Source organism: Ixodes scapularis, unplaced genomic scaffold (assembly GCF_016920785.2).
Source record: "Ixodes scapularis isolate PalLabHiFi unplaced genomic scaffold, ASM1692078v2 PGA_scaffold2__306_contigs__length_199485367, whole genome shotgun sequence".
Classification (NCBI taxonomy): Eukaryota; Metazoa; Arthropoda; class Arachnida; order Ixodida; family Ixodidae; genus Ixodes; species Ixodes scapularis.
In genome coordinates this window covers 11,020,958-11,164,640 of record NW_024609857.1, presented here as the reverse complement: position 1 = coordinate 11,164,640, position 143,683 = coordinate 11,020,958, and the positions used below count along the sequence as shown (strand labels likewise).

Genomic DNA, 143,683 nt, shown 5'->3' with positions numbered 1-143,683 from the left:
TGTCTGCAAAGATCGTCGCGCATTGTGCGAACCTGAAACAACCGCAAGTTTTGCCACCCTCAACGTTTCGCTCGTAAGTTTGGGCCAGTGCGGACATTATTTGTTTATTTATTTACGAAAGTCACGTTCGAGGCATTATAGCAGGTGCAACCTGGTATTACCTACTAGCAAAAAAAGCAACAACAAAAAAAAAAAAATGGTTTATGGAGCAGGTAACAAATCTGTAAAGGCTGTTAATTACAGCAAAATCAAGTTAGAAAACAGACAAGTTAAACATCAAAATCGCTTCCTGAGAGAAGCAATACTATGTTCATACTTCTAATGGTGGGCTTGGGCAAGTAGTTCCCCTGGATGATTGGTTGATTGGTGCATGCGTTTACCCCTGTGTGTGATTTTGTTTCTTGCTTATTGCTGATCACCATAAAATCTTTTGTTACTGAGCTGTGCATAAAGATGTCTCTCATGTTGCACAAAATGAAACTTTGGAACTTGAAATAACGAGGGTGTAGCTCTAAATTTCATATTTATGATTTTTTTTAAATATAACAAAGCGAATGTTTGTCTTTCCTTTATTCAACGGTGCCATAGTTATTAGAAGTAACTAAGTTTGGGGGCAGACAGATTAAACTGTTACCTTTTTTATATGAAATAAATACTAGGTGGTCTCATTTCAATTTGGACAAGCTTGTCAGGTGGGGTTCTTTAGATTTGCTTGAAAAAAAATATATATGGTAGCTCAATCCCCTGAGATGAACAGAACTGAATTGGAGGTAAGCTTCCTGAGAAAAGAAAAAACGACAAACTTGCAGCCCATTTAGGTCATACTTAACAAAACCCTTACGCGTAATGTGTTATAAGGTAGTTAATGTTGGTGCGATGACTGTGTTTACACGGGTTGTATCATGTGACATGACGCAGTCACGTGACCGTGGTGACTACACTTCCGTGTAGCCTTTCCGATAACATATTCTGTGATGAATTCACTAACAGCGCTAATATACTTTTACGTAGCAGGTACTATAATGCACCATTTCCCCGAGGAAACAGTGGGCTTATCTATAAAGCAGGAATTGAGAAATTCATTTTAGCTGCTTGTTTTTAATTTTACATACCGTATAAACTCGTGTAAGGGCCACACTATGTCTTCCCGATTTGAGGGCCAATTTTCGAGGTGCGGCCCATACACTGATTAAAAGAAAATATCTGTATCCACATTCCTAAATAAACGTACATGAGCGCGCTCGGCTGCACTGGTCGCAAAAGTCTTCATTCCGGAATCCGGACTTAATTGTCAGTTGGATTTAATTAGCTTACATACTGCGCAGTACGTTTTTTTTTTTTTTTTTTTTTTTTTTTTTTGCCGTATTTGATAGCATGCGCGGCAACTTTTGGCTTGAATCCGGTATGACTGTTGTAGTGGTACTTGCCCATAGCTCTCAAATTGCATGAAAAGGCAGACAAATCACAACGCTTTGACACGAATCGAAGAAGAAAAGGAAACCTCCCCAGAGCATACAGTGGCGTTCAGAAACCTGAGTGTATGCGCGAGTCGAGCCCGCTGAATCCCCATTCCTCGCGCTTGCCACAGAACCCGACATATCCTTTATCTTTCCTCAATGCCTTGCCTCGACATAAATGCATCCCGACAGTGCGGCCAACCATGATCGAGGTCGACAGCCATTATGCCATATGGTGATACGGATGAGTCGAAAGCAGAGCCGTATATGTAGAGAGTTTGGCCATTCCTTGGGAAGTATAGGAGAGAAATGAGGAGGCGCCCGCCATTGGCCGAAAGCGGGCTGGGCGTGTTCCAGGGCGTCTTCAGAAATTTGAATGTGACCAACCAGAAGCCGGAAATGATGCCTTGGGAGTGGTCGCGAGAAACAAACCTGATAAGTGCATCGGAGTAACACTCGGTGACTGAAAATATGGTACACGTGATGTTTCAATCACGCTCATCCAAAATGATGGTGGAAGAGTGCGACTAGTGGAACAATCTAAATAATTCTTGCGCCGAGGGCGTTGAATCTGCCGTCCGAGCGGTCACACACTGTCCGAGCAAAACAGAGTTGAGCGGCGCATTCGTTTCTTACATCTTTCCGAATGATCATGATCGAAACATCACGTGCACCCTATTCTCAACCATAAAGAGTAACTACACTTCACTCTTACGCGCTTATTAAAATTATATACGAACCTATACCTTTGATCAGAACTGTTTCTCGCTACCACCGCTAGGGGATTCTTTTCGGCTTCTGGTTGGTCAAGAGACCATGCCAAGCCCACTTTCAGAGTCTGGTGCCCACCCTGGCGCCAGACTCCCATTGACCAAACTCTCTGTATACACTGCTCTGGTGGAAAGCAAATATCAAGGATGCAAACACGTGCCGCTACGTGCTCGGGCGGTGGATAGCGCCATTTGGCAATGTATATTCATAGAAACATGGCATTACTGTCGGCGCGCCTCAAAAACAAGGGGGTGCGGCGCGTACGCGAATATTTTCTGCGATTTTTTTTGCACTACTTTGTCCTAAATACGGGGATGCGGCCCTTACACGGGTGCGGCCCTTACGAACGATTATACGGTACGTTTGTACTACCTATGCAGAGATTGAGGTACAGTAGGGTGCACAGTAACGTTGGCATGTCTTCTATTACAACTGTGCTTAAAGCGAGTGGGCAATATTTTGGGAAAGCATTCATTCTGGACCTTCTTTTGGTGATCTGTTAATGAGAAAGTTAATCAACTTGTTTGGCCTACCACCTAAAGGGGTTAGGAAATGCCAAAACTAAAATATGAGATAACTAGTTATACTGCTAGAACCCATTGTATGTGCCTATACTCCCGCTAAATTTTAGATTATGGCGCGATAGTTTTGTAGATAAGTTGATTTATATGTGGGACCCTTGGAACTGCCCTATTCGAAAATGCTGCATGCTTGTTTGGTCAGTGACGTCATTACTCACTTTGTCGGAGTCTTCGACATTAGTCGCAGCGGTGATGAGTGATGTTATAAAAAAAGATGTTGGAAACCGGTCATTTTGACTTCGACCGACTCGCGACCAGCTCCAGCGATGACGAGATCGTCACGGACAAACTCGTCGTCGCCCCCGACGCATGTGCATGCAGGGCGGAAGAAGAATGGGCAAGGGGATGAGAGCGAGAGTATAGATTAGAGCAGTGGTCGGCAACCTTTCGGCGCGGTGGGCCGAGTCGCCGTGAAGCTAAGGTGGAACGGGCCGGACGGCAAGCTGAGGGGGGGGGGGGGGGCGGTTAAAATTAAAAAAAAAAAAGAAAACTTGCACGAACTCACACTGACGTGCATAAATCGAAAATGAACAGTTTCTTTATTTCACGACACACGACATGCGATACATTTCCACGAAAACCTAGAGACTCTTTTCAGTGAGACTTCTGATGTAGAACTGCGCTCGACAAACTACGGACATCCACATTCAAGCTATTAACTGTGAGTCGCAAAACATTGTGGAGGTTCTCATCAGTCATTCGTGAAGGCAGGCGACAAGCAGCGAATTAAAAAAAATTTTATTTTTTTTTTATTTTTTAGCTGAGTGCGGGGAGGGGGGGGAGAGGGGGGGGGGGGGGGGGCGCTGCATGATACTGCCTCGCGGGCCGGATCCGGCCCGCGGGCCGCTGGTTGCCGACCACTGGATTAGAGTAACGAGAGTGTGTGCGATCGTACCGTGGCGAGGAGAGCTGGGCCAGCATGGGGGCGCCTAGAATGAGAGAGCGTTCAACTAGATTATCACATGGTTTATGGGCACCATGGTGTGACTAACTTGAGCAGTGTTGCCTGTTTGTCAGACAAAAATGATCCACATTCATAAATCGATTATTGCAATTACTAGAGCTGTAAAAATCGCGAAAATTTGATTTAAAAAACGGTCTACCTGTTTAATTTTCGTGGCCCTAACCCCTTTAAGTACAGTTTTCAGGCATTTATCCGGGCTTCTGTTGTTCGGAAAACCCAAATACAAGGCTGTTTCTGCTTTTCTTGTGTTTCAAGCTTTTGGTCTACGTTGGTTTAAAGTTTAGACCTGCTAAACTGATTGGTGGTGCAGGTTGAGAGACACACATTTATTTCCTTTATTTTTTGCTTACACTAGAAGTTTGTAATCTGCCTTCAGAGATGGTTTGACCAGTCTGCTCTCCCGTTCCACGCAGATCTTGGGCTTCTTCAATGTCCTCCTCTGGGTGGCCGGCTGCTGGTTCGTCTTCAAGGAGACCTCCTTCCACGCCCAGCGCCAGCCTCCTCCTGTCGGGGGCGGCGGGGTGCCCCCGTTCCCCCAGTCGAACGCACAGTACCCCCCCCAGTCACCTCCCCCCATCCAAAGCCCCACCTTCGGAACCCAGTACTGAGCCCCAGCCTGTCAAGTTTCCGACGACGACCAGTGGAGTAGCCCTTCTTTTGGGGTAGCCCCTCTCTGGCGTTTGCATCCGAGGTCACGAATTCCATCTTGTTTCATGCGAAGACGAGACCCTTGGTCTCCTTCCTCTCATGTGTCTCCCGCAGTAGACTCTATCCATTTTCGGTGCCGCTTGCCACTGATATACTATATGATAGAGGCGTGCGAACGGTAGCTCAGATTGAATGGTGCGGCGTCGTTCGTGGCCACCATGGCGGAAGAGTACAGCATGTCGTCTGGGCTCTCTTTGCTAGGAATGACGCAGCTGTTGTGTTTGATTCTATCGTTCGCACGCACCTAACCTTTGAGTCTCTATAAAGCTGGCTGTCTATCGTGGCTCTTGTGGCCCTGTGGTAGTGGCTACCACGTGCAAGAAACTGTTCAAGCTAGACCCATGGGCAACTAACTGTGGTGTTTAGAAGATGTGAAGGGTACTCGGGCATAGCTTTGATTGGCACTCAAGGTGCTCGAGCGCCTGTGTGCCCATAGCCTTGCCTGCATTGCCGCAATGTTGTCCACGAGCATAGTTGGACATGCATTTTGGCCACTGCAACGGGCACCACAAGTGCCCGCAGCAAGCCGTCATCTTGTTGCAATTTTTTTATGTTCGTTGACTCGGGTGATTTGAGGTTTTTTGGTACGTGCTAAGAAATTAATGAAGTCTATAAAAAGAATGAGTTAAAAATGTTGATTTCTTTTGTGGCCCAATTTGTTTTGTTAGAGTTTTGACTGTGTAGACAAGCTCCACAGTGCAATGTTTCCTACAAGCATTTGGGTAGTGGAGAATTCAGGAAAGCTATCACCCACCGTGAAGACAACCTAGGCTGATTGGTGAATAGGCGGCACGTGTTGCAAGGCAAAATGGGGAACAGTTGAGATGAAACTTGTCGAGATGGCTGGCACTGCAAAGATAGTTTGTTGCATATTTTCGCTGCAAAATATTTAAGAAAGGAAGAGCATTTTGTTTTTACCTAGTGGTATCGAATATTGAATAATTTGGTATCATTGTTTTGGGTTTCGAGCTTGGGACAGCTGATGTTTTGCTCAGCCAGCGAATTGGTGAAAGCCACCTGGCCCAAATCATCCGAGAGTTCTGTTCGTGATGTCGTCTGTTTTAGTGGTGACCTGAATTGCAGGGTGTTGCGCATCATGCATGTGCGCTCTGAAGAAAACGAGTGTTTGAAGCTTTGAAAGTCTAACCACGAGTTAATGCCTGTGGTTGGCTAATGTTTCGTGAAGGCCGTTTTGCTCTTCATTGCACTTACCCGTTACTCTAGAAATTTCATTACGATGGATTCTTCTGCAACATGATTTCATGTATTGATCATACATGTTCTGCCCATGCAGGAGGCAGCAAGTACTATCATTGTCTTCTATATTTCATAGAATGTAACAGTTCATTTTCTGAGATTGTTTTTTTGTTATGGAGTTGCTTAGGGGTCAGCAACCTTTCGTCAGCAAAGGTCAAAGGCAATGATCTGGGACTCCACAAAAGTTGTTAGAAGTTTGATTTGTGAATTGGAGCACAAGCAGAGTTGCCTACGTTCACCATTGCTTGTCTTCTCAAACAAATGTTTTGGTCAGGATTTGATTGCCAGAGCCTTGAGATCAGGGCTGCTTCCTATGTGAACACATAAAGGAAGGAAAATGTCACTAATCTCTGCCAAAAGGATCTTCAGTTAAAGATCACAAAGGAACCTGATCGATCTCTCAAACTGTGCGTTGCTGTCTTTTATGCTGAACCTTTTTTGTTTTCTAACAAAGCTTTATGAAAATAATGTGTCAGGAATTGCTTATTGGTTGGAATTTAAGCCTGGGTTGTGGTTTTTCTTCTAGTGCAGTTTATCTCCACAGCGAGTTCTTATTTTGAACAAACGCATAACATGACCTTTCGTAGGACAAGCTTATTTATTTTTGTTTTCTTATGGTTGTCCATTACTTGTAAAATGTTACTAGTTCCTCATGAATTACATACATATATAAATGGTTGTGCTATTTAAAGGTTTTTTTCAACTGGGCCCATGCGGGAAACATTGTGTCACTTTTATCGCAGTATGTTTTTAAGTACTTAAATGTTTTCACTAGAGGGCACATGCTCTTTGTTTGGAAAAGTTATTGTACAATGGACCTGTAACATTTTCAAGGTAATATTCTTTCAAAAGTGCAACAATTTACAAGTGCCCATTCTTCTTTTAGGGTCTTTTTGGCCTTACTTGGTGTTTTATTGTTGAATATACTAGGTATGTTATTACTTTTTTCTGGCTTTTAGAAAGAGCCACTTCGATAGACTTGATTTCATGTTGTTTCTCGACAGGCCCTTTTCAAAAGTAAGTCTGACCATCCAGATCAAGTGTGAACCCCTCTCTCTAGCAATGGCTTGAACTTTGCGCCACCCGAAATATTGAAGGTCTATGAAAGCTTAGAGCAACAACTTAAGCTTTTCTGTGAGTTTTTCTGGATATCTACACATTTTTGGGGAAAGCTAGATGTACTACAGAGCATCACTAAGAGTATTTTCAGAGATACTACAAGCAACAAATGCAGTTTCTACTGCCTAACCAAAGCAAAGAACAGCAGTGGCGCTCCTCCCTCGAGACCATGGGAACATTCACTCCGAGATTAGCAGAAGAGCTGAAATAATCTTCTTCATTGTTCAGCATCAACGTGGTAGAGGTGTGAAAAATGGATCCCCTCAAAGAGGTGCATGTGCACTGCCTTCGATTCACAAAATGAAAGTGCCCATTTTTTGCAAAACTGGGTATTCAGCCATTGTTACAGGGGCGTCTTGGTTCCTCACTGGACAGCACTCGCCCTTGAAAACGGCCTATTCACCTACTTAGTCGAGTGATATTAACCCAGGAAGTTTACTATATAGCATATTTAAGGTATGGTACCTCGGAAGTTTTCGTTTTTTGTCTACCTACAAGGCCCGCCAACCTAAAAAAAAGCAAGTTCCAATTTGTGCGTAATTCTACTAACCTGTTTTTTACACAATACATAGTTTGAGAATATTATAATTGGGCAGAACCTAGGCTCTGGTCGCATTTTTTATTGTAATATTTTGGGCGTGCTATCAGGCTTCGTTTCAATGACAACATTCCACTTCATGCAGGTTGCACGTGCAGCGAATGTTCGTTTGAGTGAAGTTTGGTCGTGAAACGTTTAATGCACTAGTCAAACGTAGTGTGGAGTAAACACTGTAAGGAATTTTGTGTGAAACCTTGAACGAAAGCGACCAACTGCTAGTTTTTGCAGGCATTCTTCAGCCCGCAACTTCCACGGGCTGCCCAAATGTGTATTTATCCGCTCAAACTTAAGCTTTTCTTCTTTTTTTTAACAACGCCAAGCTGTTGGGTTGAAAAGCAGCAGCTATGCATGGTAACCCAATAACGAAATGGCAGCTGGCACGGTGTGGGATGTTCTCTGCACCTCTGGACGGGAAAAGTTGGAAAAAAAAAAAACAAAAAAAACCAAGACAGCCATTGTTACTCCTAGCAAAGTATATTCCATGTCTTGTGCCTGTCTCCGAGGGGGAACACCAAATCCCGACGTCTGGACAGATACAAATGTCAGACAGACCCCCTTTTTTCTCGAAGTTTCAGAATGCGTTGCATTATGCAAACAAACGAAAAACGGTGATCTCGTCCTTAATATTTTCAATGCGTTTACTTCGTAGGTTTCCTATCGTTCGGCACAATTGTGACTGTCGCATTCCTGCATGAGGTTTGGCTCATTTACCTTGTTCTCTGGTTGTGTTCTGAAGTTTGGACTGTTTTTTTTTTCTTTTTATGTGCGACATTTTTGATTTACATGTGTTGGTTTATATTAATTGATTCTTTTATTTTTTTTTGTGAAGTGCTGGTAGCTATATTGCAGTGCAACATTTTAGCATTCTAGCTCCCTGTGTACCACGTTTGCTTTGCCTCAGTGCACATTAAATATAAAAGAGAGCATTTCCACGCTGTAGGGGTAGCTTCTTTTTTGCCATAGTGCTCCAACACTAAAGCAGCTGTGGTGCTTACTTTGTGTGTTCTTAGCACAGTGCGCATCTGGTGCCATTCTTTGAGCACTGCACTACACCTCTGTGGGCAGACTAGGCTGTTCGGTTAGTTGCACGTACTTGGGGGACGACGGCCAGCAATAAACAATGGCAACTATACGGCCTCTGTATTTAAAATAATGGAAGGCTCTTGGTGGTGTGCACCTCAGCTTTGTGTTGGTTTGACTGTTTGCATGACATGCAAAACTGCTTCTTGGTTCCTTTGTGGACAAATTATTTTTTTTTGTGGTATCGACCGATATTGGCCTGCAATACACGTGGGTGCGGTTCTCACTCGCCCATGATTTGTGGTACTAGTTGATTTCATCTGGCAGATGCTGTTAATATTTGGCTTTTTGTGTCTTTGTAGTTTACATATCTTGCTCTCCGATACTTGGAACTTGATGTACCAAGCACCAGTTCAGAAGGAGCAACAGCGCCTTCGGGAATCCTGTACAAAGCGAAGTTGCAACTGTGAATTTAGTTCATAAACTAAATAAAATGGAGCAGAAAAGTAAGACCAGTGATTTTGCAGTTTTTGCTAGTCACTTGCAATGCAGTCTTCTTAGTTTCACACTTGCCTAGTATTTCAACAGCCATTCAGTACAAAAGGCATCCTCCAAACAAACCTATTACCGACTGTGGATTCATCTTACCCAGCTGAAGTAATTTCCTTAAAGTGAGCCTTCCAATATTAAAAGCGTGCAACACTTTTCTGTGGTAATATTTTTGTGAGCCACCAAACTTAAACTTGAGGCCACACAGGTTGGGTCTGAGTGTTCCTTTAACTTGTGTGCACCATGGGTTTCTGTTGGTGCATTATTTTGGAGAATTTGAAGGACAGGTAAGAATACAATCCCCAAACATGAATGTAGTTGTATCTGCTCTGCAGTGTTACCCACATTGAGTGCTGTGTAATAGCTTGTTACAGTGGTAGTTCGAAAGATTACCATTTGGTGATTTAGGTGTAATATGTCCCTAGAGTGCATTCCACTTAAACAAAATAACGAAAACACCCTGTTAGACAAAGCACACAAAGGTTATTGCTGTGTAGGATGTGGTGTAATGTTGTTGTGCAAGTCCAAGGTGTCTGGAGTGAGTGAATCTAGTGACTGTTTTACTGCTCCGCTAAACTGGGTGTTTCTGGAAGGCAAGCTTTCAATTGCTGACAACTATTCTAAGTCTGAAAAATCTATAATTACTCTAGTGCCATAGCTGAGTACAGGTATTAGTGTACAGCCTAACAGCCATTCTAAAAATGTGTGTGTGCGTGCGTGCTCGGAGTCGTGTTTGTTGTTGACCATTCACATCTGTTTTTAATGCTAGGTTCAGGGCAGAGGAAAATAGCAGAAGCACACTAGAAGAATGGGTGTGCCGTGAAAAGCCCGCAGTACGCAGTTTTAAAGCGTAGTAGGCATGTTACTTGAAAGCATTAGTTAGAGGTACGTTACGTAATGCCAGTTTTCACACTGAGTGCAGCATCATTATGGAATTCCTTGTGATTATCATTCGCTAGGTTCAATTCATACGGTGACAGTGTTTGTCTCCGAGACACTCGAGTGAATGCTGGTTTGAGTGCTGCCTTGTGTTCACCCTAACATACTTCATTCTGTTATATAATGTTGGTATGTACCTTTCTGTCCTCCTTAGTTTGTCTACCGTATCCCCCACTCACAAGTGTGTGTGTGTGTGTGAACAAAACGGAGGACATTGTCACCAAGATGCACTGCCAGTTTTCCCACTTTAAATTGATTGTACAGTTGTCCTTTTGGCAGGATGCCAGCAGTCACTGCGTATCCATCTAGACAAAATGTGAACCAGCAGCGAACAGCTCTCATTCCGCAGGCAACCAATTACAGCTGACCAGTTTGACATCAAAGTCCTTGTGTGCTTCCATTAAGCCGTACCTAAACCCGTTTATTTTGGTAGCATTTGCTCATTTCTGCTCGCACCTGTTGCGAAGCAGGAACAGCCTGAAACTTTTGTAGCCCTACTTGTAAGGACCATTCCTCCTCGATCAAGCCCTGCTTTGGTGCTATACGTTGCTGGTTAATTGGATGCAGTAGTATGCGCGATTTGTTGCTGCTCATCGAGGAACTGAGGTTGCATATCTCGAGATAAAGATTGCATCATAGTTCTCTGGCCCTCCTCCAAAGTTTTGTTACTTACCTGCATTTTATGTGAATGGCAATCCAAACCAACTTCGAACTTCATGGCATTTTTTTTAAATGCATGCATTGGGGTGTGTCTTAGATGGGTGGGACTTGCGTATGCCACTTATGTTGTGAGACTTCAGTGTGTGACCTGTGTATGGGACTGTTTCATCAAAGGAACCTGTTACTGTTGATACTCTTAACAGAAAGTGTACATAGTATACCTACATAAATGTATAAGAGAATATATTACTGGAAATAAAGTTCAAAATGTGGACCAACTTCTGTTTGTTTCAGGAGTGCGGATAAGTGCTGGGTTTTTCAAAGACTACACTAAAACAAACAGTATTTTTTGCCCAAGACGGAACATAACCCAAGCTGAAATGGGCTTATTTGATGTTGAATCTGAGCTTAAACCAAAATGCAGAAGTATGAGCTCTATTTGAGCTTGCTACTCTTTTGCCCCAGCACGGGACACTCTGTAATACCTGCTTTCGTGTGCACGCAAAAACAAAGAATCTTGCTGTATAATATACAGAGCAGTTCTTAATCTAGTATGCTTATTAAAACAAATGCGCCACTAAGACATCGTCTTCACTGATATTTGACCAGGTACAACAGATCTTTAGTGGTAGCATAGATGTCGCAATCAGATCACTGTATTGCTAATTAACTTCTTTTATCCACTATTAGTTTGAGGGTTCATGTTGCACTTTAAAGTGTGCTATGCACTACTAGTTCAGGCCAGACCGACTTCAACAATTGCCAAAAGGTTTGGTGATCAAGGATATTAATTAATCACTTTTCTTTCAAGCCACCCAATGTTAAAACGACCTATGTAAACATTTAAAAAAATTGCGAGCTACAAGGGATGTCAGAGATGGCAATATTTTGAAGTTTCTTATTCACCAATTGCCTTTAGTGGCACATAAAACAAATTTATACAGGTGACTGTGTCAACACAAATCTAAAAATGCATACAAAAGAAGGGTTTCATGGACAGGGCAAAACACCCTGTAAAAGCTCCTCATTTGGATAAGAAACATTTATGACTGTATGATCCTACACCAGCCTGAAAATGCAAAAAGGTTTTTAATAAATATAATAAGGTCTGTTGAGCCTTTTAAATATAATAAGGTCAGCGGTTGAGAAATTACTGCGAAAGACACTCCCGCAACACACCTCTGAATGCTTAGCAGCTAGTTGTTGCTTGAAGCCGGTGTCCTTTGCTTCGATTTGGCGGGGTTCACCCACTGGAAGAACTCGCAGCTCGCATTCACGTCCCCAGACTTTCCCGTCGGACGTGCGCACACGAAAAACTGACGTCCCAGATTTGGTCCTGGCTTTTTGACGGTCCTCAGAACGCACTGCTCGCCGTGGCCCTTGCAAGGAGGAGGAACAGGCGGACCCTTAAGTAGAGACTTCCACGCGCACGCAACGTCCACGGCTCTTTTTGGAGCGGGCTCTGGAGCACCACTGACATTTGTTCCCGAATTGACCATTGGCAGGCCACAGTCACCCAGTTTGGCTTGTCCGTGGCTTGACCGGCTCGACTGTTTCGAGACGCCGACGTCTGTCTTGTTCGACGACACAAAGAAGCGGTTCAGAGTCGACTGCGCAGTCTTGTGGCTTTTGTCCGTGGTCCGAGCGGGCACGTTCTTCGATTTCTTCACCGGCGGACCTCCGTTTCGCAGTTCGACAGATACTGCGCAACTGTCCTCCCATTCTTCGCTCGATTGCGGACGGCAGTCTCTCTCGGCTTCTTCCTGGTCGCCGGGCTTCTTGCTCAGGAATGCGGAGAGTCTCTGCTGACGTCCCGCAAACTCGGGCCAGAACTTCGTGGCCATGGATGGGCACCGTGGCGAGGGGACGCCGTCGCAGCGAAAGACCGCCTCGACGGGGCAGTGATCCGAGCCCAAGACGTGAGGCAGGATGTCGGCGGTTTGCAGGAATGGGACGAGGGCTGAGCTGCAAAAGACGTAGTCGATGCGAGTCCCATAGTTCGTCTGCCGTGCACCCAATCGCGTGTTCCAGCACGTGAACGCTTTTTCCGTCGTGGGGTGCAGGTGTCGGTACGTGTCGTGGAAACACGAATTCTGTCCAGGTCTTCCTGCTGAAGAGAGAAGTACAGATGACATAGGATCGTGCATCGGTGTTTTATCACAACGTGTGTGAAAGGAATTCTACTGTACATGGGCAAACTAGCGTGCAGTATTAATAAGCCAGGAGCTTAATCTTTGCTTTGTGATTTAGAAGCAGACTTTCTTTCCGTTTCTCCTTTCGAAAGGACGGCAACATGTTAGGGTTGCAGCGATCCATAGTGAAGGCAGCTAAATGGGGCTCATGAATTAGACTCGGATAGAGTTAGCACATCGACAGACATTCGGGTCCGGGCTTCTGCATAATCATTACAGTGGAAAAAATAGCTAAAATGTAAAAATGCTGAGGGTACAGCAGGTGGCCCGTGCATTGTCGGTCCAAACACATGGCTAACAACATCCAGCTTCAACAAACACCAATTCATGTGGCCACTTTTTTTTTATAGCTGACTGCAAGTAAAACCTTTAGTTCTCAAACACATTATGAAAAATATTGCATCAATAATGCACCTATGTTCTCATCTTCAGTGACTGTCGTGCTGTTTTCCAGGAACTGACTCAGCCATATTCGACCAGGGTTAGAATCAAAGTCCTGCAGAAACAACAATGCAGTTTTCATTACAGAGGGAAGCACACTCCTGATAAAATTTCTAGGGCATAAATATCAAAAGAAAATTATTGATACCTCGTCATCCGAAGGATCGCAGTGGTCAATCTTGCGATGGGAAGTGTTCAAGTCGCCCAAAATGATCACTTCTCTGTTGCAAAGTTAAAAAATAACAAAAAAGGATTTGGTCATCCAGTTGAGAGGGTGCTGCTGATTACGAAAGGCATGACATAAAGAGAAAAAAGTAAGAGTGACACTCACATTCCATTTCTGAGCAAGGTCGTGGCTCGGCGCTTTAGCAGCTCGTAGAAATCCAATTTTATTTGACCTCGCTCGGGCTTTTCAGGGTCGGCACGAGGGCAGTACACATTTATGACTGCAATTCTTTTTACTTTGTCACCGCACCTATACATGTGAAAAAAAAAACAAAAAAAAAACAACAAAAGTTGAGAAACATGGACGACTTGTTTTCTGGATATTTAAACTGTTCCGCCATCACTGTCACACAAAGATATCCTTTACTTGAGCCTAGATGTAGTTTGTTCATACGACTCAGTGAAATAGAATGAAAAGGCAGGAGTTTGTAGTCATGACAACAATTCACATGTAGATAGCCACAGATCGAAACAAAACTGCAAGAAACAAATTGCATCAATGTGTTTTAGAGCAATTTTCAATACCTGACAGAATCCACCCTTTAGTCTGGGTAAGGGTGACAGCTACAAAATTATTGACCACTTTTACCGATATAAGATTCAACACATTATATCCTCTGCTTCTGAGCATCTACTTACGCAAAGTTCAACAGCATCACTTCCACACGATTGCAATTGTCTCGGTAGGCAATAACTCACTAGATAAATGTGACATGATAACCTGTCTGGTCGTCATAGATGCCTTAATGTGACAATTTAATTTAAAAAACTATGTTACGGCACATACTTTGTTGGTGATTACTGAGGAGGGATTCAACACTATGCTGCACAAAGCATACCATCTCCATACTGAATCCACAATGGCCACGGCAATAATGGTTATGGCAGCCGAGGGGCCCCTTGTTGGTGGGAAGCAGTGTGGCATCCCATTCGAGGCAATAATAGGGCTGCCAATATTGTGGCCTTCGAAACATTAACGAGCTATGCATATTGCCCAATACAAGCTGGTTGGCTCGAACGCTGCTTCAAGACGGAACACTATGAAGCACCATTGTAGACTACACCATCGCACTGAGATGTAGAAATAAGGCAAGAACCTAAATTCGCGAATCGCGACTACTCTAAGCACCACTGAGCTGTACAGGAAAGGGCGCCAGGATGGTGTTCCACACAGAGCGACGCTATACGCACGACCTCATACACCTCGGCCGGAAATGGCTATACGCACGACGCGGAAAGCTCGTGGCACCTAGTTCATTTAGTGGCGGATTTTGGCCCCCTATCGTCCTGCGACATTTTAGTCGACAACATCTTTGTTCTTTACAATTTTAGCTGTTAAAAGAAAGAAAAAAAGTTGTCAACACCGCCAAATTTTTGACAAAAAAAGTATGCCCGCCACCCTCTGGAATCGATCCTGGGTCTGCCACACGTGAACTGGCCAGATTACCACAGAGCTACACCACAGCTTTGGCAATCCGTTTTGACAATTTAATATACGGTATTTTTTTTACTAAATGCGCAATGAACTCTCGAGGCCGCCAAAAAGTAGGCGTGACTCACAACATGCCCTGCATGCGACGTCATGCTAGGGAAGAACGGACCCCACGTCATGCTGGTGATTTGACACCAAGGCATAGGATGCCGTTAACTGCCCGGACATGCGCTGTCATGCACCATATTTTCAACAGAGGTACCTAGTTTTTTCGTGTAAACTTAGAAAAATGTGCCAAGCTTAAGATGATGGCGTTAAGCCAGTATGTGCGGAATTTTTCAGCATTGGTGCGATTGCACTATGAGCAAAGAGTTTCGATAAGGTGCCGACTAACTTTTGACAAAAAAAACTGTTGTGTCAAAAAAAAAAAAAAAAAGCTTCATTGCACGCCCCAAAATGTGATGAGCGGCTCTAGGAGCACCGTGTACTAGTAAAATTGTTCTGATTTTGCAAAATACTGGTAAACAACACAAGGCTACCGTCAGAACCTAATCCCTGAGACAAGGAAAAATAAAATGACAGAAAAGACGACTCTCCTTGCCTCAGGGTTTAGATTATGATGTTTCCTAACCAGCTTGCCTGCATACTTTTGCTCCTTGCGAAGGTTACCATGTCACGGACGGCACAAGCCGATGCCCTGGCAGTGTTGTCTCAGTGAGCATGCACATGAAGGCTGTTGCCGACCAATCGCAGTCTGGCTGGGCTCGTGGAACGACACTCTCGCCTGTACTTGGCAGGGAGCCCGGAGGTGCGCTCAAAGCATGAATGAGGCGTAATGAAGCGAAAGGCAAAGAAAGGGCATCTACATCATGAACGGGAGAAGCCAATGCAAAGGCGTGCACGAACGTAAACGGTAGAAAAGTGCCGCCGCTCGCCGCTATGAAGTGCGTCCCGCTCACTCGGTAATGCGTGGCCACATCCCTTCCCTGCGACTCATACTTGCCCCAACTTGACGGCTACTCTGTCGCGGGGCATGCTGACAAAACTATCGTCAGAATACGTAGCAGTTGCTACAGCCAAGCGCGGTGCAATTTACCATGGCTCTTGCCGAGAATGGCCGTCGACTCAACCACCAGCATGGCGATTGGTAGTGATGAGGTGAAACCATACCTCGGCAAAACTTACCCTCACCGACCAGGCGTAAGGTGAGGGTGAGTGAGTCCATAAGCCTCGAAAACTCGGGAGTTTGAGGTTGAGTGAGAGGCATGAGTTTGGTGAGGGGCACGAGTTCAGTGCCTTCATTGAGTTCGGTGAGGGGTGTGAGCTTATGAGGTTGGCGAGTGCATGAGTTCGGTATGGGGCGTGAGTTCAGTGAGTTCGATGAGGGGCACGAGTTCATGAGGTCAGCGAGTTTATGAGTTTAGCGAGGCATAGGTCCCAGGGGGGCCATAGGTTTGATGAAGGTTTGCGGGGTGACGTCGAGGAAGGGCTGGTCATGTGACTTCTCCGTACATTTTGGGAGAAGTTGAGTCGACGCTCGCTTTGCACTTTGCAATGGTGCTGTTAGCTCGTAAGGCTGGTCATCTAAGAGTGATGGGCAAGGAGGAAAGGTGCCTATTGATTTATCTGCACTCTTTGGCTCCAGCTCGCTTCGCAGCAGCTTGGTCTTTTGCTGCTGGTCACTGCTTCATGGTAAGATGACAAGAGAGGGGGCGTGACTCTCCTACTCGCCTCAGCCGCTCTTGCGTAGACTGCAAGGCATTGATATATGCGTCCCGTTTTGTTGTTTCGTGAAGAAGGCAAATGGGGGCTACGCCGGTACACCTGAAGGCAGGCATTGCTATTTCGAGTGCGCTCGTGCATGGTTGCTAATCCTGAAGCCAATATTAATATAAAAGCCGGCTGGGAACTTTTGCAATTTGCTTGTATACTTGCTTGTCCAGGTTGTAACCTGGAGTTCTGTAAAAAAAAAAGTATGCATGCACGTCTTCATGCTCGAGTACGCCCGAAACGCCAGACTTGTTTCGCAACTGGGTGCTACATTTCTTTGGTAGCATATAAAAGTCAATTCGATAGTGTATTGTCATAGAACAATTGTAGATGATAAGTTTTTAGATTACGTTCAAAGAGACACAAAAAAATCTTTTTACTTTCACTTGATATTGGCGATGACAAATTGATGTTCCTAACCTGCTATGTGACACCCCGTTAGTCGCTCAAGAGGGGGCCATAGTCGAAATACTCACGGCACCCGAAAACATTTCGCGTGCCGGAGAAAAAAAGCTTTTCTTACTAGCTCTAATAATATTTAGATATAAGTTATGATTCCTATATATTATTGTCTGTCAACCGGTACAGCTTGGCCTGGTGCACGTTTCAGTCGTTTACGAGCAGCGCTATGTGTTGTTGGCAACATGATTTATATTTATACGGTCAAATAACAGGGGGGACGAGGTAGCATCGAAACCTAAGTAATTAAAAAAAATATTTGACATGCGTGCATGTGTGGAAACAACCTTCCCCGCCCGAAGAAATTAAGTGCACAATTTTTGTATCTAACAAATCTAATCTTGAAGAATTGTAGACCGTCTAATTAAGCTGCATGACCGCACCCTTCCCCCTCCTCAAATGTAGCATGGGGATCCAAATTAGGCTATCAGTAGTTACAAGTGAAGTGATTTATATATCAAAGGTAAAAAAAAATTGCGCTTACATAGGCTGTTTATTCATTCAAATTAGTGAAGACAAATGAGGAATTACCATCCATCAAAAATTAATAAATGATTTTAATAGAAAACACAACTTTGTATATGTAGTGTGTAAATATTTGTATTCAGTATACTAGTGACAAGTTTGAACACAAGTACACATTGTCTGAGCAAGGCATCTGACACCAATCCATGAGTTTGGCGAGTTCATGAGTTTGTGGGCTCATGAGTGAGGACTTGAAGGTGAGTGCGGCACTGAGGGTGAGTGAGTTTTTACCGTTTTACTTTGAGCTAGCTGCGAGTGAGTGAGTTCAACTAAAAATGACAACCTCTGGTCGAAACTCCGGAGGTTTGGTTTCAAACTGTTTAGAAAGATTCCAAAACTTTTTGGACGAAATTTTGGTAGTTTCAAGGGTTCGGCAGTTTCGTCACAGCACCCACAAAACCTCTTAGTTTTGTGGGTGTTGCGAGTGTTTAAAGACTCTAAACCTTCACACAGATCGAAATTCGATCAGTTTTTTATCAGATTGCCTGCGGTGTGTGGCGGATCTTCGCAGGCCCTACGATCTCATGCTGACGCTTGCGGGCGCATCCACCCATCGAGCGCGTTCTTGATCCATACTCAAAGTGACGACCAAACTGACGGTAGGAGCCCAAAAAGCAAAGCTCTATAGTAGGTTGTGCTTGTCCAAGTGTTGAGAGCTCTGGGTGCAGTGTCTAAGCTTCCCAAACATTTCAGTCATGAATCACGGTCGACTTATCAGTGAATTCATTTCCACTCTGGAAACACGCAGCCAGTGGACTTCAGCGGAGCACTTTGAGTGAAAGATGCCTAACTGTGATGCACGACCAATAAACTTCTTTGGGTAAACAATGGATTAGTATCTTTCTGAAGAACTTGGAATAAGTTGCATAGCCACTGCAGCAGATAGTGACGGGAAATGAAGCAAACCTCGTTGATCTGTAATGTGCAAACGGCTTTAGCTTCACGAAGGTCTCGCTGCCCTTCGTTTGCAGCCTGTGCTGCTGTGAAAAATAGTAGCTTTGTGCCTCCTCTTGGAGACAAACGTAAGTACCAGCGCTGATGATACACTTATCAAGTCATGATACATATATACAGTACAGGAGGTTTCGGGCAGCCCGTGCGCATATTTTCAATTGCACAACACAGGTGTCGGAGACCTTCTGGCACAGTCACTTCCATCTGCGTTGTGTCAACATAAACCGCAACGTTCCTGGCACTTAGAATGAACACTGCGCATGTCGTCGAGCTAGTGATGTGATTTGTGATAATCTATAACCTCCCCGCTTTGTTTCGGTCACGTGACGATGTGAATATGGAAGTTGTGAAATCGAAATCATTTCGTGCTGTGTTGTCTTATGTGAACAAGCCAATTTTGCTAAATTAAGAATTTATATATAAAATATGAATTATTTAATATGGTTTATAAGATTGCTTTGTTTAAAATGTTGCAACGAACAGTAACCTGGTCTGGCTACCCTGGCAACGCTCCAAAGGGGGGGGGAGGGTTGTGTTAGAACAAAATTTATACACATTTTAAAAAAGAAGGGATGACGAAATTTTAGGCTCGGTGGCGCAAGCTGCCGCCCGTTACAAAGGGTATGGCAATTACCATTCATTTATCCTACCCAAAACCCACCAAGGCTCGGCCGTTTTTCCGAAACCTGTTTCGGAAAAAGTTTCGCCCCATCCCTAGAGGTTGGTTACCAGTGTTGACGTCATCATGTGTCGAAGGTGCAAATCATGTATGCACCGAGAAGCCGAAGGAAAGGAGGAGACGAGAGCATGCGAGGCCATCAGAACGCCGAGCTCTGGTTGGAATGATTAATGGGTAGACCTGAAGCTAGCTACCTTTGTCACCATTGCACTCGTTGAATGCGTTACAACGCGGAACGCCGGCTTCCCATACATGGTTCTCACATTTGAATGCGTTGGGCGAGTGCAGTGGAGAAAAAGGCAGCTAGCTTTAGGTCTACCCACTAATCATTCCAATCAGAGCTCGGCGTCCTGACGTTTTCGCGCTCTCTCTTCTCCTCCTCTCTCACTTTGTTGGCGCAGAGCCATTTCTTCTGCATAAGATCACCGCCTTCTATGGTACTCGGGAGTCATGTGAGCTACGATCGTGGACGCGCAGCCAAGCACTACTTAGTAGGTCAGAGTGTTTAAATTATTACCCGGCGTCGTCACTCTTGCGAAGTGTTAGCAGTTAAAAGTAGAAAGGCATCGAAGCTTACGACAGGTGGGTTTGCATACCGAACGTGGTGGAGGGTCAACACTGTTCTCCCCTCGCCGTCGACAGAGGATATATGCTTGCTGTCAAAGTCCGAGGTGTCGCCGTAACATCCGAGGGAATCGGGGCACTCCGAGCTCGTCCAGAGTTCGGTGAGGCCCTCTTCGGCAGCGAAGGGACGGTAAGCATCCTTGCAGAATGTGGCCACTCCCGAATACCCGCTTTGGTAACGGGGAAAGGAGAAAAAGGCGCTGTAGCCTTCCACGATCGCCGACGTCTCTTCCAGAACGCTGCCTGGTCAGGAAAAACAGCGGAACAGATCATTTTCATGTGTGTAAAGGAAAGCGAGAACGCCGAAACTGAAAAAGGACGCAGCCCCAACTCACGGGTTGCTTTCGTCTCCTGAAAGCATATTATATCGGCATCGAGTTCTGCCAGTAGGCCCTTGACACCTGCTTTGAAAGAGCGCAGGCCGTTTATGTTCCAACTTACTAATTTCATATCGCTCTAGGAATACCGCAAAACAACCTGTGCCCGCTTTTAAAACCACATGCCATAACAAAGAGTTTAAAAAGCAAAATTAAAACAACAAACCATGCTCTTTGTGGCGATGTGACTGCACTCGCGCGTAAAAACCCTCTTTACTGCAGCAGGACGATTTTTAGCCATAAGATCATGAGACGTCCGTAAAACAATAAAATCGCTATGAATACCGGTACCATTAATTTATAAATTAATATAATTTTATATATGTAACTTAATTTCGGGTAAAAGCGTTTTAGTGGAGGCTACTGGCTAGTCAGACTGGTCAGACTGGCCTGGGCCTGGCCACAATTGAGAAAAATGGCGACGTCCTGTCATTGATGATTGAAGCACGCGCAAGGCAGCGGGAAACGGTGGTACAATTCCATCATTTCTGTTTGCCCAAATGTCCTCGCCGTTATGGATGCATTACGTTCGATGAAGAACGAGAAATGCCTCATTAAAAAGTTGAGTTTAGTTAAGAAAGTTCGTGCTTCCGTGAACGAGGTATCGGGCGACCTCCACGAGTTAGACAGAGCTGTCATCTCGGAGTTCGCGGCTTCGCTGGCGTTCAGCGGAATCCCCAAGGATTTGGTTGCGGACGAAGAGCGGGAATACACGCGGAGCGACTTCAGAGGCATCGCCGAACTGGCGACCGAAGGGCTGCTTTGCGCTCGGTCGCTTCTGGAACGTTCACCGGAATATCTGGAGGATCGCGAAGTCACAACTGCGCTGGCTCTCGTGTGCTTCGCGCACGTCGACGCCGAACAACCCTGGTGCCGCGAGTCATCATCCAAAGCGTCGAAAGGTTTCCTGGAATTTTTGGTGTCCAACGCCGCTTCCTCGGGTCGACTGGCGCTGGCCGTCCTCAAACACATTCAGCCAAAGCTCAAGAAAAACACGTGGAAGAAAAATCCGTGTTACAGGCACGTCTACAAGAATGCCTTATACCAACTTGGGGATTCCGAGTCTTCGGACGCCCTGTCGTTGCTGCTTCCACCGGGTCTGTTGCTCGTGGACGACTACATGACCCACAACCAACGACTCGGTATCCAGTGTGTCCAACACATTATCTCTAAGGCGACGCCAACCGAACTTCAGTGGCATGGTCACTTCGACGTCATCTTCGACGCGCTTAAACGTCTCCTGTACGTCAAAGAACCGGAAGTCATAACAGAGCTTCACAGCTGTCTTCGACGCCTGCTCTTCGGAGACAGCAATGAGGGCCTGCGCCTGTTGCACCTGAAGAGCGAAGACTGTCTGCGAAAGGGCGAGGAAGTCTACGGCGAATTGCTCACGGCAGCTTATGCAGAACAGAAGTTTGTGCTCCGGACTGCTTACTCGAGCCAGCTTGCAGCCTACATCGAATGCTTGGGTATAAACGTTGTCAAGCACATGAGGAAGACACTTGATGTGGTCCTCGAATATGTAGAAGCTTATGACACTGCCGAACAAGCGAGCCGTAGAAATGGTCTCTTAGCTCTGGCAGCGCTCATCAAGTGTGCCTGGCCTAGGATTTCGCATCACTTTCGACGGATTGCAGAGTGCCTCTTCCGCTTGGCATATGACCTTAAGGAGCATGACAAGGGTGATTTGCGGGACGAAATTGCAGCCTGCTTACTCTTACTTGAAGCTGCATGCCCAGAGCAGTTCATACAGTTTACCAAAGACTTGACCAGCTTACAAGATAGAGGCATTCCAGGTGTTGCACTGCTCTTGGAATGTATCAACGCGATACAGCGTGAATGACTGCTGCTGCTTACCGTAATGTTCCTAGAGATAGCCTGCCTAAAATAAGGCACGATTCGGGTGAAAACTGTGAGTGGGCTAACTTGCAATGTATAACCAAGGAAGGATGAAAAAAGAAAAACTTCTAGGAAAAGAAATATTTAAACGAGCTATCACTGTCAAACATAATGTTGATCACTCCGTCACATAGGTCTTGCGACCTTATAACATATCACAGCAAGGGTGCTATGAACCAGACTACTGTTCTTCCCATTCAGTGTTTATCGCCTGCCTAACTGTCCTCGTTTTCGCCGAGGTCACCATTGGCTTGGACAGTGCAATTACTTAAAGTGGGCTAGCTTTCGGTGTTTTGAAAAATATACCGAAATTTGCCGAAAGTATGGTTGGATTATGTTTCCGAGGTGGTACATCTCTTGGGATATTACCGTATAATTCTAGTTGCTTTCGGGAAAGAATGAGATACCAGAGTTGAAAAGTTTTGTTTATTTCATTGAAGGAGGCGACATTCGGCACCAACTGTAGTTGACACAAATGTGCATTATTTTCACGCTAATGTTGCACACACTAAGTGGAACAGCACTCTTCTGTCTGTGTCAATAGTGATGGAGTACAAGATTGTCAATGGTGCATTACCTTACATCACTTTGGTTGGATGCCCCATTAAATGCCTCACACATTTTTGTACTAACACATTACAGCACAACATTACTTTGTCTTTGGTTGCATTTTGGCATTTATGGTTGCTACATGCTTGATTTGTGCCCTTTATTTTTGTTTATCAGCCTCCATTCTTGCCTTTCTTTTCATATAATCAAGGTTTGTCACCTGGCAAGAAATACCTCACTACCACCACTTTTCACCAGATGTATTTAATGGAGAGTTGAAGTTGGTTTAGGCTTGTATTCCTCCCACTTGAGGAAAAGGGCTGTTAAAAGAGGCCTTTCAGAAGTTCCTAACAGTCGCCCCCTGGGTATAGTGCCTAGAAACATGTTTAACTAAGGTGTAGCTTCCCCTGATGAGTGTACTGGAAGATGACCTACCGCAGTGGTGTGAATGCTTTCACAAAAGAGGAACTTCCAATCATATTTTACTGCTCCACTGTCCGCCCCAAAATGTGTGTGCTGAAATTCTTCCACGACTTGCTAAACCATAGAGTAAAAAATATTGAAGCATCTCTAAATCACATACATACCTCCTTTAAAAAAAAAAGGAAGCTATTTACATTTTTTAAATGAGCTGCTTCACCAACATTTGATACATCTCTTTCTGGTACGAAAAAAGTCGCTTGCCAAATATTTCCTAGAAAAATGATGTATTAGTGATCGGACTCGCCAACTCCTCGCCGCTACAAAGATAATCCTGCCAAACAGCAGATGCTGCATGTTCCCTTCCAATATGCTAGCCTATCTAGTATTATATCTAAGAACAGGGGTTGGCAATTTTTTTATCAGCAAGACAAGGTGTCATGGGGCTGAGGACCCGCGATTTTTGCAAGGGTGTCTCAGATGGGATGCAGAAGTCTACCAAAAACGGAAGTTGAATTCCAATTTACAAAAGCCTTGAAACAATTCACAGATTTGATATGAAGTGTTCCTCGAATAATGCGACAAAAGCGTGCCAAAACGTGCTGGTTTTACCCGCCTTCGTTCCCACAGAGCGATCCCAAACAGAGGAGGGGACTACTTTCCTCTCTGGCAGTTATTGTGCAGGTGTCTTTGGAAGCTGCAATCAGTAATTTTGTGAGTAGCCAATTGTCTCAATTAGTCCAATTACCATTACCACACCATTCTATAGAGGGCTGTTTTTCTCCTGCAATACGATAAGGAGAGAGAACAGTCCTCGCAGAGAGTGGAATTCATAGGAGTCTTTCTGCATGCCGGGACACTCTTCATCACAGATTTACACTGCATGACACTGTTAGCGCGAGAAAGACTTCACCGTTTTTTGGCGGCTAGATCAGACATGTTATTCACAAACTACAAATTTTACCGCCCAAGTTGTCGTCGATGAGAAAATTTCCCCACATTAGCAATTTTGATGATGACTCTTCAGCTGCGACAGAAACGCAGATAAAAAAACAGAGATTGCTCGTTCACGCTATCTGTGATGATGACTCTTCAGCTGAGACAGAAACGCAGATAAAAAAACAGATTGCTCGTTCACGCTATCTGCATCGCTCGGTGTTCTATGAGTCGAGCTGAGACAATATGAGCTTTTGATTTCCTTAATTTTCCACATAATAGATGGGATGTGAAACAAAACGCTCAAGTGCATCTTGCATTCAATGTGCACGAAGCTCTGTTCCGAGCGTTACTTATACAGTCTGAAAATCACTTTGCAGTTCCCTTAAAGAAAGATCACGACGAATGAGGAAATATTAGCATGTGACAACTAGTCCCATGAAATTACTGAGGACAGGGGCTTCACATGATCCAAAACTTCAGAATCAATGTCGAAGTTTCACTGGATTTCAGTCAAACCAAAGGAGAACACTTCTGCCATGTCAATTACCGTAGGAAAAAAAAAGCAGTACTGGTGCTGTGCTATTATTGTTTGACAATTATGACACATTGTGAGGATTGGGCATGTGGCACGAAAGGCTGATACTACAAATGCTAGGTGTATCCCATTATGCTATCACATTTGTTACTTTTTCAGTAACTTGGATTACGAGTCACTCACTCTCGCATGCTGCCCCGAGCTGAGATGGTACCTTCGTAAATGGCTTTTTTTTTGCCATGTTAAGCTCCAGAAATGCCAGGGAAACAAAGTGCAGTTTCCAGGGTCTCAATCTCTCAATGTCTGCGGTTCTTGTCGCCCGCCATAAACAACTAGTGGTCGAAATTTCCTGCCCCACAGAACAGCATTGTGGAACTTCAAGAAAGTTAAAAAAATTCATGGAACCATTTCTTTTGCTTTGAACTTTCAATATAACTATCGGTGGTGGCAAGATGCTAAACGAGACAGTCTATTAAACTACACATTTACAAAACAAAAAAAAAAATTGAAGTAAACAATTGTCACAGATATACGCTAGCGCAACAGCTGGAACAATCGGCTGGTCAAACTTCTGAGCTGTCGTATTATTCCCGACGAGCCACTCTCGACGATTTCCCTTGAACTGTTGTAGTAGAACACAAATGGACAAGATTGCTTAACGGTGGGTCCTAGACGCCTCAAAATGTTCCCACGGGAATGGCCATGCTTGCTCCATCCTTAAGGGGAACTAAAGTGGATTTCGAGATTGTCTTTTTATGGTGCAAACTCGATCTGTGCGTCCTAAGCATTCTAGAAAGCCCATAATTACAACCGCGTGTGGCTTTCCTCTCTAATATAAGCACAATCAAACATCACGTTATGCCTCCTTTGAAATACTGACGATTTTCATTGCATGTTTTTTAACCTAATTTTACGGCTTCAACTTTAAACCGCCAGGCGCCGTGAAAATCTGAATCCTTTGAGAAAGCTGGTGAGCGAACCTGCCGCAACAGTGTTCTGCTCTAGCTGGTAGGTGCTTTCGATTTCGCATAGTCGCCAAAATCTCGGGAACAAAATGGCACGTGAAAAGACTTCGCAGCATTTTTAATTATAAAAAAAAAAAAAAAAAAGATCATGTACAATTGCAGTACTTGGTTTTCTAACATGCTTAGAATGGACAGGCAGAGCCTGCACCATAAACTACCTCAAAATCTACTTTATGCCCCTTTAATAAAAAATCAAAAGCCAGAATAATTCTTAAATAAACCTTAACTGGACGAAAGAATGGCCGGAGGTCAGGTGGCCCAATGAAACCTGGGCAGACCGCTTGTACTAAGGGTCAAAATCCCTTTTGGTGCCCCTTACTGCGGTGCAGGACGACTTTTTAAATAAACCGAAACGAAAGATGGTCGACGACGGCGGTGCCGGGGTTCGACGAGCCCAGTCAGACCTGGGCCGACCGCTTGTGCTGGGGTTCCAGGATGACCTCGGTTGGAGTCGCCCTGCGCCGCAAGACGAGGACCCTGGGCCGCGTGCGCACGAGCACGGGCGGGAAGGCAGCGTAGTTGAGCCGCACGTGGCTGTAGCCCTCCACGGCCGTCACGAGCTCGTGCGTCTCCCGGTAGGGCACCACTGAGCTGCTGTGCATCGACTTTCCCTCCACCAGCAGGTGCGTAAAGCTGTGCATGGTCAGGCCTCCCGCGACCAGGTTCTCCGTCTTGTTGTACCTGCCGGGCAGAGGTCTGTCAGGCTTGGGCAGTGGTGTAGGCAGAGAGGAGGTTTCAAGGTCAAAATTTCCCCCCTCTCCCCCTCTGTAAGTGTGACTCCAAGTAGGCAATCCCCTCCCTCTCCCTAAAAAAAAAAAAAAAAAAAGAAAAAAAGAAATCCTGGTTACACAATTGGACATGACATAACTAGACGACAAAAGGGAAAATAAAATGCCCAAAATAGCAGTACTATACAAATGGGGCGTTGTCGACAACCCGTTGGTTTCCTGAGCTCTCGGAAAAGGAACACATATACAAAGATTAGCAAACAAACAAGGTCCACACTCCGACATAGTACGCAAGCTAGCTCACAAAAGGTAAATTTCCTTTTGAAGTGGTACGTAGAGGTTGACGTAAAATGCCTAGCATGCATCCACTCAAAAGTTGGAGATAGCTTTAAAAAAACTGGAGGATGGGCACTTGTTTGATATGTGATGTTTGATCCGTGAGCAGAAATGCAGAGCTGGTGCACAAGGTAGGGTGGGCTTGACCGCTTAGCCGAAGAAATGAGCGTTGAGGACGTGTGGATGCTTTTTAAACAGAGAGTTATTAGCCTCACAGAGAAATACATTCCGAGTATTGATGTACGTAAGCTAAAGAAAAGAGAAAAACCATGGATCAATGGTGGTCTATTAAGAATTATTAAAAAACGCAAGCGTGCGTATGCAAGATATAAAAAGAAAAGTTCGGCCTCAAACCTCCAGATATTAAAGGAATTGACTACGACGTACAAAGAGACCGCAAAAAAATCTAAACAGGATTATCTTCAACGTCTTGAAGACACGATGAAAACTAACAATAAGCAGCTCTGGAAGTTTATGAAGCTCTGTGGTAATGATCAGATGGGAATACCTGATATAATGGTACATGGCGAACTACTCACTGACGCAGGGCAGAAAGCTTGCGTTTTTAACAATTATTTTAAATCAGTCTTTCTGCCTCCAGAAGATACAACACTAGAAATGTGTTCAAGCAATTACGATGTGATGCCACCCGTAGAAATAAGTATGGAAGGTGTATTTAATCTTTTGGAACATATCGATGAAACCAAAGCGATGGGCCCTGATAAAATTTCCCCTCGGGTTCTAAAGAGTTGTGCAGACGCAATAGCGCCTTACCTTTTCATAATATTTAACAAGTCATTACTTAATGGAGCTTTGCCAGGGGACTGGAAATTAGCTAATGTTGCTCCTATACATAAGAAAGGTCCCAAAAATGATGTCACGAATTACAGGCCGATCTCCTTAACGTCGGTTTGCTGCAAGTTGTTTGAGCACATTTTATATTCCCAGATAATGCAACATCTCACGTTTCAGAACTTTTTTATTGATTATCAACATGGATTTAGAAAGGGTTATTCTTGTACTACACAACTCACTGAATTTTATCATGATCTTGTTACTACCGTTGATAGGGGTGAGCAAATTGATTGTGTGTTTCTCGATTTTAGAAAAGCGTTTGATACAGTATCGCATTCCCTCTTAATCCAAAAATTGGCACTTTTGAATCTAGATACTTCGGTACATAATTGGATACAGGCATATTTGTGTTCGCGTCGGCAATGTACGGTTCTAGATGGTGAAACATCAGATTTTGTTGAAGTTACCTCTGGCGTGCCACAGGGGTCGGTACTTGGACCTTTGCTGGTCTTAATATTTATAAATGATATTCACGTTGGCGTGACCTCTCAGCTAAGATTGTTTGCTGACGATTGTGTTGTATATAGATGTATAAAAAACGATGAGGATTCCACACAACTGCAGGCTGATTTGGATCAAATTGAACTCTGGTGCAGTCTATCAAAATTGCAGTTAAACGTCAGCAAATGTGTACATGTTACCTTCACCCGCAAAAAAAATAAACTTCACACTCAGTATTATTTAAATAATGAACCACTAAAAAGTGACGGTAAAGTAAAGTACCTGGGGGTGACCTTATTAGCAGACTGCAAGTGGAATGCGCAAATTGACGATGTCGTCATGAGGGCGGGACGGGCACTCGGTTTTATACAGCGTAATCTAAAAAGGTCTACACAAAAAATAAAAGAACTTGCATACCTTACCTACGTTCGACCTCTTACAGATTATGCTTGCACTGTGTGGGATCCTGCTCAGCAAAATCACATAGACGCTTTAGAGAGGATCCAAAATCGTGCGACACGCTTCGTCCTGGGGCTGTACGACCGCTTTTCGAGCGTCACGGACATGAAGAGTACATTAGGCTGGGATTTGCTGACATCCAGGCGGAAAAATTTGCGCTTAAAATTTCTATATAGCATTTATAATAAACACACTGGTATTAACGGTTTTCACTACCTTCTACCCCCTTACTATATTTCCCAACGTAAAGATCATATCCACAAAATACGCGAATAATCCACCAGGACGGAACTGTGCAAAAATTCTTTCTTTGTTAGGACCATTAGGGATTGGAACAATTTAAGTGTTAAAACTGTTTGTGCCGCAAATGCAGAAATGTTTTTTCTATGTTGTTCGCCCCCTGCAATAATGCCTAACGGCGCTGCAGGAGCTACCTGAATAAATAAAGAATAAAGAGCAAGCGCATCAAGCTTCGCTGCATTGCATCGGTGTGCCCGGAGAACTGGCTGAAGCGTAGGAGCCTCTTGGTTTGCTAGGCGTGCTCAGAAGCCTAAGTCGAGCGCTACATATATCCTTCGCTTGTTTTTATAACGTTTCAAAAGTAGTGAGTGGGCACGTATTGTGACACGGGCACATGCTAGGTGTTTTACAGTAATTTGAATTAAAGAAAATCCCTAAGGTAGAGCGGATCTAAGAAAGGACAAATGTTTTAACTGTTTAACCGCTGTTTTAACCCATTCAATATGGATACTACTTCCGGCTTAAATAAAGCGCAACTCATTTAGGTGAACGGTGCACCGCTTAAAAGATATACCTCGTACAAGCAAACCTTGTGGTCTGTTTAGGCTCGAGATTGGAGGCAGCTGACAACAACCACTTGCCCTATTAATGCCTACACCCCGTGTTACTAGCTACGTGCAGTACAGGCTAAGGCAACGCCAGGCTCAGGGAGGAAGGCCTCCTTTCCTTTCCGAAATTCCTAGTGCTCTCCTTTTTTTCCCTGGCCCTCCTCTCTCGTCCCACCATCCTAGTGGTCGCCCTTTCTCTTTTTGCCTGGTGCTGCCTTCGCCTGCACAGCGCGCAACTAGTGACGCAGAGTATAATGCCCGGCTACCCAGCAGGGGTGCCAGGGATGAAGACCAGACCAAGTAGATTTTTTTCAGTAGCACACCAGCAGCCTGGAGGGCACAAGTAGTGCTCTGTCTTAGGTAAGAGTATCATTTATTCCTTCATGAAGGACCAGTACTACCGTGGGTGTTTTCAAGCTTTGAGCATTAGTGGATAATTCTGTTCTTGTTTCTTCCCGGGTTTGTTAGGGTACAAACTTGAATCATCAGCGATCATTTGGCCTATGTGATTCTTCTATCCCATCAGCTACACTGGATTTTTGTTTGAAAGATGCATTACCAGCTAATAGTAGCAGCAGTCCAAGTTGAATCATATTGCAGATTTTTAAGCTTTTCACTTTGGCGTCCAAACACAAACTCAACAAGGAAAAAAAGAAACTTAATGGAAGTTTTTAATTATGAACTAACAACTAAAACATTTCTAAAATCGAAGATGGAGGCTACAAAGAGGGGACAAGCAGTAAAAGCGGTTTTGTGAAGAACAAACAAGGTTGCTGCGACGTGACACCCATTGTGTAGAATGGTCTTCCCCGTTCTATATATTTTTGTTAAATCCATTCAAAACCTTACAGTATTGTCAATTTCATTAGAAACCAGTGTTGGGAAGAACTTAAGTACCTAAGTTTAGAAAACTTGCACTTTACTTGAAGTACATTCCCTGAGTATGTACAGTGCCCCTCAAACTTAACGCCGCCACTCGGGTTTGCAAATATTGATCTATTGCATGCTACCCAAAGATAAATTGATCGCTGCAGCTGCTGGAATACCTTCCCCTGAATGGGTTCTCATCGGCGACACAAATATTCACCAACTATATCGACCGCTAGGTTCAGGAATAGCTCAGAAAGTGAAGAAAACCGGACCATCTCGTGGCAGCGTTAAGTTTGGGGCGCACCATACTTTTACTTCACTTAAGTAAATTTCTTTCTTTTTTTTCTGGTGCTTTTTGAGGTAAGTACAACTCCTTATCTTCAAAGTACGTTCTCCAAAATCGGTCTTGTTAAATTTGTATCACAAAACAATGCTTTGTCAACAGAGAAGTGCCTTACAAGTTTGCAGTAAATTGTTTGTGAGCAAAAGTAAAACTACTCTGCGGCCACTTGACATTATCCAATATTCGACGCCATTTCCGAAAATAACTGATGCAGCCCTGATTACCTCTGAAGCAAAGCAAACCAGTAAAAAAAACACGGTATAGGGGAATGAAAGAGCACCATGAAGGATTGTGTTAAAAAGTACTCCTACTTTACTTTAAAAGTACATTGTATTTATAGTACTTTACTTGAAGTACATCACCTCTTATATACTTTGCGCTTTACTTCAAGTACTTGCTAGATGTACTTTACCCAACACTGTAAAAAACCTGCCAGTCTTTAATTTGTGAATAATTAAAAGACAAACATACAAACTCCTATAAAGGTGAAGTATCACTTACCTCCAGTGAGGATTCAATTCTCCAAATCGGGAGACTCCTGTCTGAGCGGAATACACATCGATGTGGATGTTGGCAACTGAAAGCCAGCAAACAGTATCATCATCAGAGATGAGGTGTAATGATAAATCCATCACAATACACATAATTTACTCACAACTTGTAAACTCTCTTCAACCCAACTCATTTTCCACAGCTCAACAAGGCTTTAGAAGGAATGAACTGCTTATGATCGGGGATTCCAGGTAGACTGCATATTCCTTGATTTTTCAAAAGCATTTGACAAGGTATCTCGCAGTCCTCTCCATAAACAAGGTAAACTAAACATCGATCTTAATGTGATTAACTGGCTGGCAGCATTTTTAACACATCATTCTCAGTTTATAACCTGCAATAGTATTAAAATTAACTCTCCCTTGGCACCCATTTTTTTGGAGTACCTCAGGGGTTTGTTTTAGGCAAGGGACTCTGACAGTAATCGTAACCAAAACCGAAAATCGTTCAGGAACAAAACTTTTTCAATTAACATAACCGGAACAAATCAGTTATTTGAAATAGAAAAAAAAAAGCATAACTGTAACCGTAAGTGTAAATTATTTACTGGTAATCACTATAAACCAATATTAACCGAAAAATAAAAAAAAAATTTTTTTTTTCAAGAATGACCTTGAGGAGGGTTCTTGAAATGTTGTGGCCATTTGACAGAGTTACCGTCAGCGAGTGGTACATCTGGTAATGCATTTCCGCTCAATCTAAATTTAGGATTAAAAATACTTACTCGTTTTCAACTCAAAAGCCGTAATAAAAAAAAAAGTTCGGCTCCTCGCGTAGCATTACTAATTTCCCCCTTAATGTAGATAATTGCGAGATCTGTAGGTGCATTTTAAATAAAATATATCTTATCTTATCAAGACGCACACAAACACCAAAAGCATAGCTTCTTCCTCCAACAACCAAATCTTGTAAGAACTACTTCACACAATGTATGAACAATGCGCAAAACTTCCTTTTTTCTTGAGATGAAAATGCCTATACTTGGAATCCGTGATAGAGCTTATCTCTAGTCGGCTTTAGATAGTCAAACATTGTACTTTTAGTAAGGGCAGCATTGCTTGGTTGTTTTGGTAATATAGCAAAAATAGAAAAAAATGTTATTAAATTTTAAGTTACTATTAGGTAGAATTATGTTCCGCTGATTGTTATGTTATGTTATGTTATGTTATGAATTATGTTCCGCTGACTGGAGGCTCCCCTCGAGCAGAACTTCGCCGCAGACAGCTTTGGTGGTTTCGACAGGTACGAAAACACTCGACCGCGGCGGTAAGTTTACGTGACTTGCGAGGACTCGGACCGCGGATGACGTCGCTTTGGGTTTTTCTGGTGGTGAAACAGGTTTTCGCAGAGTTAGCCGGTTTGCTCTGAGGTCAATGACGGCGCCATACTCGCAGAGGAAGTCCATTCCGAGGATAACGTCCCTCGAACAGTCCTGCAGAACGACGAACTTCACAGGGCACGTCTCACCGTGGATCTCGACGCGAGCAGTGCATCGCCCGACTGGTGTGATGACGTGCCCACCGGCGGTTCGTATTTGAGGGCCTTCCCACGGCGTTGTCACTTTTCGCAGGCGGCGAGAGAGCCTCCCACTCAAGACTGAGTAGTCTGCTCCGGTGTCCACGAGTGCCGATGGGTCGTGGCCGTCGATAATGATGTTTAGGTTGTTGGACACCGATGCAGGGATGTCGTTGTGATGCGTAGCGTCGAGAGAGTGGGAGCGCTCCGGCGTTCTTGGAGGCTCTTTACTTCGGTCGTCTTCGGCAACGCCACCTCCAGGCGTTGCCGCACTTATTTTTCCCGGCGACGCAAGGGGGACAGGCTCTCTCGGCGGGGTCGTGGCGCTGGAGACGCTGAACGCCTGGGCGACGGTGAGCGGGACTCACGGCGGAGCAGCGTTGAAGATGGCGAACGTCGGGGGTACTCCTCGATGTCACGAGGGCGTTCGTCGTCCCTTGGGCTATGTGCCTACTATCGGCACTCCGTTCAAGATTTCGCAAGGATTTCCGTACCGCTCGTAAACCTCACGAAGGACGCCGAGAAGTTTGAATGGGCCGAGGAGCAGCAGCAGGCATTTGACGAGCTGAAGCGACGACTGCAGGCGCCTCCTGTTCTTGGACATTTTGACCAGTATGCGGAAACCGAGATTCACACGGACGCAAGTAACGCAGGACTTGGCGCGGTACTGGTTCAAGTACAAGAAGGCACCAAGCGAGTCATCGCCTACGCAAGTCGGACATTGTTAAGGCGGAGCGAAATTACTCCACGACCGAAAAAGAATGCCTTGCGGTCGTCTGGGCGATCACGAAGTTTCGTCCGTACTTATACGGAAGCCCGTTCCGCGTAGTCACGGACCACCGTTCGCTCTGCTGGCTTGCGAACATCAAGAACCCGTCAGGACGCCTTGCGCGATGGAGTCTCCGACTACAAGAGTTCAACATGACCGTAGTCTACAAGTCAGGCCGCAAGCACAGTGACGCCGACTGCCTATCCAGAGCTCCCGTCGAAACACCTTCCGACAGCAGCGACGACGATGACGATGAGTGTTTCCTCGGCGCAGTGAACACCGACGACATGGTCAGACGTCAACGAGACGATCCTGAGCTGCGCGCACTAATAGAGCACCTGGAAGGGCGTGGGAGTGCCATACCACGTGTTTTTTCACGAGCCCTGCCGACCTTCGCCATTAGACAAGGTGTTCTCTACAAAGAGAACTTCGGTAACAACAACCCGACGTGGCTGCTGGTAATCTTGACCGACCTTCGAGAGGAGATCTTCCAAGCCTGCCACGACGATCCGACGTCCGGACACCTTGGTTACAGCCGGACACTGGCCCGTATTCGTGAAAAGTATTACTGGCCCAAGCTCCCCAAAACCGTCCACCTATACACATGATCATGCCATGAATACCAGCGACAAAAGAAACCTCCGACGAGGCCGGCCGGACTTTTGAAGTCAATTCCTCCGCCAACGGCCCCCTTCCAGCAGATCGGAATGGATCTACTTGACCCTTTAGTTTACCATTCTTTTTATTTGCTTTGTTTTGTTTTTGGGGTGCATCGGGACGATGCACTTTTTAAAGGGGGGAGTAATGCTGCGCGCAAGCTGGCCAAGTAGGCAGCGCGCGCGTGGCCTAACGGTTATCGCGCTTGCCTTCCACGCAGAAGGCCAGGGTTCGAATCCTGGCCGCGGCTACATATTTTTGTTGACACTGTAATGAGATGTTCTGGTGAATTCAAGAACCGTCTTGGCTGATTCGAGGTTAGAATGTTCTACGCGCCGAACCTTCTACGCCGAACGATCCAGAAACCCATGAGGGTGCATAAGGGATTCCGCAAGGTGAGCGGAGTCAGTTTTCGCCTCAGCGTTCGATCCTGCTGCTTCGACGCTTTCGACGCCCGCGACGCTCTGTCGTTATTTTCTTTTGCCTTTTATTCCTGGGCACAAGTTCGCCCCATTAAACGTTTCAGTTATTTCGTTGTTTTGTCACCTTGTCATTCGTGACAATATAAGATAGAACAGCCTATTCCGTAGAAACATTTTCTCCAAACCTAGACATGCTTGTATCAAAGTCTAGCTACACTGTCCACAAAGTCGAACCTTGTAGAACCTGGTCCAAAGTTTGAAAGTTCCGTCGAAGCAGTCGAACCTTGAGGCTCGAAGTAAAAATCTGGCTCGACGAAAGTTTGTGACATCCCTCGCGGCAACATATCCATAGAAGAAGCTCCGCCTCCAGACTCCGGAGAAAAATAGCACTACTTTGTAAGTGCACAATTTTCTAGTATCACAAATCGGACAGTGAGAAACGTGCGCTTCTATAACCACATGCATTTGCTTGGAAATAGCAAGCACGACATAGGTATAACAGCACACAACAATGAAAAATAGGGAAAGGAACAAACAACACAGGACATACTTTTACAACTTACTGTGTTGCTTGTTCCTTTCCTAAGTCTTCCTTGTTTTGCGCTATTGCATTTACATTATGTTTGAATTTCACTAACTAGCCCAGCTCTCAATTTTAGTACTTTATTCCACTTAGCAGTATTTTATTTGAGGAGGGCTATAGTTTTGCTCCTTCCTTCAGGGTGGGCGATGCCTGCATATCTTAGGTTGCAACAAACTATAGCGACGAGAAGGTGCGACTGGTTCCTGCAGCACCGAGGGGGAACTTTCTGAGGGTTGTTTACAAACTCTGCCAAACAACAAAGTAGCGATGTTCATCTTTATGATATAGAATGTGATGATCCCCGAGTAGCAGGGGTTACTTGTGCTTGGGTATCAAACCATATGATGCAAATAGATGCAGTGAACAAGTGCTGAAGCTAGAAACATCTGCAACTTTTGGCCAATTAGAATTATTAAGACGTTTTTGAGTTCTTGTTATTGTGAATGTCCCATTGTGGGATATCTGGGACTACTTTAAACTGCTTACTATGAAACGGCTGTCTAGCATTTTCATAAAACAAATTACTAGAAAAACGGGGAAAAAAAAAGTTTTAGGAAAGCGTAATTGGTAACCAAAACTGCAAAAGACCGAAAAGAAACCGACATCAACAAGAAACGGTAACTGTCCGGATGAGCCAATGACGAGGCTTTACTGACCCGGAAAGCCGGCCTCGAGTTCGTGCAACTTCTTGAGTGCGTGTCCCCCGGGGTAGTTGTAGCTGGAGATGTAGAGGAGGAGGCCTGTGGCACACAGGTTGGCCACCAGGTGCATGCACACGCCCAGCGTGAACACCACGTGCCAGCTGGACTTGAGCCTGCTGTTCCAGCTGGTCGCACCAGGGTCCCGCAAAGCCCGAGAAAAAGCGCCAGTTAGATTTGCACATGGAAGAGTACTACTAACACGCTACTTCTCAGGCCAGACGGTGTCCAAGCAAGCGGAGGCATTTCAATGTGTCGCATTTAGCATTTTATAAGATAAAAACACTGACAAAACAGCCCCGAGCATCTAATTGGCGCTCTGCAGCCAATAAGCGAGGTAAAACAAAAATCATCTTTTTTTCAAAAAAGTCTAATAAATCAGATTAGTAATTTGATTTAAATCACTGTAGCAATAAAATAGTGATTCTTAATCACTAGATGTCTATTCTAACGTGTCAATGGATTAATCGATTCGTCCGATTACCGAAAGCAATGTGGAAGAAAGAATTATTGTATAGTTCAATTAACAACTTTTTATTGAGTAAACCCCACCATAGTAAAAACAAAACTAGCTCGATTTGTTTTACTTAATGAAAAAACTGACTTCTCTTTGCACTTTGATTTTCTTGGAGTAGGATATTGCTCTCCTAGTTTTCTTTCCTTTGCCATTCTTATTTACTCGCAATAAAATGTTGCATAAGTGACGAACAACTAAGTGGAGGGCAGGAAGAAAGCTCGAAGTTGCCGATTTTTTCAGAAGAGCTACTGCTTTGTGCTCGTGTTCAGCCCGATATCAATCTCGATTGCTTAACGATTCTTTGATTTAGATATAAAGCAAACGTAAGCAAGGAAGTACCAAATAATAGACAAACTGTAAAAAAAATGTATTTTTGGGATTATCCTCTTGGGCAAGGTTAGATTTAAATCATCACAGTAAAACCATTCCGATTTAAATCGCAATTCAAATCATCTAGATTTTTTTCTCCACCCTGCTCTGGAGCCAATGAAACTGCGGCATTGACTGATAAGACCAGCAAAGAATGGAGTGTGAACACGATAAGCCACGCCTCGAATTTCTCGTCAGTGACTGCAGTACACGTAGAAAGGTTTAATCTCTGCACCGATACCTTTTTAGTTGTGTGCAGTTCCCTTTCTCTCCTGTCCAGGAGCTCCGGCCACAAAGCGAAAATAAAAGTTTTTTTTTTTCTTTCTCTCTCTCTCCTGTCCACGTTTTTCTTTTTATGCGCTCTCGTCAGTCGATTTATCGTAACTCTCACTTTTGTAATGGTCAGGCTGTCCTCAAAACTATGTCGGATAAATCATAACGAGTGACTCACACGAAGAGACAGGCCCTGGCAGCTGCCACATTGAAGAGGGGAAACACATAGACGATGAACCTGAGCTCCTTGTGGGGCAGGAAGGAGTAGAGGATCACGTATCCGACGGCCGGAAGGAGCATCACTTTCACCCTCGAGTCGACCCACACTCCCACTGGAAGGAGTATCAGCGAGCTGCACAGTGCCCTCGGGATGGCAGAGTAGAAGTACCAGGACCAGGGTGAAGTCTTCCTTTGTGGTCAAGGACAAGACGTGACGATGCTGCGCCTCCTACAACCATGCTCAGCTCGAGTTTGCTACTGCTGGCGACGGGTTAAGAACCGAGTAGATGCTCCGCCTCCAGCTTCAGCTTTCTGCCTTTGAAAGCACTTCGTTGCACGCGCAGGCAAAGCCCGTGAGAGGCAACAAGCAAGCGACAGGGCAGAGTAGCTAATGGGCCCTTAATCCGTCACCGACTATAGGTTGTTATATTTAAACGATTCCGCAAACTTTGGTGTGGTAGACAGTGGCCAATGACACTCAACAGTCAAGCACACCGAAATAAAGGGGCTTGGTGACAAAGTTATGTTAGTGTACAAGCACTGTGGAAGCAACTGGAACAAAAGCTCGAACTGAAGACACAGAAATCAGAAGTTTAGGTCATATTCCTGCGGATTCAGATATAAACGGGAATTTTAACGTCGCACACTAGCGTAATGGCTGACACGTGATGCAGGTTAAAGACTCTGGGTTAGCAGACATTGCCCCTTAAGGCAGTTAAGCTTCCCACTGTCAAAATGTCTGTGCCAACTACTTTTGACTTTGAACACTAAAATTAGCGTTGCCGTAACCAACTAGGACATAATGAAAATTTGCAAAGTTTAACGACTCTCGTTGCAAAATTAGCGAAGCTGCCCGTCCTACCTACAGACGTTCGAATGACGGTGACATTCAAGTACGAAGTCAAATGGGAATGCAGAAAGGATACACCCCACTCGGAGCTCTTGTTGAGCACCAGATTGAACCAGAGGACTTCTCCTTCTGGCCACAGCCAGCGCTGCCAGAAGTAAGAGTCGATCACGATCGTGGCCCCTGTAACGAGCAAATTATAAAGGTTGATTCACACACTTGCGACTGCTTACGATTGTGCACCTTAAAACCTTTTAAAATTTCTTATGATGAGAAAACAGATTGGCTAAAACCTTTTAAAATCTCCTATGACGAGAGAACAGATTCGCGCCATTTATTTGGAGGAGCACTTGGCATTTACGTATATTTCCTATTTTTGTTTGTGCATCATTCTTTCTTTCTTGGCTCGAAAAACGTTTGACACAGATAGTATTAACATTTGATCTTGCAAACACAGCAAAAGATTTGCTCTAGTGAAGTGCAGTTCCAAAGTCACCTCACAGATGGCACCAGCATGCAGCGTGTTCTCTCGTTGTGAGAAATCACCAGAACTTGGCTGTAAGCAAACTCAAGTTTGCGAACGGGCCTTGAAATTGTCGAATTCCTTTCATTCGTCGAAAGGGGCGAGGGGCACCAACTTGCCTAACAGAACAACTGCAGTCGGAATGCCCCACTTGAGGAGCTTGAGAATGCCCAGCCTCCCCGAGAACAGCTCGATGAGGAGGATGATGCCGAGCAAAGAGGCCAACTCCGTGCGGAACACGAGGACGGCCACTCCGCTGGACAGGATGAGGGGAACGTGCCTCTGCTCAACCCAGAAGCTGTACGCCAGCAGGACTGGAAGAAACGAGAGGCGAGTCAGTTTTCGGTGTGAGCCTCGTTCCCTTTTATGTTTTCGGGTGCTGAGAGGAAATGGGATGTAGACGTGTTAACTGTGACCTCTGCATTGATCTGAGCAATCAATTGGACATAATACACCCTTTTCAGAAGTCTATCGAGCAAAACTAGCGGTCACCACTTTTTGAGCGCGATTGGATCCGAGTCGACGCCGAATGCCGCTCGTTTTTGACATGAGCTCAGCCGAGTTCACGCCGAGCACTGACCCAACCCTTACTTCTAATAGCTCAGAGTACATGTTCATTGTAAATTTAACACCCATATTCATACTTCCCGACTGCAACCAATTTCGCGTCGCAAGTCGTGGACGCTTTACGACTCTGCTGACCTGGTAAGAGGATCAGCTTGCTTCTCACTTAGATAAAATATTATACACTTGGGTCCCATTACCTGTGCTTTGCTCTCAAAGTAATGTGCACCGCGAGTAGCATATAACGGCTCAATTGATGAAATGCCCGAGTTAGTTACTAATTTCCTATAATGTGAGTATGAGGCCAGGTCTGAAAGCGCAAGTTCCCTGTTACAAAATATGCGTCTTCCACGCAAAGTATTGGAGCTTGTTTTTATAGAGTTTGCTGCATAGTTACAGAATACACAGAAAGAATAAAACATGTAAAGGACGCACACAGGCACACACAGTTCTTTCAGTTCTCTTGAAAGAACTGTGTGTGTCTCTGCTTGTCCTTCATGTGTTTTATTCTTTCTGTGTATTCTGCAGTTTTCAACGCGCTCTGCTACGTGTACTGTGCTGCATAGTTGTGGTAAGATAAATCAGATGAAGTATTCAGGTTCAAATTTATCTAGACATTAAAGGGATCTGATCTGGGCACATCTTCTTCTACCTAGAATGTGTAACTCTCCCTGTGATAGACAATATATCACAGAGAGAAAGGCTAGGAGCAAAAGATTCTTACAAGAGGAGGTGCACTCTAAATGCATTTTAAAACTTTGCATCCAAGCATTTCTTTGTCCTGCATGAAATGGTGCATGGTTTTATACTCTGCTCATGACCATTCAGAAAGCTGAATATTTCATTGAGGTTGAAGGATGGAGAACCATATCAGAAAACTTGAGGTTGCTGAAACAAGAAAAAAATATGGGAAGGACAGGGCATACCGCGTCTCAAAGCGCAAATAAAAAAAGGCACTGTGGTATTAATTTTGATCTTCCTATACGGCAAGCATGTTTGTCTGCTCCTCGCGCGGAGGGTGTGGTGGCGTCAGGGCAACGATTTTCGTCGTCGTCTCCTCGACGTAGCAATGGCTACTTTCTCTTTTCCAAGGCTTTCAAAAATGTCCACCGATCCTTTACGAGCAAGGACTTGGCCATCAAGAAAAGGGAGATGAAATAGTTCAAATGGCGCATTGTTTTTGTTGATTATCAACTATCAGATGTGCTTAAAGGCAAAACCGCATGTAAGCGATTTAGCGAGTGACAAGTCGAGCAACAGTGACAGCGAAAGCAACGAAAGTCAGCGGCGAGCGACCGAGATTTCTCACTGTTGCTCGGTTTTTGGGTTTCTAGAAAAGGTCGCTCATCACTTTGGTCACTTGCTCCCGTCGCTTTCATGCGGTTTGCTGCGTCGTGCGACTGATCGGGCAATAGCAAAGCGGGTCGCTGTCGCTTGTCTCGTCGCTCGCCAAATCGCTTCATGCGGTTTATACTTAAATGAATGAAGAACTCGTGGTCGATGCATTGTTTACTACCCGCCGGAGGAAACGGGAGAACAGCATCTGCTGAGGCAGATATTCGCTGCACACAAATTCACTCCCTTTCACTTTTCTGCACCTCCTGCCTCAACTGCAGAGACACTCGTCACATTATCGCTCTTCCCCTCTCACATGCGAAGGGAGGCATTTGGGCTAACTTGCTTGCCGTACAGGTCTTCCCATGCTCACTTTCCCGAGCACACAAAAGATGCAATGGGTGCTCACTCACCAAACACGAGGGCAAACGTGTTGGGGAGAGGCCGCGACATGTAGAACACAAAGTGAAACTGCGACACCGTCAGCAGCGTCAGCCAGTTGGTCATCACGCCTCCAAATTCTTTTTGAAGCGCACGGCAGAACTCCCGGTAGGCAAACACAACCATGGTGCTCAGGACAGCTCTCACTGCAAAACAATCAGGTAGAAACGGACATTCTGAAACTCCAACGAAGATTCTGAAGGTGACGTCGGTACGAAGAAAGGAACACCGACCTATGTACTGAGCCACTATTTTTTCCAAGCCCATGAATGTGCTAACTGCAACCCAGGGGCCTGCGAAAATGGCGACCAGAAGAGGGCCGACGAAGGATCTCGGTACCACTCCTGGAAACTCTAAGTGGTCGTACTGCAAAGAACGTGAAGATGCATTTCCATTTATACACACCTCAACTGGGGAAAAAAAAAAAAAAAAAAAAGAACACGAGCAGGGATGAGGCATTCTTACGTTGGAAATGTTTGTCCGGTGGTACAAGATGTCGTGGATCGCTTGAAGATTAAAACTCTCTTCTACTTTGGTGAAGGGACAGACGACTAGATGCATAGCCGACGCCAAAAGCAGCAGCCATTCCAGAGAATCTGAAACGCCGCCGGTCGGTTTTCCCGAGGTAATACGCAAAACTAAGCACGTGGAGTGCCAGAAAGTAGCTTACCTTGATTTTTGGAAACCATGCCACCGCTTGCGAGGCTTCAGATAGAAGGATGACTCGTTCTATGCGAAGACAAGGGGCGTGCTTTTTTACCGAGTCAGCTGTTTACAGACGAGTGCAGAGGCGGGCCGCTGTTGTAGCCGAACGGCAATTCAGAAACCGGCTGTCAAGATCGTGAGTTCAATTCTGACAGCTCGAATTCATTAAGGCAGGCTTACTGCGTCCCACGGTCGGAGTTCCCCTCGCTGGAATGTCAGATGGCATTCAAAATGTCCCTGTCGGTCACTTGTATCATTACGTCGGCAAACAAAAATATGGGATGCGTGCGGAGCGAACGCTGAGCTCGCTTACCTAAGAGAAGATTTGAAGTTGGTCAAAAGCTGGGACGCAGAAACGAGTTTCAAGCGAGCGTTTCTAATATAAGCTGAATGCCTAAGGGCTGTGGATCGTTTCAGATCAAATCTGACAATTGTAAAGGCACAAGATATTGCGTCGAGCGAGAGCTGACAACATCAAACACCGAGAGCAGGATTGGATTGGATTGGATCCGTTCGGCTGGAAGGGCACCGGGCATGCGGTCATGCTGTTGTGTGGAAACCGAAACTCAGGTTGTAATCGTCGTTCTTTTTTTAGAAAGTTGCGTTCAAAATAAGGGGGGGGGGGGGGGGGGGGGGGGGGGGGGGGGTCGTGGCGAGAGTGATCTCCACCCTCGTATGATTAAATTTAAACGAGGCGGCCTAGCTTTGCCAAAATATGCCCTGCAGCGTACGCCTGCATTCGTGCAGCTGAAGCGCGCTTAAATTCACGCATCGCAGAGCTTTAATTAAAGTGGTTGGTTCTTAAACATATAAAAAATGACGAAAAATAATTAAAAAACGAGGACCGAGGAGAGAGGCACACAGGACACAGCGTAACTTGCAAGTGGATTTAAATATAACACACACATAAAAATATTAAATCCGCTCATGCACGCAGGGAATGCATTAAAGAAAACCCAGAAGCCAGACGTCACTGGTGGGTGGGCGTCTGAAGTTTGACCGGTAAAGGCATGCTCCTTATTAGAGAGGGCGATGAGAGTTCGAATGTTTGTATTAGCGCTCCCTCTATCGCCATCTCTGATAAGGAGCAGGCCTTTACTCAAGGAGGTTAGAAGTACTAGGAGGGGGCGTGGACATGTCACGTGCGAGATGGATGGTTGATTGTAGGAGGATTCCTTGCAGGCTTGCGCGCGCTCCGTACGGCGTCCGGTAGTTTTTATCAGATTGAAGGATAGACGAGGGCTAGCGACGGTCACGTGATGTGGTCATGTTGGGCTGATAAGTGAGGAGAGTAAGGATGAAAATGAGGAAGAGGCGAGGCGTCAAGTTAGTTGCAGGGGAGCATCGCTTGTGGAGGCTACATGGCTGACGTCACGCCCTCTCCTACACTTCTATTCTTCATGCCTTTACCAGCCAAGCTTCAGACACCCCACCAGTAACGTCTGTTTTTTTTTTTTTTAATTGAAATGTATTTTTTGTGCGCACGAGCGGTTTCAATCTTTTTATGTGTGCGTTCTATTAAAATTCAGTAGCAAGTTAAGCCCTGTTCTGTGTGCCTCTCATCCAAAGAGGTTAGAAGTACTACGAGGGGGCATGTTGCAATATTAGGGAATTGTAGTAGACCGTTCCCGCAGCCCGCTAAGCACCCGGATAGCGCTCCGTAATCCGCCACAAGACCTTGAACTATGCAGACAAGGCTGGCGGCGCGCATGCGCAGCTGCGGCGTTTTCTTCGGGGATACCGTTAGAGTCCCTGGAATATTCATACCGTAGCGGAGGAGAAAAACGATCTACTACAATTCCCTATTGGTGAAGCCTAGCCGTAAAAAGTTTAAACGATGCTGTGGCCAACGTGACCGCAGATCTCTCTGGCAATTGGTGCGCGTGACATGTCACGTGTGAGATGAATGGTTGATTGTAGAAGGATTCCTTGCAGGCTTGCGCCCGCTCCGTCCGGTAGGTTTTATCAGGTCGAAGGCTAGACTGTGGTGTATTCTAGCACATCATAGCTAGACGAAGGCTAGCTACGGTCACGTGATGTGATCACGTTGGGCTGGACAAGCGAGGAGAGTAAGTAGGAAAATGAGAAAGGCGCGGCGTCAAGGGAGCATGGCTTGTGGAGGCTACGGGGCTGGCGTGATGCCCTTTCCTACCCTTCTATCCTCCTTGCTCTCATCTCTGTCCTAGTGCTTTTTTTTTGCGTAAATTTTATTATGTAAAGTTATCAGAAAGAATAAACAAAAAGACGTATTTTTGTTTATTCTTTCTGATAATTTAATCATCACCAACGCGCTCACCATAACTTATCATGTATATTTTGTTTCTCAAGCAAGAAAGAGCTAGGCTACCGATCTTTAAAAGTCTAGGCAATCTTCTTTTTTTTTTTTTTTTGTTTACTGTGACAGTCAGATTAACCAACGGTTGAATATGAATGTACAGATTTTTATTCTTCTTCCTCAAGACGCGTCTCTAGCACGCAGCTAGAGACGCGTCTCGAGGGAGAATAAAGGGCCAATTTTTAAGATATTTCGCGGGCAATCATTTTTCAGATTCCGAGTGACATTCTAAGAATTGTCATCGCCACCATCATCGCCATAGAATTAATTATGCAAGGCCTCAATTATTTGCCGTTATTCTAAAATCACGAAATTCGCGAAAATTAGATCCTCGCGGAATTGACTCCGTGAGTGTGACGTCATGGGTCCAAACAAACCGTTGCTAGGGTCGTTGTTATGGACAAAGACATGTGGCTGGGATTCGCTACGAAAACCCGACCATTCAAAAATCAGGTTCTGTACTAAAATATTAAGGTGGGCTAGTTGGATACGCATTTTCGAAATAAATGGCGCGAAGGTCAAGAACAAACTGACGGTACAAGCGCTAAACTCACAACTGTCGTTTTAATCACACAGAAGACGAGAAAAAGGTAGCGTTTCTCTCTCGTCTTTCTTTTCGGTATGAAAAATTCCCAAAATGAAACGCTCTTGATGGAAGAGGAAGTTACGTTGAGAAAACTGAGAAATAACAATAAAGGAAGAGGGCGTTACGTCAAAAAACTGAGAATTAGCAGAAAGAAAGGAAGAAGTTGTCCACAGTAAACCAAACAAACCACCTTAAGTAGGAAAGTTAAGGTAGTTAAGTTCTTTTTCAGTTAATGCCACTGATGGTGCACTCTACCGTCTTGATAGCGCTTGTACTGTCAGTTTGTTCTTGACCTTCGCGCTATTTATTTCAAAAATCAGGAGTAGGATTTAAACTTCTAAAAATCACAGATAAAGAAAGCTTGAATGTCATATATGTTTCGACAGAAGTGTGCCGGTAATCGCTTGTTTCTGAAATATTTACGACTGCAACTTCCAGTCTTCAAGACGCCTGCAGCAGACGACGAATGCAAGAAGTATGCCGTCTGCCACACGCCGGCAGGCCAAGCCGCGGCGTCGTTTGAATCGTGTGAATAAGGACGATACTCTGATTTTGCATTTGTTTTAAATATAATGATTTTCAGTAACTTAAAAGAATTCATAGTGGGGTGCGATGCAAAATATGGCTTATCGAAAGTCCGGGCGTCGATCGAGACGCGTCTGCTAAAAGATCGCATTGGACCCGTGAGAAAAGCACTTCAGGCGATCGGTGGAAATCCCAAATTTTGTTTGTGGACTCGCGCTATGCGAGGGTGCGTCGTACCTGGATGTAACCATCGCTGCAATGGTTACTGAAAAATCGCGATAGACATGGAATTCTTTAATAACCTGACAACCTCAATAATAACTTATCAAGAATAATTTTTATTAGGTGTCCAGGAACGACCATGCGGTCTTGGTACTGGCACACCGAAACTTACACACTACAAAAAGGTAGAAAAAAAAACATAAAAAACTCAAAACATTGAGTAAAATATATGATACTTATAATGCATGCTGACACAAAGATACGATATACACAACAAGAAAAGAACGGAACATAGGGTCCGAACGCAGAGTAGGAAGACTACCACAACAACGAATATACCTTATAAAATAATATATAATAACATCATAATCACGACAGGTTCAGCGAGACTCTGAGAGATCTGACAAATTCAGTCACACAAAAAATATCAAGATCACTTGCAATGCCATTATATGCCCGACGCATGCGAAACATGGGTCCAGGATATTTAACGTTCGAGGAGAGTAAAAAGACGTTGTCAAACGGGTCGCTGTCCGAGGAACTCGTAAAGATATCTGTGAGAGCAGTTCTGAACAGTCGGCCATGCCATGAAGGACTTTGAAAAGGAAAACCAGATCTGCCTTTTCTCGACGGTGATATAAGCTGTTGATTTGTAGGACGTCCAATACATTGTTACTCTTTGATAGAGGTTTCATAATAATCATAATAATAATAATAAACAAATTACTTCGACGGCGTACGATTTGTTTCTCATATTGGCCTGCACTACACCAGTAATGCACTTCAGGTCGTCGTCGTAAATGATCTGCATGACGTGGTTTGATTTTACGACATTTTCACCCCTCTGAACTAAGCTGGATTCTTCACAGAAAAAAAAAAAAAAACGCACATTGTGAAGGTCTCTACGGCCACGGCATTGCGCTTGTTTACCGACGCAATTCAATGAAGACACCCGCTGCAACAGAGGCCAGCAAATCTATCGTGTCATCTGCTGCCAAAGCAAAGCGGAGTGTAATACTTCAGAAATCGCTTTCATTGTTGCAATACGACACTGAGACGACAAGGACATCTTCATAATTAGATATCAAGAAGTTAGGTTGCTTACAAAAAATGATTTACTTACTTGTAAGCACAAGTCTAGCCTCATGTGGAGTCTCCATGCATTAGTCCATAGCAACGTCCCTAGCAACGGTTTGTTTGGACCAACGTTGGTTTGGACCCAGACGCCATGTTGTGACGTCATCACTTACGGGGTCAATGGACCTCTTGGCGAATATGTGCTGCCACCGAGACACGCGACTGGGTTCGAGGCTAAGTGGTGAGAAAACAACGCGTGCGCCAGGCCTTTTCCACCCGTTCCACACCCAAAACGTCAGCTACATCCTGCTCACCCCTTGAGGCGCTGTGACCTAGATACGGCTCCCCCAAACTCGCCTTTGTCTTATGCAATCTTGTGCGCAACAAAGACGAGGACAAAAGCAGAGAAGAGGACACAACAAGATTGTTGTGTCCTCTTATACTTATACAACTTATACACGATTGTATAAGATGTCAAACCAACTCGCCCAAACAACCACTCTTCTCGCCTTTGTCCCCATCGTGCGTAATCTTCCGCCCTGAAGTCGGCACCACGAAACCATCTTCCCTCTCTGCTCTGCCAGAAGGAAGAGAGAGAAGATACTGGAACCATTTACTCTCAAACCGATGTTTCTACAAAAGGTCCAAGGTCTCGCACAACTGGAGCAAACTATTCTGTGCGCTCAGAAGTTAGGATCACACGCTGCTGATCTTCACCGGGAAAGCCTTTCAAGGCAGCTGAATATAGGTTCATTCACTGTCAAGCCGTCAGCTCGGCTCTGTGCCCGAGTGGTGTCGTGCTCTAAACAGACAAGTACTTGAGGTCAAGAGCAGTAATTTTTATAGACCCCCCCCCCCGCCCAGAAATTTCTGCGCAAAGCACTTACATACAAGGCTACATCCCCCTTCCCCACACACCCCCTACAGCCCCCCAAAAGTTTGTGACACACCCCCGGTTGAGAATTCTAGATATTGATGATATTGATCACTGAAGTGATTATCCTCTTGACTAAAGATGATCGCTGAGTGATGCGCTTTCAGGGGCGGATGCAGGTATTTCCAGAAAAGGGGGGGGGGGAGAGGGGTCAGGGACCATGAAATGATTTTAAAATCTAATTTCATCCACCGCACGTCGTAAAAGGTGTGAAAAGAAACACAAAAACACAAAACTAGGGAGCCAAAAAAAAAATTATTTGCTATAGAACTTTTAAAAGAAAACTGGATTCTTTTGCGACTTCTTTCCTTCGAAAGCTCTGCCTTTTCACTACGATGCATCCGCAGAAATGGAGCACGTCAGCCGAATCCACGTCGCCGATTGGGTAAGAGCTAGTAAGAGCCTACCTCACCAGCACCGCGATCGTAAACAATAAATAGCCGGCGAATGTTTCCTAAAAGTTTTGTTAAATAATATTCAGACCCACATTTTGTAGCATAATTAGAGATGTGTGGTGAAAATTGCCAAATTTGATAATGCTGAGAGCCAAGCGCCATCTATCGTGTGGTAAACGAAGCAACTACTGCGCGTGCGCAGTAGGGCAGGGCTAGCAGGGCTGGCAGGGCAGAGTTCAGAACGGTTATTTCCTTTGGTTTCGTTCCTCTCAAAACTCTGACTGACTGAACGTTTATTTTCTACGTGTTCATCTCGCGCGTGCCGACTTCAAGCAGCAAGAAAAAAATGTACTTAAAACAGACCACGACGAACAAGAACGCTGGATCCACAAACACCCGAGAAGAGCGACAACAGCCGCGAATCTTGCTCTGACGAAGCTCTCAGAATATAGGCCTAGCAGGCACTCCGACTCGGCGCAGCGTTGCCAGCGTTGCTTCGTCGCAAGACCGTCTGTCTGCCTGCGACCGGCTGGCGTGCTGAATGGAATATGCCCGCGCTACCCTTGTGGGGTACCCTTGTGGACCCTTCCCGTATAATAGTTTGATCGCTGACCTCAATTTTACGTTAAGAGGTGAGGTCAATCTCTTCCCCTTGTTTTCCGAGGCAGTGTTGACGAACACTCGTCGAAAAGGGACCCTCGTCGATTCTCTCTTCTTGTTTTGTGTGATATAGAGCTGAAATAAACGCTGTATGGATTACCTTCGTAACACGGTATGTACACTTTGTTATTGGTATGCCATTTTTATCCTGACAGACTGCACGTCACTGTCGAGCTGTAACAGTTCGTGAGAGGTATACGTGCAATACCGGTCCAACCTTTCTTTGCCGAGTGTCGCGTCAGTATCGAGTTGCAATCGTAAAAGATCGGTCCCGAAGCGCTTACCAACAGCGCGAATACAGCACTTCCATCAAACGCGCGCGTCCGCTCCGAGTGTTAACAGGTATTTACGTGGCTCTTGCTGACACTCGTAGTTCAAACGTATCTTTTTTAACGTCGGCTCGCTCCTGCATCTCCGAGACCGCGAAAAACGGCGCGGCAATTTGTTTCCATCTACGTCGCTTTGCAAACGACTGACACTGGCCGCCTTTTGCCAACAATTACAGTTGGGTTGAATTCTGGAGTCTTCACCGGAAGACTCGCTGCACTTCCAAACAGGCATACCGGTGTATGGGACTAGTCCCATGCTGTCGCTGTAGCGCAACATATCTCGTTGAATTTCGCTCAGCTGCGATGCGGCGATGAGAGGCGCCGATTCAGAAAATACATCGGTGACATGGGCGCAGTAAAACCTACCGGCGCACCCCAACTCGTCGCCGCTAATTCTCCCATCTCCTACTGCCAGGGTTGCCACTGGGTTTGGAGTCAAAGTAGCCAAATCACGTGCAGAAAGTAGCCAAAAATAACCATTCTATTTGAGATTTCGCCAAAAAAGTCGCCACACCAAATATGTACAATAAAAATGTATAAAAAAAAAAAAGAGAAGTAGCGAACACTATATTAAAGGTTAATAACTAGGAGTCTTGAGTTTACTGCACACTCATGCCGGCCGTACAGAAGTTTACAAGCGTGAGGGTGAAGCACTTCAAACTAATATCAAACACTGCAGCAAAGTGCTAGTAGATGCTGCTGCCCCAGAATGATTTGCAGTCATTTTCTGGAGCATTTTATCTGGGATCATGTATGTAGATGATGTCTTCTGCTGCAGTCGGTGGCCACACTTGCGAAGTTCCGTTTTAGTCAGCGCTGGGAGAAAACTCTCTCTGCTTCGGCATTTGAGACTGGAAGCGTCAGGATCTTTGCGGCGCCTGCGGTTACTCCTGGGAAGGGGCATATAGCGGCAGCATCCGTGAAAACCAGTGCTTGATACCAAAAGCTTAACACAGGGCTCGTCTCGTTTGTGGCAAAAGCCACAAACGAGACGAGCCACAAAAAGTCAAACGAGACACAGTAGTCGGATCTCCGCTTCTAGCTCATTCCTAAAGGTGCTGAAAAGGTGAGAAGGCAAACTAAAAATTTCCCTGCAAGCATTGAGCCCCATTTCAACCTCCGATCTTATTGCTTGAAGCCTGCAGAGTGCAAATGTTGTGTTAAGAATGCGCGTTTGCAGTTGACTAGCCATTTTATTTAAAACCAAAGCATCGTTCTCGAATGCAAAGTTGCTTTTGGGGAGGCAGTCCGCTAGCGGCAAACAGTTCTGGAAAGGCTTCCCCGAGGTCAGCTTGTGCAGAATTTAGGCAGTGGCGGATTCTAGGGGGGAGGGGGGGGGGGGGGGGGGGGGGGGGGGAGCGACGAGGGCGGCCGCCTTTCCCCCAAACAAAGCTGACCCCCCTCCCTCCCATAGTATCCTTAAAAATTTTCCGCCCCCCCCCCCAAAAAAAAAAAAAGGTGTTCTGGATTTGCCCCTGACCAGGTGAATGCTCCATGTTTCTTTATTACTTCCGCCAGCCTGCCCGTTTACAGCGTTTAAAATTTGCAGAACGAGCATGCTTTGGCCTGGAAACGTGTCTGTACGTGCGATACTGCTAAGAGCCGCAACGAGCCGCCGAAAGTAGCCAAAAATTCGCCAGATCGCCAAGCGTAATTTTTGGTAGCCAAGCGCCCCCAAAAGTAGCCAATTTGGCGAAAAGTAGCCACCAGTGGCAACCCTGCCTACTGCCGAGAGAAGTTCCGGTTCCGGAAATAGCGTACGTCACGGCTTGTTTTGCGGTCAAGAAAAAGTCGATATTTCATTAATTTTTTGTGTAGAAGTTAATAAACCGAGACGAAAACGGATGCCTGTTCGGCATTCAGTGAACATTGACGGTTTAATGTAAAGGTTATCTGGAAAAAGTAAAAAAGTCATTTCATGGTCCCTTTAACTGAAAAAGCATGCCCCCCCCCCCCCCCCCTCCCTTTTCCATACCGTCAAATTTTACACATAAGGAATTCAAGAGGGGGGGTCAGGACGTCCGAACTTCCCTCTGAATCCGGCACTGTGCGCCTTGCCGCACTTGTAATGTGCCAGCGTCGGCGGCCGTCACCGGCTGAACGAAGCTTCAGCGCGCTCCGGCGTATCAAGAATTACTTCAGAGCTACCATGTCACAAAAGCGACTCGCTCAGGTGATACTTCTGGGCGTAAATAGTGAGCGAGCAGCAAAACTTGATCTCAACCTATTATGAGAAAGTTCGTGCTCAAGACGGCCGAACGACGAGCCGTTTTGGGAACCATTAAGCTCTTCCTTATTTCACGCTGTTTGAAGACATTAACACGGGAGAAAATTAATTTTTCCAGAGCTGAAACGTTTGTGAGTGTTTTGTGTTTATAATTCCATATTGTCCCAACTGTTTCATTGCAGCCCCACTCCCCAATTTATGTTGCCCCCCCCCCCCCCCCCCCCACCCCCCTCCGGAATACTTGCGACGCCACTGCACATATAGATATATGTGAATTTTACATATATGGCAAGCTCAGACTCAAAGTCACCATTGGTTCAAAGACGCAATATTACTAGAAAATGTGCTAGAAAACAGAGCATGCAAAACGATCGTAATGAGCAAAAAAAGAAAAAGAGTACGGCCAATGAAGCGAAAAAGCCAAATGCTTTAAAAAAACAACGTAAAATTAGGTTCTGAAAACGCAAAAGCCTGTTTGAAATGACGGCCGCTACTTGAAGCAAGCCTTGAATTATGTATCCGGTAACTAATATGAACAAAATGGCATACACCGCTAAAAAGGAAGTCAGTCTAAGCTCGTGGATTTGTCGTGGACACGAAAGAAAATTATCAGTTTAATTTCTGAGTCATTATAAGTTCACGGCAAACAGGCACCATAACTGGCAGATGACGTTGGCTTTTCTGCGTTGACTCCTTCTTCATATACTATCTACTGCTTACAGCCACTGGAAAGTCTCCTGGGCTCCAGACGACGGGTAGATCGTGTGCATTTCAAAGAAACTATTCTCATTCTAGACTAAATTAAGATTCAGTACTTCAAGAGGCGGCAGTAGCTTTCATCTTTCTGATGAGTAGGTGATTTTAAAAGTAAATTGTAGAGGCATTTATATTGTGGTGTTGTGTCGATTTTGGTTTCTTATTCAAAGGGGAATTGAACGATGCGTAGTCCCGCGCACTGAGGTATACCGCACAAGCCACTGAGAGCAGAAAGCTCTCGCTGCTTCGGTTCTAGGAAATTGAAACGCAGTGATGAGCGAAATCCAGAGAAAATGAACGCTCGCGAGTTAGTAAAACAAGATAAAAAAAAAGGGTGATATGTGACTGGAACTCTAGGGGTTTAACCATGTTTAACCACAGAACCTCATATACACCGGCGTAAATATCGACATTAATAAAATAGCCCAAACTGAACAAAGACGAAAAGGCACACATACGACAGTGCTTCAACTAAGTTTATTGGAACATCATACCAACCCAAGCGAAAATCGGTCCACTTCCAGCTGGATCATGGAACTGGAAATGAGGCAGCCCAGCTGGACCCAACTGGAACCCAGCTGGACCCAGCTGGACCCAGCTGGAATCCAGCTGGAATCCAGCTGGAATCCAGCTAGACCCAGCTGGAATCCAGCTGGACCCAGCTGGAACCCAGCTGGACTGCCTCATTTCCAGTTCCATAATCCAGCTGGAAGTGAACTGATTTTCGCCTGGGAAGCAGCATATACCATTGCCTGCGGAAAAGAAACCCCGAAACTCAGATAAATCAAATACAAAGATTCTACATTAAAATACTTATCTAGCACGCGCCAATAGTATGAAATAAAACCCTTAACAAAAGATACTTCTTTGTCAATGAGACACACCGAAGACCATGCTGACATACTCGCCTTCCTGTTAAAAACGCCACTATTATTTCTCTCTCCGTCTTGCCCTTCGTTCCCTTCAAGAACTTCGTCATTTTCAGAAGCAATTCGCACCCACAACGCTCACAGTGCTCAGCAAGATGACCATCTAGAATTGCTTCGTACCGATACACTTTTTGTAGGTATGTGTGGCCAGTGCTAAGCGCCACAACAACGATTCAAGCCGCACACAAAAATCGTCTCACTTCACAACCGCTTCTGCTCTCGTTGCCCTCATGGGGCGGTTCACACACTCACGTTGAGTTCGGCTGTGTGCGAGGGTTGCTATAACAACAGAGGCGTCGGCTCCATCAAACAAAAAAAAACGTGTTTTTTTTTTTTCTTTATTTGTTTCGCGGGTTTGCCGCGTAGGGGGCAGAGATAAAGGCGTGATGCCTGACAAAGGTGGCTTCCCTGCAGCCGACGCAGTTGCTGCCTTAGCAACCCTCGCATTCGGTTGGACTTAGAGTTCTTGTATAGGCTCCCTACGGGAGCCAGAGTTGCGCATTTGTTTTCCCCGCGCCGCCACGCCGCTATTCGCCGAGATCCATCACGTGAGGAGCAAAGCATCCGGTGGCGTGCAAGAAAGCCACCTTTGCGGTCGCTCCGCCGACGTTTCTCGCGCCCCGGCGTATGTTTCCCTGCTTTCCGCCTCCTTTTCCTCCTCTCCTGTTTTCCACGCGCGGCGGCGCGCGCGGCGCCGCTATTCGCCAAATTTAGTCACGTGAGGAGCAAAGCATCCAGGGTGTGCGGGGAAGCCGGCGCTACGGCCACTCGCCGAGGCCGAATGCGCAACTCTAGGTAGCTATACAGGAACCCTAGTTGGACTCAACGCAAGTTTATGAAACGCTTCTCTCCGTAAAGGCCTTTACGGAGAGAAGCGTTTCTCCAAGATATGTTATCACTAGGATTCCGTGTTTTCGGTGTATATTTATCGTCGCATTCGGGCCTGTCTTTTCGTTTTTTTTTTGTTTTTTTTTTCCACAGGCGCGGTGCTTTTCAGTATCAATTTCGGTGTCGGACAAAAAAAAAAAAATCGGTGTTTATTGGGGAGGAAAATAGAAAATGGGTTTCCGAACTGCAGGTAACATGCGCGAGACCGAATGCTTGAAAACCAGCCGGTATACCGATGAAATAATGATATGAGAGACGGGGTTTGATTTCGAGGAAAGCTAGCAGCCCCACAGACAGCTAATTCATTAGGGTTTGTGTTCCGGGTACTAGCGAAGAAAACCGAAAACGCCCGAATTTAGGGCTACCATTTGAATAGGAAAAGCCCAAGATTCGTGCGAAGAAAACCTCTCTCCGTAGATCTTTATTTTGCGTTGAGCACGAAGCTTGGGCTTTTCCTATTCAAATGGCAGCTCTAAATTCGGGCGTTTTTGGTTTTCTTCGGATTTCGATGAAACCGACTCGGGGGTTAGTTTTCGGGGTCTATCGGTATTTAGAGAAAACAAGGAACTACCCTACAGTCCGTTGCAACTCAAGAAGGTAGGGCGAGGGAAAGTAAGGCCGGGAAGGAGGAAGCAGGCAGAAGGCTGGTGAGGAGAGGAGGTTTTCCCCTCTCTTCTCCAGTCTTCCGTCTGCTTCCTCCTCCCTCGCCCCTACCTTCTTGAGTTTCAACGGACTATAGCTTACCACTAAAGGCCCGTTCACACTCTTGCGACTGCTTGCGACCTCTTAAACCTGGGTTCCTTAAAACTTCTTAAACCAGAGAACACACTGGCGCCATCTATTGGGAAGCAGTGTAAACTCGGCGGTCCGGCATATTTTTTTTTTATTTCTCGCGCAATATCCTTTCTTTTCTGGCTCGAAAAACTTTTGTCAATGTTATAAACGAGCCTTTCTATGGGTATTACGCACATTTGACCTCGGAAATCCCGCAAAACCTTCGCTTTTGTGAAATGCAGTTCTAGGGTCACCGCATAGATGGCGCCACAATGTCAGTGTGTCCCCTCATTCTAGAAACATTTAAGAAGTTGTAAGAGATCTCGTACTCGGTCGCAAGAGTGTGAATGGGCCTTAACTCGACTCTCGGTGTCACACCACTAGGGTGGCGCTATACCTTTGGCACTGCGTAAGGGCAGGCGCTTCATCTCACGTGAATTTTGTTGCTGCGCACGCGTAGTGTGGGCACACGCGGGCTTGTTGGCAAGCAGCATGTATTTTCGTTTGCAAACGAAAAATAGGGCCCACTGCTTTCTACCAACGCACAAAAAGGCGATTCGGGTTTCTACAACCAGAACTGAGCTCTTATTCTTGGCAGCTTCGTTCAAACTTCCCGAAAAGCAAGGCTCTCTCCTATTTCTTTTTTTTTAATTATTAGAAAACTTGTTTTTTTTTTTTTGTGGGGAATCTTAAAATTAATCTTGTATTATTATTTTATTTTCTTAAAAAATAAAACTTATATTAATGTTCCATTTCTTACTAAATTTCAATATATAAAACATATTTTATAGCTACAAGTTCTTTTAATGTTTTATTTTTAATACCTTCTAAAGTCTAATATAGAAATATTTTATGTAAAAATATTATAATATTTGATTAAAAATAAAGTAAAATAAGATTGCCTATCTGACCTGAATGAAGTATTGGGGAAACTTGTTTGAAAAGTCAGCTAAATAGTTAATAGTTTTAACAAAGCATTTGCATATTTTATTTGCGGAATATTTCATTCTACATTTGAAAACCCTTACATTGAGCGAATATTCGATTTGTACTTGGTTCGATCCCCGAAGTTCCTGTGGAAACATACGAAAAACCTTCGAAGTGCTTCGTTGCAGTAATGCTGATTTTTTGGGTGCAAGGGAAGCGATAAGACAAGGAGTCGTGCAACTCTTCATTGAGCGGTAGGCTTTTATCGGGCGATTGCGGAGCAGGTGGGATTCGCCAGGTGCCATTGTCACCAGATGAAAAGCAAAATATAAACGTCCGGTGGCCTGCCCGCTTTATTCCAGATAATAAACCATACGTAGGTGCGAGATACCCGAGATCTACAAACAGAAGACGACGGAAACTGTTCGCCAATAAAAGGTTGGGGCGACACCTAATAGTTTAATCTAAAACGCTCACTGTCGCTAAAGGATGTTTCAGCCAAGTTGTTGGCAGCAGGGATGGGCAGTATCAGGATATAAATATTATCGCGATAGTATTTCAGAAATGCATTTTGTATTTATATTTCTTTATCGCGATGCAATTTTTCAAGTAAATATTGTATTCCTATGTGGAAGTACATTTTTTCGGTCATATATTCCTGGTATCCTGCGGCCGATGTATCTCGTTACAATTTTAAAGGAACTATTGCCTTCCAAACAATAGTTCAAGCTAACTTTTGTGTGTGTGTGTGTTGAAAGAAAAAGGGTGGTGCGAAAAGTACAGAGTGTCACACACACACAAAAAAAAAATAGTGTTTTTTTTTTTTTTACAGCAAAAATAAACTATGAGCATCGCCGAACACTCATTCTCCGTCCAAAGGTATCGCTAGGGGTCACAACCAGATGCCAGAGTTTCAGCCCGATCCGATACGTTAATCAAAAGTTATAAATGATTTTCTAAAAATTTCAATGGGAAAATGGCGGCCGACGGAGTTTTTGAATACATGGGGCTCTATGGCACTAGAAACCGAAAACGGGCTAAAATATGGGCTCCATTTTCCCATTGAAATTTCCAGAAAATCACTTATAACTTTTGATTAAGTTATCGGGTCGGGCTGAAACTTTGGCATCTGGTTGTGACTTCTAGCGCTACCTTTGGGCGGAGAATGAGCGTTTTGCGATGCTTCGTTTATTTTTGCGGTAAAAAAAAAAAAAAAAAAAAAAAAAACCAACAACAAAAAAAAACTTTGTAATTTTTTTTTTTTTTGCGACACCCTGTACACTGAGGTTTTGTTATTTTGCAAACTTGTCCCAGACTATAGACTAATTTCCAGCGCTTATCACTCGGGCAAAAAAGGCTGAGTCACTGAGCCGTGAACGCGTGCGCAGCGTCTGGTATATACCTTACCTCCAGAGCTACAGCGCTTGCTCAGAAGGCGTTCCACGGTCCAGCAGACGAAAGATAGCTGCGCGCAGAAGTTATCTCTATCCTGAAAAGATAACAAATGCTGCCCCGGACTTCAGCGCCGACTATTCTTCAAGATTTAAAAAAAATCGTGGGCGTTGCCAGCCCGTCCAACATACATATTAAAAAGCACTGTTTCATTCTACCGTGACGTCAGAAGATCGTTCTGAGAGAGGAGCCCCGATTGGACAAGGGCATGGTGACATCTCCAAGTTATTCTTGGGCACACAAAACTGATTTAGACATCCCCGCGATTTTTTCTCGGAAGGATAAGAGATGCCGCAAAAACAAAATGCACTCCAACTTTGGTTGGGAGTGTTTTTACACTCAGCACTTATATTGCTTCTCACTTTATTATTTTTCGGATCAAAAACGTCAACGTTGGAATTCACGCGGAATCTTTTGGTGAGTAATCATTTGTCGCGGTTTCAAAGAAGGCTTCAAATAATTGTTTAGAGTATTGTGGATCATATGTGCTTCTTCTTTTCTTTTTCGTATACCTTAAAGGGCGCACACAGTCATATGTACGAAGTGTAATAACACCAAAAATAGTAACAAAAATATTTTTAGTATTTATCTATTTGTATTTCAACATACTTTTTTTTAAATACAAAGGTATTTGATACATATCGAAATACCTTTTTTATTAATGTATTTCAGTATCAGTATTTTAGCTGTCGGTCACGTATCCCAGTATTTTTATTTACGGATACTTTTAAGGGTATTTACAACTTTGGTTGGCAGCTTAGAGGACGACAGGGCAGGTGATGTGCAGGAATAATCTAAAGTAATAAGAGCGTTGACTTTCACCTTGAATTTGCATTGTTATGAGTTCGTATAGGAACCGTTGTGCTAGTGTTAGATTCAAGTGCCCTTTGCTGACTTTTTACCTGAATTGAAGAGCCGTTAACCTTTTTTCGAAAAGTGAGTGAACTCTAGTTTAAGTTTGGGAATTTATAAAAACCATAAGGGAATAAAAAAATATTTCTAACGTTTAATATTTATAAAAAAAAACAACAAAAAAACATAGGATCACAATGGCGACTCCGTATCCATATAGCCTTCGGATCTCGATGCAGCGAGCGCGCTCCACTCTATATCGTGTATGTAATGGGGGATATTAATCAAACAAAAAAAGCACGTTGGTTGTTTGGTGACACCGGTACTTTACTGCAATTTGCATGAGGCTAAAATATCAATAATTATCGTCAGGTTCGGGTTCTGACATATATGTTCACAATGAAGCAATGATGCACACCCAGTCCCCACCCCCTTTTAATAGGAATAGCTAAACCTCTCCAACTTCCCTGATATGCTATACAGCTGTCTAGTACACTTCAAAAACGTTCTCTAATTCGCAAAGAAGAAAGACCGCACTTGTACGAAACGGTAGGAGCTGGAGCTATATTTCCAGGGAAGTAAAAATATGTTTGTTTAATGACAAATGATACAAATATGACGCCTTATTTTTGGTTTCTTTGGTCAGAGTTATGCTTCTGTTAAAATGCACGTCATTTCGAAGACTAAAAAAATAGATTGTGAATCATAAAAAAAAAAACAAAAAAAACACGCATACACACATTTGTTTTAACTTTACCGCATATCGATGGCATCCTCAAATGTCACTGTACTTCACTTTACGACAATTGGTTGCCATTTTTGCACGGAGTAGCAGCACGGAGCATCCGAACTTCTCCTCGTCTGTACATTTAATCCCGATCTAGAATTCATTCTCGGTGACAAAAATGAAAATCTTGGCGACCGCGTTGCCGGCGTACAACCCGTGCTGGTAGATCTTCATTTGGAGCTGCAGCTGAATGTCCTGAGGGCCCTGAAGAGGCCGAACCAGAGCCACCATGGCCTCGTTGAATCCCGTCCGCCGCATGTGAAAGTGATTCTTCGTCGCCACTTCAACTCCGTGCGCTCGGGAGGAAGCCGTGGCTTCGATGACTTCCAGCTCGAAATGGACGGTGGAGAAGCTGAACCGGGGACCCCTCATGGTAAAGAAGTCCAGCCTGCCCGACGGCGGAATCTTCATGTTGCTCACGAGCGTGTAGTAGTTGTAGGACAGAGACACCGGCTGGTCCAGACACGTGGTGTTGCTCTGAGCGCAGTCGCGAGCCTTGCGCTTGCAGCGGCTACAAAGGAAAGACCGTTGCTGATGAGACGCTGTTCTGTACAACATTCCGTAAAACCATGGCCCCCTCTATACGCAAAAAGCCTGGCAGTTCGACGAGGGAGCCATAGATCGCCCGGCCGCAGATTTGGAGCGCGAGGGTCTGGCAGCACAGAGCAACAAAGAGCGATTTCTCGGGGAATTTGGATGTCAGTGCAGAGCTTTTGCAGCGGCGAGGACCCGAAACAGACTTGTTCGCTCGGGAGAGGTCTGTTGCGGCGTCTCGCCTCAGCGGGTTGCCTTTTCACGTGACTCCCCTCTTATGCGTTTTCTGCAGCCCCACCTTTTCCATATCGGCGGCCGCTTCTCGTGTTGATCTGCCAGGCTTTGTCAGTATAGAGGAGGCTAGGGTGGAACTTAAGTCGTCAATCTGATGAATAGGCGATTGAATAACGACAGCCCAACGTCGTAAACACCGTGGTCGCCGCGTTTGTTGCAGCCAATGCCTGCATTTCCAGGGTGGCGCCCTCCTATGGATTCCTCTCGTGACGTCATTACCTTACGAACAACAAGTTCGACGGTGTTTATAATGAGCATGGTGGAAGCTTGAGATCATTGCTATCTGAAATCAACACTGCCAACACCGTCAAAATTGAAGTTCTTACATTACTCTTATTTCTGTCGTCGAGAAAACCTTTGCTGACGTCATAGTCACCGTTCGGCCAATCGTGGAAGACCGACCACAGCGACGCTTTTGATCGCGCACGTCGCCAAGAGTTGGATGCTCGGCGAAGAGAGACGACGAAATGGCCGACCGCTACGATTGGCCAGAGCCAAGGTCCAACGCTGCTCTGGCCAGTCATGGCGTTCGCGGCGATGTCGCCGACTTTCTCGCACAAGTGTCACATTTAGAGCCCCATTACGTTTTCCTACGCAAGCCTGGTTTGGCCTAGGTCCAGGCTATTGGCGACGTGCGCGATCAAAAGCGTCGCTGGTCGGCCTTCAAAGATGGCCCCAATGCTGACTATGACGTGAGCAAATGTTTTCTTATCAACAGAAATAAGAGGAATGCAAGAACTTCAATTTTGACGGTGTTGGCAGTGTTTGTTTCAGAGCGCAAGGATTTCAAGCTTCCACCATGCTAATTACAAACACCGTCGAACTTGTTGTTCGCAAGGTAATGACGTCACGAGAGGAAACTATAGGAGGGCGCCACCAAAAGATTTCGGCGCTCGAGATGTTTCGGTGGCTATCTCCAATGGTTCCTGTCCTTGAGGTTACAACCAGGCTTCTCTATTGTCATTAACAATTTCGACGGCGCGTGAAAAAAGCAGGGAGAAAGGTTGTAGCCATCGCGTCCTTAACGAACACCGCCAAGATTGACGGTCCGGCATTCCTCTTAGTTCCATTAATGCGAGTATAATTAATCCTACTCAAGACGTCCTACTCTCTAAAAAAAGCCCGTGCGTCTACTTTCCCGCACGACACTCGGAGAGCAAATCAGCGCAACTTACGGAGGCAGCTCAGCGAATGAAGATGCCAAAACATAAGTTTGGACGAAAAAATGCGGTCTGAGTTGTGACATTAAGCAATGCAAAATGTCACGCTTGCGTTGCTGAATGTCGCAACTCAGACTGAGTTTTTTGGGCTCAATATCTGCTTTGACTGTGTCATTCGCTTAGCTGCCTCCGGAAGTTGCGGGGATTATTGACTCTCCGAGTGGTTCTGCGAGAATGTAAATGCAGGGGCTTTTTTTTTTTTTTTTTTTTTTTTTAGAGTGTAGTGATTATTTGGCCAATCGTGGATGGCCGACCACAGCGACGCTTGTGGTCGCGCATGTCGCCATGTTTCATCCTCCCTCCACGTGTCATTTGACGCACATGTTCTTGCCACGCAATTTCGCTAATTTTCCGAGTTTGCACCAGTACTTCGCGTCCTGCGTCTTAAAGGGGTATCCACACGAAGGAGAAATCCGCCCCTTTCCTCCGCGGAGCGCGCATCACATGAGACATACGTCATCCCTTTTTGACGCCTCGCGGCGCCGTTCTCCTCCGGGGCGGAGGCGCGGAGGCTTCGTACTCTTAGCATGAGAGCTCCGCAGGTGCACGCGGCGGAGCCGAGGACGGAGTTTCCCGGGATGTTGACGTCACGACATCCGTCCGCGGAGTTCTCCTTCGTGTGGATACCCCTGAAGGGGTATTCACACGAGGAAGAAATCCCGGGGATTTCTCCCCGGCACGCGCGCATCGCGAGATAAAAACGCGGGGCTTTTTCGCGTGATGTCGGCTTGCCGGGGAGAAATCCCCGGGATTTCTCCCTCGTGTGAATACCCCTTTAGTCGGCTATTTGTAAGAGACCGTGCGGATACCAAAAGGTTAACGACGACTCACGTCTTGTGGTCGGTGTCCCGGATGTATCCGGGAGGGCAGTCGAGGACGTTGCAGCGGTAACTTCCCCTCGTGTTGAGGCACACCTCATTCTCTCCGTTGCAGACTCCCTCTTGCTCGCACTCATCAATATCTGAAGAAAAAAAAATAGGAGGCGACAGTTTATTGAACGATGAGTGCGGTGTAAAGCCTTCCAACCTCAAGGCTAAGCGTCGAGAACTTCTTCGGACGTGATTACGTTCATGTGGCGAGAAGCAGGGGGAGAGGAGGAGACAAGAGCGCGGAGGAGACGGCAGAACGCTGAGCTCTGATTGGATCGATTAGTGGGTAGACCTAAAGCTAGCTACCTTTTTGTCCACTGCACTCGTCGAACGCGTTCGAATGCGAGAGCCGAACGCCGGACGCCGGCGTTCCGGGTTCTAATGCGCGCGACGATTGCAACGGAGACAAGGGCACCTAGCTTTAGGCCTATCCACTGATCGTTCCAACCAGAGCTCGGCATTCTGACTCCTCCGCACTCTCTTGTATCCTCCCGCTAAGTTTCTCGGCGCATATGACACCCTTTAGACGAGATACGTTGAGAAAATTATTATCCGAGAAAGCTCGTTTTCTTATTTTTAGCGAAAGCGAGAGAGAAAGGAAGATAGAGTGAAGATTTAAAGTAGGGTGTTTGCAAGTCAAATCGTGAAATTATGGTCCTGGGTATATGTTCTGTATTATGTAAAGTGAAATTATGGTCCTGGTTATATGTTCTATATTTTATAAAAACAAATATATATAAGTTAAAGAAATGTTTTTGGAAGAAGCATACAGCTATATGCGGACGCCTTATAAGGCGTTCGCATATGGCTGTCTGCTTCTTCCAAAAAACATTTTTTTTGTATCACAGGAAGACAATTAGTATACTAATTGTCTTCCGGTGATATAAAATTTCGAGGCGTGGAGATCACCAAGGTTTCGCTATTGCAATCTGCACAACCGTCAATTTCACACTGAAGCACGCATGTAGTAATATTTTTTTACTTATTGTATGAAAGGTTTACGACATGTACAAATAATATTAAAAATTACAATGAAAGATTTCTAGGCAAAAACATTTACGAAACACGTCAAAAAAACACGTTTTAGACAGATATTAAAAAAATTAATTACCAACAGACTGCTTCATACAAGACGATGCAAAATATATCCAAATGATTATGTTTAAATGCCATTTTACGAATATATATATATAAAAAAAGCTATGCTTAGCCATTATTGTAGTCGTGTTATTAATTCAGAAACGCAGCTCTTTTTCCGAAATGTGGTAAAATTGCACGCCAATATTAAAAAAAGAGAAGAAAACTCCACTTTTTTAAATTTTTCTTTACAATTTACAGCAACTTGAACTGATTTGTGATGGTAAAACATTTAGTAACATATAACCTCCTTGGGAGAAAAACGCAACAAACTTTCATTTAAATTGACCTATCTTGTCGCACAACGTCGGCTCCAACGAGACATTTTTTGCAACCAACAAAGGCTGTACAGCGGTGCTGCCCTATCGTAGGGTAGAAAAAGTTATGCTGTCCTTAGCTTATTTAGATATATATCTATGTCTTCTTGTGTTGCCGCCTAAGAGCTTTCTTCCGCTTCTGTCATTCTTGCCCTTGGCATGCTCAAGTGGCGTATCTTTACCGTGGCATGTCCTCTTGTCCGAACCCAGCTTGTAGCCTTCGGGGCATGAGCATGAGTACGAGCCCGGTTCGTTGACGCAAGTGCCGATGCACAGGTGACCACGGCCCTTCCACTGCTCGCACTCGTTCATGTCTGAAAAAAAAACAAAAAAAAAAAAACATTGGCTGGCAGCTTTACGTATGTATACCCTAACTGTACATGTTTTATTAGGGCTTATAAATACAGATAGATATAAAGCATTTTTGCATCGACCTGAGAACTGCACTGGGGCCCAACCATAGACTGACACAAATATGCTTACACTGCGAGAGACACAGTTATTGAGAATGCAACTTCGCTGCTTTGTCGCTATTAGGCCAGCATCGCCCAAGCATTTGCAGTAGTACTAAATGTTGATATCGCACTACACGGAGAGTTTTTAGTTTCGAGGGCAGTATATTAATTTAAATAACAGCATTTTTGAAAAACAATGAAAATATTGGGAACAGCGCGCGCTCTTCCATACACATGTTGCAGTCTGTACACGCCACCAGTTATTTTGCTTTCGTTTGTTTCGTAGTACGCGCATTCTTACATCGATCAACATTCTATTTCTAGAGAGGTGGGGTTGTCATTGTCTTCCAGTCAAGACATAGAAAAGGAAAAGTATTCGGACATGTTTCACTGCTCGAAGTATCTTCAAGAACTGAATAAGAAATAGGGCAACCAATTTTCTACAAATTTCTAAAAACACGCACAAAAAAACACTCTGTTCGCTGCATACATGATGGGAGATTTATCTGTGGACACGACATATTCATCGAAGTATGTCAGTTTCCTGCATACACCCTTGTATGGTCAGAACCTATCTGTAGGTAGTTTTTTGTATGTCCAGTGGGATAGGGCCGTCGTACAAGGAAGACACACGCATGAGACACTGTCTTGCAGACTGTCTCTTGTATAATGCATATGTATAATATAGTGACCGCGGCCTAAGGGCTTTCATAATTAAGGGTTTGGTGTTCTGCGTACCGATGCATGCTCTCCCGTCTTCCGCTAGCCGGTACCCCATCTTGCAGGTGCACTGGTACGATCCCCAAACGTTGATACAGGTGTGGTCGCACGAGTCGGTCTCGTCCTCGCACTCGTTCACATCTGCAGAGAAATATCGCGGGTTCGACATTTTGCGACGGGTTCGTCTACAGTAAAATCCCGTATGAACGCCCACCACCCGCGGCGAAAAGGTAAAAAGAAAAGAGAGGTGGGCGATCTATCGGGATTATACGGTCAAAGACAGCTCCCACGTGAGGCGCGACTCACCTATGCACGATCTCGGATCGACACCTCTTTTGAAGCCGTCCTTACACTCGCACGTGTAAGACCCGGGCGTATTGGTGCAGTCTGAGTTGACTGAACACACCTTTCCACGAAATCGTGTGCACTCGTCAATGTCTGGACGGGAAAAAGGGGTGAGGGGTTCGTAGACAAGTAAGCAATGAAAATCAAGAGGTTCCTACATGCACAAATCCAGATAGCGTTTGGCCACAAAAAAGTAAATATAGTCATAATTAGAATGGTTAGCCTCTGAATGGACTAATGACATGTTTCCATGGGAACAAACTTAATCCGGGTTAGCATATGGTACTTTTGGGCGAGCTTACTAACTCCTACTGTTAAAATTTGAATTCTAGCCAAATAAAACACTAATCATATGATTTCTTATTTCGAGGTTCGAACGCTTCAGTCAGTTAGTTACATGCTGGAAAGTAGCAACCTCAGTTACAAGTATTAAAGGGGCACTAAACTACTTTCTGTCATAGTCTGTTTATGGTCATAACTCAATCTATTGGCTCTAAGCATCCTAAAAGAAAAACGTAACTTTCATGCGTGGCCGATTTTTCTATTAAACTCGCTATAAAAAATTCCTCACCTCGGAACTATCGCTGACACCAGATGGCGCCATTGCACGAGAAAGGGCAGGGCTGTGCCTTCCTCGTTCGATAGTGCCATCTAGCGTCGATCTTTTTATATTGATTTTAATATAGAAAAGGGGCAGGCATAAATTGAATGTTTTTTTTTATGCTTAGAACCTAGAGATTGAGTTACGACCATATGCAATCTTATACAATGCGAGCCCTGCATTTGAACAAGGAAAACGTCATCGCAGGTTGTCACGAAGTTCCCGACTTGCACATAAAACCTCATCGTGGTCCCCTGGTATTATTATCACTACTATTATTGATTTATTTTTTTAGAAAGAACGGTGGTAACGTAGATGAAAGCAGACGTTGTACGAGGAAAGTCAAAGCACAAGCAGACGGCTGGTGTTTCTGTTGTTTCTGCCTTATATTAGGTTACTTAGTCTCTTCAGAGAGCTAACTCTAGCGAAGCGAAATCGGACAGTGAATTCGAGACACCAGAGGGTTTTTATTTGTGTTTATATTACCAGCTTCTGCTCCAATTGTCCTTTGTTTTCACGTAGTATTGTCTGCGACTGAGTCAGGCGAAACACCGAATGCGAAAACCCAAAAATAAACACACGTGTACATTCATATTAGGAAAACAGTTCACATGCAGACACGGACGCATGCGAGCACGTAAGTACGTACACACGAACATATACACTGGGCGACGCACCTTCGCATTCTCTGAAGGTGTTCATATGGAAACCGATGGGACACTCGCAGACGTAGTTTCCGGGTGTATTATGGCAGTTCTGGTCACTCTTGCAGTCATGAGTTCCCAGGGCACATTCGTCAACGTCTGCATATGCGAAATATACGTATATCGTATAAGGAAAGAGGCATCGATTATTGGGGAACGCGCACTTCAATAGACCCTTTTCAGAGGTACGCGCCATCTACTAGATGCTGCGCAACTTATCCGAGTCGGGCACCGTTTGGCCACGTACTCCGAGCGTGTACTGGACACGAGTGCTGCTTCAGCGTTCGGCAAGGAGTCGGATCCAATCACAAGCTTCATGCCCATAGATGGATGGCTGTACCCTTTATAAGGGGCGGTAACTTGCGCCCTCTAGCCAAGAAATTAGGAACCAAAAGTATGATTTGTCTTTTTCGCCAATTTTCTTACCCTCTGCAATTTCGTAACTATCACCAGGTGGTGTGGGAAATCACCAGAATGGCCTTTGGGGGGATCGGGCAGAATAACTAAAAACATCACCACCCAACGTCACCCCAAGAAATGGCGGCCGCCAATGTCACTTGTTGGGGTTTTTAAGAGGTCTAGTGCATTAAAATGCAACTGTTTAGGCATAATCGCAACGGTCGACTTTGTTTATTACTTAAAACTCTACTTGCCCAAACACTGATTCCCTTTCTGGTTGGGTTCGTAGCCAGCAGAGCACGTCAGCAGACTTTCACATTGGTAGGAGCCCACGGTGTTGATGCATCGGTGGTAGCGGCCACAAAGGGAGCGGTTGTGGCACTCGTTGATGTCTGAAAAGCGAGAGCGAAGAATGTTTCGGAGGCCTTGGGTAGTGCCGGCCGGGAGGGCGCCACGCGGGCGCACGACACGAGAGCGTCGACTGCAGGGTGCGCGACAGGAGAGCCCAGCGACACGAGAGCGCGTGTCATTACGGAGTTTTCGTAGATCGTTTTCGACGTCCCACAACGGCTCTCTGCAACACGCTTCACGTGCTTCACATCATGAGATTATTGGAATCATCCATATAGACACTATGTCAACCATTCCAATAATATCCTGATGTGAAGCATCTATAAGATGTTTCACATCATGACAGTCACTGATTTGCCTTATAGTGGTTTAACATATTAATGGACAGATCTCAATCATAGTATCCCAAAAAAACAATATTTTTTTTTCTGAAGGTATTGTCGTTTTAATTTTGGTCTGAGAGGCTCTACTGACAACACTGAAAACGTGACGTTTATTTTTGTGATGCGATGATACGGATTGATTTCAGTCATCGGCTCGTTCCCAGCGGGTTCCGAGAAGTTTGGTGATGTGAAATGAATGCTAAGTTAAGCTCACGCCAGCAAAACAAAATCAAACTCGCAAAATACTTTTTTTCTTTTATTTTTTAGACTGTTTATTCGGTTTGCAAGTTAGAAAAACATGTGTTGTTACCCCGCCGGAGAGAACGGGGCCATTTGAATGTTGCTTTTGGCATAACTTTCATTTTCCATTTTCTCAATAGCTATTTTGAACATAGAGACGATAAATAGCACGTCAGAAAGAGTAAAACCTGGCCGGGTATTCCGAAAATGTGTTTTTAGTTTTCAGGTAGCTCAAGATACTTCCCAAGCTCCTCCCTATAAACTTTTAATTTGGAACTCCCCTGGTATCTTTAAACACATTCGACATTCCAGCGCCTGTGCATGGCGCCGAGGTTAGCTGCATCCGCAGATAATCGTCTACGTACCAACGCACTTTCCGAAGATATCGGTCTTCATTCCGGCCGAGCAGTTGAGAGCCTCGCAGCTTCCGTCCGGAAGGAGCTTGCTACCGCCAGGGCAGCTGTCGCGGTCGCAGCGGAATGATCCTTCCGTGTTCCGGCACACGAACCCCGGCTGGCAGTTGTGCACGCCCATCAGGCATTCGTCGTCGTCTGTTTGGCCAAACGGACGGGGAGACGGTAGCGTTAAAGGTGGATTCGCTAGAGCAAAGGTATTTCCGGTATTCGCAAGATTAAATTAATTAATTATTTTACTTTGGGTCCTGCTGCGCCCGTTAGGGCATTGAGCAGAGAAAGGGTTACATAAGCGGGTGAAAAATACAGGCGGTGAATACGCCACAAGAAATGATGAGGATGGCAACAAATTCCAGTTTTTACCTGTACGAAAAAAATATTATGATTGGCATGATGATAAAAACTCTATAAAAAGCCCGTCATGGATGAAGAAAGAATAAAACAATTAAAACAGGGACAACACAACCACATCTTTTAACCCGTGCCCGTGCTTCTACTTTCCCACACAACACTCGGAGAGCCGCTCACCAACTTACGGAGGCAGCTCAGCGAATGACAATGCCGAAACATATGTTTAGACCAAAAAACGCAGTCTGAGTTGTGACGTTAAGCAATACCAGCGTGATGTCAGGACGCGTCTTGGCGCACTGATACGTACGACGGAGGAAGTATACCACGTGGTTTGTAACATGTCCGTCATTGGACCCGGGAGACTGTAGCATCGGGCTTCAGTCCATCATAGGATGGGACGGAGTATAGCTTACAACCTTTGCTTCGGTTCATGCTAAACGTTTACCAAAGCAATCTGTACCCTTATGCTTTCGCAGTTTTAGCTTGCGTGATTTATATGCTTCATGAAAGCTTAAAGATTCACAAACAATCCGTATAAACGTGACGCCTTTTCATAAAAACTGAATGCACTGAAAAAAGTTTTTTATCGAAATATTAAAGACAGTCAGAAAAATTTAAATACCTACAAAGGAAAATAAAACCATGTTTCGGAAAGAGTGTTTCCTTTAATAAAAAAAACAAACAAAAAAACTCAGAAACGTTGTGTTATTAAAGTCTCTGTCGGTGTTCAAATCTATCTGAACGACTATAAAGATTGGGAAATAACCTCTCTCGTAATATGCAAGGAAACGGGCGTTCATATAATTTGCCTGTCTTGGTTTGTGGGTGCTTATGGTTGACGGATGTTAATTCGTCTCTGAGCTTCGGTAAGAGCAGACAAAAGTGAGCCTATGAATGTGTCATCGCATTTTTACAGAGGAACAGAGCTCACATAAAAATAATTCGCAATATTTTCAGAATTTTTGAAACACATACAGTGTGATTTGATGGCTGCGGTATTTGCGCCAAATTGCGCCAAAGCGCGAACCTGCTACATCCTGGTACACCCTGCGAAAATTTACAAGTAGGGTGCAGGACTACGATATTCTGACGATATCTTTTTCCCATTCAAGGTTCATCAATGATACTTAAGTATTGCGAGAAAACTTTTACTGACTACTCGATATGCTTATTTTTTGTGTTAACTGTCGTTTAATTATTTATTTTATTTAGGTTTGATCCATTCGCTGGTATAGTAAATGAAAACTAAATTAACTGGAGCAGTAAATGCAGGCCTGGAAATAACCTAAAAAAAAATCGGTACGTGATTTGTAATTAAAGGAAGCATATTTATTGTTTCCATGCTGACCTTTGTTATCATGATATTCTGCTTATAAAATGTAATAAAATATAATTGAAGATCACAATCAAATGATAAATGCTATGTTTTTGTCTGAATTAATAACTGCGGTTTTATGAAAATATTGGGAACTTAAAGACAACATCAATTTGGTGCTCAAATGTATTATATTCTAACGTTATTTCAGTGGAAAATTCTATTTGGTTTAGTTTGGAATTTCTACCTAAAATAACCAAGCACTGTAGTTTGTACTGCCCTTTACCAGTCAGCGTCCTTTTAGCGTGTCTCGTACTTCTACGTGCAATTAAACTGCTAGCTAGGGAATCCCACCTGCCATGCTGTTTAGGCCACCAAAAGATTGTAAATAAACAGAAAGGCAAAGTAGACATCAAGACATAAATCTTAATATAAAATTCGAACTGATACGAATAAATATAAAAAGTCTGCTTATGCTCCAAAAATACTTTTTGCTACGCAAAAATAAACTTTTGGCTGCTTCATATGTGCTCCAAAATGACTCGGCCAATCACATAACTGCCCATATGATAAATTCGTCGCCTAGAAAGGCGAAAGGAGAAACCCATTCAGTATGCACCTGGAAGCTAAACAAGGAGACGTGGTTCCGAGAAGGTAGAACCATATCCTACCTTCGCACAGTCCCGTGGCGAAATTCACGGTGTAGCCAGTTCCACAGCCCGAGCTCCGAACGCAGGTGAAAGAGCCCGGCGTATTGTCGCAGCGAAATCCGATCTGGCAGTTGTGTCCTCCGTACTGGCACTCGTTGATGTCTGCAACGACGGCAACACTTCAATGCGCGACGCACTTCGTCATTTAGAGACGGGGTATTCTACGGTGGGCGTCGTTACTTACGTCCCAAAATGACCGCGCGTTTACCTTTCCGTAGAGAACTCGAAAAATCAATCACTGCAACCTATCAAAAGTCCTCGAGCCCGAAAAAAAAAAAATTGTTTTTTCACCGAAAATTGCAGCTTACTTTTTGACATTGGTAATGGCCGTTACGCTCTTGTCGTACTTCAGTGTCAAGGTACAAATAACGTTTTTAAATAGAAGTGTTTTGTCCTCGTCAGTGTTCGATCTCGCTTCATTGATCTCAGTGGTTGGCTCAATGTGCGTTCTGCGCAAAAGAGGACGCAAGGTCATTTGTTGGAATGCATGGCGGTCTGTTTCGACTCATCCGCGCTCCGGAACACAAGGAAATAAAGGTGCACAAAAAATGGTTTCTGGCCGTTATCTTTGGCTACAGTGCTGTACATCTGCTATAGTAAATCATACAAAATACACGGTGTTCGCTGCATACATGGTGATAAAATCATCTGCGGACACAGGCTTCGATCATATTCAAAGCATGTTGGCTCCATACATGCTTCTAACATGCGTGGTACAGTTTTTGTGGCCGATGTACCCTCATACAAGAAAAAGGCATGCCTCACACAATGCCTGGAGACTAGTTTTTTTTTTTTCTTCTTTTTTTTTTTTGTGTGATGTATACGAGCAGTGTGAATACGGCTTCACAATTCTACATTCTTCGCGGCGGCCTAAAGAAATTGCAATTTATTCGCATGCGGGTCCTGCTTGTTTCCAAAACGCGCGATGAAAGTCTCATGTGCGATTTGCCTCCTCCACGCCGAGAAACAGGGTGGACGGCGCACAACGTCCTTTCATAAACCGTGTGAGACATCGATCGTGCGTTTCATTTAAAATCAGGGTGAACGCGTGCAGTATTGTGTTTTTTCTACTGTCAAATGAAGATAAATTAAGTCTGAGATGTATAAGGGCGTGTGCACCATTCTGCACCATTCTGTAAAAACGAGAAAAATAAAAGAGAGAAGGAGAAGGAGAGAAAGAAAGAGACAGAGAGAGAAACAGACAGAGAGAGAGAGAGAGAGCAAGGAAGGGAGAGACAGAGAGGAGAGAGACAGCGAGATAGGGAGAGAGAGATAGGGAGAGAGAGAGAGAAAGAGACAGATAGAGAGAGACATACAGACAGACGGAGAGAGGGGCATACAAACAGACAAAGAAAGAGAGAGAGAGAGAAAGAATGGTTGATTTTTGTAAGGATAAGAGCATTAGCGAGTTCTAAAAGGCCAAGTAGCGCGCCTTTGAACTGCTGCCGGTAAATTCACCATGGCGTCGGTCGCGAGCCACTGAGGTTGCCGCAGGGTGCGGTCCATTATGATCACGCATCTTGCTTTGTAATTGGTTCTTCGGCGTTCCTTCGACTGATGCCGCAATCTCATTGGCTACGAAGCGGTGGTCACGTGCTCGGGACTCGCCACGCCCTGCGTTTCTTAAGTTGTCGGTGACGTGACAAAAGAAGCAGAGCGGCCCGCTACTTAAATAGTTTTCCTCCGACGTACAGTTTAAGAAATGCCTGCCCGTCTACTTACCCGCAAAGCACTCAAAGAGCCAATCTCTGCGATCTACGAAATCAGCTCAGCGAATGATGAGGCGGGACATCCGTTTAGACTTCGAAATGAAGTCTGTGCCGTGGCATTATGCAATACAAAGCGTCATGCATGCATTGCGTAATGCCACAGCGCAGACTTCATTTTTAGGTTTAAACGGATGTTCCACCTCATCATTGGCTCAGCTGATTCCGTAGATCGCAGAGATTGGGTCTTTGAGTGTTTTGCGGGTAAGTAGACGGGCAGGCATTTCTTAGAGTGTAGACGGGTGCTGGACAAACAGCGAGAAAGGATGGCTAATGATGAAAGCGTTAAGTCGATTTGTAGTTTTTCCCAGTTACGAAGTGACGTCACGGTCCTGCGATGGATAGAGAGGGTTGGGGGTTCTCCACTTCAGGTTAGTAATTTATTTTAAGGGACAGGTTCGTGCATTATTTAAATACCTTCGCGAAATTATGAACTCTCTGACTTCCAGCTGAGGTTGAATTTTGGAGTCTGGACTCTGAAGGGTACTATTTTTCGGGTCCATAAGTGCGTAGAGGGCGCACTGGTTCATTCTACGAGGGAATGTTCCCCTTTGTTCCTGCCTCGTTTTTCACACATATATTGGTTCTCAACATGACCACGCAAAGCGCACGCCCCCCTTCCCCCCCCCCCCCCCCCCCCCCCCCCCCAGAAAAAAAATTTTTTTTTAAGCGTAAATACCAAAATAGCGAAACAATTTTTCGCTGACATTTTTTATTTTAAATAAAACGTCAATAGTGTAAGACAAAAAAAAAAAAAGAAGAAAAGATAAATTTATTCTTTGATTTGATCAGTTTCAGGACCGGGTTATGTTTTCTTGCGCCACGCATAACAGTTGAAATGACCGATCCGTCACTCCATCATCCATGTCCTCTTCTAGCGACTGAAGGTACGACGCGCTTTCCAAATCGCCAATCCGCTTAGCGGCGCCACCCAGCGGCAAAGACTTGAAAGAAAGAATTGGGGTGCTTCGGCCTATGCAAGCGCGCAGCGAAAACTGGCGCGACCTAGCGGTCGAAACGTGAAACAGATTAAACGACAATGCACCTTGTTGGAGTTGCGCTTACCTTTGCAGGGGCCTGTGGAGCTGTCGCGTCGGTATCCGTCCATGCAGGTGCATGTGTACGTGCCGATCAGGTTGTGGCACCGCTCGTTTTCTCCGCACGGTCGCTGTTCTTCGCACTCGTTGATGTCTGCAAATATTAACGTAAACAGACGCATGAACGCTGGAAGCTGCGCGAGTCTTGCGCGCACTTCGGCTGCGCGGTTTGAAATGATTGCCACGCCTTTTTCTTCTAAACTTCTCTGGGAACAATTAATAAGTAAATAAGTAATAGATAAATATAAGTCGCTGTTTTCTACGAAGGCTCAGTTTAAAGGGGCACTGACACATCAAAATCATATTTTTTTTTTATTATCCGAAACGATTGAAAACGATGCCGGGACATTACCCTCAAAATATGAAATTTGGGAATTCAGTATTTGTGAAGTAAAAAAACAATTTCCAAATGCCGAATTCGAAGTTCCCGCGCGATCGGCGCCGGTGCCTTGACGTCAAAAATTCCGGAGTCCTGAGAGTCCACTTTTTTTCACCACTCCCTGCTGTTGCCATGGCGACCCAAAGCGAGGAGGAAAGGAGCGAGCGCAGGCGTTGCGGCGGACCGGTTTTGAGCGGTGTCGCCTGTTTTCCGTTGGAGGACACAAATCCAGGAGACAGCACCACAACGAACTCCGGATTTTTGGTATTTCAAAAAGAAGGGCCGTAGTGCGTTCGCAATTGCGTTAAAAAACATGTTTTAGGATTGCCGTAATTAAATGTTATAGAGATGTCGCCTACAAAGCTTCTAAATTTCATGATTCTTGACGTCACCGATCAAAAGAAGCGAGGAGGCGAGAGGTGGGAAAATCAAACTCCAAAAATAAAAAGGCGCGCGCGCGCGCGGGAAAAATTTTTTTCGCGATGCGGTTTTTTTTGCGTGTCTATGACTGCAAGTTGCATCGTTTTAGAAAATAAAAATAAATACGACCTTTGGGGTGTCAGTGCCCCTTTAATAACTAGAGTTGGTGACAAGTCAAGAAATGAGGGAAAGTTCCCCCCTCCTCTTTCCACTTTATCAGAGCGAAGGTGGGAGAGGAGGTCGCTCTTAACGACTATAAATGATGTCCCTATAACATAAATAAGATGTATATGCGTGTCCCAGAAAAAAAAATTAACAGGGTTTCTTATGTTATCCCTAAGACGGCTTGAAGGTGAAAGCCCAAGCGCCGATCGCGGTGATAGCGAACACCCGAAGACAGCGCGCTCTCTGACGACGCACTTTTGAGTTGACACCGTTTATCATCACGGCATGTCGCACGCTCGCTCTTCCCCGCTGCCCGAGGGAGAGTGCCCTCCTCCCCCGCTGGGTTGGCGCCGCCCCGCGCGCCTCCGCCAATTCTGGCACAAGTAACGCCATCTCGTGGTCCAGTGGCGAACCGTGGGTTTTGGTGCCTTTCGTGTCGCCGACGTGTTTTCGCTCAAGGACTGAACGATGAGATATAGAAGGCTTTCGCCATAATAATTACAATATATATATATATATATATATATATATATATATATATATATATATATATATATATATATATATATATATATATATATATATATATATATATACATATAGAACTACCCATCGCCGTACGCTTAGTCTCCGCCTAAACGTGGCGTTAATCGTGAGGACCAGATGTCAAAGTTTCAGAACTTACCGTCACCTTCCTCAAAAGTTTTGATCGATTTTCTTAAAGTTTCGGTGGGAAAATGGGACCCATTCTCGGTAGTTCACGTTATTCAAGCTACGTGTATTCGTAGGCTTCGTCGGACGCAATTCCCCATTAAAAAGGAAAAAAAAGATATTCGTTTCGAATAACTGAAACTTTGGCATCCTGTCCGAACCGCTAACGCGATATAGGAACGAAGACAGCGCTCGGCAATGCCCATCTTACTGCTGCGGTAAAAAAAAGAAAAGAAGAGAAAAAAAAAAAAAGGGGGGGGGGGGGAAGGTACGATATGTTACATATTATTTAGAAATATGAAGGCAATAAATTTCCTTATGCGGCGTGTTTCGGGGCATATGTGGCATCGTAGAGTAGCGTGCCGAGCTTACTAAACGCAAATGTGTGACTGCTGTGTGTAATTGATAATTCGATCTTGGAGATTTGTGTTTGCCCTTTGTCTCCCTTGTTCCCCTTCTCCAGGGGTTATTATCGTCATTCTTGTCCAGCTCCCTTGCACCTTTGCATTAATCATAAGTTTAAAATGCAGGCCGTTCATTTTTGTTGGTTCTAGACTGGTGGCAGCTGATAAAATTCGTTTGCTCTACTGACGTCTAACTCACGGTTAGCTCAGTTCGGTAGAGCGCTTCACTGGAAATGGGGAGGTCGCTGGTTCGTTACCAGGACCAGGCAGATATTTAAGGTCGCGCACCAGTCACCTAGCTGTGTTTAGAGATTTGTGTTTGTCCCATTGTCCCCTGTGCTCCCCTTCTCAAGGGATTATTATCGCCATACAGGAATTATAGTCTAGGTCCGCGCATCATCGAAATTATTACCTATTTATTTTTAACGGGACTTAATATGCACCCAATATAGGTAAACCCAATACTTTGCAGTTTTCCTGTGCCACCCCAAATCCCACCAAAATAAAAAATGTATATTAAAAAAAATCCGAGGATAGCTAAGCATCTTAGAATGGATTCTTTAGCGAGTTGGATACTGCGCGACGTGAGTGACCGTTTTTCTGGCGTGCGTGTATTTTCTGTGAGAGTAAGTTTACTTTTGCGCTTCTCCTACAATATGAACACCTAAGCACTTCTTATGAATTGTGAGTTCGAAAGCATAAATGTCGTTCCTCCGCTCCCTTAGTTTGTCTGCGGCGTACTGGCGTGGATACCACGTCTCGCTACTGCCGAGGTAGCCGCCGATGGCTGAGCGCGCGCTCTCGTGAAGTGGCCGCGCCGCGCTGAGCTCGGCCGTGCAACCTCTCTGGAGTTTGCCCGTGCGGGCTGTGCGGCCAGGCCCGCGCCTTTTACCGGCGGCCGGGCCGCTGGGTGCGCTGCGCCGCCATGGAGAGGGCTTCTCTGGTGGCGTTCCTTGGAACTACGCCGCGCGAGAGCCAATGGGAGCCTCGTTCCTTGGAACTATGACGCGTACGTGCCAGCCAATGGGAGCCTATCCATCAGATCGCTGCTACAGACGACAGTCTTCGCTTTATTGGGACAGGGGAGTTTAGGTGCCGTTTGGCGCGGCTTCAAAAGCTGATGACGCCGGTTCGCTTCATGGGGCAGTTAATGCTCTCGCATTAAAAATGTTTACACCGATTTTTGAAATTGGAGGTAATTACCTCGGCAGTCGCCGGTCAGGGGATCGGATCTCATGCCGGGGGCGCACTTGTTCGAGTGTCCGTTGCCGTGCTGACCTCCGGAGTGATCCTTGACCCCGGGGTTAGTCGGTTGGCGCTTTTCGCACATGTAGCTTCCCTTGGTGTTGATGCAGACCATGTCGCCTACGCACGAGTGCGTGTACTCTTGGCACTCGTTGATGTCTGCGAGCAGAATCGAGCGAGGAGCGCCGATTATTCAATAACAGGAGAGTGAGGGTGAGCGTTAAAGTACAGCGTGCCCCCCCCCCCCCCCCCCCACACACACACACAAACACAAAATAAAGTAACCGAAGTACAATGTTCTTTCTTTGCCGCACAAATGAACCACGCATCACCAAACCCTCATTCTGCGCCCAATAGTAGCACTAGCGTTCAGAACCAGATTCCAAAGTTTCAGACCTTACCGTAATCTTACTCATAAGATAAAAGTGATTTTTTTTTTAAAATCTTCATGGGAAGATTGAGGCAGATGGAACCCTCGAGTACATGCATGGAGCTAAATGTCGATAGTTGCCGAGTTTTGTAAAGCCGAAACCGTGCGGGTCCTTCAGCTCAGAGGTGAAACTGCTTCGTCCTTAATTCGTTGAACATCCTGTCACTCAAGAGTGCCATCGCTGGTCTCGCGGAGCAGTATCTTTCCTTGTTCTTCACGGCAAAAACTGATACGAATGGTGTTTTTCGCAGAAGCATTTTGTCGGAAACGGGCTGTTCGCAGAAGCCTCTCGGTCTCTTTTTGCAAAAGCAAATGTCACGCACTCACGTTCTCCAACTTTTAGTGTGTCAAACTCCCTCGAATTTATTTCCAGCAGTGACTTTCATTCCTTTTCCTTCTTGCGCTCTATTTTTTTTACTCAACATTGAAGACATGTGTATCAACCTAGATCAAACTGGCCTGCTCGTTTCTGTCTCTGACGCTATCCTCGAAAATGTGGGCATTGATTTTCAGAATTCCTCTGTTGTTTCTGTTGAAGGATTTTTTGACGTGCTTTATCTTTACCTCCAGTCAACCTTAGTCAAACATGAGGGAAGGATCTATCGCCAAAAGAAGGGCGTTTGCATCGGCTTTTGCCTCGTCCCTATTCTCAGTGAGATTTGTTTCTTCTATTCTTTGACAGAGCTATAAGAGAGCATATCAACAACTCTTTTCCTGACTGCCATGTTTTCAGATTCGCCAATAATTAATTGATTGCTCATCCTGACCTAATTCCCGCTGGAAATATTGCAGATGCCTCTTCCGCTTGCTCGTCTGGTCTCAGCTTCACAAAAGAAGAACATTCGCATGAAGGGCTAGAGCAGCTCGATCTGCGGCTTCATGCTAGTTCCTCTGGTCTCTGCTGGGATTTCCAGCAAAGGTATACGTTAAACGTGTTGTTCCTTCTTCTAGTGCTGACTCGAAATCGGTAAACATAGTATCATCAAATTGCTGTTCTCATCATCTTTCACAAAGTCCTATTATCATTTTTCAGAAGTCAGTTTTAAAACTGAGCATCAGAGGTTTGTTAAGGCCGTGTTTTCCGTTGACCTTCTCCGCTCCTTCTGGGAGAAGTTTGTTCTTGGGATCGAATGCCAGCCCTCTGCCTCTAAGTAGAAAGCCCGGTTTGTAGTTATCCCTTAGAAGTACAATTCCGCTCACCGGTTAAAGTCTATTGCATCGCGGTTCGATACGAATGTCGTGTTTTCTTGCCGTATGCGCCTTTAGCAACTCTGCCAACAGGCTAAAAATAACCAGATTGCAAGTTGCAGTACCGTCAGACATGAAAAAGAGTTCATGCCATGCAATAAGAAGAAGGTCTACTCCATTCCGTTGAGCTGCGGGAGCCAGTACGTAGGTCAGACTAAAGTTTCGAGATAAGAGCTTCCTACAAGTAGCGACATTCTTTGATGCGCCGACTGCGTGAGGGTGAATGTTTTAGGAAGCGAATGACGGTGCACAGCAGAAGACTGAATTGAAGGACGCCATTTTGTTCCAGCGGAATGTGCTTTGCCATTTGTATTGGCTGTCATTACTTGTAAAAAGAAGCATCAAGGGACTTTGGGTCAGACTGGTCAGATACGGCCGGGAGATTATCGTCAATCACCATGAGCAGCGCAAACAACAACGGTTCTAATACCACCCTGTTTCTGACGAAGACTGAAGTTGAAATTCTCAAATCAGAAATGACTCCGTCGACTTCACTTTGCCTTTTATCTTATCGTCTGCTTCCTTCCTTCGTCTCTTCTTATAGTTAGTTCCCCTTTCCCCGATTTTCCTGCCTTTAACCGGTACTCGCTTTTGGAATTCCTATATGTCCACTGCTAGTTGAAAGATGTGGTTGTGTCGTCCTTGTCTTACATGTTTACTCTTTCTTCAATCCTGACGCCAGATGTCGTAATGGGGGCTTAAATGGTAAAACAAAATGGCTAGGTGGCGTAAGCTACCGCCCGATCCAAAGGGCTCAGCCGTATTCATCCATCCATCCATCCATCCATCGGGGGCAGTATAGCTTGTTCCCGACGGTTTACAGGAGGTTTGATGGTGTGAAGGCTGGGTAAACTCACGCCAACAAAACGAAAAAAAAAAAGAACCAACATAAAACGCACAAAATATTGCGTTATTTAGACTGGCTGCTCGACTTGCAAGTTGAAAAATTGTGACATCACCCTACTGAAGGGCGCGTGAAAAATTGAAAGTTGGTTTCGGCGTTACCCTCATTTGCAGTTTTCTCAATAGTTATTTTAATTTAGGGATTATGAATAGCATACCGGAAATAGTAAGGTCTGGGTATTCCGAAATGGTGTTTAATTTGAGTAGAATAAGAGACCTCCTTTTCGCTGTAGGGCACATTAAAGTGCGTCTTATGGTTGCAGCTCCCAGGTTTTACTGGTGGTTCGCCAATATTGTGCCACACTTCGTTTTTATTTTATTTTTTAAAACTTTGCTCTAACATCGAGTTCATATCATCGGCCTCGGCCCTCGCCGAGCTCGGTCCGTAGATTGCAGAAATTGGAACTCCCAAGTGCTTATCGGGTAAGTAGACACTTTAGGTTTCTTAAAGTGAAGTGTGCAAAATAAAGGGAAAGGCGACATCCACCTTCGCAACGTCTGGTCACTGGATCCCTCCGGTAGCCTCTGTGGCACCATGCTTGGGGGGCTCTCGGCACGCAGCTGAAACTTCCCACGGCGTTGACGCACACCTGGTCATCGCTGCAGCCATCCAGCCCCTCAGCACACTCGTCCACGTCTGGAATGCAGAATTTTCGTGACGTCGGTTTCGTTTCGTTTGCTAGTCAGTTCTTTATTTGGTCAAAAGACAAGATGATTCGATATCGTGTGGAACCTTGCTAACTCGGACACTCCTTGAATACCCTTGGACATTCCGACCTTAGAGAATGCTCCGGAGAGAGGGATGTTCGTTTGAACGATTCAGGAGCAAGTTTTATCTTCAACGATTATAGCCGAACGACCTGCAGTGTTTTGAACTTTAATTCCACGCCATAAGATGGCGTGAGACCCATGGCATAAGATGCCATGGGTCTCACTCTCAGATCGCAGGTCGTACAATTGATTTTAATCGATCCTTTTTCTTTTTTTCACAGACCATCATAGTCTGGATTGAACTTTCCTCCGACATAGGGGGCCCTGTCTTGTTTCGAAGTGCTGTAGTCTCTTATTTGTGCTAATGGATCGCTTTAACAATTTTTTTATTTACACTAAGTTGTTCTTGAATTTGTTATTTTGCAGTCTTTGCAAAAACACCACCAGTGTTAAATGAAAACCACCTGTTTCTTTTTTATGACTTCAGAATGTAAACTTTCCCCGAAGTGCCCCTCAATGGTGCCTTTAAGGTTAAAAGTACAATGACTGAATGAATGACTATGCTGCATTGGTGGTCAGAAAGCCTGTCCCACCTTAAGAGGTGTCAGCGTTTTGAAGGTGTCCAACTTAGGTAGTGAATAACAAGTGGTAACACAATAGCTGGCATGTCCGATTCTACTGACAATTTGCAAACAAATATAGTTGGTGTTTTCGGTGTTGTTTCTTGTTACGGAACGTGCTTCCGCTTTAGCTTTAGGCCTCATATTTGGGTATCCGACTCCGTTCGCAGCGGTTCGATAAACCTCGTGTTGGACGTTTTAGATTAGACCCAAGTTGCTCCCAGTATAGGAATGATGAAATGCGAATTTGCCTGTATGTCATGGTTTCTTGAAAATAGGCAAGTTTTAACACCTTAGAAAAGAAGACAGATATCTGAAAAAGAAGCGCATAAACCATGCTCATTAACAGTTAAAGAAAGACAAAGCATGAAGAGTCCCAAACATCTCATTATCGCTGCGCAGCCAATCAGATTGCAGACATTTGTCGATTAGAACGTCAAGGAACCAATCACGCAGCGTAAACACAATAAGCCTCGCCCCTGCGCCGTCAGTGGCCGTAGAGCTTCGGCTCAGCAGCCCGGAAACTCGTGCAAGTTCCTTATACTTCTTTATGGGGGAGCGAGAAAGTTTAGATATCTGCGACCAGGATATTACCAGTATAACTCTCAGGTTGAAGGTCGTCCTACTGTATGTTCTCCAAATAGGAACCCCTCAGTTGCGCCATACACCAATAAATTCTAGAGAGGCTTCCTCGAATTTTATTACCGTTAAGGCTTTGTCACACTGAGGCAACAGTTGGACGACTCTATCCGGCAACACGAGGAAATCGTGTTAACGGCGACCCTGTCACATCGCGGCAACGACAACAGTCGGGCAACATGTTTCTGCCGCCCGTCAACCGTTTTGGCCGATTCGTTGAACCGACCATACTGTCACACCGCGCTGACGGCGTGGACAACCCGGGGAACACTCCGGCATTTTGCGGTCGTCGTGTGCGGCGCGGCGTCGCTGGAAATGTGACTCTTCAAAGTGCTAGTGCGTTCGAAGGGCCAGAAATTACCACGGGACGACATCAACCAGTGACTGTGATTAGAAAACTTGACACAGGGAGTGTTTTCACCCCTCTTTATTTTATCAAAATGTTCTTCATTCGCTGACAAAGCAGATAGCCCTAACCAAGGAGAGTGAGAGCGCTGATATATGTTCGGGATTTCTTTCATGCAATTCCTATTTCTACTGTGAAATTGAGTTAGCTCCCGCAGTACCCCAAAGCGTCTTTTGTAGCGTGGTGTTGAGCTCAACCGGCAGTGCATAAAAACTGGGACACCGACACGATCGGTCTTCATAATGATCGGTGGAATAACTATTTTTCAACGCTGTCTATTTGCCTACCGCCTTCTATGTGATCGCTTCATTCACCCAAGACGTCCTGGGTATTTTGAAAACAAATCAGGTTTCTGGTAGCGGCTGTTTCCAAGTCCGAGCACCAACAATTATGATCAGAGTGGTCATTTTAATGCTTCGATTTTTTAATCTCTGCTTTCCTGGATTATATTGATTATACTCCATCAGCGGGTGAGTACGCATGCCATTTTATTTTACTAGCAGTAATGTGAGCTGGTCTCTCGGCAGTTCTAACTTCAACACCAATCTGAACGTTACGACCGTAGCTGTAACCATTGCGACAATCGCTTTCCGTAATTACGTAGTAGAAATATCCATCGAGTTATTTTAGCTTCACGCCAGCCTTAATTATCGTTAAATAACGTTTTCCAAGCCTTTATTTGAGTAAGACGTTATTGATAGGGAACTAGCTTTGCCATCGATGCTATGTGTGTTGTCGTGTTGCCTGTCCAAAATTCACTCAGCCAGTGATCAGGGCAACACACGTTGTCCAACACAAGTTGCTGCAGTTTCTGTTGCCAAAAGCTGTCATACCGAGGCAACATTTTCGTTGTCGTCCATGCTGCACTGCTGCTGTTGCCGGGATGTGATAGGTTTGTCGGACAACACGGGGAGCGAGCAACAAGTTGCTCCTCTGTTGGACAACGTGCGGTGTTGCTGTTGCGATCATGTTGCCTAAGTGCGACATCCTTTAGTGTAGCATTAGATTTGTGTATTGGCATGTATCCTTCATATTGTTTCTACATATTGTCACGGGTGGTGACCAAAAACAATAAATAAACAAGAAGAAATAAACGTTTAACGTGGCGAACTTGTGCCAAAAATAAAAAAAGGGTACAAAAGGTAACAACAGGGCGTCGCGGGCGTCGAAGTCGGCGTGACAGCAGAGTCGAACGCTGGGGCGAGACTGACTCGACAAGGTCGCGGGCGGCCTCTTACCTAGAATGAGTCACTATCTCGAAGATTCGGCGGGGAACGTTCGAGCGTAGCGCGCTTGGGGCGAGAATGAACACGCACTTTCTAGAACAACAAAAACGATAGAAGTTATGTTCGCAGCAAGAATAAACGAGAACCTTCTGCAAGTCTGCGCGCGGCATTATCCCCCCCCCCCCCCCTTTAAAAGCGCATCGTCCCGATGCAGCACAAACCGAAAACAAAGCAAACAGAAATAACGGTAAACTAAAGAGTCATTTGGAACACATAAGGTCCACATTCCTATCGAGCGTAGTACGGCTTCATGCGCACGACGTCGACGACTTCTGGTCTTGGAGGGCGGCGTGATGAAGTCCGTGTTCCATCGGGCATCACCTCGTAGTTCAGATCCCCGAGTCGACGAAGCACTTTGTAGGGTCCAAAGTAGCGCTTCAGGAGCTTCTCGCTGAGACCACGGCGGCGGATCGGTGTCCAGACCCACACCCTGTCTCCCGGCTGGAAGTGGACGTCCCGGCGACGAAGGTTGTAGCGGCCAGTGTCGATACGTTGTTGGGCTTGAATCCGGAGTCTGGCGAGCTGACGGACTTCTTCTGCCCGTTGGGCAACCACCTGGGCGTCGTCGCTTCCGTCGACAGCCGGTTCGTGGGGTAACATTGCGTCCAGCATTGTCGTCACTTTGCGACCATGAACCAGTCGAAAGGGTGTAACCCCGGTGGTTTCTTGCAGGGCCGTATTGTAGGCAAAGGTGACGTACGGCAACACCTCGTCCCATGTCTTGTGCTCCACGTCGACGTACATGCAAATCATGTCGGCGATGGTCTTGTTGAGTCTTTCCGCCAGCCCGTTGGTCTGAGGGTGGTACGCCATGAACGAGGATCCACGGTCTGAGATCAGGACTTCGGGAGCGCCGTGCCGGAGGACGATGGATTCAATGAAAAACTTGGCAACTTCCACAGCAGTTCCGGAAGGAAGGGCTTTCGTTTCGGCGTACCGCGTGAGATAATCTGTGGCGACGATGATCCAGCGATTTCCCGACGTCGACGGTGGAAAAGGGCCAAGTAGATCCATTCCGATCTGTTGGAAGGGTGCCGTTATGCCGTTGGCGGAGGAATTGACTGCAGGAGTCCGGCCGGCCTCGTTGGAGGTTTCTTTCGTCGCTGGCATTCATGGCATGATCGTGTGTATAGGTGGACCGTTTTGGGGAGCTTGGGCCAGTAATACTTTTCACGAATACGGGCCAGTGTCCGGCTGTAACCGAGGTGTCCGGACGTCGGGTCGTCGTGACAGGCTTGGAAGATCTCCTCTCGAAGGTCGGTCGGGATTACCAGCAGCCACATCGAGTTGTTGTTGCCGAAGTTTTCTTTGTAGAGAACTCCTTGTCTAATGGCGAAGGTCGGCAGGGCTCGTGAAAAAACACGTGGTATGACACTCCCACGCCCTTCCAGGTGCTCTATTAGTGCGCGCAGCTCAGGATCGTCTCGTTGACGTCGGGCCATGTCGTCGGTGTTCACTGCGCCCAGGAAACACTTGTCGTTATCGTCGTCGCTGCTGTCGGAAGGTGTTTCGATGGGAGCTCTGGACAGGCAGTCCGCGTCGCTGTGCTTGCGGCCTGACTTGTAGACTACGGTCATGTTGAACTCTTGTAGTCGGAGACTCCATCGCGCAAGGCGTCCTGACGGGTCCTTGATGTTCGCAAGCCAGCAGAGCGAATGGTGGTCCGTGACTACGCGGAACGGGCTTCCGTATAAGTACGGACGAAACTTCGTGATCGCCCAGACGACCGCAAGGCATTCTTTTTCAGTCGTGGAGTAATTTCGCTCCGCCTTGGACAATGTCCGACTTGCGTAGGCGATGACTCGTTCGGTGCCCTCTTGTACTTGAACCAGTACCGCGCCAAGTCCTGCGTTACTTGCATCCGTGTGAATCTCGGTTTCCGCATCCTGGTCGAAATGTCCAAGGACAGGAGGAGTCTGCAGTCGTCGCTTCAGCTCGTCGAATGCCTGCTGCTGCTCCTTGGCCCATTCGATCTTCTCGGCGTCCTTCGTGAGGTTTGTGAGCGGTGCGGAAAGTTTTGCGAAATCTCGAACGAAGCGCCGATAGTAGGCACATAGCCCAAGGAACCTTCGCACGGCCTTCTTGTCTCTTGGTGCTGGAAATGCTGCGACGGCGCGAGTCTTCTCTGGGTCTGGACGAATGCCTTCGTTACTAACCACGTGACCTAGGAACTTCAGTTCGTCATAGGCGAACCGACACTTTGACGGCTTGAGGGTGAGTCCGGCGGTCCGTATGGCGTGGAGAACAGCTCGGAGTCGTCGCAAGTGCTCATCGAAGTCGCCGGAAAACACTACGACGTCGTCGAGGTAGACGAGACAGCTCTGCCACTTCAGTCCTGCCAGTACGGTGTCCATGACACGCTGGAAAGTTGCTGGCGCCGTGCATAGTCCGATGGGCATCACCTTAAACTCGTACAGCCCATCCGGTGTGACAAAGGCTGTCTTCTCTCGGTCCCGTTCGTCGACTTCGATCTGCCAGTAGCCGCTCTTCAGGTCCATCGATGAAAAGTATCGAGAATTGCGCAGCCGGTCTAACGTGTCGTCGATGCGGGGGAGTGGATAGACGTCTTTCTTCGTCACTGCGTTCAGCTGCCGGTAGTCCACGCAGAACCTAAGCGTCCCATCTTTCTTCTTAACCAGTACGACTGGGGAGGCCCAAGGACTGCTTGAGGGTTGAATTATGTCGTCGTTCAGCATCTCTTGAACTTGCTCCTGGATCACCTGCCTTTCTTTGACGGACACTCTGTATGGAGATCGGTGCACAGGGCGCGCGTCGTCCTCGGTAACGATGCGGTGCTTCGCAACGGCGGTTTGGCGCACCTTCGACGACGTCGCAAAGCAGTCGCGGTATTCGGCGAGGAGGTTAATCAGCTGACGTCGTTTCGGGCCCGGAAGTTTAGGGTCAATGTCGAGCTGCGCTGGCAACGTACTGTCTTGCTGAGGTGGCGAGGATTCGTCAGCAATGGCGGCGATTTCCGCGGAGTTTCGGAGTTCCTCGACGTGGCCAACGGCTGCCCCTTTCGTGAGGTGTTGTGCTTCGTTTCGGAAGTTCGTCAGGAGGACCACAGTGCGGCCATTCTGGAGTTCTGCTACCCCTCTTGCGACGCCTATTCCTCTTCCCAAGAGCAATTGAAGGTTACCTTCTAGGACAACTTCGCCGCAGGTAGCTGTATCTGCCACGACGGGTACGACAATACTTGATCGCGGCGGCAGATTCACGTGGTCGGTGGCGACTCGGACGGCGGCTGACCCTGTTTGGGGTTTCTCTGAAGGCGGAACAGGCTTCCGCAGCGTCAGTCTGTTCTCACCCAGGTCGATGACGGCGCCGAATTCGCACAGAAAGTCCATGCCAAGAATGACATCTCTGGAACAGTCTTGTAGAACGACGAACTTTACCGGACACGTCTCGCCGTGAATCTCGACGCGAGCAGTGCACCTTCCGACGGGTGTGATGAGATGTCCTCCTGCGGTTCGTATTTGGGGTCCATCCCACGGCGTCATGACTTTGCGAAGGCGGCGGGAGAGCCTTCCACTCAAGACCGAGTAGTCTGCTCCGGTGTCCACGAGTGCTGATGCGTCGTGGCCGTCAATGACGACATTCAGGTTATTGGACACCGCTGCAGGGGCGTCGTTTCGGTCTCTGGTAGCGTTCGAGTGGGGGCCCTCCGACGTTCGTGGAGGATCTTGGCGTCGGTCGTCTTCGGCAACTCCACCTCCAGGGGTTGCCGCGCCTAGTTTCCCCGGCGTGGAGCGAGGGGCGACAGGCTTTCACGTCTGGGTCGGTGCATCGGCGAAGCTGGACGTCGTGGCGAAGGTGACCGGAACTCTCGGCGGAACGCAGGCTCGGGGGACTGAGGTCGTCGCAGGTACTCGTCGATTTCCCGAGGGCGTTCACCATAACGGGGTCGCGGGTTGTTCGGGTGGAACCCGCGCAGCCCGAGTCGTCGGTATGGGCATCGGCGGTACACATGGTCAGCTTCCCCGCAGTGGTAACACAGCGGGCGTCGGTCGGCCGTCCTCCAGACGTCTGTCTTCCTCGGCGCAGGTTGCTCTGGGTGCGCCTCATCTTCCTGTCGTCGGGGGTACTGCGGCGTTGGGGCGTCTCTTCGGGGTGGCGACGTGGCTTGACGGGGAGCTTGCGGCGGTCGTCGGGCCATCGCGGCGTAGCTCAACGTCGGTTCCTCCGGTGCCACCGTGGTGACGGGAACCTCTGGTTGGAGCGCCCGATGCACTTCTTCTCGGACAGCCTCGGCGATGGAAAGGGTTGGCGGACGGCTGCTGCAACTCGGCCACACAGATGTCCCACGACGTAAGCGAAGCCTCGTGATTCTCGAACCAATACCTCGCAGTACCCTCCAGCGAAAAGTAGAGGTTCTGGAGGCACTGCACCGCAGTCCATCCGTTGTGCCATCGTCTGGCTTCGTTGGCTGCTGGTTGGCCATCGTCGGCTTCGTTGGCTGCTTGGTCCTGGGCGGCAGAAGTCCGAATTCCGGGTGTAGGCCTTGGGTGCGACGACTGAACCGGATCTCGGTAGTGCCTTCGTTGGTTCTTCGTGGGCTTGGCGTCGGACTTGCACTGCGGTCCCTCGGAGGGGTACGCGGCAGGGGCATACGTTTACCCAGCACCTCCACCAAAATGTCACGGGTGGTGACCAAAAACAATAAATAAACAAGAAGGAATAAACGTTTAATGTGGCGAACTTGTGCCAAAAATAAAAAAGGGTACAAAAGGTAATAACAGGGCGTCGCGGGCGTCGAAGTCGGCGTGACAGCAGAGTCGAACGCTGGGGCGAGACTGACTCGACAAGGTCGCGGGCGGCCTCTTATCTAGAATGAGTCACTATCTCGAAGATTCGGCGGGGAACGTTCGAGCGTAGCGCGCTTGGGGCGAGAATGAACACGCACTTTCTAGAACAACAAAAACGATAGAAGTTATGTTCGCAGCAAGAATAAACGAGAACCTTCTGCAAGTCTGCGCGCGGCAATATATCAATCGGGACGGTAGAAACGTGATGCACTTAGTTTTTTTATTTTTATTACCAGAGGCCGAATTCCGAGAAATGACGATATACTGCTATGCATTTTTCCTTCCGGTAGCATTCCTCGATATGAGCGCTATTTTTAACTACGAAATGTTTTCAAACTTGTTTTAATGGTTGCAAATAGGAGTGTGCTATGCTATTTGCGAAGAAGCTAATTGGTTTTGTGCGACTTTTGAGTCTTGACTAATTTCACTACTGAGTTGCATAAAAGGCTACAGAAAGGCAAAGAATATTTGAGTCAAACATACGTAAGCGATTACATATGCATGTTCTATCTCTTCGTCGTCGTGTAAACATCTCTATACGTTCGCAGCGGAAGCATTCACCAACAAGCGTGCGAAGGGCGATGGATTGCAATCTTTCTAAATATTAATTTGTCGAAAGGAGTCGTGGCTTTAGAGCTCGGCGGAGATATTTAATTTAATCGAGAACTTGAAGTGACCATGGAATGATTGCTGGAGACGAAAACCGGACGACCCTTTTATAGGGTCACCACCCTCGCCTGGCGCAAAATTCGGCACAGAGGGGTAATTGACAGTATATATTTTCCGAAAATCAGACGGGTTAACACAAAACAATGTAGCGGTGCGTGCGAGTTGGTTCATGATTACAAGCTGGTAGCAGCGAGCAAAAACGAAATACACGGACAAAGAAAGGAATGGACAGGACGAGCTAACGAAACTTTAGTTTTTGTTAGCTCTTGAGAGAAAAAATTCCTAAGATATCGAAGGTAATGTCGCATGCAAGTGATTATTCAATCTGACAGAACCAGTAAGTTGAAGTAAAAAAAAAAAAGTACTTCAAGTGGCATATTCTGTGTGTGTGTTTATATGCAGGAATAAAATAAAAGAATCCTGAGTTTATTCGTGATCGCAGTGTCCGAAGCACTGAACCCCGGTCTGCCACGGGATTAAAGCTAAAGCTACTGTATGTAAAATATCTATGAAATTACATCCACGAAAAAAATCATTCGTCACGATGACACTGTCTGCATTGCGAAAACAAACAACAAACAAACAAACGAACAACATATTAATAAAATTATTGTATTGTAAATCAAAAGCGCGCCTTTTTTTCTTGTTTTCTTTCTTTATTTCTGCTTCATTTAGTCATTAGAGGATATATTTCCGGACCTAGGACGTTTGAGTATAAAAGTTTTTCAAAAATGAGGCCTGAGTTTTTTTTTTTTTTGGCAGCGAAACAACGTTTGAGTATTTAACACCTAGTTGTCTGTGTGGTAAGTTGTCCTGCCAGTGGTGAGATAGCATGGCAGGAAAAAAAACTGTACAACAGACAAATTTATATTTTCACGGGCAGCCCTTCTATCAGAGGCCAGCAAAAATCTGCATGTCTTTTCAATCTTCAAGCCCCAGCACCAGACTCTTGCAATTGGCAGCAGCCTCCATGTTCAGGGGGTTCTTCTGCACTGCATGCACGCTTATTCAGAGCAGCAGCTGTAGTGTAGCAGTAGCAGCAGCAGGGACAGCAGAAGTGGCAGCAGCACAGCAGCAAGCAGCACAGCAGCAGTCGCAACAGCGTAGCAGCAGTTGCAGCAGCAGTCGCAGCAGCAGTCGCAGCAGCAGTCGCAGCAGCAGTCGCAGTGACAGCAGCGTAGAACTTCAAGCTCTCAGCAGTAGGTTTCTAGTCGACCGACCTTCACATCCTTTAAGGTGAGAACTGTAGACGAATCCTCGGGGACAGTCGTAATACCGGGACTTCTTGATGCAACGGTAACTGCCCACTGTGTTGACGCATTTCGATTCCCGCGAGGAGCACGAGTGAAGGCCATGGAGGCACTCGTCAACGTCTGGGGAGGGATAGAAGAAGGAAGATCGTGGGTAGCGGTGCCTTCGGTAGCGTGATGATCGTCGGCGTCTCCGACTGGTGTGTTTACGACGTCATAAAAAATGGTCCCTCTATTTACGCCCGAAGATGGCCTAGATGTGCCATGGTGTCACTGGCGGCGACCCTGAACCTGTCACAACAGTGGTGGTTGACAGTCTACGGCAACTTACCCAGCAAGGAGTTGGAACTCCGCGACGACAGCGACAACTGGCGTTTACTCGTACTATTTACCAGGACTTCTAGCCCCCAACCGCCAGGATCGCGACATCTGACAACGTGACACGCTTCTGCGACGTCTTTCGTTGCCACATGGGAACATCTTTGGATGTGTGGGAGGGACGCTAAACACACCAGTGGGAGACGTGTTCTGGGCTTTCTAGTATAAGACTCACCGATGCAGGAACGCGTGTTTTCGTCGAGTCGATATCCTGCGGGGCAGCGAATTTTGTTTCTGCAGGAATAGCTACCGTTGACGTTGATGCATGCCTGCGACCGGAGGTTGCAGTCATGCGTTCGCTCTTGACACTCGTCGATATCTGGAAGTAGTTACAGAGAGCGACGAATGAATGATTGCGCTCGTAGTACTCCCCAGATAATCGACTCAAGGCATCACCATCTATAGAACTCGCTCTTAAAGTCAGCTCACCTGAATTACGGACCACGTTCTTGACGAGAAGGAAAGCACAACGAATTTAAACGAGCAAAAGAAAAACAAACAAACAATAATATAGTCCCGTAGTCACGCACACCTGAAGAAAAACAGGGTACGGCTTAATATATTCAAAGCTTTTGTTCCGTGATTTGTTCTCTGGTGTTCATATCGGCCAGAACCGCAACCTCATTATCTATGGAGCGATAATTATGGGGCCAGGGCTCACCTCATCCCGCTTTTCCTAAATTGTTAGTGGCCATAAAAAGACTCCTCATCTTAAGCTTAGAGGACACAAAACACTAAATAAAATGTGTTAAACTACTGTCTAGGAGGTCATGTGATTTAGAATCTGAAAAATTAAATATCGTGGGATGTGAAAAAATGAAAACTACTGTTTTACCAAGACACTCGCCTTAAAAAATAGATAAAAAAGATCGATATGTTGGCTGTCATTGTGTGGCTTCTTAGAAAATGTTTGTTTTTTCTGTAGCTACATAGTAGCCACGAGAATTTCTAATTATTCTAGGTGAGTAGCAATAAAATAAAGAAGCTTACTATACGTACCTTCGCACTTGCGAGTGACTCGATTGTATCGAAATCCTTTCTGGCACTGTTCAGTGGTTCGACAGGTGAAACCACCCTCCGTGTTCGTACAGAGTTGAACTGAACCGCACGTGTGAGTTCCTTCTTGACATTCGTCAACATCTTCACAAAATTAAGAAGAAAAACGAATATCGATAATAAAAATACGCTCAAGCACAACCAGCATAGGTAAAACGGTGCCACATGAAAGATGGCTTGACACGCCGTTTTTTAATAATAAAATATCAAGAGTTATTAAGATGAAAAAAAAAATCAATTGAGATGCGTGCTATGCGTCTGACGCTATTACAATCATGAAGAATATTACGGTTCTTCATTATGGTGGGTCGACATTCAGGGTATTGCAAAGCTTGTCCATGTGATCCAATGTGGAAAGATATGTCGGCCCCAATAATGAACAACGCACGTTCCTGATTTTTTAATCAGTAGAAATTAATACTCAATTATCGCCGTATATAATTCTTCTGGGTTTGCAGTTGTTCGGCTTGAAATAATAGTTTTAGGGTTTTCATGGGGATAATCAAGAAAGGTTCCCTGGGCGAACGCCCCCGAATCTAGGGAATACTATGAAACACTATTTTGTTAATGAGCACATTAACGAACGTTTAGAATAAGCCTCTGTCTCCCAATTTTACAAGACGCAATCAAACCCAACCTTGAGCTGCAGACTTTTGACCTATCTCATCTGCTGAAGTTTTACAATATTTTGAAGTCTTAAAATGTTTGCGCTGAAACTATGCGCGATAAGGAAAATTCAAGAAGAGTCGCAAAAAGAAACTTATACAATATTGTTGACTTTTATTAACCTCGCGAGCAACCGATAAACCACGTATACGACAGAACAGCCGAAAGTATATTTAAGGTAATGTACCATGTCGAATTCAGTTGAGTTAAAGTGATGAGTTTGTTATTGTTTTTGTCGGTTAAGCTGAACTGATTTAATTAGTTTGAATCTTGAGAGGAGGCATGCGATATAGAGATGTAATGGTTAGCTGCTTATGTTATTGTTGGAAGTGACTGAATAATAGTTGAAAAAAGTGAGCTCATTGAGATTCTGTGTCGACGGTGTGAATTCCGTGGTTTGATTTCTAGGTTAAGTGACAGTTCTATCGTTCTGTTTTATTTTGAGGAAATTGTTAGGTTGCTCGGATCAAAGGGGGCTACGGATACGTATTTTCACACTCGCATTTTGACATGCATCACACTCTTCTGCTCACCAAGGCACTTTTCGAAGTGGTGGCTGTAGCGAAGACCCTTGGAGCACATGGGATTGCACACGTAGCCTCCCACCGTGTTCTTGCATTCTTCCTCGAACCTTGCATCGCACGCGTGCAGCGACTCGGCGCATTCGTTTACGTCTGAACGAGCGGACGTTTGAGAGCCCGACGTTAAGGACACACTTTGCTTAAATTAACAATCAACACTACTACTACTATTAGTACACCATAAAGACACAAGCGAGCACGTCATGGGAAACAGGGCGGGTTACAATATCGAATGACTGCCGAGTTCCCACACAACAGCCCGCTGAATGTTCCAGAGAAGGATACGTGTTAGGCTGGGGGACTCAAAATGTAAAATCTAGCTGGCGCGTTACTTTTGATTGTCTCACTTGAAAACATGCGGGTGTTATCGTAGTGGCTTCCCTGTTAATATAGTTTGTGAGCGCTTATATGTGTGTGCGTGGACATCTGGGTAGAATTATTTGCTAGAAAATAAACAAACGCGATCTGAAGCATCCTTTCGCAATAAAGTTTTTAGGAAACCACGTGTCCGATAACAAGGTGATTATTTTCGATGTCCTCTCGAACGGGAACAAATGTGCTCAACGCCACTTTTATCAGTCTAGTTCGACCATTGTTTCTGAACAATCTAAAAGGTATACAAATGTATGCACATACTAGATGATGCTCCGTGCTTCCTGGTGTACTTCGGCGTTTTTATCGGCTTATGCTGAAACCTCCATGAATGCGAAGCTATAATAAGATCCGATCGGGACTCTCCCCTCGTTTCTTGAAATTTTAGTGACTAGTTTGTGTCATAGGTTTTTTCTGAAGTCAGTTTTAGGCAAACACACCTCATAGAAAATATTAGAGAGTATATAGAGCTCAAACAAGGATGTTTTAACACTTTTTTTTTTCTCGTCTGATACGGTATCAGAAGCTCCCGTCAAAACGAATCCTTAAACAGTACGGTTCACATTATAATAAATATAATCAATGCAAGTTCTTTAACAAATACCGTTTTAACATCGATATCTATTCAATCCCTTCGGCTAATAAGGGAAGAATAAATGTGACCTTACAAATGGCTAATAGAGTATTTTAGGCATCAAAGACTACACGTCTGTAATTGCTATTACGCACGTGAACTGTGTTTATTATCATAAACATAAAAAAAAGAAAAAATATGCATATATAGTACGGAGACAAAGACCTCGGCGATATCATAACCGTTTCAAAAAACATTCCTGAACGTACTTGTGCTGACGTATGCGACTCACCGGCACAGGAGTCCTCGTTCCACTTGTAGCCGGCCGGGCATTCCTTGCCGTCCTTGGAGAGGCACTGGAACCCTCCGTAGGTGTTGAGGCACGTCTGCTGCTCCATGCCACAGTCATCCAGGCCCTCGGAACACTCGTCCACGTCTGGGGCACCGTTCAAGTTAGAAGGACGCACGGAATTCGTTATAGTGGACAGCTTGTAGCAGGGATGAAGTTTCATGTATACAGTTGGGTTCAAGATTCTATCAAGAAAAATTCAATTTCATATATATAGAAAAATCACATTATGTGTTATAGTTAACGGCTTGGCCATGCAGAAATTTCAATTACGGTTTGCTTCCCCTTCGTATCAATAGGTTAAGCACTTTTACATGCAAAAACGAACAAATGTAATCATTGAATCAATTTTTTTTCAGAAGCTGAAATAAGAGGTTTGATATAGATTTGGTGGTAGATATATATATAACGCCAGCGCAGTGGTTAAGTTGAAACGGCTAAAGCTGAATAAGATTGCTATCCAAATTTATTTAGCTCTCCTCTCAAGCATATGTTTATTTTTATTTATTTATAAATACTACATACTCCAATTTGGAGACATGGTAGGAGTGAAAAAAACACTTCAAATACGTAGAAAACAACAGTCCAACAGCCGACAGTGCCTAAAAATGAACAATGGGCTCTCATGTAAATACACTTCGAAGCATAAATACAAAGTTCGACCACGCCAATAGAACAAAAAGGTACACAAGAAAGAAGCGAAAGAATACGCCCTACATATCCCAGTCACAGCTCACAAAAATAATACACACTGAGCAAAGGAAAAAATTACAGGTAGTTGTTTAAGCGAGCTTCTTCTTTTTTTTTTTTTTTAATTGAAAAGAAAGAAAAAACATTTAGAAGTTTTGTTTGGAATGCAGTGTCGTACCTATGCAGTCCTTCATGGCACTGTTATACTTGAATCCGGCTTCGCACTGCTGCGGGGTTTCACTGTCGACACTGGGAACGTCGGTATCGCTCCTGGGAATGCACCCGAAGCCTCCTGGCTTGTTCATGCACTCGTGCGTCATAAGGTCGCAGTTATGGGTTCCGTCACTGCACTCGTCCACATCTGCAGGCACATTAAAAAGAGTTTGCATTAGGAAAGACTTATATGTTATGATAAAATGCCCAACGCAGTAACGCAGCCAGGGGGACAGCTTACCGGGCTTCAGCCCCATAAGCTCTCCCCTGGCTACGCCAAATATACATATACAAAAATATACATAAAAATATACACATGCGTTTTGACTCCCCCCCCCCCCTCCCCCCTCTCCCCCGCCCCCCCCCCCCCCCCCCCCCCCCCCCGCACCAAAAAAGTTTCCGGCCACGCCACGGCGCCCAAGAGTTATACACTTCATGTGAAAGTACATACATGGGAGTGAACTTTTTTGCAGAACACGGAGACCTCTAATCACGGTGAACAGCAGAGGTATTCCAACCAATGACGAAGGTCAAAATACGACTAGATTGAAAAAAAAGGTGATGAGAGCAGAGACACTTGAGCAAATGAATCGTCATGCGCATTGTTCCTGCACACATCCATTATTTTATATCTCATCGTATTTTGAAATGCGATCATGGAGCATCGAATCGAACAGGGACCAATATAACACGCACCCTGTCATTCCTACTTTTTTTCTTTTTTGCCCATCTACTACCAATGTCCTTCGGGGCCTTGAGGGTAAATGAATGATTAAACAAAATAAATAGATAAATAAATAAAAAAAAGCTAAATCTTGATTCGATATGCTACGGTCCCATCCATGTAAACACAGTCAATGACGAACTTCGCCCGACGGCACGCTCGCTTTGTGCTCGACGTAGCAGCCATTGTGCTGATGCCACACGCAGAGCAAAAGCCGCGGAAAAAAAAAAAAAAAAAAAAGATAACGTCGTTTTTTCGCTTGTTTATAAACAGGCACGTAATACTATTATAAACATTAGTTTTGACGTACAAAATAATTGTGTTTATTCTTTACTTGGATGTTAAAATGACGTTCAATGTACATCGGTATCTTCAAATAGATATTTCTTCCCGAAATGTGATGCAAGAAAGTGAGCGAGAACCACCGAAACTGAAACCGAAACTTCTGAAGCAAGTTAGTGAGAGCAAAGTTCGACTGTGGCGTCGCATTCAAACTTGACACAACACAGTGCGTCACGCGCGTGTTTTCATGAATCGTGAAACAGCGTTGTTCGATTGGATCATTGATGTAAAAAAAGAACTTCGTCAGCACATCCCGAGTAACCCTTAACCGAATCGAAGTTTGAAACACAGATCGGTGTTCTTTTAAGGGTGAGATCGAAAGTGAACATCTAGAAGATGTGATATTGTAGTAATAATTTGTTTTTACAGAAAAACACTTACGAATTAGTGTCTTCGACACTGTCATATGGTAATCCCGAAACAAATGTTCATAAACATGCACGTCGGATTGCAAGTATCGCGTAGTGTGAAATTTTCTTTAGAACGCCCTTCAGAGTTCAGCCAACATTTAGCAGCAGATAGTAAGGACAACGCTGTGTACGAATGCATACTTTGACTTTCTGCCCTCTTTGCGAGGGGAGTGTCTAAGGGGAACATCTAGACACACGTTCTGCCAAGAGAGCTTTAATTACGAGAGGTACAGATTGATATAAGTGTACTCGGCTAAGGCGTGAGCCGTGCTGGATCATAAACTTTGTACGTTTCGCGTCATTAAAGTTGTACTTAAATTTTTCAAACGCGTCTTACTCATCACCTAAACAATTCACCTTTTCATCCGCGTACAGATTTTCTAGATAGAGTTTTTGTTGCTCGTACAATTGAAATTTGTATTTCGTTGAGCGACGATATTTGTTTACTACCCTTTGCGTGAATGTATGTCTGCCATTGATAACCAATGATTATGTCTTACATTCATTGCTGTCTCCTTTTTTTAATCTCGCATATTGTTTCATTTGTTCTGCATTTTGTGCGATTTCCCCCACCCCTGCAAGAGCCCCCAGCGGGGCTGCGATATTTAAAAATAAATAAATTTGTAGACGTTATAAGCCTTCTCCGCCTTACTTTTGGCCCTATAGGGCCCAGTATTTTTTCTCTCGTCAAGTCACCTGCGCAGCTCTTGTTGTCCTCTTCCAGCCTGTATCCCTCGTGGCATTCACAGACGAGTGTGGTGCCGGAGTTGCGGCACTTGTGCATGCACGGGTTGTACTGCTCGCAGAGGTGTCCGTCGGCTGGCTTCGCTGCAATGACCGGTGTGGACGGTGAAAAGTTGAGCAGAGACACGCCACGTGTTCGCGAACCCTTGGTTTGAAAAGGCTCACAACTGCCAACTATTCTGTTAGGATTAGTCTGCACGTATGTGGTTCGTAATTTGAATGAACCAGAGATTTTATTAAAGCCAATATTTGAAGTAGAATACGTAGTGCCAACTGGGAAGTAAGGCGCCATTTTATATCATATTTCTATTTATTATTGGTACTCTAGCAAACTGTGGAGCCTCGATGAACTTTGAGATCTGCGTGCCTTTACCGCTTAATGTCCGTTCCAATTAAAACAAAACAACAACAGGAACACCAATAACAACAATAACAAAGAACAAAATAACAACAACAACAACCATTATATTGAGGATGCGGGGAAACAGGTGAACCTTCAGGATTCTGGGTTTTCCAGACTTAGCTTTTGGGAATGTTGTGTGAGTGTTCTGCACATTTGATGGGGATCGTGCTAGGGCGACGTCCTATCTAAAGAGGACGACGACGAAGTGCTCTAACCAAAGACGTCCAATCTTCCATTCCTGGTAATTTTTCGTATTTTTTACCTTCTATCGCAAAAATCTCGATCAAATATTAACGGGCAGTTTTTCTAAACTCAGTGTGCTTGACAAAGAAATCAAGCAGATCGCCGAGATCTCTTTTAGAGAAAACTGCAGCCTTTTCCGCTGCTATCGTTCCATGTGAACGAACATGGAAGCTGCCCAAGCGGGCGTCCCTGACGCTGCTAATACAGCACTAAGCATAACTCCTGAGCAACATCAAAGGAACGAAGCACGCGTAACGTCGCAACCAGATGATGGGCACTCTATTTGCTCCGATGGTTCCGTTGCATCGTCGACTACAGACATCAACTGTATGGAACAAGACGACGATACTGGAGGTCCGTATCAAGAAGTTAGATCAAGAAAGAGAACTCGGCGTAACAACTCCAACTCCAGCTCGGAGACAATAATCCAATCAAAAGCCATCGAAGAAGGGCTCACTGTTGTGTTCGCCCCTGCGGATACTGAGACGTTAATAACATCCCTCAGTAGTGTGAAGCTCTCAAGAGCTCTAGAAAACTCCTGTCCTGAGGGCATTCACGAGGTTCGCTTTAACAGCAGATTGAATGTCATCGCAGTTGACACCAGAAATGGTGAAGCTACAAGAACATTGCTCAACTTGAAGGCTCTCTGTGGAATTCCGGTGATGTCATACTCTCCACTGGCTGGAGCAACGGTGAACGGAATGATTCAGGACGTCGACAAAGAGCTTTCTAATGAGGAGATCACCTCGCATCTCAGGTCCAATATTAACGTTGGTGCCGTCCGACGCCTAGGGAAGTCTAGCACAGTCAAAGTCACCTTCCGGGGCAAGATTCTGCCTACCCATGTTCTTCTGGGGCATGTACGCCATCCCGTCCATCCTTTTCAAGAAAGGCCCATCCAGTGCCTTAACTGCTTTGGATTCGGACACAAGCGAGTGACCTGCAAACACCCCAAAAAGTGTGAACATTGTGGAAAACCACATGAATCAACAGACATCACATGTCAATCAACGCCTGCGAAATGTGTCAACTGCGGCCAAGAACACGAAGCTACAGCACGCTTCTGCTCGAAGCGAAAGAAACTAGGGGAGATCCAGGCGTACTCAAAATCCAACTTGGTGGGCTTTCATGTCGCCAAATCCGCCTTGGAGTACGATGAGCTCTTCCCGGAGATGGAATCTACTCGAGCAGGCAGCAATGCCACGAAAGAACCGACTGTCACTAAACTCAAGAATTTAGGAGAGCAAGACATGGAAGAAACTTCAAAAGATGTGACTACATCATCGCTATTCACGACGGTCGTCAAACAAACAAAACCTAAAAGTCAAGCAACTAAAAAAGATTGCCAGGGTTCAAGTCCACACGACAAACAAAAAAGCAATATGCCGGCTGCATCAACACTTCCAAAATCCCAGACCTTTTCTGCACCCACCACTCAGCCGCAACCCTGCCATTCGAAGGACACAAATGCGCAACCAACAACTTCCTTTGGAGACAGTTCACCTGAATGGATGTCTTTTGTCAAGGCCGCAGTCAAGATCGCTCTCAGCCTACTTAAAAGCGTCGAATCAACCTGGGCAAAGACACTTACTACCATAATCCAAGCAGTGCTCCCTCTTCTTGAGGGATGCTAGGGTCATCTTCATGCGGCGACTTTAACGCGCCGCACTCGGCCTGGGGGTACACTCGCTCTATGGCCAAGGGCACCCGACTTTACCACTTAATCTGCCAACAACGCCTCTCTATCCTGACCGACCCGGAGCAGCCCACGAGGACGGGCAACAGTGTTACCCGCGACACGTGCCCGGACCTCGCGCTGACGAGATGCGAACGGTGGTCGGAATGGTCAAACCTCGAGGTGAACCTGGGAAGCGACCACGCCATAGCCCAAGTGGACATCGCCGTCTCGCCAGGAAAAAAGTTCCTCCGGAAACAAGCCCTGACAGACTGGGACAGGTTTCGTGCAGCACGCACGGCCACACACAGCGAGCGAGAGCACGAGGATGCTTCCCTTGCCAGCTGGACCGAGCGCCTAGTGTGCGACAAGAACACCTATACGAAAACTCTCAACCTGACAACAGACACTCCCGAGGTGGACAGGCACCTGCTCCACTTGTGGGAGGCAAGGCACGGTCTGATCAAGCGCTGGAAGCGCCAGAAGCTAAACCGCAAGCTCAAGAAACGGATCGCGGCAATCACGACGGAAGCGCTCGAGTACGCAACCCAACTGGCGCTTTCCAACTGGAACAAAAAGTGCACCGATCTCCAGGGAAAACTGGGGACCAAGGACGCGTGGCAGTTCTTGCGACACCTCCTGGACCCTAGCAAAAGTAAACGCAATACCAGCCAGGACCTCCAGAAAATTGTGCGCGACTTCCCCGGTACCAACCAGGACCTCCTCGAACAGCTCAAACTACGGTACATCGGCTCGTCCCCGGACGAGGTGTATCATGACTACGAAGGCGAGCCAAACCCAGAACTCGACGTCCCCTTCAGCTTCGAAGAGGTATGGAGCGCGCTTCAAGACCTGGGCCGTAATACGGCACCTGGCGAGGACCGCGTCCAAAACACGCTGCTTCGTAACCTAGACGCGGGATCGGTTCAGACTCTCTTAAAACATATCAACCAGGTATGGGAGAACGGCGAGCTCCCCAATGAGTGGAAACACTCGGAAATTATCCTAATCCCCAAACCTGGGAAGGAGCTCTGCCTCGACAACCTGCGACCGATCGCCCTCACGTCCTGCGTGGGAAAGCTGATGGAACGGGTCGTTCTCAAACGGCTGCAGCCACACATGGAGGAAACGGGCGTGTTCTCGCACACCATGTTTGGTTTTAGAGAGCACTTGTCAACCCAGGACGTCATGCTACAGCTAAAAGAGGACATCCTCGACCCCATCTCCAGGACGACGACCCAAGCAGTGCTCGCCCTGGACGTCAAGGGAGCTTTTGATAATGTGGGCCACCAGCTAATCCTCCGAAACCTGACAGTCACCAATTGCGGTTCCAGAATGTACAACTACCTGCGGGACTTTCTGCGGAACAGGACAGCCACCATTGGTGCAGGTGACCTCCGCACGAACGTCATCAACACCCCCAACAGGGGCACGCCGCAGGGGGCGGTGCTCTCGCCAACCTTGTTCAACCTGGCAATGAGCGGGCTGCCCCCGATTCTGGAACGCATCCCGCACATCAAACACTCTCTGTACGCGGACGATCTCACAATTTGGACCGTGTCCGGGTCTGACGGACAGAAGCAGGACGCGCTTCAGGCGGCAGTCGACGAAGTTCAACGGTACTTACGCCAGGGTCACCTGCATATCTCGGCAGCCAAATCGGAATTGATCCTAGTCTGCAAGACGCCAAGATCCCGCCGCAACTCGGAGCCCAGAGACGAGATACAAGTCTTCCTGGACGACGGCTCTCAAATCCCCGTGGTTCCGCGTGCCAGAATCCTGGGTCTCCACCTCCAGGAGGACGGAAAGGCGACCCATACCCTCACACTCCTCCAAAACCAAGTCACCCAGATTCTACGCATCATGCACCGGGTCGCCAGCCGGCGGCACGGCCTCAGGGAAGACGACACGATCAAACTGGTTAACGCCCTGGTGGTGTCGCGCATCATCTACGCCACACCCTATCTCAATCTCACCAAGGGAGACGAGGACAAGCTAGATGTCCTCATACGCAAAGCGTATAAGACGGCCCTCGGACTCCCCCCGTACACCTCCACAGAGAAGCTACTCAAGCTCGGCGTCCACAACACTTTTAGGGAGCTGGTGGACAGCCACCTTGCCACTCAGCGAGACCGACTCGCCCAAACCCCTGCGGGCAGAAACGTTCTAGAGTCACTCAAGATTCCCTTCCAATGGGACAGAGAAGAAACCACGGCACCCCTCCCGAGACACATCTGGAGCCAAATCAAGGTGCACGCGATCCCCCGCAACATGGACCCGACGCTCCACGCGGAACGCCGCAAGGCTCGGGCAAGATTCTACCAAAAGGCGTATGGCAAACGGGCTGATATCCTGTACACAGACGCGGCCACATATGCCTATCAACGGAATGCAGCGGCAATATGCGTCGTGGATGGAACTGGGAGAACCCGAATCACGGCGTCGCTGCGCACCTCTAATACGACCATTGCAGAGGAATTCGCCATCGCCATGGCCATTGGGCTCGGAAAAGATCACGTCACCATCATGAGCGACTCACAAGCAGCACTGCGTCGCTTCCTAGCAGGCCGTGTCTCGCCGAAGGCACTCAAGGTCCTCACCCAGAGAGACCTACAGGGCTTCCCCACAGTGGAACTTATATGGATCCCAGGACATGACGAGGTGAAAGGCAATCGGTGTGCTGACACCGAGGCCCGAGCATGCACCCTCCGGGCCGCTCCTGCCGCCGCGTCACGACTAGGGCTAGGTGCATACTTTATTCCGGTGCCAAACAGGTACTCCGAAATCAGGGCCTACCATCGTGGCCAGAGGCGTGAATACCCGCCGCCACACAAAAATCTCAGCAGAGAGGACGCGGTCGCTTGGCGCCAGCTCCAGACAGGAGCGTTCCGCAACCTAGCTCTCTTGCACAAATTCTATCCTACAAGCTACAAAGCCGAATGTCCGCACTGCGGGCAATATGCTTCCTTACTACACACGGCGTGGTTCTGCACCGCTCACCCTAACATGCCCCCCTCCCACCCTGATCCCACTCCTGAAAACTGGGAAGCCGCACTGCTCAGCTCGTCTGCTGCTGACCAACTAAAGTTGATCGAGCGGGCGAGGCTGACAGCCGACAGCGTTGGGGCCCTGGACTAAGGGAACCACCCAGAGACCAATATACAGGCATAATAAAGTTTATTCCTCCTCCTCCTCCTCCTATCTAAAATATAGTGAGATTAATTTTTTTTTTATGCAATGGAAGCAGATTATTAGCCAGAACGACGTGCCGAATAAACCGATATATTGTTAAAGGCCGTTTTTAACAAATCTAGATTTTTTTAGCTTTAAGAGGGCGCGGTACCTCTATTTATTCGTCCGTTTCAGCCACCAGATGGCGCGCGGCTCGAAACGTGGTTGAACGCGCAACTTCTAGATGGCGCCAGTATCGAGGTGTGAAAAGGCCCGCGTTATCCGCTGCGTGAAATAGATCCCGAAATCTGCCGTGTTCTCCCGGCGGAGGAAGTTTCTGCATCCCTCGCGCGCGCTTGGTATGTACGCGCGGTGACCGAGTCCGGCCTCTGCGCTGTGTGATGCAGTGGGTGGCGCTCGTTTCTGTTCGGAGGTAGGAATAAAAATGCCGGTCCCCTTTTTTACGACGCTCGTTTCTATAGCTTGTTTTTCTTTTTTTTTTTATCTCAAGTGACCTACAGTACCGCCTGTTCGAAATCGTCCTTTGCGGTGAGCGATTGAGAGTCAGGTTAGCATTTTATTTGGGTCAGCACTACACGTTTAATGGAGACCTCGGGCGGCGATGTAAATATGCATTGCTTCCCAAAGTGTGTCCAAGGTGCGCAATGACAATTGGAAAGGGTATTGAAGGCGCGCGACCGTCGGTTGGTAAAATACGTGCGTTAGATTCACTTATTCAGTCTAATCATTTTTGCCAACGTCTTTTATCTGTTTCGACAAATGACATGGTCGAGTCTATTGATAACCTTAGCTAGATTGGACGTACGGAGTGTCCGGGCTTTAAATAAATTTGCTTAGTTTATGTGAATGAATAACTGTTTTCTCTTTTCCGTGCTCGGTGCTATGCAAAAATCGCTGAGATGTTATGGTAGCTCAGTGTGGCGGCGTTTTGCACGCTGACTCGCTATTGCATTCGCTGTGCACAATATGTGTTCAGATGGAATGTGCCAAATCGTATTTCCGATCGATATGATAGATTTACTTTGCTACAGTGTTAATTATATTTTCCTGATTTAAACTGGTTCGTCCCTGATCTGAGCCTAAGTTTAAATTCGAAGGGCAGACAGACTTAGCGTCGTAACAGCCGTAATGCGCAGAAAGAAATTAGTACCATGAAAGAAAAACAAAAGGATACGAGGTGGCTCAGTGTTATAGAAGTAATGAGTGTGCAAAGGATGGGATACGGTCCATCCGTCACATGCACACTCGTCACAGGACGATTGGTCACAGGACGATTCGTCACACAGGAACATTCGTCATAGGATGACTCGTCACGCGGCCAACCGGTCTCACAATAGTTCGTCCCCCCAAAAATGTATTGTTCAATTTGGTTCGGGCGGACAAAGGCGAAGAATTTGTAAGGAACGTTTTAGCTTCTGATTCGGTCCCGAACATTGAATGTTGGTTGGGCCTCAGAAAGTCGGTCACCTCTTATCTTAGCATGTCTTTCGCTTCTCGAGGTCAAAGAATTTGTAACAGACGTTCTAGCTATCTGGGTCCGTCCTGAACGGTGAATGCGGAGGCCATAGAAGAGCGACTATTCTTGAACTACATTCAAAAGGATGGAGGTGATCGCAACAGAGAGAGCCATGATGCTGCACGAGGGGTACTCGTACACATTCGGCAGAAGGAATTCCGATACTTGTTGGTTTTGTCGAATAGGTGTATGCAAGGCAAAACTAAAAACTAATTTGGCTGCCAGTCGGATTATTGCTCGTTCAAGCCTGCAACTGAGATCAACCTGCTGAAGACCCGTAATATAATGAAAGGAAAAGCGGATGAGTATTGTAATATTAGTTTATATAACCATTGGTTTACGTGACAGTGGAAAATTGTGAAACTCCTCATCAGGGTATGTGGGCAGATGTTGAAATTTACAATTTACTATCGTCCCCTGCTCGATCAATGAGACCAGTTGCCCGCATGACGAGTCATCCTGTGACAAACGTTCCTATGTGACGAATCATCCTGTGACCAATCGTCCTGTGACGAATGCGCATGTGACGAATCGTCCTCATCCCGCAAAGGATGCCATCGTACGTGTTTTTTTTTTCTTTTTTTTTGTTTTTTTAACTCTCCGCATTGCTGGGAAACGCTCAAGGTACCAGCAAAGACAGCGAGCTGGCGTGAAATTTCCATCGAGCGGAAAACGAGTGTGACTTTTATTTCATCATGCGCTTTCATTTTGATATGGCTCAAAATGGGCGCGAAATAGTAACAGGTAAGGCAACAAAATTTAGATGTTAGGTCTGGAGCACCGCCATACTCAGCCGTGTTGGGGGCATCTCTCGCGAGTCAATACGGCAAAGGTATTGCGCGTCGAACTGTACGTGAGAGTTATCCATTTCAGCGAAACCTTGATTTCGCAAAACTATTGTGGCTCGAGTCGTGGCTTCCAGTACTTGAAAGCCACGAGCGAGAAATAAATGACAGTTGATTTTGAAGGACAATCGCGACGTGGAAACCCATAAAAGAGAGTTCCAATAAGACGAGAGCTTCCCCTTCTCTTCAAGTGCGTGGGTTACGCTCTCAATCCTGCACCTGTGGTAACACCGCAGGCTCCTAAAATGGCTTTGAAAACGTTCCTGATCGCAAAAACTTTTTTTTTTTTTTTTGTCGAGGCGCTATTTCATTTTTTTTTTGCTTTTTGTCTACCTTGATACCCCATCAGCGCAAAAACTACCATAAACTAAAAAAAAAAAAAAATAGTGGGCATACAACGACAACGCACCCACTGGGACCCGAGTCAAGGCAAGAACAACTAACTACTAAAAGGGGAAAAAAAATCATGTTCGCATACACAGACAGAACGCCTCCATCGAAAGAAATGAATCATGCGCTTGTTCTGCCAGTCTCGTTGTGCGTCTGTCAAAAGCCACAAAGGAGGAAGACAATCAGCGCCTACACCACTCCCCTCCACTCCCCCCCCCCCCCCCCCCCCCCCCCCCCCGATTACGTGTCAGCACATCCATCGAGCCAGTACATCCATCGAGCCATTACATCCATCAATGGATGTAATGGCTCGGTGGATGTACGGGCTCGATGGATGTATTGACATGCGTATGGATGTAGCTGCTCGAGGGATGTAGTTGCTCGTTGGATGTAGTTGCTCGCTGGATGTAGTGGCTCGGTGGATGTAATAGCTCGCCGTTCCTGTTATCATGCCTAGCGTGCCATTACATCCATCGTGCTAGTACATTCATAGAAGCCAAGATGGCCGCCGTGATGCCGCAATTATATTTAAGCTGATTACTTTGTTTGCGGTATTCATATTCTCATTGGTTCGGAGCCTCAGCAAACAAGGGGTAAGCCACAGAACATTAGTGAATCACAACTGAACTCAACGGGGCATTCAAACTTTTTTTTTTCTTGTCGAAAAGCGAAATAAAAAGTAAGATTATGTGTACCGTCCTAATCCCCTATTAAAGTAGTTTACTGTAGAAGATTTAATTTTCGCGAGGAACTGAACTTCACGATTTGATCAAATTCGCGAAAAATTGGTCACGCGAATAAGTCACCCCATGAATACGAATACATTGCGTATATCTCCCTTTCACGAAATGTTCTGCCCGCGAAATTTCCGAAACCGGCACTTCGCGAAATGTCGAGCCCGCGAAATTAAACTCGTTTCTATTGAGTTAATTATGAGAGTTCAAGAGCAGTAACTAATGTTTCATACATGTGGAAACAACAAGGAAAATAACGCCTTGTCATTAGGATCGGCTCCCAAGGGCGGAAGTGGTGGCGCATGCGCAAAGCGGGCATACGACGGCCACGTCGGGCCCAAACACTTTCGAGACGGGTTCGCGGACTGTTTTCATATGGCATGACACCCATACTCCCTCTTGATAATTTGAAGTTCGAGCTCCGTTAAATCCGGTAAATTCATCAGGACTGGGGGAGGCTCGTGCGGCTTCGGTGAGGCCGAGGGCCGCACAAGGTGCATGACGCACAATGAAAAATTTTACTTGCTTTTGTGCATTATTCATTTTTTTCGGCGTATAACTCCTGAAATAATGTGAACTATTGAAAAATATATGGCTCGTTTGCTGCTGCGTTCACTGAGGTCGGGCTCAGGGCAAGATGATAGGCATGCTAAGCGGATTCGCTCTCTGATCTTTTGCCTTGCAGGCACTTTATGGTGAAATTGCGTCACGCGAACCATGTTTACAAATGTACAGATAGCAGAAAAACCTTCTAGGCTTGAGTGTGGAAAACTCCGAACATATTCAGGATTGCCAAATTCGCTGGGTTAAGGCTACACCGCTCCCCACATCAGTATATCTCGTGTTGGCCCGTTATTATGATGCGTTTCGCCACCTCTCGTGACGATGCGACTACTTGCAACCAGGTACTACCGTGAGACAAGACCGATTTTTAAGCCTCTTGCGACGGCGGAGGACCGGATGCGCTGCCGCGGAGCAGGTCTTACGCCGTCTTTTCTCTCTCAATCGTACTCGGTTGCAAGTGTCTGAACAGCGCTTAAAAGAGTCGGTTCAGACATTTGCGTTTGACTGCGTTACGACTGGTTACAACCAATGGACGATCCTCACGACGAGCCAATGGGGAGTCAACGCAGTCAAAGCAAATGTCTCAACCATCCTTAAGAGAATTACACTAACCCTTTCGCAATTGCTGCTCGCACCGGCACAAGCGGTCGCAAAGAGTCGTTCATAAGCAAACGCAAATGTCTGAAGTAGCTTTCAAGAAAGAAAGAAACGAAATGTGTAGCGGAGAAAATTTGCGTAATTGATGCATGCAATGGCACGTTTTTGGATGAAGCTGCTTGATGGATATGATAGCACGATGGATGTAATGACACGCTTTGGATGAAGTTGCTCGATGGATGTGATGGCGCAGGGGATGTAATGGCACGATGGATCCAATGGCACGTTGGATTTGGTTACACGCTGGATGAACTGGCCCGAAATGGATCTACTGGCACTATGGATGTACTGGCACTATGGATGTACTGGCACGATGGATGTAATGGCACGAGATTGGACGGATTTGCTCGATGGATGTAATGGCACGATGGATGTGCTGGCCCCAAGCCCCCCCCCCCCCCCCCCCCCTTCCCCACCACCCCTAAAAAGAAGAAAAGAAAGGTTTCTTGGGCGCGCGCGCGGTCGCCCAAGCGATGACCTTGGAAGGGTATGCGATTGTAGCACGTTTGTCCCCCGGTTGTGCCCCTGTCTCAAATGCCACGGTCCGTTTCTCCCAAGTGCCCGTCTTATCTTCCCGAGTATCAACTCCGCAGTGATTCTGAATCATTCCGATGCTTTCCAACGTTGCAAAACTGTTAGACGAATATTTGCACAGAAGTATACTCTGTTCGCAGAACTATCTACGGCGCTAAAATTCAAAAGCGCCGAGTTGGATTGGGGAACTCGTGTAGGTTTAGCTCATCGTTGGAACATTCTTATTCGCTCGATGAACTCCACAAAACGTGTAAATATTAGAATGAACTTTCCAGAGAACTATAGTTGTTGTCGGGGTTCCAGGCGACCGGACAGGTCGCAATTATTGGCTGATTAAAAATTTTATTTCATAATCACAATCGTATCATCAAGGGCACGCCATTTCCTCATCACTTCTACGAAAAGAGTTGCTGTATTCGTAGCACACACAGACGGAAACGGTTGAGACTGCCCAAATAATATCTTCTTTTGGCAGGTACTGCGCAGCGATTACACACAATGCCTCTAACATAAACATGCTGCTCCACATGTCTATTCACAAGATGCAATACATCGTTCTCCCAACTTTGTTGAAATGGGCATGAAAGCGCGTAACCGTCACTTTTTTGAAGTTCTACTTAGAGGTGAAGTGTTTACCGTAAAAAGTCGTTAATTATTTATTTTTTTCCGTTTACTACAAAGCTCGATTCCCTTAAATTTTTGTTTTTATATCGTCTCTACAGCGCTTTTACGTCGGTACTTTCGTGTTAGAGGACATCACATAATGTGCGAAAAAAACAACAAAAAAACGGTAGGATCGATGCTGCATAGCCTTTTTTTTTCTTTGTGGACATCAAGAAAAAAAAAAAAAAAAAGATAGTAGTTGTCTTCACTTCGCACTGCATGTTTTGGCACGGAAGTTCCTATTTGGTTATGATGTCTTTACTTTCTTAAAAATTATATACAGTAATTTAAATTACCGAATTACAAAAACGTCGAAATTGTATAATTGCTTTTCGTTGGGACGCCATGACGACAGCGACACTCGTGTTCCCTCGTGGTTTTCGCCAGCATTTCTACGATGAATTGCCAGGATCGCGAGATGCAACAGCGTGACACTCCGTCTTCTGTGACGTCATTTGTTGCACTTCGGGACAACTTTTGATGTATGGCCAGCATAAGACGCTAACCACACCAGTCGGAGACGCGCTGCAGGTGCCATAGTACTGCTCGTAAAAGTAGCTGTCACGTGCTTTGCTCCGCGACTGAGGGTTGCCAAATTACGGTGAAACGGAGTATAGACAAAACAGACTGGACGACATTTACCGGGCATCTTTAGAGCTGCGAAGCTCAAAATCACGCGTACTCATAAGATTTTTTTTTCTCGCGTGTTTGTGATTTTTATGATGTCCTGCAAGCAAGAAAAAAATATATATGGTGAAGTCACTCCGAGGGGGTACCGATAACTGCGAGCCACGAACATGAAGGACTCGCTAACATCCGTCAGGAGTGTGAACGGTAAATCGTCACGCAAACATATTCTCACAAGCTGCACATATTTATTTGGCTTAGCAAGTAGAATACTAGTATACTAACGACATGTGATTATTGTACACAAGATACCATTTCTCGGTTCTTCAAAACCATTTCCCAAGTCTGAACGGTCGCGCTACGGGCCGCGGCTAGCCGTGCCCTCGATAGACTACGGAGCTGCGTTGTGTCGTCTGCTACTGTACCGCCAACAGGAGAGCGATAGCTCTGTGTGTTCCACAGATGCGTGTTGCGGTATAACTCTGTACGTCTGTCCTAGAGGAAGACAAAGAGATAGGCTCTGTGACCCCCTCCTAAGCTAACAAAAACAAACAGAAGTATACTCGAGCGTGCGCAATACCTCTCTAGGCCGAAAGATTGTACACTGAGTATGCGTTCACAGCTCAATGACTTTGGCATTTTTCGTCAGGATAGATGCTCCCACGAGAAGAGCGTAATGGATATGTGAATAGAATTGGAAATTTGAAATGTTCTTGTCCAATCGCATTTTTCTTTGGTTATCAACGCTTTTTAGCGTCATCACAAGACGTTCAACCCATAATACACTGGTGATTAAAAAATAAGCACCGAAAAACATGCACCGATTTCGCTCAAAAATAAACACCGGAAAAAAACATACCGTAATCATTACCCAAGTCACCTTTTTGGGTGATATGTGAATTTCCAGAAGAACAGCGAGTTATCACCCTCCCCTAGGAATACCCTAGCTGACTACAGAGCAGGCGACCCGTTTTTCCCCGCGTTAGATTGTGGTGACCACGAACCGTACGGAGGTCACAGGACGTCCGTGAAAAATAAAAAGGAGGCAAACAACGATCTACTCTGTGCACGCTTCATCCCCAATTTCCACGACCCCAAGGCCGAAGGACGTTTGTGTGAAGGATAACGATAAAATAAATCTTTGCGTCAAAAAAAAAAAAAAAAAGCCCGTTTTTAAAAGAAAAAAAAAAGTAGAAACAAGCACAACGCGTTGACGGACCGCGAGGTTGTGGAACACCTCGCGGTCCGCTTGCCACAGGACGGTTGTCTTCGACCCATAGCTCCAAGGTGAATTTGCCACTTGCGAAAACACGGAGACCTACCCAGCGAGAACCAGGAAAGCAAGACACGCACACTGACGCCTCGGCGTGCAGAATGAAACAGGATACGGGCGCGGAATACGGCCGCGGAAGAACACCTCGCACAGTGCCGATCCGGCCGATCTCCGAACGGACGATTTCGCATGGATGAATACGGCTGAGCCCTTTGGATCGGGCGTGGACAGCGAGCGCCACCGCGTGGACAGCGAGCGCCACCGCACGGGAGAGAGAGGTACCTTAAAAACGACGAAAACAAGCACCGACACCTTGGTTCTTTATATTTGCTGTAGTTACGGAACAAATCGACTTACATGAATAATTTGAATATTATTCGATTCCGTAATAAATTTAGAAGACATTAAGCGCAATTCTTCTTATGTTTGAATTTAGATAATTTTGTAAATTCGCTCCGAACGCAAGAGTGCCGAATTAGCCGATTTTGACCATTTTCATGATTTTTTAAAGAATATAATTAAATTTATGACGAAACATCTGTTGCGTTTAGTGTCTCGATAATGACTCAATGTCTTTAAAGCCGAAATTTTCAAGAAGATCCGCGCAGCCGTTATTATGTGAGAATTTTTTTAATTTGGTGAAAAACCTCATGTATTCTCTATGGGGCTCTGAGGTGCGCCCCCTCTTAAAAGAGATGTATGTGAGTTCAGCACAGATCGAAAAGTACTGCCTAATCTGCAGCCTCGACAGTGAAAAGGTAGACCACGGCATGGTCTTCTCCTTTTAACTGCGAAGGCAAGCTAGACGTGACGGGGCATTATACGATTTGTACCAATATTCGCAAACTCCTACTTTTTAACGTATCTGAAAAAATGACTTCAGTCTATTGTAAATTCTCTGTTCTTGTTTTTCTTTTTTTTTTTTGTGGCGGAGAAACAGAAATAAAACCTTTAGCAATCCACAACCGGTGGGCTCCCCAAAGAATGCGGCTATTTAGAAAAAAAAAATCACAACGACACAATGAAACGCTTTTTATCAAGTTAATATACCGTGATCTGTTCAAAATACTATCTGCGCAGGGACACTGAGCAAGAATTTGTTTCCTTAATCTTTCAATGCCAATGTTTTTTGTGTTTATTGTTTTTTAGCCGGGGAGGGGGGGGGGGTGGAGTGTTTTATGGTAAAGTTGGCGCAGAATATTTCTTAATGTTGCTTAGAATGTATTGAATTCTTACGACAACTCTATGATATTTCATTTTGATTAAATTTATGGTCGATCTAAATTTACCCCTATACTTACGGTGATGTTCTTGAGGGGGGCCGATGGGCATGCAGGATCCATCGTCTCGCATCTTGAATCCAGCGGGGCAACCTTCTTTCGGACCCTTGCCATTCGTGGGAACAAGCACTGCAACAAAATCATCGCAGGGACCTTTTTTTTTCTGTTTTTGCAATGGGAAAAAAATTGTTACTTAAATTTCCAAAACCTTAGTCGAAATTCTCAAGTTCACGATACCGTAATGCACTGTCAGAGCTTTGTGAGACTACTTTATGTGTACCACTACCAGAGTCGAGAATAAAGATAAATATGATTTATATAGTGATTTATGTCGCACCGATTTTCCTATGATAACTTAAATAAAACATTTTCTGCGTAAAACAATCCCGAAAATTTTGCTTATAATTATCGCTTGTGTATCATATCTTGCTTTCTATGCGTATTTGTTCTCATATAAGTCGGATGATCATCATGCAAGAAAGATTTATAAGCTGAACGCAAGCAAAAAGTGGGGCTTTTCTGATCAAGACCGAGAGTTACCTTCCACTTCTTTTTCAGTTATGTAATGTCCTATAGTAAGCAAATCATAACACAAAAGAAAAAAACAAATAAAGCGTTTTTCTCTAGCAAAAACTGAAGGTGCGTTTGTTCTCGTTCGACTGGGCTAACATTAATAAGAGGTTGTTAATTAAACTTACACGCACACTAATTCTTTCTTTCGTGTTGTTTTAAGTGATAGGGCGGATTGATTAATCAATCTGTTATTTTTAAAATTCGTCTCACTCTAAAAAAGGCCCGTGCGTTCACTTTTCCGCGCAGCACTCGGAGAGCCAATCACGGCAACTTGCGGAGGCAGCTCAATGAATGATGATGCCGAAACATATCTTTAGACCAAAGAACGCAGTCTGAGTTGTGACATTAAGCAATGCAAAACGTCACGCTTGTATTGCTTAATGTCACAAGCCAGACTGCGTTTTTTGGTCAAAACATATGTTTGGCATCGTCACTCGCCGAGCTGCCTTCGTAAGTTGCCGTGATTGGCTCTCCGAGTGTTGTGCGGGAAAGCGGATGCACGGTCTTTTTTTAGAGTGCATACTGACAAAGAATCCCTATTTTCATGCAACTATGATTTAAATCATAATAATTATTTATCAAATTTTATTTCATAATGTAATAAAATAATCATGTTTATTATTATTTTATTTTTTGCTTTGGCATTATTAGCTTGGGACTTCTACGGCGCACTCGGTCGTAAGCAGTCAAAAGAGGCTTGAAAACTGTTTTTAAAGGTTCGTTCACACACTTGTTTTTGGCTAAAGTCGACTTCGCCTCAAAAGAGCTTTGGTTCGGTACTGCGGAATTTAGAAACAGTGGCGCCAACGTAAGTCTGCGTTACGATCACGTTCTTGCAACAATTCACAAACTTGTAAAAGTTCTTCCATTGGCTCAATCTGGACGTTCAAACTGACGAGTAAGGAATAAACCGTCTCCTGTAATAAACATTGACGCTAGAAGCCTTTTCTCCAATGTCACTGAGGTTTCATGTATTGCATCTTCATATTCACCACACTTAATATGTGTAACGGAAACCTGATTTTATGATGCCATTCTTGATCGTGAATACACACCTCATAATTACAACGTAGTACGATGTGATAGACCTTCCTGAGGAGGGGGTGCTGCGTTATTTCTTTTAAAACTGAATTTATCTTCTCTGTTCATCCTAATGTGCCTAACATCGAGTCTTAATGGTGCGAGGCGCAGCTCGATTAGTTTGTTTTTGTTATCGGCGCTGTTTATAGAGCCCCTGAGTTTTTCCTCGAATTTATTCTAAATATTTACGATTACTTTCAGAAATACAGACTCGCTTATGTTAAGCTCGTGTTACTGGGTGATTTTGATGCACCTGATATAAATTGGGAAACACTTTTGAATGTGAGAGTGCAGGCGAGCTGGTGGTAGCTAATCATGTCGTATTACACCTGAGACTGCGGTGGAAGAAATCGGAAGAACTTTCAGTAGAAGGAACAGACACAGAGAACGTCTCAAACTCAGCTCCTTCTTCAGTTCCTTCTACTGAAAGTTCTTCCGATTTCTTCCACCGCAGTCTCAGGTGTAATACGACATGACTTTTGAATGGTTGCCGAGATGGGGCAATTTGCGATGCTCTGGTAGATCTGACGGTGTCATTTGTCTTAGATGAGGTTGATGAAGTTCACATAAGAGATAATTCTATTCTAGATTTTAAATTTTTCTCAGTCCCAACATTACAAACCTAGGTTACGATTGCGAAGGGATGGAAGAAATTTCTGATCACAAACCAGTTTTAGTTAGCCTCGAACATCGTGTCAACCATATAAACCTTGAAATCGTCACGATCTTTGGGTCCGACAGGGTTGACGATGTAGCTATAATTGATGAACTTAGTTTTTGTTCTGATAAATTTTGTGCCATGAGTACAGACGCAGACGTCCGATGCGCTGCTTAATCATTTCAACTTTCTTGCAGAAAAATGCATTAACAATCTTGTAGCTGTTACAAAGAAGAAGAAAAATCCCTCGTACCCCTGGATTATGAGTGAGGTTTTGCAGTTGATGCGGAAAACAAAACGGAAACTTTATACGAAACGCAATGTAGCGTCGGCTGATAACGCTTTGTTTGAGGGTCTTAAGACGGCTTTGAAGGAAAAAATGTTAGCAGCTAAAACCAGGTATTTTAACGTAACTCTGTCTGAATTTACGAAATCAAATCCTGCCAAAGTCTGGAGGTCTATCCTGCCAAAATGTAATGGGTCGCAAAGCTTTATTATTCGAGGTGAATATGTTAGTGAACCAGCAGTGATTATTAACTGTTTTAAAGAACACTTTTGATCGGTATTTAGTTGCGATAATGATTACGTTCCAGATTTTTGCTTTGACGGTACAGGCTGAGCTTTATCAGGCGTTAACATTAGCGTATCTGGTATTTTTAATCTACACTTGAAGCTTGATCACCGTTAATCATCACCGGTATTCAATTTGGACTCTAAAGTACTTTAGTGGAATATTCGAGACATCTATTTTTAGTGCAACCATATCTCGACTATGGAAGTCAGCTAAAAGTATTCCACTATTTAAATCCGGTAGCAAGCAAGAGGATCCTAACTTTAGACCAAATTCATTGACATCATGTTTTTGCAAGGCTCTTGAACACATATTCCATAAAAATATATCTGAGTTCCTCGAGGCTAATTCGATTGTCCCCAACAACATGACCTTCGTCCTCGCTACTCTACACTCTAAAAAAAGTTTGTGCGTCTACTTTCACGCACAACACTCGGAGAGCCAATCATCGCAACTTACGGAAGCAGCTCAGCGAATGACAATGCCGAAACATATGTTTAGATAAAAAAACGCAGCCTGAGTTGAGACATTAAGCAATGCAAGCGTGATGTTTTGCATTGCTTAATGTCACAACTCAGATTGCGTTTTTTGGTCTAAAACATATGTTTCGGCATCATCATTCGCTGAGCTGCCTCCGTAAGTTGCGGTGATTGGCTCTCCGAGTGTTGTGCGTGAAAGTAGACGCACAAACATTTTTTAGAGTGAATTAGACCGATTTTAGAATATGGCTGTGGGGTCGGCGACCCTTATTTAAAGGGAGATATAGAGCTGCTTGACGCAATACAAGCTAATGTACCATTTTTTAGACCTTGAGACGTCGTCGTGTTTCTTCCACCCAGTCTCAGGTGGTCTAAAAAATGGTAAACTTACACCAGCTCGCCTGCGCCCTAAATGTTTTTTCATTAAGCTAATGTAACTAGATTAATATTTAATCGATATGATGGAACCTTTTCTCTTACATCGTGAATGCCAGACATTGGACTTGAAACCTTAGGTTCAAGACGTATTGTGAAATGACTAAAGCTGCTACACAAAATAGTGAATAAGAGCTGAGTATAGTTATTCGTGAAAAGTATATTGATTTCATAACTCAATCACGCACTCGTAACTTTCATGCTCTAAATATTGTACCGTATACTTGTCACCTCAATAGTTCTAAATATTCCATTTTTCTGAGGACTATCGATACTTGGAACAGCATTGATGGAGCTATTCACCTACTTCAACTTGAGAAATTTATATTAAAGTGCACTAGGTTCTTGTTGATACGTGATGTAGTTTTGTCAACCCATTTTTAACCGTTGGTAATGTTTTTCTATAGGGTGCGCACTTTATACATTTTTTTTTTTGTTCTATGGACATGCAATCTGTGTATTCTTTTCCACTCCCTAAATGACCTTCTTTAAGGTCGCACTAATTTTAGATAAATTATTAAACAGGTTTTTAAGATCCTTGTGATTGTTTACGACGGTCTGCACAGCGGTTGTCAGCAGTCACAAGAGGTTTCAAACAGGATTTTAAGCTCCCCGGTTGTAAGCAGTCGCAAGTGCGTGAACCAGCCTTTAAATCTTGATTCACACACCTACGACTGCTCACAACCGTCTCTCTCAAAAGGTAAAAGCTCTTAAAATATCGTGTAACGAGAAACACACTGTCGCCATCTATCGGGAAGCCATGGAACCTCGCAGTTTTCGTATATTTTGTAAATAACATTTCGCGCAATACTTTTATTTTCGGTTTAAAGCAACATTCGTCAATGTTATGTCCGACCATTTCCCATATATAGTACGTCAACTTGATCTCGTATATACCGCTAGACCTTCTCTCTAGTGAAATGCAGGTCCAGGGTCACCTCATAGATGGCGCCAGCGTGCCAGTGTGTTCTCTCGTTGTAAGAGATCGCAGGAGCTTGGTCCAAAGCAAACGCAAGTGTGTAAACGTGCCTCATGCCGGTTCACAGACTTACGTTTGCTCAGGACCGGAGAGGCTAAGAACCTGTCTAAAGCCTTAAGGCCCGTTCACACTCTTGCGACCTCTTAAACCTAAGTTCCTTAAAACTTCTTAAACCAGAGAACACACTGGCGCCATCTATTGGGAAGCAGTGTAAACTCGGCGGTCCGGCATATTTTTTTTTTTATTTCTCGCACATTATCCTTTCTTTCTTGGCTCGAAAAACTTTTGTCAATGTTATAAACGAACCTTTCTATGGTTATCACGCACATTTGACCTCGGAAATCCCGCAAAACCTTCGCTCTTGTGAAATGCAGCTCCAGAGTCACCGCATAGCTGGCGCCACAATACCAGTGTGTTCCCTCATTCTAAAAATATTTAAGAAGTTTTAAGAGATCTCGTCTCTCTCAGTCGTACTTGGTCGCAAGAGTGTGAACAGGCCTTTATGTGACTGCTTACGACCGTCTGCGCCGCTGTTGAAAGCAGTCACACGTGTGTGAACCAGCCTTTTGCTTTTCCGATCGTCAGCAGTTGCAACGTGAGTGAATCAGTCTGTACGGTACGCTCGGAGGGTGGGCGACCCTGACCTTCGTTTTCGTGGTCCGGAGCTGCCGACTGCTCGTCCTTTCCCGTGCAGCAGTGCTGGAAGGCGTCGTCCCAGGGCAGACCGAGCGAGAAAGTATCGAAGTTGCAGGACGTGCCCAGCTTGGCGGCTGCCAGACCTAGGCGACAGCCGTCACAGCAGTCCTGCAGAGAACGGGACACCTAGATTCGCCGACAGTTGAAGACTCGCTGGGCGAGGCCTGTGGTGTCCTCGCGTCTTTCTCCGTGACTCGGGCTTCGTCGTTCTTATCGACTATCGCTGCAATATCTCTAGCTTAGGAACGGAAATAAAATGCGTCAGACTGGCTACGCCCCGAATTTCTTAAACTGTCAGTGACACTCGAAATAAGACAACCAGATACGACCAATCGAGCTGTGTCAAATGCGCAATGTCGTGGCACCTGTCGTCATCTATCTCCACTTCCTCTAACATTGGTTAAACCAAATTTGTGTTGTGAAAACCCCCGTGGCTTGCACCTATCACTCTAAGAAATGCCCGTGTGTCTACACTCTAAAAAATGCCCGTGTGTCTACACTCTAAAAAAAGTCTGTGCGTCTACTTTCCCCCGCACAGAACTCGAAGAGCCAATCACCGCAACTTACGGAGGCAGCTCAGCGAATGACGATGCCGAAACATATGTTTTAGACCAAAAAATAACGCAGTCCGAGTTGTGACATTAAGCAATGCAAGCGTGACGTTTTGCATTGCTTAATGTCACAACTCAGACTGCGTTTTTTTGGTCTAAACATATGTTTCGGCATCGTCATTCGCTGAGCTGCCTCCGTAAGTTGCGGTGATTGGCTCTCCGAGTTCTGTGCGGGGAAAGTAGACGCACGGGCGTTTTTTAGAGTGAATGCATGGCACGTGGGTGTTTGTGAGTGTTGGAGTATTCGACTGGGCGCTTTGACTTCAGGTGAAACAAAGTTTGTATCGTGAATTCGCGATATGACTTCCGATAACGGACACTGAAATAAATATGGAGAGTCGCTGCTATCTACGGTGGGAGCTCGGCCAATGACGAGGCTGGAAATATGCTTAAACCTAGAAAAAATTGTCTGCGCTCTGGCACTGAGCACGACGACTAACCATGATCAACGCTACAGTGCTAAATAAGTTTCTAGGTTTAAACCTATTTCCAGCCTCGTCATTGGCCGAGCTCTCTCCGTAGATACACTCTAAATAAAGCCCGTGCATCTCCTTCCCAGCACAGCAGTCGGAGAGCCAATCACCGCAACTTACGGAGGCAGCTCAGCGAGTGACAATGCCGAAACATAGGTTTAAAAAAAAAAAAAAAAAAAAAAAACTAAACAAAACGCAGTCTGAGTTGTGACATTAAGCAATCCAAAACGTCACGCTTGGATTGCTTAATGTCACAACTCAGATTGCGTTTTTTGGTTTATTTTATATTTTATATAACACATATTATATTTTATTTATTATTTATATTATTTTATATACACATTTTATTCATAAAAAAAAAAAAAACTAGCATGAAGAATTGCGTAATCTTACAAAATGTAATCCGACATATGAAACGAGACATTTTATGGTTCCGTGGGCTTAGTCCCGAAACACAATTGATACCCTCTTTTTTTTTTTTGAAGTTGAAACGCGAAGCAAAACTAGATAATAGTGGTACTTACGAAATAAGCAAGTTATTTTCGACGCTAAACAAGAATGACGAGTAAAGATATATATACCAGCTTATGTAGCGCACACTTTATCGAAATTACGCACTATAGAGTTTCGACTTTTCCTATTGGGCAATTCTTTCTAAGAGTAAACAGGAGTGTCCGATAGACATTTCTGTTTTCGCCTCCGCACTTATATCGCAGAAGGGTGGATGAGAATGCCTGTCCACACACACACACACCGCAGCGCCGTATCGGCTCTGAAAAAGATGCCGATGCGGCGCTCATACTGTGCCTAGTCGCCCTTGTCTCCACTCGCTGTTCGAACGCGTTCTAACACCTTGGAAGAGTGCAGTGGAGAGAAAGGCAGTTATAGCTTTAGGTCTACCCACTAATCCTTCCAATCAGAGATCGGTGTTCCGACGTCTCCTTGTCTCCCTTAGTTTTTCCCCGTAGCAGCTTTCCACGCAACAAAACATTTTTGCAACCGAAACAAAAAAGCAACAACACTTTCGACTTTTATGAGGCAGAAAACTGATTTTACTTGGACCGTTGCTGCGGTCAAGATTAAAAAAGCGTCGGGACTGCCCAAGTACGTTCTTTGGGGCTTACTCGGAATCCGCGTTATGTTACGCGGAAGCTAGATTTCGGCTAGAAGATCACTTTTGTAAAAAAAAGTTCCAACGCGTTATCAAACCGTAAAAGCTAAAAAAAAAATGAAAGCCGTTTACAACTCCCTGTAACGCCGAATTGGAGCGCAGCTCTTGAGGAGGAGGAGGGAAGGATACTGAAGGGAGGGTATATTCCTCCTCCCTCCTCCTCCCTCGTGATCACGGCTGCTAGTCCTCCTCCCCTTCTTTTTTTGGCGTGAATGTTGTTCATCACGTGTCACGTGGCCTGGGGGGTCACGTGACCTTGGGTTGCATGCAACCCGCCGGAGTCGCCGGGTTGCACGAAACCCGGCGCAATCGTTGGGCTGCATGCAACCTAGGTTGCATGCACCCTGTTGCATCTTCTACGTAATTGCGTTGCATGCAACTCAGGTTGCATGCTACCTGGCTTACTGCTGGTCAGGTTGCATGCAGCCTGAGTTGCATGCAACGCGAGTTGCATGCAACACGCAATTACGCAGATGCAACAGGGGTGCATGCACGCTGTTGGATCTTCTCTTGTAACCTGTTTCATGCTACCTGTTGCATGCAACCTGTTGCATGCAACAGGTAGCATGCAACAGGTTGCATCTCCCCTGAGTGGCTGCATCTCGGGTTGCATGCAACCTGTTGCATGTAACGCGCGGTTACGCCAACGGCGACGGCGATGCACGGTTGCACGCATGCACGGTTGCACGCAACCTGTTGCATGCGACAGGTGGCATGCAACAGGTTGCATGCAACAGGTTGCATCTCCCCTGAGTGGTTGCATGTCAGGTGGTTAGCCACCTGTTGCATGCAACGCGCGGTTACGCCGACGCCGACGGCGACGGCGACGCCGCTCAGGCTGGAAACGGGCCCCTAAGAGCTGCGCTCTAAAAAAAAGAAAACCGTTCAGATGGTTTTAAATATTTTAGGCATTGTAACTTCCGCTCTCTAGGCGTCAATGCAACTCGGAAGAAAGTTTGGAATCTCGGCTTTCTAAACAATATGCTTGAAATTGAAGGCGACCTAATTTGGCTAAATTTTACTTCCACCGTCAGTAAAAAAAAAAGAGTGATTAAGGCTAAGAACTTTAGAGCAGATGCCACACAAACACACAGACACACACACACATACACGCGCGCACGCACGCACGCGCGCGTATTTATAACACATTTTTTTACCCCAAACTTAATCACTACTACAGCTTTTACTGAAGCCTCGTAACAATGCCGATGTCATTTTACTGGCGTCGCTGCAGATAAAAAGCAGGTTTGCGTACAATAGAATGTCGGTAAAGGTCCCATTCGATACAGCGAGGCACCGACAGGAAGCCCGTAACGTGCACTGCACTGGAACGTGACGCCTTCTTTGTGGGCTGTTTGACTACGGTCGGCAGGACTGTCGCCAGCTGTCGGTTCTATGGGCGATGAGTGCCGCTATGCTGCTCGCAAAGTGCGCAGCTTTTGCAGCCTTTGGGTTACTGTATCGCCGATCGCCGACGCAGGTGGCCTTTTAAGTCCCCCACGACAGCAGCATTCGTCATTGCAGGAGCCTGTAGTTGACTGCTAAGGTAAGTTGCTTTTGGCTCACTGTCCCTACAAGTATTCTGAACAATGGCGTTACTTTTTATATTTGAAACGGTCTCGTAAAAGTAAGATTCGTTCTTGGGGTTTTGGTGATTTGTTTTGGAATAGTATAAGAAAACCTTAGACGTCAAAAGTTGTTGCGAACTAACGGAGCAGTTGGTGAGGTGCGAGCTACCTCATTATTGTTGTTCATAGCTTGGTTCCAAAATCCCTTTCAAACCAACTTCGATTATTTTTAAAATTTGTGGACCTATTTATGCTCTATGGTTGATACGACTTTGGCAGAAAAATACTCGAGAGATTCAGTTACACGATCGGACAACTTCGTGAAATCAGTTACGAAATAAAGTTTAGCCTCACTAGAAAAGCGACAAAATGTTACCCACAAATATGATCCTACGAGCATGAACAAAGCCATGCAACTGACTCTGAGCAGGAATGCCGGATTCTCTTTCCTTCGTTTAAGGGGTTAGGCACAGTTTGAGTGTGCGTCGAATGTAGGCGCCGTGCAACGAAGACCTCGATGAAGTGGCAAATATTCCCGGGTTTTGCACGGTAAGGACTTTATGTTTCATTGGCAATTGTGAGGCGTCCTCTCTTCGCTAACTTTACAACACACTTTTTGACCAATATGTCCTGGTAAAGTATTAATTGCTCTCGTCAGATATTAATTTGGGCTAATCGCTACATACTCAGTAGAAAGGACAATTGCGTCAAATGCAAGTGACACGTAGAAGAGGTATACCCCAGAGAACGAAGGAAAATTGCAGGAAGATCCATTGGTGGATTCTAAGGGAATACGTTAGCATGACACTTGGGAAACGCCACACAGGTCCCCTTTTCGGAGACGCTAACACTGACAAACATTTCGCTTTTTTTGTTTTGACTTTCTCGTTTGCTTCCTCCATTTTTTGCTACCACGTTTTGGACTGGTTACGGGGTCGATGTTAGCGTTTTCCAAAGGGGGGACGCATGGCGTTCCCAATGATCATGCTAACGCATTCCCTAAGAATCCACCAGTGGATCTTCGTGTAATTTGTTTCGCCCTCTTTTCTGTACTCTGCCTGTCAGAGTACGTCGACGCCCTCGGATACGGTCATGCATATCACTCGTGGAAAGAACCACATCCATACCACTCGTGGAAGAAACCACGTCCATTTTGCTCGTGGAGGGAACAGCATCCATCGTTTTAACTACACACACATGTCCCAGCTCACGCGCAGCTACTGCGGAAACCCAGCGCGAAAAACATCCGGCTACGGCAGAGCGGCAACTGAGCACGCCCGCATTCCACTGCGCCGCCGCGGCGCCTCCTCCTCTCTAGCTCCGCGCCAGCTGTGCAACGCTCCTTTGACGAAAACGAAAACGGGCGTTTTGTCCAAAACCCGTCGGTGTCGGTCAGTTTGTCAGCGCCGGGGGGAGAGGGAGAGGTTGACTCGTGCAGAAGTCAGCGCTTTGGACCAAAGGGAGCGTCGCACGCGCACGCGGCATTAATACACAAGTGCCCTGCGTTGATTTTTGACGCAAACTACTACAGCCTCCTTTGTTTTCAGTAATCACATGTGAAAATGAGCTTGCAATTGATTTTGTTGACCTTATGGTACGGCGTCGCCGAAAATTAGATGTTGTTTCACACAACATGGGTGGTAAAAGAACCGATCATTTATTTTGGAGGTGCCCGCTTTACGGGGTGGGGGGACCTGAGCCTTTTAAGTGCAGCTCCGTTTGGTTGGTTCGGAGTCGTCAAAACGTCCGAAGAGAGTACGTACACAAATTTAAAGTAGTGGACTCGATACGTTCAGGTATGGCGTGAAACTTTTTCTGCTCCTCGCACACTTCGTGTGTTTGTTCACGGCGCGCGCTTGGCTACATCGTCAGTGTGCATTCTTTGTGCAGTTTTTATGTTGCCCGTTGATTGGCTTGACTCTTTTTGCGTTCCCATCCGCCCAAGACGCGTTTTGAAACACTCGCTCTCAGTAATTTTTGAAGCGTCGGTAACTCGAGTTGTTCAAGCTATTCACTCTTTGTTTTTAATTGCATGTTTTCACCAATTCATATTATTATCCCAGTGGCGTGTTACCTTGCTTTAACTTAGGAGAGCTCAGAACTCTCGACGAACCTTTGGCTAACATTTTCGGGGCTCCAATCGATTGCGTAACTTTTTCCGGCTGGAACTATACTTTTTCCTTACATTGGACATAACTTCTAGCTCTGTGTACACCTCTAATTGAGCCGGGCGCTTAACCTAGTGTTGAACGGGTACACGCTTTTGAAGCCTCCCGTGTGCAGCCGCGGATAGGGCCAGCGATTCCGCCGAGTTGAACACTATTAACCAGCTCATCTCCTGGTCTTGCTTAGATCTTATTAGAAAACGAACAAGAACCACGACTATACGTATTACTGGGATCTGACCACGACCAAGCTAAACATCCCGAATTATGAAAGTGGCATCTTCCTAATCTGATCGCTGGTTTAGTATTTGTCTTGTTCAGGTCACTGACAAATTAAGCAATGCAGGGCGTGGTGAGCACCACGCATCTCATTACCGCTCCGCAGCCAATCAGATCGCGGTATTGTACGATGAGTCGAGGAGCCAACCACAAAGCGAGAAGCGCAATTAACTTATGAAGCCCCGCTCTGCGTTGTTTAAGCGGTCGGCTACTATGACCGGCTAACAAATGGTCGCTCATTGAGATTCCTAAGGCGCCATGAAAGTCGTAAAGGAACGATGACATGATGTTCGAGACTCAACTGTCAGTGACAATACCTTTAAAGGGGTTAGGACACGCCAAAAATAATATATAAGATAACTGTATACTGCTACACTCTAAAAAAAAAAAGCTCGTGCGTGTACTTTCCCGCACAGCACTGGGAGAGCCAACCATCGCAACTTACGGAGGCAGCTTAGCGAGTGACGATGCCGAAACATACGTTAAGATAAAAAAATGAAGTCTGAGTTGTGACATTAATCAGTGTAAGAGTGACGACTTGCATTGCTTAATGTAACAACTCAGACTGCGTTTTTCGGTCTAAACATATTTTTCGGCATCGTCATTCGCTGAGCTGCCTCCATACGTTTGCGGTGATTGCCTCTCCGAGTGTTGTGCGGGAAAGTAGACACACGGGCTTTTTTTAGAGTGAGACGAAAATAATCAACATTTGTCAATTGTTTATTGCATTTATGAGGGCTCTAAAAATCGCGAAACTTGGTGATAGTACTATGTAGCTTACAGGCATTCCCTTTCAAAAAAATAATCTATCCTGTTTAATTTTCACGCCCCAACACCTTCAAAGGCCCGTTCACACACTTGCGCTTGCTTACAACTGATTTTTATTTTTAATTTTTTTTTTATTTATCTTTTGCGACGAGAGAACACACTGGCACGCTGGCACCATCTGTGAGGTGACTCTTGAACTGCATTTCACTATATAGCGAAGGTATGGAAGTATTAGCGAGGTCTTTGAGAGAGACGGTCGTTCATCACACTCTCAAAAGTTTCTCGAGCCAAAAAAAAAAGAAAACAGACAGAAACAGGGATATTGGAGGTTTCAGGGCATACGGTCGTATAAGCACTCTCGCAAGTGTGTGCACCAGCCTTTACGTTGACTAACCAAAAAAGAAGTGACTGGGTCGCCGAAATATGAACGACGACGTTGGACCGAATGGCAATGGAGGCGGCAGTACCTTGTAGGTGTCTCCGGGGCACTGATCATCCGGGGTTTCGCATCCCTTGTTGCTGCGAGCGGCTGCCTTTCCGGCGTCACAAAACCGCTCTCTCATGGTGGCTCGGCAGCATATATCCATGGTGATCTCGCACGACGAGCGGTGTTCTTCGGAAACGACCGAAGCCAATGCTTTCTTGGCGAGACTGTCGCAACTGGACGCGGACGCCGCCCACATGTTGCCTTCTTGGCAGCATTTGTAGAACGTGGATTCGACATCAGCTCCTGGAAGGTACCGAACGGAAGCAAAAAGCTTAAAGCATGCATTCACACCACTCGCTCATCATACTAAACTTGTTCCGCTTGTCATGGTACGCAAAATCCTCCTTCCCTCCTCTTCTTTTTGCGACAATTACTATTCCCCGCCTTCTCACATAATATTCGCGTGCTGAGCCCAACTTTAGAGTAAAACCTCTATCCGCGAAAAACAACAACAACAATACATTTCGAAATTCCCTGCTTTCACTGGCTAGCACTCACCGGAATTCTTTCCCTGAAATGACCGAACTTGAAACAACACACGGGTTAAATTCAGTGGCACCTACGAGTCGCACCTCAGAAGTGTTTTTTCACTAGTCAAGATGTTTATTCAATACCGCTTCCTTTCTTTCTACTTGCGCTTTTATATGGCAAGTATGATACGTCTCTTGTTCATAATTAACTGTTATTCTGCAACCTTTACTGTTTACTTTTTATATTAGATCCCCCCCAAACGCACACACACACACGCATGCACACACACGCACACACACACACAAACACATACACACACCTCATGAAAATTCATCTCATTGAAGTTCCTTCGGGGATTATTAAACTGAACTGAAAATATACGATGTTCCCTAAGTGAAGACACCATGGAAGTCTTATATACGGTAACGCCTCAAGCAGCTTCGAAGCATGCTGGCTTTACACATGCTTCGGACATCTCTGCAGACAGTTATTTACGACCAATGTAGCGTAACTGTCACGCATGAAAAAAAAAGTCTCAGGCAGTGTTTGCAAACGGTATTTTGGATGATGTATTGGAAAATGAGATCGGGGCTGAATGCTAATGCCAATATATGCACCCGCCCGCGCTTTCTCGCAGACTATACAGAGCGCTCTATTGACAATGATCTAATGAATCTTAACAAACAATGCTTTGGAGATGCCTTTTTTTAGGTAAAACGGATCATATTAGGAGTTAGTTATTCCTCACGTGCGAGGATGTCAGTTTTTGTGCTACAAAAATCGTCTAAGCCTTGTAGTTCGCTGGGCCCCCGTAGATTGCACCGATTCTTCTTATATACGTTAAGAGTGCAGACCAAAACCGTTTGAACAAACCGGTTACACGGCGGTAACGGCAGGGTCTATTTTTGGTTGTATACACACTTTGCTCGCGCGGACGACGACCACCACGGTGCCTGACCCTTCTGAAGAAATAGATTGAAGCGCTTGTCTTTCGGCTCCTTTAGGCTGCACGTAATCAAAAATGTAAAAAAAAAGAAAAAGAAAAACGATTTGATGTATTCTTGTCACGGTTCATAGTTTTGTAGCGAACAAGCGGGCGACACCATCTACACCGTAGAACAACGTGCACCAACTCACGCACAGCGAACATGGCAAGAGCCTCGCATCACGAGCGGCATACACGCGAAACAAGCTCCGATGGAATACGCCGGTGGGAACCCAGGCTCGTCTCATCTGACATAGGCATTATCTCGGACTGGCCCGTTTTATAATTATCTATCTGTAAAATATGTAAATAACAAGTGTGTCAGCAAAGAATGCCTCTGGGTAGGTTGACCACAGTTTCATTTCGAAGTACATCCGTCCGAAAGATCATTGAATTGGAACAACGTTTAGTTTCTCCATTGTGAGCGCATTCTATACTTAATAAAACATAATAATTCCTCTAACATGAGAATCAAGCGATAAAGTATGAATAAGGCAGTATAAAACTGATGCTTAGCGGAGCAGAGCCGGATAACATTTACCGTCTGAATAAAGAGGAAGATGCAGTAACCTTGAAATATGCATTTACTTTAGTTTGGTCTTGGGACGTACGGACGTCACGTGAAAGGAGTTAAACTCTCTTTTAAACCGAAACCATTAATCTATTTCAATTAATAAAATAGTGCGTAACGGTGTAGAACTAACCGGATGTTCTTTGGCGAACGCTTTTAACGAGCATTTTGTGAATATTGGAAGCGGGATTGATACTGTAAAGTCTCGTGTTTTTGATGATGATAGAAACAGCGTCTCGATTTTTTTAGAACCGGTTGTAGAGCCTGTTAAGTATGTTGTTCATTTATTAGCCGCAGTGCTAACGCATGTATTCAATCTTTCTTTGGTTTCTGGTGTTTTTCCTAAACGAATGCAAATAACCAAAGTGTCAGCACTACACAAAAAGGAGAGTGTAAATTATATGGGTAATTACAGACCAATTTTTATATTGCCAGTTTTTTCTAAAGCCCTTGAAAAGGTACTTTATACACGCCTAACTAATTTTTCAACTAAGCATAATTTGATAACTACTTCGCAGTTTGGTTTTATAAAGCATAAATCTACCCAGGCTGCCCTCTTCGTCCAGAAAGAATTCATCTTGCAAAATCTTGAAGAAAAAAAGTTGTTCTTGGAATATTCATAGATTTCACAAAGGCTTTTGATTGTGTAAATCATAAAATTTTACTAGCAATATTGGATAAATATGGGATTCGAGGGCATGCTTTGCAGTTAGTGAAGTCGCATCTGGAGCATCGAATGCAACTAGTTTATATTGATGGATATTCGTCAAGTTCGAAACGTATTCTTACTGGTGTCCCCCAAGGAAGTATATTAGGTCCTTTTCTTTTCAATGTTTACGTTAATGATATTGAGAATATTAACTCTGGTGCAGCATTTATCAACTATGCCGACGACACTAGTTTGCTTTTTTCAGCTGAAAATGTCGATGTGCTATATGACATGGCAAATCAGGCGTTATCTGCATTAGCGATTTGGAGTCATATTAATTCCCTACAAATCAACGTCGATAAAACAAAAGCAGTGATTTTTCGCCCAAAACATAAGGTAGTCACAATTACAAAAGATATAATTTTGAGTTCATCTAAAATAGAGGTTGTAAAATCTTTCAAGCTCTTAGGTGTCATTTTGACCGAGACTATGTCATAGGATAGTCACGTTAACTACCTTATTTCTAAGCTGTTACAAGTAGTAGGTGTGATAAACCGCCACCGGTACATGTTACCAGCAATATATAATTTGTTATTTTACTCCCACCTAAATAATTGTAATTTAGTCTGGGGTACAACAACGTCGACGAATCTCGAAAAAATACACTTGTTGCAAAAAAACAACAACAACAACAAAACAAAAGCGTTAAGGGCTATAGAAGACGTTCCATTTGAGTTCCACACAGCTAGTTTATTTAAGAAGTTTCGCGTTATCAATATACACGCTCTCTTTTTAGCTACAGACGTCTCACTTGTCTAAGACTAGAACAAATTAGGGGTACAAACTTTTTGATTAAACATTGGACAGTTATCTGAAAATATTCACGCGTATTCTACCCGTCGTGCAGAATGTTGGGAGGTGGTCAATGCAAGAACGAACTATGGCACACAAATGCTCAAACATACTATCCCAAAAATACTTAACTTACTTGAAGATGAAGGATTTGAATTCAGTGCATTGTCCCTTTGAGAAATTAGACTAATTTTCTCCACAAATGAATCTGAGTATGAACCAAACTTTTGTGGTCTTATAACTTCTGTCTGCAAATAGGTCACTTTTCTGTTATAGCCGATGATAAAATATGTAGTCTGAAACACGCTTTGTTAAATTGCGGTAATCAAAATTTGTGAATGTTTTTTTTTTTTTTTTTTTTTTGCGTTTCTGCTATTGTGCTTTGTAGGCGGTCAAGTACTTGTCAAGCTGTGCCATACAGCTTTTTGCCTTGATCGTCACCATCAACGTTCGATGGAAATAAATTATTATTGTTATAATTATTGTCATCGTCAATTTATTATTGTGGTTTACGAGAGCTGATAAATATTCCAAAGTAGTAATTTTGATATTTTATAATCTGTCTTCACATGTAATAAACAAAAAAAATATCCAATAGGAATCCTGATTTTTTTTTTTTAGATTTTATTTGGTGCAGAACTGGTCTCGATGAGAAACTAGAGAGGTATAGTTTAGACCAGAGATATCCTGACCAGTCCTTGGAAACTGTTACATTACGTTGGAGTGGCATCGATCTAGTTTCGTACAACGGAACTGAAGGACTTCGTATCCTTCGTTGCTAGCACTACTTGGCCTGCACGATTCTTGGAGCGGGCATGCTTCTCTAGACACGGCAGGCTTCTTCTCAGCGCCACGTCTTCCGTATCAGCGGCGAGACTTCGACCCCACTCGAGAACATCGCGTTTCCAGATTGCATAAGCGATTCATATTTTGCAAATGTTCTACGTGCCCATCTCAATCGCTGACGTAATCTCGGAAATGGCTCAGCTTTATTCTTCTAGGAACTCCAAGCGTGTCAATAAGGCGTCTTCTCAAAGCAGGATACATTGTACGAGGCGACAAATATTAATTTCAGAGGCCTACTCAATAGCTATTGACAGTTTACGGGCAGCAGGCGTGTGCCATTATGCCGGTGTTCGACTCTTCGCAATTTTGTTTCCCGAATTTTGCTACCTACAGACGCTGCATGCGATTTCATTGACGTCCCGTTGATCCTGAGATCATTGCAAATGACCGTGCATGCCCTAACGCTCTTATCAGCTATCAGTGGCGATGTTATTAGTTAAAACAAATGAAAGCAAGTACTTTATCCGAACAAAGATAACGATTAGTTTCACCTTAAAACAACTCAAATAGCAAATATTTGTGTGTGCCGTCGGTCGAAGTCGCATTTCTAGCAGGCACCGGGGTCTACGTCCTTCTCAAGTCACACTCCTAATGCTACCTAAAGCTTTCTAGAGTTATTGACAACTTAAGAAACGCAGGGCGTGGCGATTCTCGGCCATCCTACTAGCGGTCCGCAGCGAATGAGAGAGCTGTATTGGTCGATAAGAAGTATTCCTTAAGATATCAGCGGCTATATAGCTCCATTCAGCTTAAGACAATACAGGTCGACAGCCGTCAACATTTTTTTTCTCTCATTTTTTTGTACAAATAATTTTTTTTTACGTGTAGAACGCGTTGGGTTCTTGCCTAGTTTGATTGATTGACTGCAGAATATTTTAGAAAAATATAACAGTATCTTAAATATTAACTTGAGACCGAAAAGGCGTGACAATATTTTTTTCTTCAGTTATTCGTTTGACGCTTGGGTTCCCCTGATCAGTATTTGTTTGATTGCAGTGTGAATGTTCGGAAGTCGAAGTCACAACCTGTACTTGGTAATATGTCAGTACCGGGTGTTTGCTACGTCGTTGATATTTTATACATGATTATTGTAATGGACACCGTTGGAACCTCACTGAAAAAAGCGAGATAATGATGAGGTGATAATAGACAAAATGTTTACTTTTAGTAAAAAGAAGTAAATTCATGCTTATTTTTATTATGGGTAGCGGGAGTGCATATAACTTACAACACGCGGCGTTTCAAATTCATATAAATTAACACTTTTAACTAGGTAAGCCGACAAACACCAGGACCCGCAACACATCGTTTTTCCAGCGAAGCGTGAGGTTACGAGCGTTCAAGAAGAAGCTCACCTATGGTTCCGACGTACAGCAGTACCCACACCAGGGCGTGCACACACGCAACCTGCCGTGACATTATCCTCGGGCACTGCGCAAATAGTACGCGGCGGCAGTAGGACAGCAGTGCGGGCGCCTCGAACACTGCAAGGCGTGCAAGAAGACGAGGCGAGGAATCGGCGGAATTATCTTCCGAAATCGACGGCCGGTCTGTCGCCGTTTGAAGAAGGCCGATAAGGTATCGGGACCGGTTCCTCCGGAGCACTTCAACATCGACGCCGCGGCATCCGCTCTGCTCAACGCTTGGATTAGGTGTCGCGAGATGCAGGCAGAGGATGCCCACCTCTTTAAGGATCTCAGCCGACCGCCGGCTCTCGTGTTTCTTGCACCTTTTATCGCAGTACCGCTCTTTGTGAAATCACGTCTGCATTCTTGCGTGACGGAATACCCTTCGATGTCTCGGCGTGTCCGATTGTGGATCGGGCAGAACCGTGTTTGACCTGTTTTTTTTTCAGTTCTGATATCTATGTTGCGTAGCTCTTTTTGGGTTCAAGCGGGTCAGGTTTTAAACGGGCCTCGAAGGAAAGGGCGCAGCTCCTGAGATACTGAGGGTGTGCCACTTGAGCGGCACGAGTTCAAGGTATGCGACTGAAGGCCGTTGATAGCTAGAGGGCCATAGGGTGCAGAGAGTTCAAATCTACAGGCTGATCCAAGGAGAAGCCAGGCTCTTTAAATCGACCGCAAAATTCACTTTCTTAACCTATCGCGCTACGACTTTGTGCAGCGTTGCCCACAGATGGTGCATTTTTTTTTGTAAAATTTGTAAAGAGCGAACTTACGTGAAGAAAAAGTAAAGAAAGAAAAAGGCTTAGCTTCTATGGAAACGCAGCAAAGCCACCGGTTTTCAAACAACACGACGCCGTTTCGCATGAGAGACAAGGGATGGCGCAAGCGGTCGCGACGCCAACTGCCGCCAACGAACAAGCATACGGTGCCGAGAGCCCGCGTCTTTAGCAGACAAGGAACTGCAGTTCCTTGTTATTACCGCGCCTGTTTTTGTTCCTGCGACTGTCGCCGCCTGCAGAACGCGCGCCGCTTTTGAGTCGAAAAGATCGTCTGCTAAAGACGCCGGCTCTCGGCAGCGTATGTTCGTTCGTTGGCGGCGTTCGTTGCGCCATCTCTTGTCTCCCGTGCGAAACGGCGCCGTGTTGTTTGAAGACCGGTGGCGTCGCTGCGTTTCCATAGGAGCTTAGCCTTTTCCTTTCTTTACTTTTTCCTCAGGTAAGTTCGCTCTTTGCAAATTTTACAAAAACAGATGCACCATCTGTGGGCAACGCCGCACAAAGTCGTAGCGCGATAGGTTAAGAAACCGAATTTTGCGGTCGATTTAAAGAGCCTGGCTTCTCCTTGAATCACCCTGTAGATCCGCTAGGTATTCTACACTCATAAAAAAAGTAGTATAGTAATTACTAAGCTTATGTTAGTAACTGCTTGTCACATATGTTACTATCCTCTCAGTATCGGCTGTTAGTATAATGGAAGTATTCGTAACAGTTGCTAATGGAAAAAGTTAGTAACAGGAACTAGCCTCATTCACAAAACCTGGCAGGAACCACTTGATTGACTTTAAAACAAGCACTCACTGCCGCAAAAAAGAAAAAAAGACCGTAGTTGCTATTTACTGAAGAAGCTAGGTGGCGCTAGCTATTGCCCAATTCAAAAGACACAAAATAGTTGCATTGCTCGCGCGCTCAGCATTGCCTCTCCTACACGTTATATTGCGCACACATTACACGCGTCATCAATCCGCCGATCTAACGGAGCACATGAACGCACGCTGCACTAATCGCCGACTCCGTGGATTGCCCTTCCGCCTTTTATGCCTGCCATTTTTAGGGCATGCCTTTCCTCAGTGATCACTTCAGCGATCAATAATTTTAAAAGAATGTTGCTTTTTCTCAGTAATGTAATTCTTCCAAATAGAATCTGAATGGCCCGATAGATAAATCCCTTAGTAAGAGGAAACCATTCACGCAATTATTTGCGACAGTCGATATAACTACCTGCTCCCTTGCGCTTCACAGCCCATGTTTTAGATTTACCGCATAGCTGGCGACCAGCGACTCCAGCGAAACTGACGGCTCATAGCGGCTTGAACAGAAAGTTGCAGCGGCAGGTTCGCTCACCAGCCTTCTCTCGCGAATCAAATTTTATCAGCGCCTAGCGGTCTAAACACGAAGCCATGGAAGTAAGTTTAAAAATGCGAGATGAAAATCGCCGTCACTCGTGGCCCGTGGACAACTTTCTGAGGAGTTTCAAAAGAAGTTAAGAGTGCTCGTGCACTGCTTTGATCGGCGCTCAAAGTGCTCGAGCGTTCGAGCGTCCACGCGCCTATGCGCCTATAGCTTTTTGACTGCATAGACACAGAAAGTAGCACTAAGAGCTATCCCGACTTGCTTGGCCAATAACAGCCGCATTTACAGCCTGTGGTGTATTTGAGGTGAAACAACTAGTAAAAAAGCAGCAACCATGGGCGTACCAACCCAGGGGGAGGGGGGGGGGGCATGGGAAGGCTTGCCCCTTCCCTCCCCCCCCCCCCCCCCGCCCAGTTCCTAGAGGGGGGGGCAAGGCACGTGTTTTGCCCCCTCCCCCCTGAAGCATTTGCCACTTGGCAGGGCAAACACTGACCGGCGGCCCTCAAGGGATACCAAGGGCACCGTCCCCCGGCCCTGGGGGGGGGGGGGGGGGGGGGGGCTTAGTTTCTCACCCCCCCCCCCCCCCCCCACTCAGAAACAAGTTGGTACGCCACTGGTAGTAATGGCCATAAAGAGGTAGTAACTGCGGCAGTTATATATTTGTACCAGCCTTCTTTTAAAAAATGCGGAGCAGTAGAAAGGGAGGTTTATACCATTGCTGAATTAATTTTTATGATGCCACGTGTCTGCGTTAATTCACTATAATTAAAGTAACTGGGATAAAAGCAGCGTATTTATAGATCCCTACGATATGGCTTTTAGCCGGTGCCATATAGTGCGCTCGTACGCATTGTATACCAGCATGCAAATAGTTATTGAATTACTTTTGATCATGATATCTCCTTAAATAGTCATAAAAAATTCACCATGAACAACATAAAATATCTAGATTACAACAAAAATAACTTTAATCTGGAAAAAAAGATACAGGAAGATCCATTGGTGGATTTTTAGGGAATGTGTTGGCATGACCCTTGAGAAACGCCACGCGAAGAACACCTGGGGACGGCAGTGCGGACACTGCGCACGCACGCGTTCCGCTGCGCCGCGGCTCCTTCTCCCCTCTGGCTCCGCGTCAGGTGTGCGACGCTGCTTTGACGAAAACAAAAGCGGTCGTTCTGAGGAAACCCGGCGGTGTCTGTGTCAGCGCCGGGGAGAGAGGAAGAGGTGGGCGCGTGCTGACGTCAGCGCATCGGACCAATGGGGGCGTCGCACGCGTCACCCTCTCCACATCCTCCTCTCTCTCTCCCCGGCGCTGACAAACGAAAGACACCGCCGGGATTTCGTCAAAATGAACGTTTCAATTAAAAAAAGTGAACGTTTACTCTCCAGGCGTTTCATATAACTCATTTAGACCTATTAGAAGATGCATACCTTTACTTGTTGCAGGTTCCAAAAAACTAGCTAAAGAGCGAAACGCAACAACATTAAATAGTGTGTTAAACTATACTCGTGGACAGAGTTCGGTGGCTATGTGGTCCAGGATATGGGCCCACGGTTGCTCGAGTACCTTCAGTACCGATCAAAGCTGAGCCCGATCATTCTTCATTTATTCTGAAATGCCACAGAAATGTGTCCATAACTATGAAACTGAAAAAAATATACAAAAATATCTAACGATATTTTTTTGTTCTAAGTGCTGTAATGCGAAAACATTACAACATATCTGCTTGGAACACTCTGTCGAGTAATTATCGCCCGTACTGATACTTATTTTAATAAAAATATACAGACAATGAACATCTAGATAATGAAAATAACACTGCTTTGCCAGTCATAAAAGTTGCACTCTTTAAGTAACTGGTATTTTACTCAAAGGCGACGTTTAAACTCCTTCCATAATATTGATTTTCAAACATAGTTCCAGGTTGGTTTTCTATGAAAATATATATTTAAAATAATGAATCGTTGGTCTTGTCGCTCACAGATGGGGCCACCTTCCTTTAGTGAGGGTTTAGTCGGAGACCGAGAGCTTTTTTCTAGCCAAAATACGTCGGTCATTTAGCTTTTTTGCTCTCTTCCAGATTATTAACCTCAGCATTTATAAAATGTAGCGCTTATTTTCTTAATAATGGGCCACGTTCGACTTCCGCCCTCTATGGGCGTGCTGTGGTTTTGTCAGTATTTCTTTTAGTGTCGAACTATAATAAATAAATATAAGCATGCAGTAAGAAATGTTTTAGAGCAGGATCACAGTACCCTCGTGGGACTCTGTTGGTTTAGTGATTTTTATTGCTCCTGAAGTCCGGGAGCTTTGCCGTTTGTGACCCGACAGTCAGTTGTTCGCTTAATCAGTGCATTATCGGATATTTTTTATAGAAATATTTGTTTGTTTATTTAACTACCACTAAAGGCAATGATAAGGCATTACAAAGAGCAGGGGTTGTAAAAATGATTTAAATTGTTATACAAAATATATCATTACAAAAAGAAAACAAACAAGCAAATAGGATAACTCCAATGCGATTCTCAAAAGGTATAAAATCATGCGTTAGAAAAGTCGCAAAAGAAAAAAAGTCGCAAGTTCTGCAGTTATGCGAGCGATTAACATGCTTACAAACGGTGAGTCATTGTTGACGAGTTACGCAGCAATAACATGATGACGAAATGTTAGGCTAGGCGGCGCAGCTGCCGTCCGTTACAAAGGGTATATATAGCCAATGGGGACTTTTCGTAGACCGCGTTTCCCCCACCGCTAAGCCCTCCGCAACGAAGAAGTTGCTGTTGCACCTGCGCGCTGATAGCTTTGACTGTGAAGTTCCGGGTATCGTAGCGGGTTGCGGAGGGCGTTGCGGGACGGTGAAAACGATCTACGAAAACTCCCTATTACCATCCATCCACAACATGGCTATCACGTGGTACGGGTTGTCACGTGATCTTCTACGCAACGATGGGCGGGATTGGGGCGGGCGTGTGCCAGGCGCAAGTGTCATCTGCATCGCACTCTTCACCACGTTTTGGTGTCTACGACATTCAACGACGTCTGAACAGCTGCGCCATAAGTCAGCGCACGTTGTGTACGTGTCCTCCGACGAAGAAGCCGCTATACGCTTGCGCGCCGAAGGCCATGGCTGTGGGTTTCCGCTTATCGTAGCGGCTTGCGGAGAGCGTTGTGGGACGGCGAAAACGATCTACGAAAACTCCCTTATAATCACAAACGGTGAGACGACGACGGCAGTTGTGACGCGGAAGACGGCGGTAACTGCGGGACCACGGCGGGGCGGCCGGATGGCTCCCGAGGAGCACGCTGCGCAGGAGCGCCGAGAGGGAACGGTGCTGACGTCACCCGTTACGCTCGATCGGAGAAGTAAAAACAAGCAAAAGGAGGCAATGGTGATGACATTTAGTTCAATGTTGGCAACGCCCACGCCGTAGCTTTGACTACGCTGTTGGTTGCGCTGCAACTCGCCGGCTCGAGTCAGCCGATTTCGGCAACTAGGCGAGTTGCAAAGTTCGCCGGACCCTTTAAGAAACTTTTAGACAGAACCACGACGTAATATTTAACGTGTGGTCTTCCTAAGTGATACTCAAAATGTTTGCATTTTTTTTTTTCAAGAACAAAAAGGGAGCGGAGTTGCCCTTTAAGTTTTCACTAGGTGTGAGGTCGGGTGAATATGGAGGATGACTCTCGACTTCCCGACGTACGCTGTCATTTTTGCTTTGACGCCCCGTTCCGCCGTATACGTAGCCACACGACGCTTATACTCTGCCGAAACTAGAGGGACGCGCGCTCGTGTTGATGCCTCCCCCTCCCCCCCCCCCCCCCCCCCTTTTTATTTTCTGCCATTTTCGGTGCTGATAATACGAACTCTATGAATTCTAATCGTAGTAGCGCTTTTTCAAAATGCGAATGTAAACTTTGTTGGAATGATCAGGGCGTGGAAAAAGGCGAGCTGGTGGCAGGATGTAATAGTCTCGCACTCCAGCATTATATATTAGAGCTCAGCTCTTAGGCGCCCGTTTCCGGGTTTCGTAGCGTCGCCGTCAGCGTCGGCGTAACCGCGCTAAATTTAGCGGGACACTTGACGTCGCGTGACCTCAACACTATTCAGTTTCTCCGCAAAATTTAGTGGGAAATTTACGTCACGTGACTTGGTGTAACGTCATTTATAAACAAATTCAATTTCTACGTAGATTTAGCGGGAAATTTTACGTCACGTGCGGAGGAGGAGGAGGAGGAGAGGGTATGGAGGAGGAGGAGCGACATACCCTTCCCTCTTCCTCCTCAAGAGCTGCGCTCTAATTTCACGTTACAGAGATTTTAAACGCCTTGCAAGTTGCAACCGAGTACGACCGAGAGAAACGAGACTTGTTGAAACCTTTCAAAACTTCTTTGGACGAGAAAGCACAATGGCACGCTGGCGCCATCTATGCGGTGACCCTGGAACCGGTTCTGCGGGATTTCCGAGGTCAAATGTGCGTAACACCTGTGAGAAAGACTCGTCTATAACGTTGACAAAAGTTTTTCGAGCCAAGAAAGAAAGGATAATGCCCGAGAGAAATAGAAAATATGCCAGTACTAAGTTTACTGTACTACCCAATAGATGGCGCCAGCGCGTCCTCTCGTCGTAAGAGATGAAAGGCTTGAGCGGCGTCGCCGTCCCCGTCGGCGTAACTCCGCGTTGCAGTATGGGAAGTTTCCCGTAATGACGTCACACGTGACGCCACTCAACCCGAGTAAGTTTTTCCGCTAAAGTTAGCGGAAAAAGTTCCCGCCAAAGTTAGCGGGGAAATTTTACCCTCGTGACGTCACTTATAACCTTCCCCTGCTTACATCTCGCCTCTTCCTCCTCAAGAGCTGCGCCATCATTTACCATTACAGAGAATGGTAAATAAACGTCTTTCATTCTTTTTATTCATTAGTTTATTTATTTATTTACAACATACAGCTGACCGTGAGTCTAAAACAGGAGGATAAGCGCATTAAGTAATAACACACTCGAAGACGCTGTCACTATCTACCAACGCTACTAGATCAAATGATTATAATGCAATCCTTTGTCCTTTGTCCCTCTTGTTCCCCTTCTCCAGGGATTATTTTCGTCACTAGATCAAAGTTAGTTGGCTCTAAGGACGTTCAGTTGACAAGCTTCCTAGAACGCCGAAAATAATCCCTGGAGAAGGGGAACAAAAGGGACAAAGGACAAACACAAATCTCCAAACACAGCTAGGTGACTGGTACGCTTCTGAAAAAATCCGCCTGGTCCGGGTATCGAACCCGGGACCTCTCCATTACAGGTTGAGCGCTCTACCAACTGAGCTAATTAGAGGTTAGACGTCAGTAGAGCAAACGGGTTTTATCAGCTGCCACCAGTCTAACACCAACAAGGGTGAAGCTTGCAATTTAAGGTTATTATTAGAATGCAATTAAATGCAAAGGTGCAAGCGAGCTTGTTCCCCTTCTCCAGGGATTATTTTCGTCATTCTTGTCCAGCTCGCTTGCACCTTTGCATTTAATTGCATTATAATCATTCCTAGAACGCCTGGCGCCTTTTCGTGGCCCGTGGCTCTGTTCGCTATACGCCACCAGCATGCCCTATGGACAGAAGCGGCGGAACCGGTGGAACGTTGAATGCACATTGGCTGTGGTGGAAAGTAACTCTATTGTAGGTTTCCTGGCAAACATTAAGTTTGCGCAAAAGATTGGGCAAGAAAAGCCTCGTTCAAAAACGGTCCTTCTCCGTTGCCCGTGGTGGCGTTGTCGCTGGTGCGCTAAGAACGCTATCCGCCTCCACCTGCTCGCGTGCAGGCGACGAAGAAGAACCGCTTTCGAACGCCGCTGTTCCGTAGAGCTAGCTTTTCAACCGATACATCTAAGGACATTTCTCTCTACAGCGCATTTGTGAATAGGCAGTTGCATTCGTCAATATTTTAACAAGGAAAGAGGTCCTAAGAGAATCATAAGGAGTAATGGGTTTATTGAGTTTTGGTACACTTTTATTATTAACTTTGCATGTGCAGAGGGTAATCAAATAAAAATAGTGTAGCAAATAAAAAATAATGATCGAATAAATAATATTGTAGTTCTAATAGGAAAGAGGTTTGCATCTGATTTCATTTGACATAAAGACCCTGTAGATCTAAATTCAGACAAAGTTTACTTTCGATACTTTCTTATTGATTTATATCTTATTCCGTGAATGGAGCTCAAATTGGACTTGAACATTCGATCGTTTTGAATATCTGTGACTTACGCGATGTTAATTTGAGCTTTATAACCACCCAGTTCTCATTTTTCCCTAGTGTCCAAAGGTTTAAAAAAAAAAATTTTAATATTTTATTTTTAGATTTTGTTTGTCTTCCCAACGAGCCTCCGGTTTTGTTTTACTGCCATCGACTCCACTCGAGATTTGAAGCCTTTATCGTGCACAGGGAGATAATTGCTTTCGCAGCAGTGTAATCTAACAACCAACAGTCTGAGAGAAAGCGATATTCCCTGGACTATCTCTGAACACCTTTTGTCTACAGGGTGCGGCCGTAAAAACTTTCACATTTGGCACGCCTAGCAAAAATCTAATTTCAAACATACATACCTGAAATTGGGCACACGAACGTCGTTTATTCCAAAGTTTTTTGCCTATTTTTTTCAGACGTCAACTTGAAATTAGCGAAATATTAGAAAGATAACAAAAATGGCAGACGTGCATTTCCTATGGCCTATACCCGCCCGTTCGCCGTCTGCAATCTGGTTCGTGACGCCGCTCCCAGGTGGCGCACTGAACGCAAAAACGCGGGAAACGCCGCACGAAAGGCTGGTGTCGGGCGAGATAATCGCGATAAAAAGTGATTTGAACGAAATATATGAACGATTGTTGAAATTACCTGTTTCAAGTAAAGTTTTGACAGATCGTCATGCAAGCAAAAAGACACCATGATGCGACGAGATCATTTATTTACACCCTGGAATAGCAAGTGGTGCTGCTACCGTTGCAGACAAGTTCGTTTTGAGTTATCATTTCATTTTGATTTTCACAGGGCCGCTGTAACACAAAGTATTTTTTTTTCATACAGCTTGGGTATAATTAACACACATGTCATAAGACATATTTGTAAAAAAAAGAAAGAAATCATATTAATTGGAGCAATATTTACGGCGCTGTAGTCATTTCGGTGGGCCGGTGATACAATAGCCGGTATTTGAGAGAGATAGTCGTCTTTTTGCTGGTTTCTCATTGGTACCTCTATCAGCAGCCTCTACTTTGCTCTCCGCGTGCGGCAAGCAGCACGAGAGAAAGTAAGAGGGAAACTAATAGTTTAAATTCCGTTAGGAAGTGGACGCGGTGCGTGTCATTCAATTGTTTATTCCTGAAAAATACATCCTTTGTCACGGCGATTTGAAATAAAGTTGATGCTGCAGCGGCCCTTTAAACGACTAGGGTTCGGCCGATTCGTTGTGCCCGCCGTTCACTAGACACACAAAGCCGAGCTTCGTACGCCAGGAAAGCCCTTTCGCGCATCCCATCGTCGATCTCGAGGAACGCGCCCTCAATTTTTTCTTACAGCTCTTCCATGCTGGGGATCCTCTTCTTGCAGACCTTTTATAAATCCCCAGACGAAACAGTCGCACATATTTAAGTCGGGGGATCGTGGAGGCCAGTCCATATAGTCTGATGCCCGACCCATCCACCGCCGAGGGAACGTGTTATTGAGCCATGCCCTCACACTCTTTGCGTAATGGGGAGCCGCCCCATTCTGCATGAATATACAGTTTTCTTTTGTCATGGGGTACCTTTGAAGCTCAGGGAGCATTTCTGTTTTCAGCATGTCCAAGTAAGCGTCTGCGTTGACGGTGCCATCGAAAAAAAAGGGGCCCACTGTGCCTTCACGCCAAATCCCACTCCACACTGTCACCTTCGGTGAATAAAGATGCCGTTCGTCCACGGCATGAGGGTTATCGCGAGCCCATATCCTGCTATTCTGGCGGTTCACACGTCCATCTAGGTGAAAGTTTGCTTCGTCACTAAATGAAAGTAATTGCAGGTTGCTCTTGATTCGCAACAACTCCGACTTGCAAAATTCTAAACGTCGGACGTTGTCGCCGTCGTGCAGGGCTTGGACAACTTGCATCTTGTACGGGCGCAAATTATTTTTCCGCAGAATCTGTCGTACGTGTTTTTCCGAAATTCCAAACAACCTGGCTGCTCGTCTTGTTGACATTTGCGGGTCGCTCTCGAAGACAGCAAGCACCGCTTCAGTGAGCTCCCCATTTTCAGCAGGCTCTCACGTTCACTGACTGGATTCTTCTTTTTAAAGTCTTCTCCACTCACAAAACGATTCGCCCAAGTCAAAATAGTCGGGCGTGAAGGCGGGCGTTTATGAAATGCAGTGCGAAATTTTCGTTGTGCTGCGGTCACCGAGTTCCGCTCCACGTACCGCTTGACTGCCTGGGCACACGCACTTGCCGAGTATTGCGGCATCGCAGGGCGGCGCGGAAAATATTTTGATAATAACTGCAGAAGATAGTGCAACAAAAACATTAAACAGGAACAATCAAGATGCCTCAGCAGCGGCATTCTTGATTTCAAAGTTGAGCTTTCACCGGGAACGGACCCGTCAACAGAGAAGCAGACGACAATGGAAGACACATGTTCGTCTGCTTTAGAACATATTTTTATTAAACGAGGGCGTCCGCCAGTTTCTAAATTTCAAGTAAAAGGGCATAATCGTTCACATATTTAAGTAAAATCATATTTTATCGCGATTATCTCGCCCGACACCAGCCTTTCGTGCGGCGTTTCCAGCGTTTTTGCGTTCAGTGCGCCACCTGGGAGCGGCGTCGCGAATTAGATAGCAGACGGTGAACGGGCGGGTATAGGCCATAGGAAATGCACGTCTGCCATTTTTGTTATCTTTCTAATAATTCGCTGCTTCCGAGTTGACGTCTGAAAAAAATAGTAAAAAAACTATGGTATAAACGACGTTCGTGTGCTCAATTTCAGGTATGTATGTTTGAAATTCGATTTTTGCTAGGCGTGCCAAATGTGAAAGTTTTTACGGCCGCACCCTGTATATCTGTGAGCGAGACTGCTGATAGGATGCTCTAAAAAACACTGAAGTTGATCGAATCTCGTACCTCTACGTTTTTAGCAATAAATGAACATACTAAAACCCGTGTATTCTGATTTGTTTTAGCGACAAAGTCTTACCTTTGCGAGACCTTCAACTTCAAGGTTAAAAACTAGGATTTTTATAAGTCTTGGGCAAACATGTATACATGTTACACAAAAAAGTAACCAAGTACCATCACTCGTTACTCGCTCGAAAAGTAACGAAATACGTTACTTGTTACCAATTCCCATAAAGAACGCGTTGCCTGACGTCAAAAGTGACGAGTTGCTTTTCACGTTAATTTGACGATTAAATACACACCTGCGTTTGTTTCATGCTTTATTGTTCATTTTTCAGTAAACGTCGCACTAAAGTAGTAGTTGCCTCTCGAAGTTTTTAACAGTTATGTTTCTCCGCTTCATTATGAGATGCATCTCCGAAGACGTTGAAGAGTCTTTCTACTAACGCGCTCGAATTGCGGCAGTGCTGTGCTTCAGAAAGAACTGATAAGTCTGGGGTTCCCCTCTCTCTTTTGTTTTCTCTGCTTCTAAAGCACTCAGTTGGCAATGGAATGATGGATGGATGATATTGGCTATGCCCTTTGTAACGGGCGGTAGTTTGCGCCACCTAGCCAAAGAAACTGCTTTCCTGCACCACGTAAACACCCTATTTATTTCCCTCCACATCCCTGCAACTATCACCGGGCCGCGGGAAAGAACCACCAGGCTGACCTTTGGGGGATCGGGCAAATACAAAATAAAAAAGAAAAAGGAGAACGCACCCCTTCCTTCTCCCCCGGCGAGGGAGTCGCCAATTTTACTCTGGTCAGCCTTGTTGGGGTTCTTTCCAAACCCAGACCCACTGAGAGACAGGGTTGAGACTTTTGCCCGGAACCAAGCGGGAGGGAATCCCAATTTTCGCCTTGTGCTAATTCTCCTTCCACCAATGTTCTATCCTGCTTTTCGTTGCCTCAAGCCTTTTATAATCCGCCCTTCCATCTTTTCCACCGAAACCCAGGGCCCCCTCTACGTCTGTTCTCCCCTAGGGAGGGCAGGTTTAAGCCTCTTGCATCTCCGGGTTTACATTCGGTCTGTACACGAATCTAGAAGGTTCAATCAACGAACCTTATTGTAATAAGGTGGTGAACTGGGCCAGTTGGTTGACGCTATAAACGATGGGGGAAACAGCTCCGTAAACACAGACGGCGAAGACCAAACACGACAGGACAATGCAGTACTCGCAACTGAAGAATTTTAATGAGGGAAACAAAGAAAAAAAAATTCCAGCCATATGTCAAAGACGGGGCGACATTTACACTCTCTGGAATGAATTGGCAAAAGACTCCCAACCGTGGTTCCTTTCTGAGCGCACACAAGGAGAGGGTGATGGGAGAGATTATAGAGTCCTTCCACATTTCGTGTCATGGGCATTCGTGTGTTAGGGAACCTTCAATGGCGCTGTCAGCAAAATAGATTTCGTTCCTGCGGGGAAAAAATGAGTCACCTAGTGAACGGGTAGAAATGTAGATTACTGACACGCTTACCGGTTGGCGAGTGTGGTCCTTTGTTAAGTGTGCAATCTTTTAGGAGACTGTGTATATTTTTATTCGGCCAAGGCAGGCGATCCTCTTCTCCATATGAAAGACATGTTTCACTCATTCAGTCTTTGTTTGCCTCATTAAAATTCTTCAGTTGTGAGTACAGCATTATCCTGTCGTGTTTGTTCTGCGTCGTCCGTGTTTTCCGAGCTGTTTTCCCTATCATGAGTAACCTTGTTGTGTTCGCTGGGTCAATGACATTCCCAGCTGTAGAGTTCGACTGACGTGTTCAGCGATAAACGTTGCTACACTGTCATACTGTTTAGTAGTTGTTTTTTAGGGTTGCCCATCTGCCCTTGTAGCAATAGACGGATACCCAAATTAGAATTAAAATGAGTCTGTTAAATGGTGTTGTACACGTTACTTCTCAAAAGCACCATATACCGTTAGTCGTTACTTGGCCTTAAGAACAACTAACTACGTTACTCGTTCCTTTTCTAAAGAAAATGTAACTGAATAGGTTACTCGTTACTGATATAAGTAACTTGGTAGAAGTAACTTGTTACTAGTAAGGTTTTATGCTCATGTCTGGTCTTTGGACGGCATATTTGTGACCCTGGTGAATGCTGACGGGTTTCTTCACAACTCAAGAACATACATTACGCGGCCGAAGTTTCGGATTCATGCTATCTATTTCTGAGTGAGTGTTGTGCCAAATACTCAACAAACGTATTTAAGATAAGGTACTAAATACGCATTTGAATATGTATTTGGGGTAGTATTCAAGTTACTTCTAGTGCGAACTATATTGAGTAGACTAAATATGCTTTGAAAAAGTAATTGAATTACATTTGAAGATACTTGGCAAGCTTTGCAAGCTAGTAATATAAAAATAAAAAGTCAGAAAGGTGCTCTATTTGTGAAGACACCTTTGAAAATCACATTTTGCTGTGATCTTTACGATTTCAAGAAGCGTCTTAGCAGCTGCAATTGAAGTTTATTCTGAAATAATTCGGGATACGCAACATAATGCGTGCTTAAATATTTTAGGAACAAACGGGACCCATGTATTGTAGACATGGCGCCTGCAGTGCTTTAGATAGGAGGCAGGCTCGGCTCATGACGCATTCCGCGATAAGTTCGTAATATGCCCCGCCGGGATTTGGGGGACTTGATATACAGTCCGACATTGCATATTCATGATTGAGCCGAACACGAACTTGATCAGGCAGCCAGACTTGTTGATGAGTACGCGAGTGAACGACATAAGTGCACGCTCAGGAGAAACATCTACTCGAGGACAGCAGTCTCTGTCGCTGATTAACAACCAAGAGCGAATACTTTGTCCCCCCAGTCAAAAGCGAAAATGAGAATGATGAAACAAAGATCAGCCTTTCAACTCTGATGAAGAAGGAAGACCAGCGAAGCTGTACTATGGTGGGAATGAAGTAATGGCCGGCCGCAAGTCGGCAAGCCAGAGAGGAATGGCTGGAGAGGTTGCCGCCATCTAGGAGCGACGGTGGCAACCAGACAATCGGTAAACACAACACTCTGGACAGCTGCCGCCATCTATGAGCGACGGCGGCAACCAAACTGTTGTGTCGACATTTCTTTGCGGACGGACACGATCCTGGAAAAACTAGCCTTTAACAGCTCCGTCGTAAAAAAAAAAAAGGAAAAAAAAAAAAGCCCTAAATTTTAGGTAGGTTCAGAGGAAAACACAAAAGTGTCCTCAAA

At 45.4% G+C, this 143,683-nt stretch overlaps 5 protein-coding genes across 14 annotated transcripts in view; 2 read left to right on the top strand and 3 right to left on the bottom strand.

The window, feature by feature from the left end:
- LOC8037708 (synaptophysin) overlaps window positions 1-10,901 on the top strand; it is a 20,358-nt gene extending 9,457 nt beyond the window's left edge. For all 4 annotated transcript variants that reach the window (XM_029995743.4, XM_040500122.2, XM_042291698.1 and 1 more), the window contains 2 exons: window positions 1-73; window positions 4,187-10,901. The exon at window positions 1-73 is cut by the window's left edge and continues 119 nt beyond it. In XM_029995743.4, the coding sequence (XP_029851603.3) occupies window positions 1-73; window positions 4,187-4,381 (268 nt within the window). In that variant the 3' untranslated portion in view covers window positions 4,382-10,901. The remainder of the gene's footprint in view (window positions 74-4,186) is intronic.
- A 314-nt stretch (window positions 10,902-11,215) lies between these two features.
- Window positions 11,216-20,482, bottom strand: LOC8037710 (DNA-(apurinic or apyrimidinic site) endonuclease 2). Of its 2 annotated transcripts, none has more exons than XM_029995739.4 (6): window positions 20,260-20,482; window positions 19,897-20,167; window positions 13,588-13,731; window positions 13,405-13,477; window positions 13,230-13,311; window positions 11,216-12,733 (listed from the first exon to the last, which is right to left on the bottom strand). In XM_029995739.4, exons 1-6 carry the CDS (start codon window positions 20,372-20,374, stop codon window positions 11,820-11,822), a joined length of 1,599 nt encoding a protein of 532 aa, XP_029851599.3. In that variant the 5' UTR covers window positions 20,375-20,482; the 3' UTR covers window positions 11,216-11,819. The 2 variants fall into 2 exon arrangements, with proteins under 2 accessions (XP_029851599.3, XP_029851601.3); XM_029995741.4 differs by having other exon boundaries at window positions 11,216-12,730; window positions 20,260-20,468.
- A 218-nt stretch (window positions 20,483-20,700) lies between these two features.
- Window positions 20,701-22,614, top strand: LOC8037711 (TELO2-interacting protein 2). Its single transcript, XM_029995774.4, has one exon. The coding sequence runs from the start codon at window positions 20,816-20,818 to the stop codon at window positions 22,142-22,144; it is 1,329 nt and encodes a 442-aa protein (XP_029851634.3). The 5' UTR covers window positions 20,701-20,815; the 3' UTR covers window positions 22,145-22,614.
- On the bottom strand, window positions 22,613-42,037 carry LOC8037712 (probable Dol-P-Man:Man(7)GlcNAc(2)-PP-Dol alpha-1,6-mannosyltransferase). 3 transcript variants are annotated; one of them, XM_002405501.4, is made up of 12 exons: window positions 41,851-42,019; window positions 41,718-41,774; window positions 41,503-41,630; window positions 41,298-41,428; window positions 41,066-41,198; window positions 40,805-40,978; window positions 38,612-38,806; window positions 38,049-38,152; window positions 37,082-37,308; window positions 35,703-35,872; window positions 31,050-31,125; window positions 22,613-26,349 (listed from the first exon to the last, which is right to left on the bottom strand). In XM_002405501.4, the coding sequence occupies exons 3-12, from the start codon at window positions 41,519-41,521 to the stop codon at window positions 26,067-26,069; spliced, it is 1,512 nt and encodes a 503-aa protein (XP_002405545.3). In that variant the 5' UTR covers window positions 41,522-41,630; window positions 41,718-41,774; window positions 41,851-42,019; the 3' UTR covers window positions 22,613-26,066. The 3 variants fall into 3 exon arrangements, with proteins under 3 accessions (XP_002405545.3, XP_040063887.1, XP_040063886.1); XM_040207953.2 differs by having other exon boundaries at window positions 41,718-41,744; XM_040207952.3 differs by having other exon boundaries at window positions 41,503-41,774; window positions 41,851-42,037.
- A 15,674-nt stretch (window positions 42,038-57,711) lies between these two features.
- On the bottom strand, window positions 57,712-129,467 carry LOC8042625 (fibulin-1). Of its 4 annotated transcripts, XM_029995706.4 has the most exons (23): window positions 129,122-129,437; window positions 123,373-123,635; window positions 115,819-115,978; window positions 110,421-110,528; window positions 95,756-95,887; window positions 93,549-93,731; window positions 92,624-92,767; window positions 91,338-91,478; window positions 90,082-90,222; window positions 89,258-89,401; window positions 88,675-88,827; window positions 78,806-78,955; window positions 75,696-75,896; window positions 72,382-72,507; window positions 69,512-69,652; window positions 67,127-67,312; window positions 66,042-66,179; window positions 65,362-65,487; window positions 64,045-64,176; window positions 63,757-63,879; window positions 62,746-62,877; window positions 61,072-61,201; window positions 57,712-58,703 (listed from the first exon to the last, which is right to left on the bottom strand). In XM_029995706.4, the coding sequence occupies exons 1-23, from the start codon at window positions 129,183-129,185 to the stop codon at window positions 58,286-58,288; spliced, it is 3,636 nt and encodes a 1,211-aa protein (XP_029851566.2). In that variant the 5' UTR covers window positions 129,186-129,437; the 3' UTR covers window positions 57,712-58,285. The 4 variants fall into 4 exon arrangements, with proteins under 4 accessions (XP_029851566.2, XP_029851567.2, XP_042147631.1 ...); XM_029995707.4 differs by lacking the exon at window positions 91,338-91,478 and having other exon boundaries at window positions 129,122-129,467; XM_042291697.1 differs by lacking the exons at window positions 67,127-67,312; window positions 69,512-69,652; window positions 72,382-72,507; window positions 75,696-75,896.
- Window positions 129,468-143,683: the final 14,216 nt, after the last annotated feature.

Excerpts from the sequence above, each read along its gene's own strand:
- LOC8037710 (XM_029995739.4), bottom strand. The coding sequence starts at position 20,374 with ATGAAATTAGTAAGTTGGAACATAAACGGCCTGCGCTCTTTCAAAGCA. Across the intron at positions 13,732-19,896 it reads TTGACCCTCCACCACGTTCG|GTGCGGTGACAAAGTAAAAA; the intron begins GTATGCAAACCC and ends TCACATGTATAG. Across the intron at positions 13,312-13,404 it reads GCGATCCTTCGGATGACGAG|GACTTTGATTCTAACCCTGG; the intron begins GTATCAATAATT and ends TTGTTTCTGCAG.
- LOC8037711 (XM_029995774.4), top strand. The coding sequence starts at position 20,816 with ATGGATGCATTACGTTCGATGAAGAACGAGAAATGCCTCATTAAAAAG.
- LOC8037712 (XM_040207952.3), bottom strand. Across the intron at positions 40,979-41,065 it reads AATAGTGGCTCAGTACATAG|TGAGAGCTGTCCTGAGCACC; the intron begins GTCGGTGTTCCT and ends ATTGTTTTGCAG. Across the intron at positions 37,309-38,048 it reads ACAAGAGCTCCGAGTGGGGT|ACTTCACCCTGGTCCTGGTA; the intron begins GTATCCTTTCTG and ends CCACAAAGGAAG.
- LOC8042625 (XM_029995706.4), bottom strand. The coding sequence starts at position 129,185 with ATGTCACGGCAGGTTGCGTGTGTGCACGCCCTGGTGTGGGTACTGCTG. Across the intron at positions 88,828-89,257 it reads AAACACGCGTTCCTGCATCG|ACGTTGACGAGTGCCTCCAT; the intron begins GTGAGTCTTATA and ends ATCCCTCCCCAG. Across the intron at positions 58,704-61,071 it reads CGGGACACCGACCACAAGAC|CCGCTGCAAGCGCAAGGCTC; the intron begins GTGAGTCGTCGT and ends TTTCCTTTGTAG.